Here is a 144,179-nt window from a genome sequence, read left to right as displayed (position 1 = left end):
ATGGCAGCTTTTCTGGATAAAACGCCCAGACACAAACTGAGCAATGTGGTATGTGCAGTTCAATGGAGTGACACATGTGCATATCTATACTTGGAGAAACTAAATAACCATTTCGTAAATGTATGACCCATCAGGAGAACAAACCCATCAGGACAGGCTTCAGCAGTCCATCTCCGTTTGAAAGACAAAGGTCACTTTTTTCAAGACAGAAAAGTCCAGCTTTTGGACAGAGGACCACTGATTTGAGCGAGGGGTCAAAGAGGTCATCTATGTTAAAATTGAACAGCCCACTCTCAGCAGGGATGGAGTGGGTGGGATTAACACCATCTATTCTCAACAGCACAAGCCTTTCAGCCATTCCGAGGTTACACACCCAGTTGCACTGATTCAAATGACCCAGATAAACCCCTAAGGTCTCCAGCAACTCCGAGAGAGCATTGATAGATCTTCAGAGTGCTAATGACCAGACGTCTGCAAAGAATACAAATTTTTCTATTCCCCACCATTCAGACAGAACCAAAGAAGCTTTTTTGTACCAGAAGCAAAATATTTTCAAGGAAAAATAAACTCCAAGAAAGCACAGTTGTCCTTTGAAAAGCACCTTTGGGCCAGCCGTGATCCGAATGGTTGAGAGTGTCCATCAACTTTCATTGGATGACTGCCCCAAAAAACTCTTTCTGCCATGTTTTTTCCCCATCTGTTTCTCTGCTGAATTCCTCAGTCTCTCTTCAGAGGGAAAAAAAAGTCCCAGCAGCTGGCCTGGCAGAAACTTAACAGATTAGAGTTGGAAGGGATCTTGCAGGTCATCTAGTCCAACCCCCTGCCCAAGCAGGAGACCCTACATCTGTCTCTTCCTAGGATCAAACTCACAACCTCCTGATTGTGAGACAAGAGCTCCACTTCTAAGCACAGCACTTAGGAGTAGTATATTGTTTACTCGTCTCCCTACGGCATTTAGATAGGCTTTCTTTCTATCTGTTATGTGGTGTGGCCAGGTGGAGAATTATTGGTCAGTTTCTGTCACTTTTTTCAATACAGGTAGTCCTCAACTTCATTTATTCATTTAGGGACCATTTCAAACTACAACAGCACTGAAAAAAATGACTTATGACAATTTTTCAACCCTTTTGACAGTAGCAGCATCCCTCTGGTCATGATTAGAATTTGGGCACTTGGCAACTGGCATGTTTTTATGACAGTTGCAGTGCCTTGGGGTCATATGGTCATCTGTTGTAACCTGATAAGCAAAGTCAATGTGGAAGTGGCTTAACAAGTTACTAGCTTAACAACTGCAGTGGTTCAGTGGTGGCAAGAAAAGTTATAAAAATTCACTTAACAACTCTCTTGCAGAGGAAAATAAATTTTGTTCTCGATTATAGTGGTACATTCAGGACAACTTGTATCTTACCTCAAGTAGATGTTTCTCTAAACCTTCTGAGAAGATTGACACTTAATTTAGTACATTTAAGTATCCCAAGTGTAGCCAAATCCCCCAGTAATTTGAGCCAATCAGCCTCCATGGAATTAATTTGACTGGGATCATAGCTGGTGGTCTTCCATCCCCTTTTCCAGAAACCTCCTTGGTCAATTCATTTCTGTCATGACGTAGCAGCTGCTTAGTTGCCACTCGCTGCCACTCCCTCATGTCTATGAGGTACCTCACTGGCTGTGTAAAAAAAGATAGCAGACACACCTGGAATGTTGAGGTGACTTCTTGAACTTCATTTCATGAACTATCCACTGTGGTGTAGATAAGACTTATCACAAAGCGTTGTTTTACAGAAGAGAATCTCCCAAAGATGCTGCTAACATCAAGATTCCCCACCTGTGCAATTATCACCTGCAAAAGCCGTCGGGACCCTTTTTATTTTCTAAGCCAGACAGGGATGCTCCCTGGTAGCCTAGAGGGGCATGCTTGGAAGTCAGAGTGATGCTGGAGACTGCTAGCTCATCAGGTAGAGTAGAGTAGAGTAGAGTAGAGTAGAGTAGAGTAGAGTAGAGTAGAGTAGAGTAGAGTAGAGTAGAGTAGAGTAGAGTAGAATATTTATTGGCCAAGTGTGATTGGACACCTAAGGAATTTGTCTTTGGTAGATATGCTCTCAGAGCATAGTTCCCTCTAAGCTGAGCAGTGAGCAATCGCTCACTTAAAAATCATCATCAACTCAGAGTTTTCCAAACCTGCCCAGAAGCCGAGAGGGAAAGAGTGAGAGGGAAGGAGAGAGAGAGGAAGAGAGGAAGAGAGAGAAACAGATAGAAAAAAGAGAGGAAGGAAAAGAGAAAGAAAAAGAATGGGAGTAAAGAAGAGAGAAAGAAAATCAAAATCTAGTTTGAAACTAGCTCAACTATTTAAGTGGCATTTTGATATTGATAGAGTTGCCCTATTACGAGCTCACTGTTATAGACACACAGTACAGTATTTTATTTTGAAATTCTCTGAGGCAAAACAGGGTGGGTTTTTTATTTGTTTGTTTATTTATTTATTATTTCTGTGCTGCCCAGTCCCGAAGGGACTGCCGCTCAGACACTATACTTTTCCGCCCACCGCAAAAAAAAGTTAGAGGGAACACTGTCTCAGAGTACATAAAAGAAAATATACATTCGTCAAGAATCATGAAGTACAACATTTAGTGATAGTCCGGATACAAATAAACAATCAAATCATATTAGGAATTAGTCAATATAAATGGTAAGGATACAAGCAATAAAGTTTTCTTTCTTAGATATATTTTTCTATGAGTATATCCTCTATAACCTTCATTATATAATTATATATTTACTATATGTATACCCAATATAATAAAGTTACAGTCACAAAGTCATTAGTGAGAGGAGATGAGTGATGGGAACAATGAGAAGACTAATTTATACAACCTTCAGTGTGTTCTTCATACAAAGATTTACGAGATAGTTTGACAGTGTTGAGGGAATATATATATATATATATATATAATTGTAAAATTATAATTATCATAATTATAATATCTGCAATAATTATACTTTTATATAATTATATCATTATCATTATCATAATTATCATAATGACGAATTATTCCATAATCAATATCCAGTTTTTAAAGGGGGAAAAAAGAATCTTCAACACAGCATTCAGAAGGAACAAGGTCCTCGAGGGAAACCCAGACTGCTATTTAAAGGTTACTTAGCCAGTTTATTCAGACCTTGGTTTATATTCGGGAACGATGGAAGCGTACAATAACACCATCTCCCGTATTCTTGCCCACGATCTAACTTTTCTTGAGGGACGTTTCTTAAAAGATAAGATCGCGCCGTTCAGGGCTCTTAAATACGACAAACCTCCCACTGCCGCCGCGTTGTTTGGTCTCTCTCCGCCCTTCCTTTTTTTACTCAGGCGGCTTCCTTGGGCAAAAGTTTATCCACGCGGAGGCGCAGCGCAGACGGGGAAGCCCTCCCTGCCCGCCCCCTCGTTGGCCGGGGCTCCTCTCGGGGCTCCGCCCCCACAGCCAAGCGCCTGGTTAAAGCAACTTTCGGGACGCTCCGTAGAGAGGCTGGGCTCCCCCCCCCCCCACCGCTTCGCCAGCTGCAGCTTTTGAATGACCGAGGGAGATTCCCGTGCCAGTATTTGGGAATCTGGAAAAGAAGGCTTTGCCGGCGCTCACTCAAAGTCTTGCTTGTTTGAGGCAGATTTTTTTTGGATCCTCCCCGGGGTCTTTTTGCCCATCATCTTAGCTGTTTCAACAGAACTTGGATCTGAGCGCAAAAAAGCTGTCAGTCTGAAGCAGCTACCAGGAATTGTTCTTTCTGGGCAAACTGCAGCAGGTAGGCGATCCCAATGAAAGACCCATTTGCAGGATGTAAAATGAGGGGTGGTCATCTTTCTCCCTCTCTCCCTCCCTCTCTCCTCTTCTTTCCTGGGATTGAGATGATGCAGTTGGAGCTCTAGGTAAACAGGTGAGTGGGTGAAGAAGAGGAGCAAACCTGATGGTCTTGCTAGGAAGCGCTTTGTGGTCTTATTTCTTTCTTGGAATCTTGTTGGTTTTTTGGAGGAAGCACCTGTGTTTTGCGTGAATTGGGGGCTATCGCCCCGTCTACTGAGCCAGGGATGTTGATCTCATCATCTAATCCTATTCCTGGTGCCTGAACACTGAACAGTAAATCTCCTTGAGATTGGCAAGGTTTATTGAATTGAATTGAAATGATCAGATTTATAATAAATTTATTCCAAAGAACCAGGAAATATACCCGTAAGGCTTGTTGTATTTGTGTTGATTGGCTTCTTTTTTTCTTTTGTGGAGGCTTTGTATTTTGCATGTTAACAATAATGCATTTTATTTTTTCTTTTTAGTTCAATGTGTTGCTCTTAAGGCTAATATGAATCAAGAGGGTGATAACAGCATTGATGGTTCAGCTAGAAAGATTAAGCAAAAAGGAAAAAGGAAAGAGAGAGAGAGAAAAAAAACCTCTCCCTGAAATCAGTGTAACTTTGGTGACTCCAAGGTCCTTAATATTTTCTGCTAAGTGCCTTTCTAGTCATTGTGCATCCAGAATTGAATCTATTGAAAGTAAGGGGGTGTTGTGTTAAACACAACTTTTATTCTAACAGGTCTGGAAACCTGTTAGATTCTCAGATGCTTATTATTATTTATTAGATTTGTATGCCGACCCTCTCCGCAGACTTATGGTCACAGACAGGACTTGTAGACAATGCACTACTGCTTTTATTAAAATTTCATTCAAACAGGACAGAAGTACCTCTACTTAATGGAAAGGCAAACCAAGGAGTAAGGATCCAATCCAAGAAGCAAGCTTTCTTAGACACTCAGACTCATAGCTTGAATGTACTTGGGGATTCAGCTCTGAATCCAGATTTTGGCAATGACCAGAAGAGCTTTGCCTTAACTAAGGTTAGTTTGGCAGCATTGCCAGTTCTTAGGGATTTCATATCAGGCTGTAACACCATGCTCTATCTCATTTGGGCTGTTTTAACACATTCCACATGGAAACTTTCTTGGGAAAAATCTTCAGAGGCTTCAGCCGGTCCAGCACTCTGTCAGATGGTTGGCTCCAGAGAACAGGCAAATCCTTTTCTCCAACATTTGCACTTCATAGCTCTCTGTTTCTGCTTGCAAGTCAAGATGTTGCTTGTGACTGTACAACCTCATGCAGCTGTATTGTCTCAAATTCTCAGTGCTGAACATGTTCAGGTCCTAGATTGCACTCTTTTCCTCTAGGAAGAGAGTAGTAGTGATGTAAGTTGTGTAAAACCCTGTACCTGGCGGCATACCATCTGGGTAGTGTAGCATTTGTGTTTCTGTGCTCTGAAATTTCGAGGAAAAACAGATTATACCATTCTGACAGGTCCTTGAGAGAAGTCCTTCTTTCCACTGTCTTTAGTGACCTGTTTGGTGAACACATTAGAATAAATTTGGATTTAAATAAGTGAGGTTTCTGAGGCTCTCTTCTAAATCAAGTCAGATTAGTTCCATCTCTGTTGGCTTCTGTTAGTAGGATATACTATATTCATTCAGGCTCACTTTGAGAATTTAATTTGCTGCGGTAAAATAGGATTAATCTAGTGCTGGTTTATTTCCAAGCTAGATTTTAATCTGCATTTTAATGTTTTATTTATAACATTTGATTGCTTTATTATCATCAACTTTGGAAATTTGTTTTTCATGAATAATGTGAGATGATGAATTGTTTTCCAGAACCTGCTTCTGAATCAAAAGGAAACATTTGCACACCTTGCAAGTAAAGATCGCTTTTACACTGTTTATAAATCTGCCTTATTCTGCTTGAAATCATCTTACATTTATACCTAACATTAAGCATTGCAGAGAATTCCATAGCTGAGCTATTCAATAGCTGAGCTTTGGAGCAATATTTTATTTGATCTATCTTGATAGATATCATTACCGTATTTTTTCGGTGTATAAGACGCACCCTTTTACCTCCAAAAAGTGCTTAAAAAATTGGGTGCATCTTATACAGTGGTACCTCAAGATACGAACCCCTCGTCTTACGAACAACTCGTGATACGAACCCGGGGTTCAGAAAAATTTTGCCTCTTCTTACAAACTTTTTTCGAGTTACGAACCGGCGTTCGGAGACTGCTGGGAAGCCGCGCGGCTGTTTTAAAAGGTAACAGCCGGGCGGCGGGGCTTCCCAGAAGCCTCCCGAATGCCGGTTCGTAACTCGAACAAAGTTCGTAAGAAGAGGCAAAATTTTGCTGAACCCCGGGTTCGGTTCGGGAGGTTGCTGGGAAGCCCCCCAGGCCGGCTGCAACCTTTTAAAACACCCACGCCGCTTCGCAGCTGTCTCCCGAAGCCGAACGCGGAAGTTCGGCTTTAGCGTTCGGCTTCAGGAGACAGCTGCGAAGCGGCGCGGGTGTTTTAAAAGGTCGCAGCCGGCCTGGGGGGCTTGCCAGCACCCCCCCGAACCCCGAACCCGGGTTCGGGGGGTGCTGGCAAGCCTCCCAGGCCGGCTGCGACCTTTTAAAACACCCGCGCCGCTTCGCAGCTGTCTCCTGAAGCCGAACACGGAAGTTTGGCTTTGCCGTTCGGCTTCAGGAGACAGATGGGAAGCGGCGCAGCTCTTTTAAAAGGTCGCAGCCAGCCTGGGGGGCTTCCCAGCACCCCCCCGAACCCCGAATCCGGGTTTGGGGGGGTGCTGGCAAGCCCCCCAGGCCGGCTGTCACCTTTTAAAACAGCCGCGCGGCTTCCCAGCAGTCGCCGAAAGCCGTTTTTTTTGCGGGGGGGGGGTTTTGGTTGCACGGATTAATTGACTTTACATTGTTTCCTATGGGAAACAATGTTTCGTCTTACGAACCTTTCGTCTTACGAATTTCTTCCTTGCACCAATTAAGTTCGTATCATGAGGTATTACTGTACATTGAATGCTGCCCAGGCTGCCCAGCAGCCCTTGGCTGCAGGCCAGCGGCTCGCCCCGGGGATGGACAGGATGCCAGGAGACCAGTGGGCATTGGCCAAGGAGCCTTCCGACAGGCCGAAAAGCAGCTCGGGCGAGCGGCTCTGCCCCACACCAGGTTAAGCACCAGCAGCAAAGAGGGGCTTTCCAGGTGGCTGCCTGGGGCCTCCGGTTAGCCGAACAAGGCAGGCACATCTTCCGAGTTAGCCGGTCTTGGTGGAGGCAGCGGCAGCAGCGACAACTGCTGAGGCGGCTCCAGTGGCTTCCCTTCGAGGAGCCGCAGCACTTTGGAGCAAAGCTGCCTCAGCCGGCTATGATCGTCCAGTGGGAGGGGGCTTGGTTCCATCACCCTCCACCCCAGTCATTTGGAAGGGCCTGGCAGTCAGTGAAGGGCGCTCCGAGCGAAGTTGCCTCAGCTGGGGAGAAGCAGCATCTGCCATAGCTGCTCGACCGAGTTTGTTGTGGTGTGCATGCTCTGAGGGCCACGAGTTGTGGCCCCAAACTTGGGGGATGCTGGGAAGATGGCAGTGGGGGCGTTGGTTTCGAGGCCGGCAGCTGCAGGGCCTGAATTCACTTGCATGGATTTCTCCAACTTGCGGAAGATCAAGAAGCAGCTGGGAACGTGGCCTTCAGCATAGGAAGAAATGGTATGGGGATGCTGAGGGGGGAAGGACGCTGCTCTGCTGAGGTTGCCGGGAGGGGGTGGGTGGTGGTGTTGGCGGTGAAGCGGGAAGGTTTGAATTGGTGAGGAGGGAGGTGCCGAGGCTTGGGGCGCTTTCACCTCTTGCGGGCGCTTCCTTGGAGAATGTCTGTGCAGAAAAACGATTAGGCGATCCAAAGCAATGCAGATGGCTCATTATGTCTCAGAAATAACAGAACTGCCTGATTTGAATTTTTTAAAGGGCTTGTGTGGCGTTGGGTGGGGGAGGAAACAAATTCTATTAGTTTCTAATGATAGAAATAGCACTTAGACTTGTATAGTGCTTTACAGTCCTCTAATAAGGATAGCAATAGCTCTGTATACCACTTGATAATGCTTTACAGTCCCTTCTAATAAGGATAGCAATAGCACTTGTATACCCCTTGATAATGCTTTACAGTCCTCTCTAATAAGAATAGCAATAGCACTTGTACACCACTTGGTAATGCTTTACAGTCCTCTCTAATAAGGATAGCAATAGCACTTGTATACCACTTGGTAATGCTTTACAGTCCCCTCTAATAAGGATAGCAATAGCACTTGTATACCACTTGGTAATGCTTTACAGTCCTCTCTAATAAGGATAGCAATAGCACTTGTATACCACTTGGTAATGCTTTACAGTCCTCTCTAATAAGGATAGCAATAGCACTTGTATACCACTTGGTAATGCTTTACAGTCCTCTCTAATAAGGATAGCAATAGCACTTGTATACCACTTGGTAATGCTTTACAGTCCCCTCTAATAAGGATAGCAATAGCACTTGCATACCCAGGGCCGCCATCAGGAATTTTGGGGGCCCATACAGCCTAAGTGTCTGCCCCCCCGCCATTTTAAAACTACTTTATTTTACGACATACCAACACCCCCCCCCCCATTTTTCAATTTGGCCGGGCCCCTGACGCCAGTAACAGTAATACTGGCCTATCGGCAGCCATGTGCATACCCCTTGATAATGCTTTACAGTCCTCTCTAATAAGAATAGCAATGGCACTTGTATGCCACTTGGTAATGCTTTAAAGTCCTCTAATAAGGGGTCTTCAAACTTAACAGCTTCAAGACTTGTCTTAAAACTGTCAAGTTTGAAGACCCCTGAGTTAGGTGTTAGGAGTGCAAGGATCTTCAAACCTGGCAAGATTAAGGCTTGTAGTCTTCAACTCCCATTCCTAAGGTAGCATGATTGGTGGAGGAATTCTGGGAGTTGAAGTCCACAAGTCTTGAAGCTGTCAAGTTTGAAGTTTGTAAAAAGTGTGCATGGTTTTAAAAAGTATACATGGTTGTAAAAAGTATTCTGCTACACTGGTATTTTATTAAACAATATAATACTACACCATTTGGTTCAGAATATTTTTTTTTCTTGTTTTCCTCCTCTAAAATCTAGGTACGCCTTATATACCGGTGCGTCTTATACACTGAAAAATATGGTAAGTTAAATGAAATAAGTAAATAAACCATCCAGGTCATGGTTGTCTCAAAGGTGCTTTTTCCTCCCTCAAAAGGCAACTGGGCTTCCTTTGTGGTTTTTTTTGAAAATGTTTGACTTCTCATCCAAGAAGCTTCTTCAGTTCTTCAGGACTTGGATGAGAAGCAAAATATTTTTAGTGAAAAACAAACCAAGAAAGTCCAGTTGCCTTTAAAAAAAACATCACCTTTGAGATACCTGGTCATGGTAGTGATGCTGGGTAGCGCACAGAGAATCAAAGCCGACAAAATATATTGTATAACAATAGAACCTAAGAAATAAAAATGTATGTGAACCTAAAATTTCAACATTAATACATACAGACCCACATCGTTCCACCAATATGGCTGGTTTAACATACTGGCTCTAATAACTGGGAAGATCTAGGTCCGTGATGACGAACCTATGGCACGCGAGCCACAGTTGGCACACAGAGCCATATTGGAGGGCACGTGAGACTTTGCCCTGTGTCAGCTGCAGTGTGTATGTGTGCACTGACCAGCTAATTTTCGGCCTTGGGAAAGGCCGTTTCACCCTCTGGATGCTTCAGGGAAGCTTCCCTGAAGCCCCGGAGACAAAACAATTGCCCAACGGACAAACACGGAAAAACACACTTTTGATTTGCCGTTGTCCTGTTTTTTGCACTATGGAGGGTTCAGGAAGCTTCCTGAGTACAAAAAATAGCACAATGGGCAAACCGGAAGTGCGGTTTCGAAACTTCCAATTTGCCGGTTTGGGCAGTTTTTCATGTAGCGGGCTTCAGTAAGGCCTATGTGCTTGTGTGTGGGGTTGCGCATATGAGCCGGGGTGGCGCAGCAGGTAGAGTGCTGTACTGCAGGCCACTGAAGCTGACTGTAGATCTGAAGGTCAGCGGTTCAAATCTCATCACCGGCTCAAGGTTGACTCAGCCTTCCATCCTTCCAAGGTGGGTAAAATGAGGACCCGGATTGTAGGGGCAATATGCTGGCTCTGTTAAAAAGTGCTATTTCTAACATGTTGTAAGCCGCCCTGAGTCTAAGGAGAAGGGCGGCATAAAAATTGAATAAATAAATAAATAAATAAATGTGTGGGGGAGGGAAAGGGTGTGGACATGTACATGCATGCTAGTACACTCACATCCACCGTTTTGGCACGCAAACCAAAAAAGGTTCACCATCATTGATTTAGGTCTTCAATACGTTATGAAAGTCTAGAAGAATTGGAGCCCTGCTGATGTCCGAGGCTTGCTGTGTATGTCAAAGGATGAGGTAAAAAAAAAAATACATCAATTGAATAAATTACTAATCCAAACTATTTGCCTATAAAGTGAGGTTTTCAGTTATGAAATTAAATGATTCCTCAGTGTGTGTACAGTCATACCTCGTCTTACGAACCTAATTGGTTCCAGGGGGAGGTTCGTAAGATGAAAGGTTCGTAAGACGAAACATTGTTTCCCATAGGAAACAATGTAAAGTCAATTAATATGTGCAACCCAAAAAAAAACCCGCAAAAAAACCGCTGCCGCCCAGCTGTGACCTTTTAAAACAGCCGCGCGGCTTCCCAGCCGTCTCCCGAAGCCGAACGCCAAACCCAAACTTCCGCGTTTGGCGTTCGGAGGCTGCTGGAAAGCCGCGTGGCTGTTTTAAAAGGTGACAGCCGGGCTGGGGGGCTTTCCAGCAGCCTCCGAACGCCAAACGCGGAAGTTTGGGTTTGGCGTTGGGCTTCGGGAGATGGCTGGGAAGCCGTGCGGCTGTTTTAAAGGGTCACAGCCGGGCTGGGGGGGTTGCTGGGAAGCCCCCCAGCCCGGCTGTGACCTATTAAAACAGCTGCGCGGCTTCCCAGCCGTCTCCCGAAGCCGAACGCCAAACCCAAACTTCCGCATTTGGCGTTCGGAGGCTGCTGGAAAGCCGCGCGGCTGTTTTAAAAGGTGACAGCCGGGCTGGGGGGGCTTTCCAGCAGCCTCCGAACGCCAAACCCGGAAGTTCGGGTTTGGCGTTCGTATCACGAAAAAAGTTCGTAAGAAGAGGCAAATTTTTTCTGAACCCCGGGTTCGTATCTTGAGTTGTTCGTAAGACGAGGAGTTCGTATCTTGAGGTACCACTGTATCTCATTCATTTTTGTCCCAGACACTATTTTTCACCAGGATGGAGCTGGGATAAGGAGATGAGAAGATTGCTCTGAGAAGAATGGCTAGGAGACAGGGAGGAACAAAACCAATGATAGTGATGATATTGAATAAGTAGAAGTAACTGGACAGGGAAGGAGAGATCTGCTTAGATCAGTGGTTCTCAACCTTTCTAATGCCGTGAACCAGCAATGGACAATCAGGAATGCAGTTCCGGTAGCAAAATTTGGAGCTCCAGCCCAGAGCACCCAATTTGCACTGATAGATGTTGAAACAATATGCATAAGCCACACCCACGGTGTGGTAGTAAAAATTTTGGTAGCCCATCACTGCTGTGAACCCTTAATACCCTCATGTTGTGGTGACTCCTAACCATAGATCTAGCGCCAATCTCCCAATTCTTGAAGCTGATTGGCAGGAAGGTCAGAGGGACACCGCCACTGTAAACGCCTGATTGGTCAGATTGTAAAAATATCTTCCAAGGTGCCAGAATAGAAGCTTTAGTTCCTAACACCATGGGATATTTGTCTTTTCCCATGGTCTTAGGTGACTCCTGTGAAATGGTCGTTTCACCCCCAAAAGGGTCCTGACTTCCAAGTTGAGAACCACTGGCTTAGACAGTATAAAAAGGATTAAAATTCAACAGGCAGATAGTAGTGCCTTCCAGCTAATCTTCAAAAGGATCTGCACTTATAAGCAGTATATTTATAGGTATCTGTAGCAGGATTTCCCACCTGTGCAAAATCTTTTATTCTTTGCAAATGTAGAAAGACCCCTTCACCAATTCTTCAGAAATAATGGTGGGAAGGAAGGGACTAATGCATTATTTATCTGCATTGCTTCATTCATTTATATTAGCCACACTCACTCTGCTAATGTTCCTGACTGACTCTTGCTTGGGCACATTGGTGCTGACATTGGCTACCGAGCTGCTATGAGCTGTTAATTAAAGCTTTCCTCAGTGTCTTGGAATGTCTGATACGGCATTCTTCCAATGCAACATAGGACATTTTTGTTTGAAAGTATATCTTCGTTCACTCTTGGGACCAGCTAAACCTGCAGCTTAAGCGGGTTGGGAAGAACAAATGTTGGCCCTTATGAAAACTCTACTGACTCTTGGTCCCATACCAGGAGCTAATGTATAATTGTAAAATTCTTGAGTTTGTAAGTCTTAAAGTTTAGGTCTTTGGTAAATTTCTCTGTATTGGAGTTATGAACTGTTTCACTCATTGAGCTGCTAATGTATGATTGTACTGTGGTTTGCTACATCACAATTGTGTAGATTTGCACACCGCAGTGTGCTAAAAAGTTCATGACACTTTCCTGGTATCCTCTGCGAACTCCGTGTCCCCCACCTCATTCCTCAATAAAAAGCAATGTCTTCTTTAAAATGAATTGCTATAGAAAACAATTTATAATCTGCCTTGGAGGCTAGATTCACACATTATTCTGAAAACAGTCTTTTATTTAATAATGTTTATTAAACATGCCATGATGGAGTGGGCTTCCCAACACTAACTCATAATTTATAGTTTACAATGCTTGGTTAAAACCAGATAAATGCTAGTGTGTGGCTTAACAGAATGTTTTTGGCATTAAATTAGCAAAAACGTATAGCTGGATTTGAGGAATAACTATATGTATTTTTTTCTTATAAAGCATAACAGTTACTGTATTTTTCAGAGTATAAGGCGCGCCTTTTTCCTCCCTAAAAGAGCTGAAAATTCAGGTGTGTTTTATACTCTGAATGTAGTTTTTTTCGAAGCTTCCCCCCCAGCCCTAACTAGCTGCTAACGATCTTCCCAGCTCCTACTTTGCATATTCTTTCATTGTTACTCTTTGTGAAGAATGTTTTCCAAGTCCTAAGTCTTTGCAGGCTTTTTTCATTGCTCTTACTTGCTCCAAATGTTTCTTTACAGCCCTAACTAGGTAATAATGATGCTCCCAGCTCTTACCTGCTTGCAAGCTCTTTTACTGTTACTCTCTATCAATAATGTTTTCCAACCCCTGTCATTGTAGGTTTTTAAAAATTAATTGCTCTATTTGCTCTGAAAATTTCTTTCCAGCCCTAACCAGGTGCTAACTATGTTCCCAGCTCTTACCCATTTGCAAGCTCTTTCATTGTTACTCTCTCTGAATAAAGTTTTTAAAAACCCTAACCAGGGGATAAAATAATGTGCTGAAGCTGACCAGACTAAGGATGGTAGCCAGATGAACATCTGGTAAGCAGATTCTTATCCCTATTTTCCTCCCCCAAAACTAAGGTGCATCTTGTACTCCGGTGCTTCTTATACTTTGAAAAATACGGTAGCTGGAAGTAGGAATTGTAGATTCTTGATGATGACGATCTTTCTAATATTGCTGTAGTATGGTAATGAGGATGATTTGACTCTTAGGGCATTAGAATTGACTTTGTGGGTTTAGTTCTTGGAGATTTTAATCTGATACCCAAAGGTTTTAGCCACAGCTGTAAAAATACTATAAATACACAAGACTGGAATAAACTGGAGAATTAAGTTGGCCCAATAAAATAGTTGTGCAGAATTTGGCCAATTTTGGTTGGTGGAGGGCCCCTGACTACTTTTCATATGAGTAAGAAAGAATAAGGAATCCTAGCAAATGTATATGTATAGTCATCTTACAATTGAAATAGGATTGAGCAGGATATTTATTCAAATAAGAGTGCGAGAAAAGTTATTTTGGCACAGTCATAAGTAAGCAATTATTTTTGAAATTATTCCTAGATATTGGATTGCCAGATGCTCAAAAGTGGAAACAAAGCAATCTTACAGTACTGCTGATTAAAGAAAACCTCAGCACTTTATATAATATTAAAATATTATCTGCCTTACATTTGCTATAGCTAAAGATTTTACTTTGCAGTAATTTCCTCTACCCTTCCCAATTCAGTTCCTGCTGTGATGCAACAATAGAATTGAAATTAATAGCACAAGTTCAGAGTCATTATGTTTAATGGCTTCCTATTTTTAAATAGAAACCCTATTTTTAAAGCTGTCTTTCAAAGAGCAGTGGGACAACATGCAACCTCACACTTGGGCCATCCAAATTCAAATCTCAAATGGATTCTCCATCCAATTCCCAGTCTGATCAGATCCAAAAGCCAAGGAAGCTATGGCTGCCCAAGATGATATTGCAGCACTTAGATATGTCAAGTCTTTAAAGTTGTTTGCTTAACACCAATGAGAAAAATATTTGCCATCTTATATGCTTCAGCATCTCAGAAAAGCTTTTTTGAAAGCTCGGTTCAAACAACTGGACTTCATAGAAAGATATAGGAAGTTCCAATGAGCCAGTTTGATCTAATGGTTAAGGCATCAGGCTAGAAACTGGGAGATGGTGAATTTCAGGGTTCCAAATAGCATCAAAAATTAAACCAGAGTCCAAGGCAAAGTATTCCTCAAAGTTCCAATTTATTTATTTATTATTTATTTATTAATAAAATTTGTATGCTGCCCCTCTCCGCAGACTCGGGGCGGAGTCATGCTGGCACATCTGGGAATTATTAGCAGAGCCATGCTGGCACATCTGGGAATAAACCGAATCTGAAGTCCTAGAGGATTCTCCATTAGTTGAAAGCTCAAGCCCTTGTTCCCACCCCCCCAACTCCATCACATTTATTTGTTTATTATTAATTGGATTTATATGCTGCCCCTCTCCGTGGACTCAGGGCGGCTCACAGCATATATAGAAAGCATAATAATACAATTGATCCAATTAATACAATTAAAAAACTTAAAAATCCTAAAACACTTTAAAACATTCAATTATCATTTACTCAATAGATCACACTAAACATTTGTTGGTCGGGGTGCGGGGGAGAGATCTAATGACCCCAAGGTTGGTGGCAAAGATGAGTTTTTAAACTTTTTTGGAAGGCAAAGAGGATGGGGGCAGTGTGAATCTCTGGGGTAGAGGCCCGATGTTCATAGTTAGCTTTTGGTAGTCATCCTCCCATTTAATAGTGGGGGTCCTCTTGCCTAACCATATATATTCCCTGGGAATTGGGCGGTATATACATTTAATTAATAAATAATTAAATAATAATAAGTAAATATAGCATGAAGGTTTGCTGATATTTAGATTTGGTTGAAACATCATGTGTTTTATGTGTTTTCAATGTAACTTATATTAATGAAAATAAATTTGGGTTATGATTTTCTCAGTATAAACAATGCATATATTTTGAATAGATTAGTCACACTACGTTTTACTCCCACTGTTGTTTGTGATAAATAACTTCTTTAGTGTTGGGCCCAATCTCACATTCTCAAAGTAGGAAAGCTTTTTTCTATAGCTAATGTAGATCAGATGCTAATTGGAGGGAACTTTAATGTTCCCACCTTGAGGTTGGATACTCAATAAAAGAATATGTGTGTATGGAAGAAACAGGGAAAGGCATTTCAGGAAAATTTATTTTTTTAAGTAGTAAGTGATATGGAAGCTGAACCATGACTTGTAAAACCAAGTTGAGTAAAAAGTCAATTTTACTTTATCCGTTGAAAAATCTTGGCTGAATTGTATTGATTGTCCTCAATATTGGTGAATTCCTATTGCTTTAAGATGGGGTGAAAAAGAGCAAAGAAAGTTGGAAACAAAAAGTGGAAGTAACTTGCTGCAAAATAGAACTACCACAATGCATTAGTACTAGTCCAGTCTAAAACAGCACAGTAACTGTTAAAATATTGCCTCTCACACTAAAACTCAGTGTTTCTCTTTGTAGTCCAGGTGACTTAATATACCCGCAGAATATAAATATACTCCAGCATAAAATCTGTCTCTTGAGTTAGGTCATGATTTTGTATTAGAGGTGGCTCCAATGACACTGATTCTTCATGATTGCAAGGGGACAATCTATATTAATAAAAATATAAATGTATCTTTGTTAGGTGGGGCTATTCTCGAAAAGTATTTCACCGATTGCTTTGAAATTTTGATACAGCATTCCATTTGAACACAGCCCTTATGATATATCTATATTATATAGGTATTGCACATGTGACAGGTAAAAACTGGCCAAAACCATAGAATTCCCTGGTGAAAACATAGGAGGCGCGTTTTGATTGTTTGGTGAAAAGACAGGTAGTTGCTTTGCATGGAGACTAGTGACAAACATAGCAGGCACGTTTTGATTGGCTGCTGATCAACTGCCATGCTGATCAACTGCCACAGGAAAGTGTCCTCAGAAAATAAAGGAACCAGATTTGGCTACAAACCATGGGATTTGCCACCCATTCGTGGGTGGAATCAAGAACCCTGCAAGGTAGGCCGGTCTTATTGTATTTTCTCAGATGTTTCAGGCCAGTCTGTTAAACCTGGGGGGGAGAGAGAGATGTACAAATGTCAGCTTGGATTGAACCAAGAACCCTGCGAGGTAGGCCGATCTTATTTTTTTTAAAACCCATTGCTAAGTTTTTTTCATAGATGGTATGAGATTCTAGGTTTCCATAAGCCATTTTAAATGAGCCAGTCTGGCATGCCACGCAATCCATATACCATTTCTTACACATGGTTTCCAACAAATCACACATATCAAATCAGAAGCGTTCTGGGTTGTTGTCAAAGCTTCTCCCCACTTGTTTCTTAATGGTTTATTCTTCATGTTATCTGGCATAGCGTAATCTTAAAGTGGGTCAAATTCAGCAGTTCAGTACAGCTTGCCAGAACAAATTGCATTTAACGGCACAGTCCTTCTGCCTTGCATCAAATCCTGGAGCATACAACAAGAACTTCCTTTCTTGCAGACAAGGAGTCTGTAGGTTCAAGAGCCTCTGTTGAGTCATAACATAAATTGAAATTGAGTTGTTCCCAACTTTTAAAAAACTTTATTGTGGTTTTTTTGGCTCCACTAGAGATGTCGGAGAACTTCATTCAGATCCTATTTTTATGCAAACGAGCCTAATTTACACTTTCCAGACTACTGTGTACATTGGAACATATTTTTTGTCTGGATTTTGCGCTTTGCCAAATTTTCTGTACAACATTTGTACAGAATTGAATATAATGAATATATTGGAAAGTTGATTGAATATATTCAAATTGAATATATTAGGAAAGTTACATCAGCATGCATATGTTAAGGAAGATTATCTATGCAAGCAAACACATAAAACTGTTTTGAATTTTTTTTAAAAAGAAACCATAGAATAATGTAGACATTTGATGAAACAGAAGTCTGATGGAGTTCATATAAAACTGAAGTGAACTGAATTTAGATGGATCTGTATATCCCTAAATTCTGGAGTGGGTTCCTACTTACCATATTTTTTGAAGTATAGGATGCAGTGGAGTATAAGACACACCTAGATTTTGGAGGTGGAAGACAAGGAAAAAAGTATTCTGAAACAAATGGTATTTAATAAAATAGCAGTGTAGCAGAATACTTTTTACAACCATGTACACTTTTTACAAACTTCAATCTTGTCAGCTTTAAGACTTGTGGACTTCAACTCCCAGAACTCCTCCTCCAGTCATACCAGTTTAGGAATGGGAGTTGAAGTCCACAAGTGTTAAATTTGCCAAGGTTGAATAATCTTGCACCTCTAATCCCTAACCCAGGGGTGTTCAAACTTGACAGCTTTAAGACTAGTGGACTTCAACCCCCAGAATCCCTCCTCCAGTCATGCCAGATGGGGTGATTAGAAGGCAAAACTAGTCCCATTTCTGTGAAAAACGTGCCGGTTTTGGCCCATTTCCCCCCCAACAAAATTGGAGGCATTTTTGGCTTCCCTCAGTCCTAACCCTGCAGGTTCCCCAGACCTTTTGCCCACCCCATTTTTGCAAAAAAAAACCCCAGGTGAAAAAATGGCCCATTTTTCGCAAAAACAGGGGCATTTTTGCCATTCCCCAGCATCCAAGAGCTCCCTGAAGGTGGGATGCGGGGTTTCGCGACAGCAAAAATGGATGCATTCGGTGTATAAGACGCACTGACATTTCCACCCTCTTTTAAAGGGGGAAAAAAGTGTGTCTTATACTCCCAAAACCACGGTACCTCGCTGCCAGTTCACTTTCTCCTATGCCGCGTGGGCATGCTTGCCTTTCGTAAGCTCCTTAAAACCCACCTCTGCCGTCAGGCATGGGGGAATTGAGATCCTCTTTCCCCCTAGGCCTTTACAATTCTATGCATGGTATGTATGTATGTATGTTTGGTTTTTATATTAATGGGTTTTTTAATCGTTTTTAGTATTAGATTACTATTGTACACTGTTTTATTGTTGCTGTTAGCCGCCCTGAGTCTCCGGAGAGGGGAGGCATCCAAATCCAAATCCAAATCAGTAAGTAAGTAAGTAAGTAAGTAAGTAAGTAAGTAAGTAAGTAAGTAAGTAAGTAAGTAAGTAAGTAAATAAATATACTGTGCTTTGCCTGTATTTGCATGCACAGTGCTAAACAATAAAAAAATAATTTTAAAATCCAAAACCAAGATGACGACTGCGTGCACAATCGTATTAAAGGATAGGTTTGCATAGCTACGTCTAGTACAGCAGCTTGGTAGGCCTGTCTGAGAGTAGTTCAGATTTGACAGCAGTTATTTCTGCCTTAGTTATGTTATGCCTTGTGTGCTCCCTATGGGGTTCTTTCTTTGAGAAACATTCAGAAGTCTCCATTGATGTAAAATGCAGCAGCTGGACTCTTAAAAAGTATATCATACTGGGCTACTATTACTCCAGTACACTTACTTCAGTACACTAATGTGTACTGAATATACACATTAATTGACAGTAGTATAGGGAATAATTCTAAATTGATGGCTTGGATCTTCAAAATCTTAAAGGCTTCAACCTAATGTATGCCTATCTCAATAGGAAGCTTCCTGATAATTAAGTTGAGGGAAGGAGTAGATTCTTAAAGATGCCCTCATCTTCTGGGATTCATTGGACAGACACCTTGGCTTGTGGTGTGCTAAATCTATGATATGCTTTCTTCCAGGAATTTCCTTGGTTTAGGAAAGGAGTCAAGTCCTTTATTGCTACTAGTTTTTCCTCCCTTGTTTGGCTATGCTGAGGGGTGATTTTTTATTAAAGGTTAATTGTTTATTTATCTTGCGTTTATCTGTCTTCAGTATCCTCTGGGTGGCTAAGGGGCGAGCCTAGAAATCAGTAGATTGTGTGTTTTAGTCTGGCCTTAAGTGTGAAAGCCAACTGAGTGATCACAGGGCTGTTGTAGTGGGGAAAATAGAAAGAAGGAGTGTTTTTCTTAACGTACATCACTTCATTCTGTGCAAAGAAATAAATGAAGTATTACTGAGGACTGGTCCTCTAGATCTTGTATGCCTTTTCATCAACTCTCTCAGTGTTTTTTTAAATAGGTTCCCACAAGCCTGCCAAGTGCAATGTAATGGCTCGGGGTTTTGAAAGCTCTCCACATCACAGTGCAACATGAGAAAAGTGTTAATGTTCTCTTGGGACACAGGCTGCTCTGGATGACCTTTAACTCATTTTTTGGAAGACTGAAACAAAGGCTGCAATCATACGGCTTTGATTTTAAAATTAAGAAAGCAGGCTAGCAAAAGGAGAGTAAGGATCTCAAGCTTCAGTACCATGCTTTGGGAATTGCTGATCCACTAAATACAAATCTTGGGCTGGAAAAGGAGAATTAGATGCAGAGGGAGCTCAGAAGAAACTGCCATTTGCTATCTGGAGGACTGGCTGTGTGCGAGCTGTTTGATTTTTGCACTCTTCATAATTGTGTTTTGGAAGTATTTGTGGTTTGGGGCATCCATAGGAATGACCCTAGAAGCTTCTTCTAAACTGCAAATAAATGTGTTGGGCTTTGGGACGAGAGCTGCTTACAGTTCCTTTATATAAATATCCGTTGAGAGTCTTTTCTCCATAGTAGGTGGAGCTAGCCTCCAAGGATGGGAAGACACCACCTACAACCAAATGAACAACTTGTACAGTGAGTATCACGTTTCTTGGGCTTGTTTGTCCTCAACTATATCTGAACATTTCTTTGGGTCCTGGACAAAGATCCCTTCTTGTTGGCCGGAAGAGGGGAATTGAATTTAAATACTCCATGATTCCCAAGTGACGCACGTCGCTGACACTGCCTTCTTATGGCAGCAATAAAGAATTAGGCTCTGTGATTTATTTTGATAAAATTCATAAATAACAAGTGGATTTTTGAATCTGCCAGTGGAGGATTCAGAATTTCTTAACTGCAGTTGACAAATGAGTATCCTCTGTGGCACAGGATTTTGCACTATCTGCAGTTCTTATGGGTGAAGTGGGCTGGATCCATGGAATTGTCTGAATCTCACCTGCATTTAAGTGTTTATCCACTGTTAATTATTATTATTTTTTGTCTATGAATACAGTATGGAATTTTTTACTCCTTCATGCTGGGGCTTTAATTCTATTCAAGATAACATAACCTGGGAATAAAGTAGAAAGCATGTTGTTGAAATAACAGGAAAGCAATATCCAGATGTCTTTCATAATTCATTCTTACCTCCCTCAAGTTGATATAAGAATTAGAGTTTAAATCCTCCCAGATGCCTAGGAATCTACCAATTTGCGCAAGTTGCTGAATAATATTTTTGATGCCAAATATTTGCTAGGTTCTCCTGCTATAGCCCTTAATGTTTCCTATTTTAAAACTTACGGCCACCGTTGCAATATCCCCACAGTCAAGAGAGGCCAGGTGAGGAGAAGCGCTCCTTGAAGCGAGTGATGTTGAATTGGCCATGCCCAATGATCAACTGTATAGTCACATGACTATCCAGTTGATCATTAAGGCAGAGAACCAGTTGTTAAATTATTTGAATCCCACCACTGCTAATGGGGCCATGACAAGTTTATTATGCAAGGTTTGCAAGGTTTCATGGACTGCATTATTAGATTGTCTAAAGCTGAACTGGCATGAGTTTTGATTGGAACACTGGCTTATGGGAAAGTGGATAACCGACTCTTCTGTAAGTATCTCTTAATTGAATTCAGGCACTTTCATCTAAATAGGATTAGTCATACTGGGACTGAAATAGTAAAAAAAAAAGGCATTTATTTTCCCCCAGGAGAACATTACATTGTTCTCTCTCTCCATTATATAGTCAACACAAACAAATGATAAAAAGAATATTTTCATTATTGTATACAGTATTACTAATATTAATCAGAAAAAATAGAAAGCAAATAGAGCCTGAATATTGTCACTTATTGTTTGTTAGAGGCTCCTGCATATAGTCTAAATAATAAGAAAAATAATAAGAAAATGATAGGGAGCATAATAAAGGCAAAACCTTTTGATCCTGCAGCAACCCCTGCTCTCTCACCATGAATGTTATGGTGCCTTTAGTTATAATTTATTTTAATTTCTGCTTAAAAATTAGTGGCAATTTTTTGTTTGATGTCAGAAACCGACATTCTATTTAGACTTTAGCTAATATTGAGCTTAGGTTTATACTTGTTTATCTATAGCAAAGCCTAATTCTGATCTAAAATGACCAAATCTTAATTCACTGAGAATTTTTAAAAATGGGGAACAGTCTGTGGTTATTGGATTTCAATCAATCCATACTTACTCACTATTACAATATCGGGGGGGGGGGGAAGAGAATCTAAATATAGCATTTCACTGACTTGTGACCATAAATTCTAAACTAGGAGTGTCAAACTGGATTTCTTTGAGGGCTGGATCAGCATTGTAGTTTTCCAAGGGCCAGCAGGAGGGGGGGAGATGAAACAGATGCTTCTTGCAGCTCCCTGCTGGCCAAAATGGAGCGTGTGTGTGTGTGTGCCCGCCCCCATGTCCCATTTTTGGCCTGGATAACCTCCTGCAGAACACTGCCGGCCATTTTGGTTGGTCTTTTGCTATTCCCAGACAGGTCCCATGGGCCAGATTTAAGCACTCCGTGGTCTGTGGGCCCCATGGGCCAGATTTAAGCACTCCGTGGTCTGTGGGCCCCATGGGCCAGATTTAAGCTTGTGGGCTTTGTGTTTGATACCCCTGATCTAAACTGTATTTTAGTTGTTATTTATTATTTTAATTAGAATTTTTACTTTTATATTTACTGAGTGTTTTTATTTGTTCTGATCTCTGGTCTATGATATTAAACTCTCAAATTGGAGCTGTTACAGGTAGTCTTTGACTTACAACCACAATTGGGATTGGAATTTCCATTGTAAGTCAGCATGGTCATAAAACTAATCCTCACGTGACTACATTTGATTTTACTATAGTTTTTACCATAATTAAGCAATTCACCATAGTCATTAAATGGATCATGTGGCTGTTAAGTGAATCCAGTATATTCACAAATTGGGCTGTTAAGTGAATCCAGTATATTCGCAAATTGGGAAGGTCACAAATTGTGATCATGTAATCACACAAAGCTGCAATTATTGAAAATGCAAACTGCTTGCCAAGCACCCACGGGGTAGGGGTACTGACAAGATTCTAACTTCAAGGAGAGGTTATAGATAACTTTTTCAAAGACCACTTGTAATTTTGAACCTTGGTTAAATGAACTGGTGTAAGTTAGGGATTACTTGTATTAAGTATATTGGCATCTTCCACCACTCTTTCCTCAAACAATAGTAGCTATTCATGAATATGTTTATTAGTTGTGTTTTAGCTAAGTGTGTGTATTGCCTACTGTCTGTTTTTGTTAGTTGTATATGGCTTGCTGTCATGCCCTTTGTTAAAAGAGCATTATAAATATACATTTATTACTATTACTATTATTGTTGTTGTTATTACTATTGTTATTATCATCATCAAACTCTGAATACTTGGATTGCTGTTTGTGAAAACAAAAGCTTGTCAAAAGTGGCTTTTTGGTTATGTTATAATCTTTGTATAATAACATTCACGCTCTGCTGGATGACGGAATAGTATATGATGGCTGATTGCTCTTATCCTTTGTGTTCCCTTGGCTGCTCTTTGTAAAAGAAAGGAAATGACTATTTAGTTACATAGAACTGCATCCCTCAGGAAATGTATGTATGCTAGATTAAAATTTGGCATATTATAAAGCAGGTCTGCACATTTTTATAGTGCTTGAGAAGTTACGTAACAGGTTATTGGCAGTTATTGGTACTAGGTCCCAGATAAATAGTGATACCTTTCCAGAAATATCTTATGTTACATTTCTGTTTTGTAGATTTGGATAAATGTTTATTTTCAGTATTTAGATCAAGTGCCACAAATATTGAAGAATATTTTGGTGAGCCAGTGTTGAACCTGGCACTTTATAGTTGGCTATGGGCTTCAAGAAACTAACTTTCATAATATTGCTAATGATGAAAAGAAAAAATAAATAAATAAGCTTACACAGCTATATTTATTTGGTTTGTCATTGTATAACTAATTATATTATATAATTAATTATATAATATAGTTATAATATTTATAGTTATATAATATAGTTATAATATTTATAGTTATATAATATAATTATAATAGTTTAATTCTATTATATTTTATTACAATTCTACAAAAAAAGATGAAAAAACAAAAAGGTTGAAAAATATTAGGGAAGGGAGAAGTGCAAGGGGAAAAGGGGAAAAAAGGCATAATTTCCAACATTCTTCAAAACAGTTACAAATACAAAATATTTGTATTTGTAACTGTAACTATAACCTTTTGATCTGAATCAAAATTCAGTAAGAGACAGTATTTCCGTAATCACATATAGTGATTTTTCAGTAGCTGCAGCTTAGAGGTGGGACCGAATGTAGACTCAAAGGCCTACACTATTGCCATTTAAATTAAGCCTGATGATGTGATGCTCTCTGAGCTTTGGCTATTTGCTTGTAGACATTTCATTACCCAACTGAGTAACACCATCAGTGCTAGAAGGGAGTGGGATAACTCTCTGTTTATATACAAGTGGCTTGTCCTATCAGTGTTGTTGGGAGTGGTCTTGGTGGTTCTTTGATTGGGCGATTGTTTACTGTTTGTTTGTCTGAGTGGGTTCCTTAATTAGAGTATTGCTTACTGATTGTTGGTTTTGTATTAATCTCTGCTTATTTGGATGTTGATTGTTGGGAAGGAGGTGTTTTGATTCTTTTGTTTCCTTTTGGCTCTTTGGTTGTCTCTTTTCAACGATATCTAGATGTTGTTTATCTCTATGTGCCTGTTGATGGCTGACTTGTCTGAGTTTGACTAAATTGAGATATTTGGCCCTTGTGAGAAAATGAACAGATTAAAGAGTGATAAGCCATATCAAGCTGAAGTAGCATCAGTGGTTTTGGAATACTGTACTTTTCTAGTATGCAATTCACCTAGAATATCTTATCCTAGCTCTGGCAGAATCCGGAAGCTAGCACTGATTGGCAACCTGATCAGGTCCTAATCATAAATTTTAAAGTGGCTTAGGATATACGTACAGCGGGAAAAATGCTTCATAATGGTTACTTTAGGAGAACATCCTAAAGGTGGAGGTGGAGTAAAATGCATTATCAGTTCAGAATTTTTGCGTTGCTACAACAGAGTCAAATCTGACTCCCCTTGAATTCTTTTGACCCTTATCTATCACCAATTTAATGCTGTTAACTCACTTCTTGTATATAGTCTTCAATTAATTGTTTATGCTGCAAACTACGTGTACCCGATTTTGTGCACCTGGCAGCTGCATGTAAAAGGAAATATACAAAATATTTTGAATTTATAACACTAGTTTCAAATTGTTTAGAAGTATTTCAAGGTCAAAGCACCTCAGTTTTGAGCTAGAAAATAACTTTTGTATTGAAAGCAGTTCTAGGATAGTCAATAAAACAATTTCAGACTTCAAAGAACTATTCCTAATTTGAAATGTTTTGCACACCTCTACTGTAAATTGGACTTATATAGCAGCTTGTTTTGCCCTGAAATATGCTATACAGTAACTGTTTGATCAGATTTTTCTAATCTTTTAAACTACCATGGTCAATGTAAGCCTGGTTCTGGTGAATTTCAGAAACCCGTTTCACATTTTTTACATTCTTTGTGGGACTGTGTCAGATTAGCCTTCCTGCTTATCCTACGCTTACATAAGAGATGAACTAAAACCGAAAATTTCTAGAAGGTACCAGTTTGTTGAAAAAATATCGTGGAGCTCAAGTTCTACTGGATTCTTCATATGATTTTATCTCATGTAGAAATTCTACTACACAATAGGATAAAATGTGCACATATTTCTCTATACCCGAGGCAATTTTTGTATTCTGGTCTATTTTAAGTTTTGGAATGCTGGCCTTTGTGATACTGATTTCTAATAATAAGTATTTAACACAGGAAGAATGTGCAATAGTACCACAGCTCCTTGTATATATTCAGTCTTTTATTCCATGTAGTTCATTGTGTGGTCACTAAATGTCTGCTATAACTGGTAATTTTGGCAGGTGGGTTTAAGGCAAGTCACCAAAATAATATCCCAGGATACACAGAGGTCTTACCATGTTGAAGTTTTGATTATTGTAGCACTTAGTGGTAGAGAACCCTGTCATTATGATTAAGGCTCTTCAGATTAAAAACTAGTATTTTAGGTCTATCATCAGTCCTAACTAAGTGGAGTTAATGTAGATATAATGCAACAAGCTGAACCAATCTGTTACACTGATTAATCTTACAGGAAGCCATATCCATTTATAGACATTGGTTTCCTATTTTCTCATATCATTGTTTTTGCATTGTTGTAATACCATCTTAAAATATTTTGTATTTTTCTAGTCTGTTTTAGGATTTGAAGGACACAAAATACTGTATACATGGCAACGAATATAACATTTCTTCAGACAGTTTTAATGTTCTTACTACATGGTTGCATGTTGGCTGAAGGCGGTGATACAAGAGCAAGTAAGAGTTTTGCTAACCAGAGCTACTTAATAAAATATAGGAACTTTCACTTTTTGCAGTTGTCTGATTATAATGTTTGGGATAGTCCTAAGTGAAACAGAAGCCTCTAGAATTTGATATTTCTGTATGATCTCATCGGTATTTAGATCAAAACTAGAAAACTTTCAAGAGTCTGCTCTTCTGTTTTTTTCTATTTGATTCACTAGGAGTATCAAGTCTCCTGTTGAAAAATATATGATTAGATGAGCTACTGCAGGAACATGGCATATTAGGTTTTTTAAAAAAAACAGAATTGGAAGGGACCTTGCAGGTCATATAGTCCAACCCTCAGCCCAAGCAGGGAACCCTGCATCTGCCTCTACCTAGGATCAAACTCAGAGAGCTCCACTTCAAGTTATTCCAATTGGTTACATAATGTGAACCTGCAAACGAGTGATATATGTGATTTAAAGCTACAATAAAATACTGCAGTATGGAAGGAAGCCTGGGTTCAGGCCCAACCATTTCATTCCTCTCTCAACAATATACGCCCATTAAGCATTCTTGTTAATTTAAGTATTATTATTTAAGTCCCTATCTTTTTTTAGTAATTTTTAAAGAAAAGTTTAAAATATAGATAGAACATGATTCTATTAGTTTAATTGACTAATAAATCTAGCAAATATGTCCAGTTTTTTTCTAAGAGAAAATAAAAGAATTTGTGACTGGTGTATGACATATAGTATAGCTATAGAAATCGACAAGTTTGGAGCTTTTCCCCAAACACCAAGTTCATCAACATCATTTAAAACTGTACTCTTTTATAGGAAGTACAAAAATAATGAATTATAAGTTCCTTTTTATTTATTTTACTGATATGGAGTTATTCTTCTAATCACATTTTTACTGTGTTTGTTTAAAAGTGAACTCAGTGTACCGAGGCCATTCTATGCAAAATAAGTTGAGAATAGAGTAAAGGTTTTTGCCATTTTGTCATATTTTAAGGCTGACTACCTGAAATCCACAATAGGGATTGAAATAAATACAAAATACTTGTGATTAACTAACTTGGTTAAGTTGTAGTTTATGAGATTCAAAACAACAACAGCAACCCCAATATATTTTCACCTAGAAATGGGTACAGGTACATTTGATGAGGTTTCCATCCTAGTTTACAGTCTGAAGGAGACTAATTAACTTGGATGGCAAAAGGTACAAGTAAAACATTTTTCTCTCTGCTCATTTTAGGTTGCCGAACAGCCCCAGCAGATTTAGTTTTCATCTTGGATGGCTCCTACAGCGTTGGCCCAGAAAACTTTGAAATAATCAAACGATGGTTATTCAACATTACAAATAACTTTAACATAGGACCGAAATTTATTCAGGTTGGAGTAGTACAGTACAGTGATTATCCTGTACTTGAAATTCCTCTGGGTTTTTATGACTCCAATGAGAATTTAATCAGAGAAATGGCATATGTGCAGTACTTGGGTGGAAATACAAGAACAGGAAAAGCCATTCAGTTTGCAATGGACCATCTATTTGGTAAATCAGAAAGATTCCTTACAAGAATTGCAATTGTTCTGACTGATGGTAAGTCCCAAGATGAAGTCAAAGAGATAGCTGCTGAAGCCAGGAGAAACAAGATTACACTGTTTGCCATTGGCGTTGGTTCTGAAACCGAAGAGGATGAACTGAAAGCAATTGCCAACAAACCCTCTTCCACATATGTGTTCCACGTTGAAGATTATATGGCAATATCCAGAATAAGGGAAGTAATAAAGCAGAAACTCTGTGAAGGTAAATATTAATCATCTGTTGTAGAGCACTTCTTCTTTTTAAAAAAATGTATGGGGTGCTGCTGTATGCTAATATAACTTTAAGAATTATACTTTGGTGGGGTGACTGGTCTCTTCAAGTTATACGATCTGGTATTTCAGTGGCATAAATGTTGATTTCAGTTTTTCAACAAACAACAATATAAAGACATCACAAATCGATTAAAAAGAGCAATAATCATGTTCAGCTTTAGTAATGCATATATTGAATATAGTAATATGAAATTGGATTAGCTAGCATGTAATTATCAAGGGCACCCAGTTTTTGCTCTGTGTCAAATATCACCATTCCTTAAACCAATCAATTAATAGTATACAGGTAATCCTCAACAACTGAGCGCAAAATTGTGAGACAGTTGTTAAGTAAGTTTTGCCCCATTTTGTGACCTTTCTTGTCACAGTTGTTGAGTGAATCACTGCATTTATTAAATTAGTAATATGGTTTTTAAGTGAATCTGGCTTCCCCATTGACTTTGCTGGTCAAGAGGTTGCGAAAGGGGATCATACCACCCCAAGACACTCATCATAAGCATGAGTCAGTTGCCAAGCATCTGAATTTTGGTCATTTGACCATGGGGATGCTGGTGTAAAAAATAGTCATAAGTCACTTTTTTGGGAGGGGGGAGTTATTGTAATTTCAAACAGTCACTAAAAAACATTTTAAATTGAGTATTACATGTAATCAAACCTTTGGGGCAACATTTGTCTAACTGTTTACGCAGCACTCAAGATTGCTCCATGTTGAGAGTTGTTTATGTCTTTGTTTTGCCAATTTGTAAGTGTGTGTAAAATTTATCAAATGTTGGCCTGCTTATCAGGAGAAGGACTGAAGGGAGAAAAATGGATGTTGAAATAAAAGGAAGAGGGCAAAAGGATGTGACTCCCTTCTGATTCCTCCAAAGGAAGGAATTTGTTTGGTTCCTCCAAAGTTACTCCCAAAGGGGAATATAGTGATATCTTTTCTGGAGGACCACTGCTAGGACATCTCAGAGATATAAGCAGAGTTCGTTGTATTCAGTTCTCCTCTGACAATTATTTTGCTTCTTCAATAGCTTTAAAAAGAGATGTCAAGAGATTAAGCCTGATGGAGGCTAATTGCATTATTTGGCTTGTGATTTTTGCAAAATAAATAAATAAATAGCAGTCCCCAAATTTCATTGTCCATGTTTTTTAAAATCTAGTCATATAGCCATTTGTATGTCTCCTCTATAGATTACAGGTACCGTACATCCCTACAAGAACAAAATTATGAATGAAGCCACAATTATAAGCTGTAGTTAAGCAGCATGGTATTGGGTAGAGTGGCCTCTACCCAATACCATTATTCAAATAACCCTCTGAAGTTTGGACATCTGGAAGTGTTTGGCTCTAGGTCTGACCAGTCCTCCTCCCCCGCAACTATCCCTCCAACAGGGAAAACTGGCCCGCATCTGAGTGGTCAGATGGGTAGGCCTCCTGATAAGAAAAATAATCATCAGTTGGCCCCATGGGCCCCATGTACCCCTGGGATGAGAAGGGCCAGCTGAGGTGGAGGGTGCCTGATGCAACTCTGCAGCGATGCCTTCTCATACAGCTGACAAGCCTTAACTCCTGAGCCAGCATCTCATCTACTGTAACACTCTCTACACGGGGCTATCTCTGAAAAGTGTTCGGAAACTTCAGATCGTGCAGAATGCAGCTGTGAGAGCAATCATGGGCTTCCCTAAGTATGCCCATGTTACACCAACACTCTGCAGTCTGCATTGGTTGCCGATCAGTTTCCGGTCACAATTCAAAGTGTTGGTTATGACCTATAAAGCCCTTCATGGCATTGGACCAGAATATCTCGGGGACCGCCTTCTGCCGCACGAATCCCAGCGACCAGTTAGGTCCAACAGAGTTGGCCTTCTCCGGGTCCCGGCGACTAAACAATGTCGTTTGGCGGGACCCAGAGGAAGAGCCTTCTCTGTGGCGGCCCCGACCCTCTGGAACCAACTCCCCCCAGAGATCAGAGTTGCCCCCACCCTCCTCGCCTTTCGTAAGCTCCTTAAAACCCACCTCTGTCGTCAGGCATGGGGGAATTGAGATATTCCCTTCCCCCTAGGCCTATAAAATTTATGCATGGTATGTCTGTGTGTATGTTTGGTTTTCTTAAATAAGGGTCTTTTAAATTAATTTAAATATTAGATTTGTTACATATTGTTTCATTATTGTTGTTAGCCGCCCCGAGTCTACGAAGAGGGGCGGCATACAAATCTAATAAATAAAATAAAATAAATAAATCCTGGCAGAGCCCCACTGAAGTAGGGGTAAAGGTAGCTGGGGGGGTGGGGCGAAGGAAGGTACCTATAGTTGTGAAATGCTGCAGAACTATAGATGCTGGAGCTGCTGAGACCCCAGAGAGACCCCAGAAATGATCTCCCCACCAGATTCTGAAGGAAGGGCAATTGGAGCAGGGTTCTGGGTAATCCCTGCAGAACTGAGCCTCCCCGCATTTTTCTTAGCTCTGGCAAATTCCCTCTCCAGGACCTTTTGCCTATTACGATCTGCCTGCTTGCCAAAATCACGGGCTTTTGCTTTGAGCTTTTCTGAGCCACCAGGCTCGCAGATCAAGCTTTAGCCGAGGCCTTTGCAATTTCTCGGACACAGGGGGAACCAGGAGCCCTTGGGGTAAGACATGGAGAGGATCTCCCCGTCCACCCTGAGCCAGAGTGAGAAAGAAGGGGAAAATAAATTAATAGAAAAAACCTCTATATGCCTGCCCCAAAAACCCTCCCAAGAGAGGGCAGCCAAACCCCAGGCCAATAGACCCGACTGCCTTGTCTAGGGAGTGGAATCTGGCTGGATCAAACCTGTCAGAAATCCTATGCAGACCACAGGTCAAGGGCAGGCTTATGCCAATGCCTCTGCCACAGCTGAAGTAGAGATTTGTAGAAATGCTGCTCAGGTCACCAGCCTGAGGACATAAAGCAGGCTTATGTCCAAGACTGCTGCTCCTGAGCAAATGGAGTATAGAGTACGGCGAAGTCAAGAACTCCTTCTCCTGCAGCAAAGCATGAAGTATAGCCAAAATGGGCAGATAGCCCACCAAGTGGCCCACTCAGTTAAAGCCTCCAAGCACTGCGAGATGACCAAGGGTGAGCCTTTGAAATTAGTGCACCAACCCAGACCCCAGGTAGAAGCTAGCTACCTCCAGAGTATGCTTACTGGGGCAAGTAGAGTAATCACTATCAGCAAGAGCCCAAAATTTTTTTCAAGCTGTTCTTGGGCAAGATGAAAAATTCAAAATGGCAGCTTATAGCCCAGCAAGGTAATCCTAAGGGATTGTTAGGAGTCAAAATGGCGTCCACACCAAAATCAACAACTGTTGATTGCTCAAAATGGGCAACTGTTGATACTCAAAATGGCAATGGCGTCAAATCGTGAGCTTTCGCTCTAGTGCAAGTCAATAGATTATCTGCAAAGAAGCCTCCAACAGCCTTGACAAGTAAATGGGATGAAGTTTAGTGAACCTCACAAGGCAAACAGAGAGGCAAAATGGCTGTGAAAAGGGGGCTGAGCCCTGACTCATGCCCACTCCACAAAATGAAGCTACCGGACAGCTGATGTAATGGTACAGTTGGGGGCTGCTACTGCCGGACTGACAGGAGGGCACCTCCCGGCAAGCTGGTTAAGAAGCCAAAATTTGAAACAGCAAACACTTGTAAAAAAAGGCAAGCCCCATGCAGCTGCTCGCAGCAAGGGAAAAAAAACTGCCTGCCAGCTGACCCATTGGCCAAAATGGCAGGCATAACAGTTGAAGCAAAAGACAGGCACTATGAAGCAATTCCAAGCCTTGATCAGGGCAGATAGAGACAAGCTTCCCTGCTCTACAGCATACAACAGCAGGTAAAAGCAGATGGAAATTCAAAACAAAGGAGAAAGTGAGCAGTCAAAGCTGCAGCCTGCCTGGTCACCCGAAGGCAAGCGGAACAGGAATTCATAGTCAGGGAAATAGTCCTAAATCGCGAAAATGTAGAAAATATCTAGGAAAAGCTCATAGGAGAGAAGGAAAAGGATCCAAGAACTGAACGACTGGGAAAATGTCATAAGGGAGGTGGATACTCAGAAAATTCCACCCAGTCCATAGAGATATGGGGCTAGATTAACCAACCTGGACTCTTCCTTCAATGTGAGAGAAATTATGGAACCATATCTAGAGCACAGATTTTGGTCAAAGTAAATTCTGTTCATTCCTGTATTATTCTTTGAGAAAATGGTCTCCTGGTGATTAGTTTAAGTACAATATTCTATAGTGCTAATACAACTGTCTACTCCTTGCCAACACATTTATACTTTTAAGAGACCATACGGCAGTGATGGTGAACCTATGGCATGGGTGCCACAGGTGGCATGCAGAGCCATATCTGCTGGCACGAGAGCCGTTGCCGTAGCTCAGCTCCAGTATGCATGTGTGTGCCAGCCAGCTGACTTTTGGCTCGCACAGAGGCTCTGGGAGGACATTTTTGGCTTCCAGACAGCCTCTGGGGAGAAGGGGGAGGGCATTTTTACCCTCCCCCAGCTCCAGGGAAGCCTTTGGAGCCTGGGGAGGGTGAAACACGAACCTCAGCTGCCCCGAGTCTATGGGGAGGGGCGGCATACAAATCCAATAAATACTAATACTAATAATACTACTACTACTACTACTACTACTACTACTAAATACTGGGCCCACCAGAAGTTGGGGAACAGGCCATTTTCAGCTTCTGGAGGGTCTCGGGGGGATGGGGAAAACTGTTTTCATCCTCCCCAGGCATTTAATTATGGGTGTGGGCACTCACGCATACGTGATAGCACATGCACACACTCTTTCGGCAGGAAAGAAAGGTTCTCCATCATTGCCATAGAGGATGTAATTGTGAAGTTCTATTTTGTATTTCTTGGAGGGCTATCATCATAGCCGTTTAGAGCAGAATCTTTCCTCCAACTCTTTTGTTATGGCTTACATTCCTCTGAAAAGTGGTATGGATGTAGGTGGTATTTAATTATTATTGTTATGATTTATTCTTGAGAGACTGTCCATGAATAACATGCATATAATTTGCCAGTCCCATTCTGTTTGTGTGTAGAAACTGCTTCCAGTTTTAATGGAAACAAAATCCTCCTGTTTATTCTGTTGTTTTAAAATATTTATATGAACAAAGTCAAATATTAAAAATATTTATATAATGATGGGGCAACATCCTTCACCTTGATCTAAAAACGAAGTTTTGCTTCTGAGATTTAAAAATACTTTATATCATACAAGTAATAGTGGTGTTTAGTTTATAAGATGTATTACTGTACTTTGAACTCACATTTAACTTTCAGAGAGTATTGGTTTACATATTTCAGTATTAATGATGTTTATGTTTCTTTTAGATTGAGATTCTCCCCCTTTTTGCTCTGGTTCAGTCTCTAGAAATACTCTGAGAGATTTGCCAAATGTGTGCAATTGTAATCATTACCAGAAAGAATGAGGTTTATTAATGAAAATGTTTATTGTCTGATTAATTTCTATCTGGATACAGTTCATTTTTATTTTATTATGTGGTTGTTTCTCTGTTAAGGTTTTTTTGTTTGTTTCATCTAATTGTGTTTTATGATCTATAACCGTAAATAACTGGTAACCAATATTAGATGGAGAACTCATTTTCCAAACTAGTTCCAGAAAAATCATAAAACTTAAAATCATAAACGGTACGGGTTGGAAGGGGCTTTGGTTTACCCCTCTTTCCAGTGCCAACATCTACTGGAGATGACCATTCAGATTCTATTTCAACAGCTGCTATTATTATTTATTATTATTATTATTTATTAGATTTGTATGCCGCCCTTCTTCGAAGACTCTGGGTGTCTCACAGGATATAAGCTATGAAAGAGTGGCTTATTTTTATTTAATTTTTATTGTTACAGAATTCTTGCTCTCCAATAACATTTCCTACCTTGCAATTGTAAAATAATTGTTTCTTGTAATCTGAAAGAACGCTAATCTATTTGCTTTATGAAGACACCTATCACCTTGTAGTCTTTTCTTCTCCAACTGACATCTGTATATCAGGGATCCCCAAATTTGGCAACTTTAAGACTTGTGGACCTATTCCAGCCAGCTATAAACTCCATTTTGTTCCAAAGCTGTAGCACCCAGAATTAAACACCACATTACAAGTCAATGGCTCTTAAACTGGGGATAATTTGGGCATAACTTGAAGATACTGGAGCAATTTATAATTGCTTGTATTGAGTCAAAGATCCAGTTGGGATTGCCATTGATGAGGCCTTCAATGGAAACAGTTTGTTTTGTGTGGGTAAGTGTGGGGTTAATTATATTATTTGAGTCATGGAAAGTGGGTAATTGTGCCCAACAATTTAAGAGATCTAGACTTGATCTACATTCATTTTTTCTTTCAGCTACACAACTCTCTTGGCTTATACTCATTTTGTATTCCATCAAGACACATAGATAATGTTTCCCTGTACTGTTGCCTGAGATGACCATCCCATTTCTACAGTCATGTCTTTGATTTTTTTGAACCAAATGAAGGACTTTGCAATTTGACCATCTTGAAATTCACACGAATGATTTCTGGCTTATAAAATCCTTCTGAGCCATGATACTGTCTTCATCCATCCATGTGCCTTCTACAAATCTGATCAGTGTTTTTGCAAATCTGTATAAATCAGTGCAAATCTGAAAAATACTTTCTAAACCTTCATCTAAATCATTGTATACTGAACAGCACATTGTCTAGAATAGAGCACTGCAGTGTGCCATATGACACTTTCACATTGAAAAACAGTTGGTGTAAAATTGTAGGTGCAATTATTCAATCAGTCCTTAATCCACCCAATCGTAGCGAAGTCCAGACCATATTTTCCTTTCTTCTTTATTAGCACCTTATAGTGTATCAATTTTTTTTTGAAAGCCTTAAGGTCACAATGTACTTGTCCATGATACTCTTGCAGTTAACTACATCGATCATGCTATAAAAAGACCCCAGACTGGTTTGATATGACTTATTCTAGATAAACATGCTGGTTACGGCTAAGCAATATCTTCCCTAATTACAAACATCTTAATAATCTAATATTGATAGCAAGCATTTCCACTTATGTTTATTTTTATGTGAAAGGACTGCCCTTTGCTTGCAGCGCTGCTGCAGTGTTCTTTTTCGTAGAAATAACAATGTTTATTTTTACGTGAAGACCTCCCTTTGAAGGAGCAGGGGAATCCCTCCCACGAAGAGATTCCGGGGGCAGAGCTTTGACGTCACCGGCAGGTTGCTAAGGACACCAAGGTGATCACTTCCTGGATTCCATGGAATCCAGGAAGTGATCACCTTGGCATCCTTAGCAACCTGCCGATGACGTCAAAGCTCCAAACGCTGAACACGACCCCGAACTTTGCTCAAAGTTTGAAAAAAATTCAGGTTGGTGTTCGGCATACCGAACACCGCAAAATTCGGTACGGGTCCGAATTGTGTGGGTTAGGTTCGCCCATCATAATCACAAATAGTGTATGTGCACTTCTAGCTCTCAAATGATTGCTTCTACTCATTGTATTTTGATTTGTTGGAGATCTATATTAATAATGGCTATTGGAACTGATTGCCAAAATTGTCCCTTGATCAGTTCACAATAGAGTGAACATGAAAAGAGTTGGTTGATCTGATTTTGCATTCTGCTGAATATAATTTCTTGTGTGAAGGTGAAAGTTTATATTCTGTTAAGAAGTGCTGCATAAATTCTGTATCCTATATAGTTCTGCAGAACTATTAAATTGTTTGTTGCATTCTGTGTCAAACCAAAGACATCGTTTGATTTGGAGACTTTGGCCTGCCACATATTAGAATGTAGAATGTATTAGTGCTGTGGGAATTTGGCAAGGGCTGTTGCATGAGGCTTGTAGTGTTGTAGACTTAACAAATTCCTTCTAGATTTTCAAGGTCATTCTTTGTTCAACACCTGCCTGGATGTTGATGGGAGGACCGGACACATTGGCAGAACCAGATTGGGCCACGTGATGAACTTGTTGGTGTGGGAACAAGGGAATGAACTTTAAACTGGATGGAGAAACCCATGAGATTTCAGACTTGGGTTTCTCCCAGATGTGCCAACATGGCTCTGCTAATAAATTGGAACTTTGAGGAATGTTATGCCTTGGACTCTGATTTAGTTTCAGATGCTATTTGGAACCCTGAAATCTGAACTTTTCCTGCGGAACATTTTTCAATTTTGATTTGCTTTCTTTTTTTTAAAAAAGGGATCTTTTGAATCTTTAATATTTTGTTGTTGTATCTTAGGGGAGAAATTGTCTCATAATATCCCAGAATGATATTTTTCTAACCTCTACCCTTCTCCTTTTGGAACCATTTCCTTTCCCCTTCTCTAAGCTAAAATGGGCATTTATTATATATTTATACCAGTAAAAAGAAATATTGGCACATTATTTTTAAGACCTCTTTCATATTCTGTTTCAATGCCCATTATTGTGCTTTTTTATTATTTTAGTTTTTTGAACAGTAGTCTGCCAACTTTGAATATTTTAACAAGCACATCATGCTTTTTCGGAATGAAAGTAGTTTCAGGCCCAAAGCACGCTCAGGAGATGCAAAGATGTCAGGCCACAATTCATAAAATGCAGGTGGACTTACTTGCTGGTATTGTAATTTCCTCGTCTTTAAATTTATTGAAGATCTTCTACATTATGGGATCTGCAGAGGACTATCTTCTTCCAAGTTCTACAGAGGAAAGGATATTTACAGTTAGAAAGTTTTGTTAAAGTTGGAGGAAGAGAAAATGATAGTCTAGCTCTAGTTGACAGTTTCCCCTTTCTTCACTTCGGAATACCTCCAGAGAAGGAATATGCAAACAATGGTAATATTCAGATCTAAACAAGATCAATGTTTAGTCATGGGTGCTAACTACAGGCTCTTGTCTTCTTTCTATGCAAAGGGAGGAGGGAAAACTTAAGCCCCTAGTTTCTGACAAACTGTAGCTAATGTCAGATTATTCTATTTAATGTTTTCACTCTCCTAATACAGATAACTATAGAAGTTGCACCTGATAAAATACTGTGTGCAACTTCTTCATAATTAAAGTCAATTTTATGCCTAATACCAGATTATCTCAGGGACCGCCTTCTGCTGCACGAATCCCAGCGACCAGTTAGGTCCCACAGAGTGGGCCTTCTATGGGTCCCATCAACTAAACAATGTCGTTTGGCGGGGCCCAGGGGAAGAGCCTTCTCTGTGGTGGCCCCGGCCCTCTGGAACCAACTCCCCCCGGAGATTAGAATTGCCCCCACACTCCTTGCCTTTCGTAAGCTCCTTAAAACCCACCTCTGCCGTCGGGCATGGGGGAACTGAGATACTCTTTCCCCCTAGGCCTTTACAATTTATGCATGGTATGTTTGCTTGTAGGTATGATTGGTTTTAAAATAAGGGTTTTTTAGTTGTTGTAGTATTGGATTTACATGCTGTTTTTATTATTGTTGTTAGCCGCCCCGAGTTTATGGAATGAATGAATGAATGAATGAATGAATGAATGAATGAATAAATAAATAAATAAATAATAATAATAATAATGTAAGTAAAATCCAGCGTGGGGAGCAGCTGGACGAGATTGAAAAATATTTCACATCAAATGGCTGGCTTACATACACTCTCAGACACACACACACACACACACACACACACACACACACACACACAGACAGACGTATTTACACTCCGTGCCAGGAGTAGGGGTCTTTGTTGCCAATTTGCTCCTTGATGCGCTGCATATGCGCATGTCCAGTGCTAAAAAACCAGCTTCTGCACATGCATAGAAGCAAAAGACACGGCACCAGTGAGAGAGCTGGTTCAAGGGCATGGCAGGCTTGGGTCAACATCAGTTGTGGTGACCCAGGTCACCAAGTTACTACCGGTTCTATAGAATTAGTCCGAACCGGGAGGAACCCACCTCTGCTCCATGCCCTCCATAGTATGTATGTATGTATTTATTTATTTAGTAAAATTTATATGCCACCCAATTCCAATGGACTCTAGATAGCTCACAATAATAGGTACATGCCCTTCATGGCACCAGACCAGATTATCTCAGGGACCGCCTTCTGCCGCACGAATCGCAGTGACCAGTTAGGTCCCACAGAGGGGCCTTCTCTGGGTCCCGTCAACTAAACAATGTTGTTTGGCAGGACCCAGGGGAAGAGCCTTCTCTGTGGTGGCCCTGTCCCTATGGAACCAACTACCCCCAGAGATTAGAATTGCCCCCACCCTCCTTGCCTTTCGTAAGCTCCTTAAAACCCACCTCTGCCATCAGGCATGGGGGAACTGAGATATTCTTTCCCCCTAGGCTTCTACAATTTATGCATGGTATGTTTGTATGTATGATTGGTTTTATAATAAGGGGTTTTACTTGTTTTAGTATTGGATTGTCATATGCTGTTTTTTTATCACTGTTTTTAGCCGCCCCGAGTGCACGGAGAGGGGCGGCATACAAATTCAATAAATAAATAAATATACATGTGTATGGCACATATATGAAAATGTAGATATATTTTGATATATAGTATACTATCTGAAAGTATTGACTTATATTAAACATAGTAAAGTTGTATCAAGAATTCAAAATAATTTATCACTGGAGGAAAAAAGGTAATATAAGAACATGATTATCATTAATGAACTTTTCATGTTTGAAAAGTTGTTTTTGGTCCTTTCTCACTATCCAGTGCAAAAAATGCAATTATTTACCGAGATGCAAGACAATTTGGGTTTAATAAATACTACTTTATTACTTCTTTGATTTGTTCTGTGTATTCTTTATAGAATCAGTTTGCCCAACAAGAATTCCAGTGGCATCTCGGGATGAAAAAGGATTTGATATTCTTTTGGGTTTAGACGTTAAAAAAAAGGTGAAGAAAAGAATTCAGATTCCAAGCACTAATGTAAAAGCTTATGAAATCATTTCCCGGATTGATTTGACAGAATTGACAAGGTACTTCTTTCGTCTGAGCTGAAAGTTCTTATGAAAGTTTGCCGCTTTTTCATTTCGCATGCGCGCCTGTGTGTGTGTTATACGTTTTTGTAATTCTAAAATTATTTCATGTTTTAACTTTTGGGGAAAAAAAATGTTTTTCAGAAATGTATTTCCAGAAGGCCTTCCTCCATCTTATGTATTTGTATCTACGCAACGATTTAAAGTAAAAAAAACATGGGATTTGTGGAGGATTCTAAGCCAAGATGGAACACCGCAAATAGCTGTAACTGTAATCGGGGAAAAGAAAACATTATCCTTTACTACAACAAACCTAGTTGATGGCAATCAGGTCGTTACTTTTACTGCACCCCGTGTAAAGGTAAAGAGCACATCTTGTGTCAATTGGAAAAATCTACAGCTATCTATCTATCTATCTATCTATCTATCTATCTATCTATCTATCTATCTATTTATTAGATTTGTATGCCGCCCCTCTCCGTAGACTCCGGGCGGCTCACAACAATAAAAAGAACAATGTAAAAAACAAATCTAATAATTTAAAAAACACTAAAAACCCCATTATTAAAAGCAAACACACACACAAACATTCCATGTATAAACTGTATAGGCCCGGGGGAGATGTGTCAGTTCCCCCATGCCTGACGACAGAGATGGGTCTTAAGAACTTTACGAAAGGCAAGGAGGGTGGGGGCAGTTCTAATCTCCGGGGGGAGCTGGTTCCAGAGGGTCGGGGCCGCCACAGAGAAGGCTCTTCTCTTGGGTCCCGCCAAACGACATTGTTTAGTCGACGGGACCCGGAGAAGGCCAACTCTGTTGGACCTAACCGGTCACTGGGATTCGTGCGGCAGAAGGCGGTCCCGGAGGTATTCTGGTCCGATGCCATGAAGGGCTTTATAGGTCATAACCAACACTTTGAATTGTGCCCGGAAATTGATCGGCAACCAATGCAGCTATATTATTTATTTATTTTAGGAAATTTATATTGCCGTCTATTTGCATATGGCAACTCAAGGTGGCTTAAAGGAATATAAAAACCTCATATTAAAACAATAAAACTAATAAAAGAGAATAATCACATAATAAAATAATATAATCACTCTGATGATAACACATCACAGGAGCCATTTAATGGGCTCCATCCCCTCTGGGTTCTTCAGGCCAACTGGCAGAACCAGTCTCAGCACCTTCTGGAAGAGTGTTAGAGTGGGGGACATTCTAATCTCTGGGGGAATGATGTTCCAGAGAGAGAGAAACTCAACAGAGAAAGTCCTTCTTCTGAGCCCCACCAGGTGTATCTCCTAGGGCAGTGATGGCAAACCTATGGCACAGGTGCCACAAGTGCCACATGAGCCATATCTTCTGGCATGCAAGCCATTACCCTAGCTCAGCTCCAATGTGCATGTGTGTGCCAACCAGCTGATTTTCGTCATGCCCGGAGGCTCTGGGAGGGCATTTTTGGCTTCCAGGGTGTTTCTAGAGGATGGGGCCTGAGGAGAGTGAAAATCCAGCTTACTGGGCCCACCAGAGGTTGGGGAAAGGGCTGTTTCAGGCCTCCAGAGGGCATCGAATTATGGGTGTGGGCACTCATGCATGGGCCATAGCATACACAACATGCACTTTCAGCACCCAAGGAAAAAAAGGTTCACCGTCACTATCCTAGGGGATGGGACCCACAACATTCTTGCCTCCCTTATCTGGTAGGTCAGGTAGATGTGACCAGCAAGAGATTTCCCTCAGATAACCTGGTCCATATTATGTGTTTAAATGCCAGGACACTCAATATTTCAGAACCAATTCAACCTAAATTTAGGTCCATGTTTGCAATTGCATTCTGGATTATATTGTGCAATCTTATGGGATCAGGTACAGCATAAGGATATTCTCTGGGAGGCATCATTTTTATTAAAGGCACAGGTAGCCTTAATGGCTGCCTAACACTTCTCATTGATTTAAGATCACTGCTGGATTATTCAACCTAAGCTGATAAGCACTAGCTAAATATAGATTGGTTTTAAATCAAAGACTATTCTGAAGAGAAGAGAAGGGGCTACCTAAAACAGAATGGGACTGACTACAGGAGTGGCAATTTATTATGAAAATGTCCCATGTTTTTCTGTAGTTTTAGATAGCACTTTGATATGGTCAGATGGCTAATTCGTGACATCTGTTGTATTGACTGCATTAGTAATTCTCATTTAGAATGTATGCAATAGCTATTTTACTTTATCCAAAATTTACTTTTACTTTGTCCAAATGTCCATTCCTAACTATTTGTACTGATCTAAAAGCCTTAATGGTTTGGGGCTAAAGTATATAAATGAATGCTATCTCCATATTGGGAGTATTGTCCATCTTTAAAACACTTTTATTTATTGGCTAAACAAAGATAGGTAAGTGCCATTTGTAATAGGTGGCATGTTTGATGTGACATAGATGTCTTCTTCATTCTAGGCTTATGCAGCAGTCTTTACCCAGGAATTTTGGTATACCATAGTTTAACTTTGGTTTAACATAATGGACTAAGATCTAGATTCAAGTTTTTGTGGGATAGATCATCAAAAGGTGAAGCTTTCATGCTTTCATGTTTCCAGAACCAAAAAGTCAGCTTGCTTTTCCTGTTTGCTTTTGGAAGACGACCTCTGAAAGGACATGGACAGCATCCTCCAGATAGTATTGAATCACATTTCCTAGCACCCCCTCACTATTGGCTGTCCTGACTTGGAATACTGGGAGGGATAGTATTACAACTTTTGGACAGTGTTAAATTTTCACCTTTGTTACTATTGTTAGCCACCCAGGGTAGACCTATGGCATGATGAGTGGCAAATATATTTGAAAAGTAATTGATTGATTGATTGATTATATGGTCCCTAAAGGCTTTAGCAAAGAATGACAGTATATAGAAACATAGAAGACTGACGGCAGAAAAAGACCTCATGGTCCATCTAGTCTGCCCTTATACTATTTCCTGTATTTTATCTTACAATGGATATATGTTTATCCCAGGCATGTTTAAATTCAGTTACTGTGGATTTACCAACCACGTCTGCTGGAAGTTCGTTCCAAGGATCTACTACTCTTTCAGTAAAATAATATTTTCTCATGTTGCCTTTGATCATTCCCCCAACTAACTTCAGATTGTGTCCCCTTGTTCTTGTGTTCACTTTCCTATTAAAAACACTTCCCTCCTGAACCTTATTTAATTCTTTAACATATTTAAATGTTTCGATCATGTTCCCCCTTTTCCTTCTGTCCTCCAGACTATACAGATTGAGTTCATTAAGTCTTTCCTGATACATTTTATGCTTAAGACCTTCCACCATTCTTGTAGCCCGTCTTTGGACCCGTTCAATTTTGTCAATATCTTTTTGTAGGTGAGGTCTCCAGAACTGAACACAGTACTCCAAATGTGGTCTCACCAGCGCTCTATATAAGGGGATCACAATCTCCCTCTTCCTGCTTGTTATACCTCTAGCTATGCAGCCAAGCATCCTACTTGCTTTTCCTACCGCTCGACCACACTGCTCACCCATTTTGAGACTATCAGAAATCACTACCCCTAAATCCTTCTCTTCTGAAGTTTTTGCTAACACAGAACTGCCAATGCAATACTCAGATTGAAGATTCCTTTTCCCCAAGTGCATTATTTTACATTTGGAAACATTAAACTGCAGTTTCCATTGCTTTGACCATTTATCTAATAAATATCATTCTATATACAAACATTTTCTAAAGAAGATGGATATGTTGTGTCTGCCTATTCTTTTTTTTTACACAGGCACCACTTGGCACAACTGCAATACATGGATTGCCGATATTAAGAATGTATTTTTAGGAAAAAAGATTTTGAGTCCCTTTGTGTGGCTTTTACTGTTAATATTGGGCTATAATATTAACTTGTTGCAATTAATAATGCTTCAAGGTTAGATGAATTACAGTGTATGTCTCAAAAGCATGTACGGTAAATCAGTTAAGGAATAGAAAAATGACTGTTCTATAAATACATACATACATACATACATACATACATTTACTATTCTCTGTTCTAGACATTGTTTGATCAAGGCTGGCATCAAATTCGTCTCTTAGTAACTGAAGCTGATGTAACATTGTACATAGATGATCAAGAAACTGAAACGAAGCCATTGCATCCTGTTGCAGGAATCTATATTAGTGGAGTGACTCAAATAGGAAAATATACAGGAAAAGAAGAAACTGTGCAGGTATACACTGGTTCAGATTGCAGTTTTTTATGAAACAGAGATAAATCCATGCACATTAGTATAATAACCTGATCTAATAGCTTAAAATTAGGTCGGTTAAATTTAATGGACTCTGCAGTGAATGAGTTACATCCATTGTTGGCTTTGATTTAGTAAAGGACACTTTTATTTAAGTTAATACCAGTACCTATTTGCTGCTTTAAAAAAAAAAAATCTGTTTAAGATCCTGCCATCTATGAAAACTTCTCCAGAGGGCTGGAAGGTCTTCTGATCCAGAATGGGTATGGCTTGGGGTGGGGTGGGTGGGGGGTTTAACAGTTACCAGGTACTATAAACCCCATTTATGGCCTTTTAGCATCCTGGGATTAGACACATAAAATTCAGCGCAAAATAGAAGTCTGGGAGCATCCCTTTTAATCCACTTAGAAGAAAATTAACTAAAGTACTTCTGCAAAGAATTGGGGGAAATGGTAGAAGTGGTAGAATGTAGAGATCTGCCGAATGGTCCTCTTTAACTATGCATTCATTGACCTGTTTTTATTCAGTAATTTTCAGGTTGGTCACTTTAATTGGGTTCAATCAATAGGCTGCTTGTCCCAGCAGGTCAACCTGTTTTCAAAGGCATCTTTTAGTTTGCTGTTAAATTGCATCTAGTGCAACCCCATCATTTCTAAAAAATATATGGATTTTTATGTTTATTTTCCCCTTCTCTTCAGTCATGTTTGATTCTTGGAGACAAGTCCATGCAATTTGCTTGGCAAAGATTTTTTAAAACTGATTCCTTTCTTCCAAGGGCTGAGAGAGAGTGACTAGTCCATGGTCACTCAGCTGGTTTAGAGCCTAAGGTGGGATTAGAACCCGCCATCTCCCAAATTTTAGCCTGGGGTCTTAACTATTACACCAAGGACTTTTTTATTTATTCCCTCCTATTCCCCTTTAGCCAAAGCAGTTCTTAAAACTGTCATTATTGGGTAGCACTTGGGAAGTAATAACCAGGGATGGGAATCACATCCTCTCAAGTTCATGTCCATCAGCTCCTCATGAAGCCCATTGGAAGCCCAACAATGTATTCTGTCGTTGTCACTGACCATGGGGGAGGACCAAATAATGATAAACTTAATAAGATGTCATAAGAAATACTTGTCTAAAGAATGTATTAATTTCTGCTTTACAGTTTGATGTCCAGAAACTGAGGATTTATTGCAGCCCAGAACAAAATGGCCGTGAAACAGCCTGTGAGATACCTGGCGTTGTGAGTATTATAGAAGATGACTAAGAACTGTTGGATATTTCTCAATAAAATAGATTCTGAGAATTGGTTTGTGCTTGTGCTAAAATTATGTCAACATAAGCAATAATCTAGGAATTTAGGCTGCTATCCATCAGACAACTTGTCTAAAATTCCACAGGGATGATTTTTTCCCCCTCCCAAAATATATGTGTGATTGCCCCTGACTAAGATGAGTATTTACAGATCTCTTTGTTGAGCTGTTGGATATCCAAAGAGACCATGGACACAAATTAGCTTTGTGTTTTTTGGCAGTTTTGAGGGATGCAAAAGAAAGGCTTGCTTGTGTGTGCAGGTTTTAAAAGAAGTTTTAATTCCATCATTCCCGCCCCCCTCTTTTCGTTTCAGAATGGAGAGGTAAGCCAAACAATGCACATTTGTACAAATGTAAGGTAACTTTTGCCTTTCCTATCTTTACATTTCCAGTAAACTTGCTATTAATCAAGTGAGGTAGGAATGTTTTGTGTGTTTGGGATATGGGATAGAAGGAAATGTGGGGTTTTGCTATTTGCAAAATATTTTTTTTATCTCCATACTGAGGAATTCTCCTTCAAGCAAATAATTCAATTGACGGTTGTTTCAATTTTTATGTTATCTTGATTTTTATTTGGTGTACAGACTATCTTCCATTACTCATTACTAAACTGTTTTTTTATATTACTAGGAACATTCAGTGCTCACATTGATGAAATATACCATGTATGTAAAATATACACATGCATATTTCATTCATATTTATATTCTTTGCAAATTTCATATATAATATAGAACGATATATTATGCTTTTAAGGAAAATAAAATGCTAGAAAATATTCAGTTTTTGGCAGTTATAAGTTATTTTTGGTGACTTATTTCAATTATACTTGAAAGGAGAAAATATCTGGACTTTGGAAAATACAAGGGATGATTCAGTGGAAATTTCTCTAATTACAGGCCCGGGAAAAAATCCTTGATAGATAATCCTTACATTTTAAAAAATGTGAACTTGTTACCTTGTTCTTTGCAATAAGCAGATAATATTTGTGCACTTCTATGTGAAACATTCTGAAAATCGGGGTACTTTCCCCTGTAATACAGATTTGTTTGTCTCTTGAGCAGTCTGTATGATTTAGAGTTCTTGATAATTTTTTGTTTAGATCAGATCAGAATTCTTTGTCAGGTGAACCCAGACTGTTTTTTCATCTGACCTAGGAATGAGCTGAGAGGGGTACTATGTAGTTGGGGACATTTTACAAAGGTGGGAAGGATTACATTTGGGCGGGTCTTCATTTTTTAATTGGGATGTGCTTGTTTAATACTTACAGTATAGAAATGAATTCCCCCCTTCCTTAAGATAAGAAACTATGCCTTCAATTTTCAGCAGTTATGGTCCAAGAAGCTTCCTGACAGGGGTGCACCGTATGTAACCTTGTTCCAATAAATAGAGTCTTCACTGAATTGCAGCTAATCACCAGGGGGTTGCTGATCTTTTAAATTTCGTTAGGCAATGGCAAAGGTTAAGTCTGGAAACCTTTGAATATAAAGAAAATGTTTTGCCAGTGATTGCCTCATTTTGTATTTCTGCTTAATTTTTCTATATCTGATTCATGGATCCTTCAGAATTATCCATCTCTCCCAGATTGGCGATGCAACATTCTGTGAAAGGCACCCAAGATTTTAAATTATAATTTTTTCATAGAAAATCTGTAGGAATAATTGTTATCTCTTAGGAAACTGAAGCTGCCCTCTGATTTCTAGAGCAAAGTTTGTGTTGATATTATGAAATTGTTTTTGATCATCAAAGCCGGTTTGATTATTTTGGGGAATTTTAGTGGAACAAGTGTAAAAACTATATTGGAGTTGGTATTTGAAAATATTTTTTTCTTTAATAGTGCAAGAATGGACCCAGTGATGTAGGATCTACGCCTCCTCCTTGTATTTGTCCTCCAGGAAAACAGGGACCTCCAGGCCCCAAAGTAAGTGGACCTTGGATCTCATATAGGTGGTATTTTACTTATATGGTTGAGATAACGGAAATGTTTGTGGATCAGTGCACTACTGGCTAATCAAGTTGTCAAGAACTGAACTTTTTCAATTCTCAGAACTTCATTAAAAACCACATTCTGACGATTTTGCCCTTCATATTATCTTTTTTCCTCACATTTTTATCATCCATGTCTTCATGGAAGTCTTAATGGCCACTAAGTAAGACTTAAGTTTGCAATGGAATGAATCATTCTAGAGATAATTGAAATAATAGATAAGATGCTTCACAGATTTATGCTTAAATAATCATTTTAGAATTTAGCAGTCCTCCTTTAAAAGACTAAATTGCAGAAAAATCAGTGAAATGTCAACATTATGATTTCTCATGTGGAAAGCTTTGCTGTACTAAAAAAAAGGAATAATTGATCCCTTGATATGAAGTAGGAGAGACTTACATTGTAAATGAGGCTTTTTAGTGAATTGGTCCATTGCTGTATTATTTGTTAGAAATATAGCAAAGTCCCACAATTTAATGTTTACTTAACATGTTTAAGTTTTACTATAGCTTTCCCAGGGTTTGGTTCATATTACTGTTGGCTAAGACATTGTAGCTAAAAAAATTCTACCATCTTTGATCTGGTGCGGAATGTTCCCCTAATAGTCCTTATAATCTCATATATATCAGAATATATATATATATAAATATAATCTGGCCAACTCTCTGGGGCCTCAGCCAACTATTATGCCCTTTTAACATAATACGTACAAATTTTTTTATTCAACTATGCATGTTAGGAAAGTTTATAACAGTTTAAATATCAAGAATAAGGCCACCTCCTGTGAAAGTAAGAGCAATTGATGAAAATGTTTCCCATGGAAAAAATTAGTGCTGGATTGTAAAAACAAGTCCTGTGTAAAACATCTTTGGTTTACCTCCAAAATTTTACAGTTTTAAGAATATGTTAGAATATGTTGTATTTTTTAAAACATTCTTTAATTTTCTTTAAATGAGGTAAGTCCATATAATGGAGAAATAAAACAATTCTCTAAATAGCTCCAGTTGCAACCATTTTATAACTTTTTAGGATGGTGAGGGAATGTTTTAGGATGATGGGAGGGCAACCCCCATCTTTAAACCCCCAAACATTGACCTTTTTCTTCATCCTGTAAGCACTGCAAGGTAGTTGCAATTTCAGTTCGCAATGAATGATCTTTTCTAGAGACTGGAGAAATGTTTTGTGAGTCTCACCTTATTCTGTACTTTGTCTTATTTCTAGGGTGATCCAGGACAACCTGGGAATCATGGTTTCCCTGGAGAACCTGGTCCAGATGGTAAGCCTGTGAGTACTAAAAACTTAGTCACCTTCAGTAGTTTTTAATGCAAAACTGATAATAAAATGGACCAGAATGTTATTTTGAAAAATAATAGTAATAATGCAGCCTAGACATATTCCTTAATACAGAGAATTAAGATTCCTACTTCGTATTGAAAGGTTTGGTATGCCAAAAAATAAATATTAATATTTTCCTTAAAATTTAGTTCAGCTATTTGTATCATTTTCCAAAATTAATTCTGTTTTGTAGCCTCTAATTCTAATATTATTAAAGACACATGCAATGTAGCAACCCCCTGCCCCCGCAAAATGAATCTTGCTCAGTTTAGTGCCCTTCAACTATCTTGGCCAATTTTTAATTGTGAAATAAAAACCCCCTCAAACCATCAGATTACCAAAGGCAGGTATAAAAGCCTTTCACAATTTGAAATCATTTTATATTCGCAAATGGTCAGCTTTGCTGTTGTAAAAGTGTTCTTGCAGTTGCAATAAAAATATTTTGGATGCTATGTTGACTTAATTTAAAAATGTTATTTGCGTAATAGCATTGTAAGATATACTACAGAACCTTTTATGTGCCAATCCAGTAAGGATGCTTTTTGATTACAGAAGATATCTAAAAATTCAGATTAGTTTAACCTCCGTCCTAACAATTAAAGTAGGGAAAATGAAATACTGAAATGGAATGTCTTCAAAGTTCAGAAATTTCTCCAGAATATTCAATTCTTTATAATATACTCAATGAAATTAATCTTAATAAATAAATAATAATAAAACAGCACAGACTTTATTATTTTTAATACTACTTTGGGTGTACTTTTCTTGCTCACAATATGTTTCCCCCCTGGTTTGTGAATACTTCTATATTTCTATAAGGCTGTTCTCTTTTTGGTGGTCACAGTATATTTGGTTTCTGTATCAGTTCTACATGGAAAATCTGAGATAAATGCTAGTTGGAAACTATAAATTTTAGGGATATTGCCAATTGCTTGAGGAGTTCCATGTTATAAGTTGTCCAAATTTACTTATTTTGTTTTCTTAGTTACATTTTGGCCATGCTCATAGGTAGAACAGATGGTTGGAATTATTATGGTGGTTCCCTTTGGATGCAGACACTGTACTGTTATGAATAGCACTACCAAAAATACACATTTCCATGTATTGAAGATTGGAATGGGAGAGAGTCCAAGAATAAAGAAATCCTAGTATAATGTTCAGAGAGGACCAACAGCTCACAGAATCAAGATCTTATAAAAAATGGTTCCTTTTTTATGAGGGAGGATTGACTTGAATAGTTCAGTTAATTATAAAACTACGATTTTGCCCAAATGCTGAACTCTTCAACGGAAGAAGGAAAATACTTCATATAGATTTTATTTAACTCTCTTGTCTAAAGGTTGGCAAAATTTATTTTAAGGAACTGTAGTAGATTATATTATGTCATTCCGTAGTTCATCTTCCCCAGAGTAACCCTTTGTCAATATTCCCAATAAACTGTATGATTGACTAGCTATCTGATCCTAGATTTTCTCAGATCAGTATTCTTCACAGTAAGAATATAAGAAGAGCCATGCTGAATCGGGCCAAAGCCCATCGAGTCCAGCATTCTGTGTCACTCAGTGGCCCACAAATTGTACATGGGATCTTGTACATGGGGATCAGAAGGAGAAGGCAAAACCCTCTCTTTCCCCTGACCCCCAACAAATGGTATCCTACCTGTCTCAACCAACATAGAGGCGGCACTTGGACATCCATTTCAATAACCACTGATACACTTGGCATCCATGAATCTATCTAATCCTGCCTTGCAGTTATCCAGGCTGAGAGACAGTATACAGTAGTTCTCGACTTACAACCAAAACTTACACCCTTTCTTGCCATGGTTGTTAAGTGAATCTCTGCAGTTATTATGTTAGTAACTTGATTGCTAAGTGAACGTGGCTTTATCATTCACTTTGCTCGTCTAAGTGAATGTGGCTTTACCATTGACTTTGCTCGTCAGAAGGCTGCAAAACCTCAGCCATCATAAATGTATGCCCATTTTGATCATGTGACTATGGGGATGCTTCAACAATTGTAAATGTGAAAAACAGGCATAAGTCACTGTTTTTACTATTATTAGTAAATAATATTACTATTATTGTAACTTTGAATGTTTTCTGAAGATGGTTGTAAGTTGAGGAGCACCTGTAGTTTGAACTGTTCTGAATAATACTGCCGACAGAGATTGATGCAGAAAAATGAGAGGAACTAAATACTAGAAATTCTGCATGCACTCTCCCTGAACATACAGGTATGAATTGCGCTTAACAACACTGACTATGGCATGTCTTCATATTTTGATGAACATGGGGAAGAGCCTTGTATGGGAATAATGTTTAACAACATGTAATGTTTTCTCCATGTTCAGAGTCTTACTTGTTATTGGAAGAATTCTTCCTACATGGAATTGCTCCATAAGTATGGCTGTATGTGCTTAGCAGATGTTAGGTGGTTGTTTCCAGAAGGGCATCTTGAAAAATTAAACAATGACAGTTCATGCTGTTACATCCAGGAGATCAAAACAGATTCTATAGCAGTGTTTATGCATCAGAGATTTCTTTATGAGTCTCCTATACCTAAAGCAAGAATGCCTTGACTGTGTGTTCATTAGTCATAACTAGAATGGACATTTTTTTCTTGACTGGGGCATGAATTTAATAATGAAGGAGTGTTAGGGCTGCTTTTCCAGTTTCTATCGTTTTTCAGGAAGGAAATGTATTTTCTTAGCGCAACACAAATAAGGATATACAGTACTTTATTTAGTGGAGGTATTCTCTACTAAATTAGTAATGTGTTGATAAGACCACACTTGGAATATTGCATTGAGTTTGGGTCGCTATGATATAAAAATATGTTGAGACTCTGGAAAGACTGCAAAGAAGAGCAACTATGCAGTGGTGGGCTGCTGGTGGTTCAGACTGGTTGGAGCGAACTGGTAGTTGCGACCTGTAGGTGGGCCTGCTCACCTGCCTGGGCCCAATCCAGCCCACCCACCTGGGTGCAATCCTGTCCTATATTGCTGTGTTTTTTGACACTGCACACCTGCGTGGACAGCATGCACAAGCGAATCCCAGTGTTTTTTGATGCTGCACCCATGCACATGTACGCTCATATTCTCGGTGCTGGATGAACCAGTTGTTATAATATGTAATGCACACCTCTGCAACTAAGGTGATTAAAGGTCTGGAGACAAAAACACAGGAAGAATGGTTGCAAGAATTGGGTATGCATAGTTTAATGAAAAGAAGGGTTGGAGTGATAGGATAGCAGTATTCCAATATTTGAGGGGGTCAACCAATTCCTCAAAGCACCTGAATGTCAGAGAAGAAGCAATGGATGTAAACTAATCAAGGAGGGAACCAAACTAGAAATAATTTCCTAACAGTGAGAAGAATTAATCAGTTCTCATCTTACTTTAAGAAGTTGTGGGTGCGGCATTACTAGATATTTTAAAGAAGAGATTGGACAGCCATTTGTCTGATGTGGTATAGGACAGTGATGATGAACCTTTTTCTTCTTGCGTGCAAAAAATGGGAGTCCGCGCATGTGCTAGTGCCTGCACCTGTCACAACACATATCCCACATGCACCACCCTGCGCTTGCATGCATCCCTGCTCATGCACCGCCATTGGGCTGTTTTTCATCCTCGGGCTTCCCTGAAGCCTCCGGAGTACGAAAAATGATCCAACAGGCAAACCAAAAGTCCATTTTTCCAAACTTTTGGTTTGCCCATTGGGCCGTTTTTTGCACTCCCGAGGCTTTATAGAAGCCTCCTGAAGCCTCAGTAGGATGAAGACAGCCTTCCCCAATGCTGAAAAACATCTGATCAACGCACACATGTGCACTGGAGCTGACATAGGGCAGTGCCTTATGTGCCATAGGTTCCCCATCGTGGGTATAGGGCAGTGATAGTGAACCTTTTTTTGCTCGGGTCCAAAAGAGCATGTACATGCGCTATCATGCATGTGCAAGTGCCCACACCTATAATTCAATGCCTGGGGAGGGAAAAAAACAGCTTCCCCCACCCCCTAGGCCTTCTGGAGGCCCGAAATGGCCTGTTTCCCAACTTCAGGTGGGCCCTATCGGGTCAGGTTTTGCTTTCCCCAGCCTCCAAAGGCTTCCCTGGAGCCAGGGGAGGGTAAAAATGCCCCCCGGGGGCTCTCTGGAAGCCATAAATGCCCTCCCAGAGCTTCTGTGGGAGCCAAACATCAACTGGCTGGCACACAATGCACATTGAAGCTGAGGTATGGCAAGGGTTCCTGTGCCAGCAGATATGGCTCCAGGTGCCACCTGTGGCATCTGTGCCAGAAGTTCACCATCACTGGTATAGGATGTCCTGCTTGAGCATAGGGTTGCAGTAGAAGACCATCAGGATCCCTTCCATCTCTGTTATATCCTGAGAGCAGATTTTTTATAACTTTTAGAAGAATCAGATTAATGGCTGAAGAAATAGATGCCATGTGCACTTTGGTTATAAGAAATACAGAAACTTAATATAATTTATTATGATTTCATGTAAATGTAGATGGTGCTCATAAAGTCTCCATAATATATTATAGCCTCTGGATTATTGATAAAAAGACTATTTGCTATTGATAGTAAGTGGGAAGTTACGCTGCTAGTATTTTTAGAAGAGAGAGCCACATTTTTGTTGTAGTTTTTATTCTAGCTGTGGACAAAGCTTCTTAGTAATGATATAAATAACATTATAATGGAACATGTAAGGAAAAAAACCCAACCATTCTTGTAGATTTATAATCTGGCAGTTCTACATGTTTTCCTCAGATGAGTCAGTTTTTCAAGTTGAACATTTTTCACAGTATGGAAATTTTTTGAAAAGTTATTTTAGGAATTGCGAGGGCTTTTAAAAAGTATTAAAATCATGATGCAGCTCTTGGTCTGCCTAAATGGCAGTCCTATATAATACTTCTTAAACTAATTGGAATGTATTCCTAATTGTTTTTGTTAATAATTGAACTGTAAATGAAACAAAATGAATATTCCTTAGCCATAATGGGAATTAGTATAAAATAAAATGGTCTTGAAATTAATAATAAAACCTTGCATCCAAAGTCATATACTTCTTTTAATGAAAACTTGCTCTGTGGGCAGGTCTATTAAGGGATAGAGGCCTTTCCTAATAAAGTTTTAAATATCATGAATAGTTTGAGTTAGAGCCATAATCCTTCGTTGCATACAAACCCAACTTTCCACAGGCATTCATGATCCATGGGATACATGACCTACTGGATAAGCAGTAATTCTGAGACTGTTTATACAGAAAAGATTGGGAATGTTTGCTTGACTTTGAAATAAATCATAACTGGATACAGTTATATTTTTCTAATGAATTTTGAATTCTTACATAAGTAGCAGATGGAACATCAGAATGTGTGTTATTGGATGTCTTATCTATTTAATTATATTTTACTTTTATTATTTTTATGAATAAATCAAGCTGGTATACATACACAGTTCTTGTTCTTCCTCCTATTTCTACACAACAAAAACCTGTCAGGTGGACTGAGGTGTGTGAGAGTGAGTGACTCTCTCCAGCTGGCTTTCATGCCTAAGATAGGACTAAAACAGTATCCTAGTTTCTAACCTTTACCAGTAGACCAAACCAACTCTCAATATCTTGTTTGTTTTTTAAAATCCTTTAAATAAAAGTATTGCTATGGAATGAGAAAATTTTCCTAATCCAAATTTCCACGAAAATGCTTCTTGGTCTTACAGGGAAAATGAACAAATATGAAATGTAGCAAGAAAATGAAACTGAAGATTGTTGATTTAGCATAAAGTCTTAGAAGGCCTACCGAAGATTGCTTGGAATGTATTGGTAGCTAATAGCCTGAACCACATTGCTTTATTCACAATAAATATAACTGAAATACAAAAGGTATTTTACTGGAGTAATTGTAATAATTTTTAACCTGCTCACTGGGAAAAGCATTCAGAATAAGGCTCTGTCCTAATGTTTCCCTCTTATTAGTACCAATATCATGTATATAAAGAGTTATATCTTTGTATACTACCAATACATACTTGACTGACTGACTAACTAACTAACTAACTAACTAACTAACTAACTAACTAACTAACTAACTAACTAAACCATGATTTAAAAATAACACTGGTGTGTGTCAAATGATCCCAATTTACCTTCCAAATATATGCAATAAAATAATAGGTAGATTTCCACCCTCGAGTTACAACCATTCATTCAAGCAGCCATTCAAAGTTACAACTGTGCTGAATGAAGGAGATTTACGACTGGTCCTTGGAGTTCTGGCTGTCATTGTGTCCCCATGGTCGTATGTTTGCAATCTTGGCACTTACGCTTGGCTCATAATTACTATGTCACGGCAAGCGGCGCTCTCATGATTGCACATTTTACTGTTGTGCACTTTTTAACTGTTCCCTGCCAGATTCCTACAAGCAAAATCAATGAGGAAGCCAGCAGGAAGCCCAAAGTTACCCTGGCTCCCAACACCTGCCTCCCTGTGGCACCCACATACTTGCTGGTGCTCTGGAGAAGCTTTCAGCAGCACTCCCCCCACCCCTGTGGCACCTGCACACCCACCAGCCTGCTTGCCAGGGACTCCCACTTCTTCCCTGCTTAACAACCTGCACAAGTTATGTTGGCAATGTGGAGACAGTCCTATGATATTGTGCTTTATAACCGCGCCACTTAGCAATGGAAATTGCTGTTGTAACCTGTGGAGCATCTGCAAAGACGAATGGTAGTAGAGGTGGTAACTTCCTCTATAGCCATATCCCCACAGCTGCTTTGCGGAGCAACCTTGCTGACCAATAACTAGTAGGAAAGCATGCCCCTCTACATCTCAGTCTCCCTACAGTAGATCTTTACTGTGTATCCAAAATGGGTCTGCCCTGAGCTATTGTCGATGCAGCTTTAACGTGCACTATATCATGGACTGTGATTGGTAGTTTCTTTGGCAAAAATTCCAGCCCTTCCCAATGTCATCCAACATGTAAAAATATGTTCACCAATTGGCATGACCACACACTTGTAATTCTGCAAACTGCATTTTTGATTTTTGTTAAATCTTTGCCTTTCTCATTATACCATTGTCTAATTGAACTTTCTCCCCCCCCACCCCCGCTTATTCTTGGGTTGATTAGTTGACCAGTGGGTTGCAAGAAAGTATTTTTTTTAAATCTCTTAGCTGCCATTTAGTTGTCATCCAATATGGTTGAAAGTTGGATACAGCAAAGTATTGAAGAATTGGAGTTTGAAATCAGGAGTCTATGAGTTCTAGGCCTGCCCTAAGCAGAAAAGCTGGCTGAATGTCTTTGGACCACAACACAGTCATCACATTTTTACATTCCCTGAATGCCATGCAGTTATGGGGATTTTTTTTCCTGGCAGCTCATCTCTTTTTCTGACCTTTTTGGTTTTTGGACAAAATACGATAACTACTATTTATTACTTATTGCCAACAACTTACATAAAAATCTAATAAAGTAAACTTTCAAATATGAATTAATTTTGGTGGAATGTACTTTATGATTCCATGTGAAATTGAACTTTATATCATTCATAATAGTTGGTTTTGTTAATGAAGATAAAAGGAACATTCAACCCATTTCCTTCCCTGAGATACAGAATTGATTTAAATAGCAGCATAACCATTGTGGCCCTTTTTAAATCAGAATTGCTCAAAGGGGCATATATGAGTTGGTATTTTCAATGATGTGTTATGTTGTTATACTATAAAATAGGTTTTAGACTTGGAGAAGGAACTTAGAACATAAACGTACAGTATCTGTTTATTAGGAATCAGATTTCTGCTCCTCTTCTATCAACCATCCATGAAAAATGTACCAATAACTTCACTGATATGAATGCATGTGGGAATTCCTCATAGGAAGTTGCCTTCCATGTACAGTAGTTCTGATTCAAAATGGGGCAAACTGTGTAAAGTTCAATCTCTTTGTCATCTGAAATTAATGGATGGAATAGCAATAGCACTTAGAATATATATCTCTTCACAGTGCTTTTACAACCCTCTTTGAACAGTTTATAGAGTCAGCATATTGCCCCAACAATCTGGGTCCTCATTTTATCCGCCTTCTAAGGATGGAAGGCTGAGTCAACCTTGAGTCTGGTGAGAGACGATCTGCCAAATTGCAGGAAGCAGTCAGTCAGCAGAAGTAGCCTGTTGTACTGCGCTCTAACCACTGTGTCACCTTGGCTCTAGAATACATCTAATTCAATCTATTTGGAGGATAATGAAACAATCCTTAATGACTACTTCGCTGTTCTGCTGGAGAAGCTAGACTGAAATGTACTCTTTTCCCCCCCAAAATTCTATTGGCACAGTGATACAGTGTTCTCTCGATTTTCGTGGGTTTGAACTTTGCAAAAAGTCTATACCACGGTTTTTCAAAAATATTAATTAAAAAATACTTCACGTTTCCCCCCCTATACCATGGTTTTTCCCGCCCGATGATGTCATATGTCACCACCAAACTTTTGTCCGCCTTTAATAAATATTTTTTTAATAAACTTTAATAAATAAACATGGTGAGTAATAATCTAAATGGTTGCTAAGGGAATGGGAAATTGCAATTTAGGGGTTTAAAGTGTTAAGGGAAGGCTTTTGATACTGTTCATAGCCAAAAATACTGTATTTACTTCCGCATCTCTATTTCACGGAAATTCAACTTTCGTGGGCAGTCTCAGAACGCATCCCCCGCGAAAATTGAGGGAACACTGTATTTCCAGTTCTGTGTACCTGACAGAAATTCTACAATACTCAAGGCTGGGCCATGAAAATGTTGTTATAGATAATTTAAAGCAAAGTAGTCAAACATGCAATAGTATTACTCTTGGGTTTTTCTTTTTAGGGTTATCAAGGAGTAGCAGGAACTCCAGGATCACCAGGGATTCAGGTAGGTCCACTATGTCTTTTTATTTAACATTAGAAAATGCTTCTGTAAGCACCAGAATGGCCAAAATTGGGAAAAGCTGTTCTAAGAACCTCTGCGAGACAACATTTTACATAATGGTTATTATAATTATAAATACAATCCATAAAATTCAACAAGTTTCCTAATCTAGATTAATTTTTTTTACAAGGGTCCACGTGGCTTTCAAGGTGTGAAAGGCGAACCTGGCACAGATGGGGCAAAGGTAAGGCTAATTTAATGCCTATAATTCATTTTAATCAGTAAATGCGGCATCTCATAAAACTCAAAATATTTGAAAGGTAGTTACTAATGTAGACATTATCCGTTTCAAATACTGTATACTTGATTGCCTGAACAAATGTATGATTTATTTTGAGTTGCTTCTGAATACTTCTTGGTTTAGAGATATCTTCTGCCATGGTTAGATCATTATTTACTGTGTTTTTTTCCTATATTTAAAATTTTCCCAAGTCTGGATGTCCAAATAAATACAAAAGATAGGTTCATTTGTGTGCTCTTGTGCAATTTTTGCAAGTTTAAGTACAATGTATTTTGAAATTAGGTTTTGCATATGTTTATGATCCTACTGTATAGGATACCAGGATTTTTGAAAAGTTCATAATAACATAATCGTACATGTGATTATTCAACTCTTTCTTTTTTTGGAAATCATTCTGCACATATGAAAAATCCAAGCATTTAGAATTGTGTTGAATTGTTTTTTTAATGGAATATGGTATACACTTACACTGCATAGGTCATAGCTTCTCTATAGCCATCACTCTCATATAATTATGTGAAAATTCATCTTGACCAAATTACTTTGTATTCTGTGTAGTATTCAGAAAGCTCCCTGTGAGCAATGATTTTCCATTCTTTATAATATCAAAATCAGCTGTGGTTAAGAATGAATTTGGCAATGAGTAATAAGAATAATAATGAATAACAAAATGTTTACTATGGCCCCTTAATGAGTGTTAATTCTCTAAGGTATGCAATAAGCATTTGAGCCATATTTTTAATATCTCAATTTCTTGTAAGATTAGTTCTTGTTATTTATATTGCTTGTGAATCACCATAAAACTAATAATACAACAATCACTCTGAAGGAGAAGTAAAAATAAAAATTACACTGTTCTATAGGTAAAATGTTGCGAGCATGAAAACACCTGTTTTTGGATAATTTTGGGGTGCAAAAAATGAAAATAACATTTAAAAATGTATTTTGGCTCTAGTTTCCATGATATAAGCAATCAACTAATGAAGTAAGGTTTATAAAATGCATGATGCAACTTACACCATAGATTATATAGTCAGTATTAGTGATCAACAGAAAACCACCACGTATACCAAAATGATGCAATATTAGCTAATATTAAATTACCAAATTCCATAAAAGACATAGTATCTGTTGCTTGACGAGTTAGACGACATCTTTAAACATTGTTTTATGCTAGTAAATTTAGTTATGCCTTGAACCTGTTTAAATAAAGCAGATAATTTCTGTTATATTTGCGGTGAAGTTACTTTGCATCCCAAAAACAAAGGATCACACCTGTGATTAAGAAATCCTACAACTTGTATTTTGGTTGCAAAATAGGAGACCAGGACAAAAACTGGGCACCACACATATGCTGTAATTCATGTGGATTGAGACTTGTCCAATGTTTCAATGGGAATAAGCTTTCTATGCCTTTCGCAGTACCAATGATTTGGAGAGAACCAACATGTCATGTCAGTAATTGTTATTTTTGTATGGTGCCTCCAATTGAGAAAGATCTTACTAATAAAAAAAAAGTTGTTTGTGCAGTATCCAAACATTCCATTAGCAATATGTCCAGACCTCATGGAGAAGGACTACTGATTCCAAAAGCGCTTGAATCTTTCGTGTTGCTAGGATGAGTGTATTGATTTTTACTGTTTTTATATTGATTTTTTTTAATCTTTGTAAGCCATCTGGAGTTACTGAGAGAGTTGGGCAGCCATATGATTTAAAGAGTCTCAATGGTGCAGTTGTTAGAGTACAGTACTGCAAGCTATTTCTGCTGATCACTGACTGCCAGCAGTTTGGCAGATCAAATCTTAATAGGCTCAAAGTTGACTCAGCTTTCCATCCTTCCGAGGTGGGTAAAATGAGGACCCGGATTGTGGGGGCAATATGCTCGCTCTGTTAAAAAGTGCTATTGCTAAGATGTTGTAAGCCACCCTGAGTCTAAGAAGAGCGGCATAAAAATTGAATGAATAAATAAAATAAATAAATAAATATAAGGCTAAATGCTAAATATAGATTCTTATAAGTAAATAAATAGCAGATTGGATGCTAGAGGAAGGAAGAAAAGGACGAAAAGATTACAGAATATACTGAGTTATAGAAATCTAGATTAGATGCCATTGTGATTTAGTTCAAAGCTACCTCAAAAAGTATATCTGAACTGAAATTTGAGTTAGTCACTTGAGGTCAAGCTGTTTGGGCTTGTCTTTACACAAAATAATGGTTTTGCAAAATGTCAGCTTCAGACATTTAAGAACATTTTCCTATTTCTTCAAAACAAAATTGACTATTGCTCATGTTCAATTGTTTGAGGGTAGAGATTATTTTGAAGTGCTTCAGAAGTTGTGAATAATCAGGACTTTAATTTATTGTCCAGATGTGGATTATATGTGCTGGTACAGATTTACTGTTCCACGTACTGGCAATATACCATTTAGTTGTCTTATTAGAATAGGTTAAGATGAGCTTGCAAATAAATCATTGGTCATTAAATATAAAACGGGGAAGGAAAGGTCATATCTGGCAGTGACAGAAAACAGCAGAGTATCAAGCCATAAATAAAGTTACCTGCTAAACTAACTTCATGAATACAGCCATACAGATATATATTGACTGAATTCTCTGAAATAATGAAATGTTTCTACTATCCGTAATTCTACATAGTAAATATGTTTTTAATGTTTCTGTGTGGAGTATCTGTTGTAAGAAGACATTTCTCAACAAGAATTTTGGTGGGGGCTGGTTCTAGGAAGAACATCATAGATTGTTTGTTCTATGTTTTGTACATTCCAGATAGTTCATTTCTTAATTATTTCAAAATGCAGATGTTGGGAGCTTCTGGCTGATGGCTATTTATTCTCTAGGTTTTTTCCCCTAGCTAAAGCAGTGCCCTTTGCATTTGTTTTTTTACATCATTTCTTCATGTCCTAAGATTCAGCAGCTAAATGTTAGCTCAAGGATGCCTTGGCATCTTGAGCAGACCAAAGAATTCATGGTTGTGTACTGCAGAAATCAGTGGTATAATTCTTATTTAGAAAGCAAGCCCTGCGGACTAAATATATTTGTCTTATTTACTAAGTGATGCTTTTTGATACCTATTTATTTATTTAACATATTTTACGGAGATTTATGTTTTCCTCCCCCCCCCCCCCCAGGGTGAACGTGGAGTTCCAGGTTTCCCCGGACTACATGGAAGTCCAGCATCTAAGGTTCAAACCAAATGCTTCTTGTAACAATGGGTAGGATGTTTAAAAAAAAAAAAATCAAGGGATTGCTAAAATAATAAAAATCCTGTCCTCTTTATCTCATTCAAAGTAAAACAAAAAATCCATAGGAGTGATTACTCCATGTTTTATTTTTTCTTTCTTGAAGAAGAGCACAACTTTTAGTTCAGAATATTGTCAAATAAGAGGTAGATATCCATATTTCTGGAAGTGGTGATATCACATAGACTGACTTGTTTATTCAGTTTTAAATAGTTTCCCCAATTAGATTGTGATACTAGGGCAGTGCTTCTCAAATAATGGGGTGCGTCCCCTGGGGGGGGGGGGCAAAGCAATTCCAAGGGGGACATGTGACTCTGGGGAATATGGGTTTTTTTTGCCACAGAGAGTAGGACATGTGTCCTACTTGACACTTGTACCGAAAACTCTGTTGCGTTCTTTGGCATTGTATCCAGAGCAACCTGTTCTAAAAGAAAACGTCTTGCGATTTCAATCAAACTTCTTGAACTCGTGAGATGTTTCCTTTTAGAATGGGCTGCCCTGAACCCAATGCCGAGAAACACGACGGAAGTACTGGTACAAGTGTCAGGTATGTAGGATGCACATCTCGCAGTGGGGTACAATTTGGGGGTGGCAGGTCAGTCGGGCTAGGCTGCAAGACACACATCAGCGAAGAGTTGAGGGGGCGCAAAAAGTTTACTTCTTCCTGGGTGGGGGCATAATAGAAAATAATTAAGAAACACTGTACTAGGAGAAGTATTTTTCAATGGTAGGGAAGGTTTGCCTATTTGCCGATGACTCTAAAGTGTGCAATAGGGTTGATATTCCTGGAGGCGTCTGTAATATGGTAAATGATTTAGCTTTACTAGATAAATGGTCAAAGCAATGGAAACTGCAGTTTAATGTTTCCAAATGTAAAATAATGCACTTGGGGAAAAGGAATCCTCAATCTGAGTATTGTATTGGCAGTTCTGTGTTAGCAAATACTTCAGAAGAAAAGGATTTAGGGATAGTGATTTCTGACAGTCTCAAAATGGGTGAACAGTGCAGTCAGGCGGTAGGGAAAGCAAGTAGGATGCTTGGCTGCATAGCTAGAGGTATAACAAGCAGGAAGAGGGAGATTATGATCCCGCTATATAGAATGCTGGTGAGACCACATTTGGAATACTGTGTTCAGTTCTGGAGACCTCACCTACAAAAAGATATTGACAAAATTGAACGGGTCCAAAGACGGGCTACAAGAATGGTGGAAGGTCTTAAGCATAAAACGTATCAAGAAAGACTTAATGAACTCAATCTGTATAGTCTGGAGGACAGAAGGAAAAGGGGGGACATGATCGAAACATTTAAATATATTAAAGGGTTAAATAAGGTCCAGGAGGGAAGTGTTTTTAATAGGAAAGTGAACACAAGAACAAGGGGACACAATCTGAAGTTAGTTGGGGAAAAGATCAAAAGCAACATGAGAAAATATTATTTTACTGAAAGAGTAGTAGATCCTTGGAACAAACTTCCAGCAGACGTGGTAGATAAATCCACAGTAACTGAATTTAAACATGCCTGGGATAAACACATATCCATCCTAAGATAAAATACAGAAAATAGTGTAAGGGCAGACTAGATGGACCGGGAGGTCTTTTTCTGCCGTCAGACTTCTATGTTTCTAATATCACCACCTCCTCTTTCCTAATAATTGAAAATAGCCAGCTCGGAAGATCTGGAGTATTTGGTCCATTTATCAGCTCAATATTACTGCAATGTTTGTCTCATATGAAATATTGCTCAACCTTCCATAGATGCTAACTCCTAGTAGGATTTGGTTTTGCACTTTCAATTCATTATTTTACACAATAGACCTCCTAAAATGTTGCAAATTGGAACTATAATAGAGATAAATTGGAGTTGTTATTCTTTCACATTGTTGTTTTTATGTTTGTATGTTATTATTCTATGTTATATAGCACTGTGTTGGAGAAGGAGCCTGGGGGTGGAGCAGTGAAGGGCTACCAAAATTTTTACTACCACTGTGGGCATGGCTTATGCAGGACGCCCTGCATTTTCTTTCAACATCTTTCAATGCAAATTGGGTGCTCTGGGGTGGAGCTCCATTTTCACTACCCCACTGCATTCCCCCCTGTCTGGGTAGTAGCCCACCCCTGGGGTGGAGTCAAAGAGAAATTACCCTAGAATCTTTACCTTCCCACAAGCAATCTAAGCCCAACCCATCTTGAAGTCTAACTCTTATCTAGTGCCAAATAGTGCTAACAGTTAGTTGACTAGATTCTTGTGCACAGGCATAAGCAATAAATCAGTTTAATTGAAAATTAATGCATGACATTGGTCTTTTGCGTCTGATACTGGCTGTAAAACATCATGACAGGCAGGTGGTCTGAATACACAGCTATGAAGACCTAACTGTTAATTTTAAACCAAATTTGCACTTTGTTAAAAGTTATGGCAGCTATCACCATATTAATATTTCTTGTTTTATTCTGAACTATTTAATTTGCCTGTTTGCATAGAAAAATAAAAGTTACCCATTTATTTTATTAAGGGGGACAGAGGACCTAAAGGAGATCAAGGCATACCAGGAATTTACGGGAAAAAGGCAAGTTTAAGTTTACCATAGGATTGAATGATTTAGTTTGACAAAAAAAGATTATGTCAGGTGGACCATTCTTAGAGTAAAGACTAAATATAAATCTAGGTTGTTGTAGGCAAGAAATAAAAGTTAACACAAATGGTTAGCTTATCATATGGTACTAGATTTTTCTCAAAGGGATTGTAAAACAAAATCAAAGGGAGATTTATCAACAAAAGGATATGCTTGTCAATAATTTTCTTATAAACAAATCTCAAAAAGATTTAAAATGGATTAAATATTTTATGATTTTGAACAACACAAGACTGAGTTTGAAATAAAGTTATATACAAACTATTATTGCTAAAATATATAAATTTTGGTTGAAATATTAGAGAGAATAAGAGAAACATCTATGATAAAAAGTTTGGCTAAAATATACAGATGGTTCAGTGGGAAAATATGTGGTTGAATTTTTCTGGACTTAGAGAATTTTTATAAAATGATATATCTTTCATATTTATCACCAAAGAAATGTATAGACTGTATGTAGGTACTACAAATTTATGTTGGAAATGTAAACATGGACAATTTTTCCTGTTATTGTAGATCTGTGAAAAATTAAAAGGGTATATGTAAAAATAAATATATGTAGATTGTTCTGAGTTCGGGTTTTGCCCTGTGTAATGTTTTGCATGTCTATGCGACGTTTCGGCGAAATCACATTCACCATCATCAGGCTGGAGTTCCAATCTTTGTGTTTTTGCAAATGAATATTAGCAACTGACTTTTCTTCTTAGCATGTAGTGTGGGGGTGGAGATTTGCTTTGAATGTAGCAAATAGATTGGGTGACTATGCTTCCGTGATCTGATTGGTTGGTGTAATCATGGTTATAGAAGGAATGGCATGAAGATTATGAAGTGTTTTGTTTAAGTCTGATTTCCAAATATAAAATTCTAAAATCATAATAATTAAAGGATTGACATATTGATTATAATGAAGTGTTTATTTTGTTTAAGGCTGGTTTCCAAATCTCTGGCAGGCGCGAGGTATCATCCCTTTTATTTAAACAAAAGGATCTCTTTTCAATTTCGATAGCTTCTAGAGAGATTCTTTTATATAAATTCTCTGTTTTGTGGAGTAATTTAGTTTTTTCAAAGTCAATTTCGTGCCCTGTTCTTTTAATGTGCTGGACAAGGGAGGAGGTCTTCTCCTGTTTCTTGACTGCATTCATATGTTCTGCCATGCGCTGGCTCACTCTTCGGTTAGTTTGTCCAATGTATGTGGCTGCACATGTTTTGCAAGGGATTTCATAGATTCCTTGGTATTCTAATTGGATTTTATCTTTGGGGCTCCTTAGGATATTAGATATTTTTTGGTTAGTGCAAAATGAGGTTTTGATGTTATGTTTTTGTAGAATTTTACTAATTTTATCCGTGGTGCCTTTGATGTAAGGAAGGATGGTGGTGCCATTGTCCTGTTCTTGATCTTGTTTTTTGGGGGGTGTCTCTTTATTGATTAGGTTTGTTATTGTTTTCTCTTTGAATCCATTAGAAATTAGTACATCTTTGAGTTTGTTCAATTCAGTTTTTAAGTGCTCATGGTCAGCTAAGCGTTTGGTTCTGGTGATGAGAGTTTTGGCCACTGAGGTGATTTGTGCGGGGTGGTGGTGTGAGTGTGCATTTAGATAACGGTTGGTATGGGTTTTCTTTTGGTAGATAGTATGTCCTAGGCTGCCATTGGGTTTTTTATAGACCAGTACATCTAGAAAGGGAAGTTGATCATTGATTTCTGTTTCCATAGTAAACTGTATTTTGGGGTGTAGGCTGTTGAGATGAGTGAGGAAATTGTCTAGTTTTTCTTTACCATGTGGCCAAATTACAAAGGTATCATCAACATATCTCAGCCAAAGTTTGGGTTTGTATTTGGCTTGCTCTAAAGCATTATTTTCGAAATATTCCATATAGAGGTTGGCTATGACAGGTGATAGAGGTGATCCCATGGGGGCTCCCTCTATTTGTTTATATCTTTGTTCATTATAGATGAAGTATGTATTGGTCAGGCAGTGGTTGGTAAGGTCTAGGATATATTTGGGGGGTTTGTGTTTGTCTTGGATAGCTGTCAAGGCTTCTTTAATAGGTATTTGTGTAAACAGGGACACGACATCGAAACTTACAAGTAGGTCATCGGGTTGTAGGTTTTGTTTTTTAATTATTTGTATAAAGTGGGATGAATTTTGAACATATGAGGTAATAGTTTCTGTATATGGTTGAAGGTATTTGGCTAAAAATTTGGCAAGGTTTTGTAGAGGGGAGCCTATAGAACTGACTATTGGCCTGAGAGGTATTCCTTCTTTGTGTATTTTTGGAAGGCCATAGAGTTTTGGACATATGGAAGATTTTTCTCTGGGGATGATTTTTTGCTGGATTTCTTCGCTGATGGGAGAGGCCTTGATTTTAGATTTGGTGGTTTTTTCTAGGTAGGTGGTAGGATCTGTGCTTAGGAGTTTGTAGGCCGGGTTTTGTAGTAGATTTTTCATTTTTTCTTTGTATTCTGCTGTGTTCATTACTATAGTGGAGTTTCCTTTATCAGCTGGGAGGATTATTATATCCTGGTTTTTCTTTAGATTGATAAGTGCCTCTCTTTCTTCTTGCTGTATGTTGCTTTTTGGAGGTTTACTAGAGCAGAGAATATTAGTGACTTGGAGTCTGATTTTGTTAGCAGTATCTGGGTTGATTTTATGTAAAGTTGTTTCAATTCCACATATGATATTTTCAGTTGGTATTCGTCTTGGAGTTATTGCAAAATTAAATCCTTTTGAAAGAATATTGGTTTCTGTAGTGGTGAGTATCTTGTCTGATATGTTATGTACTGTTTTGGTCATAAGTTGTTGTGGAGGGCTGGGTTTTTGCTGTACCTCTAGTATTTGGAGTTTCTTATTATGTGTGTCTGTTTTGTATTGGGTTTCTGTTTCTGCCCTCCAGATTGATATTTGTTTGAATTTATCCCAGAGTAAAGGGTGTATTTGGTTACTGATTTTAAGGTGAAGAGAGAGTAGGCTTTTGTTGATTTCATCAAGTATGAATCTTTTTTTGTGGAGTTCATTTCTGATTAGGGCTAATTCAGTTCTTTTTAGGATCCTCTCTATGGTTGGGGTTTTTGGGTGGAATTTTAGTTGGAAGTATTTGGGAATTATTTTTTTGTCCCTGCAGTTGCGTAGGAATGTGAGATCACATAAGATGGAGGCTTTTCTGACTTCAAGTTTTTCATAGGTCCTAGTCAGTAGGAAAGTGTCCTCCCCGTAGAGGCAAGATATTTGTTTTCGTAAATTTTCACGGGTATATGTATGTAGATTGTTCTGAGTTCGGGTTTTGCCCTGTGTAATGTTTTGCATGTCTATGCGACGTTTCGGCGAAATCACATTCACCATCATCAGGCTGGAGTTCCAATCTTTGTGTTTTTGCAAATGAATATTAGCAACTGACTTTTCTTCTTAGCATGTAGTGTGGGGGTGGAGATTTGCTTTGAATGTAGCAAATAGATTGGGTGACTATGCTTCCGTGATCTGATTGGTTGGTGTAATCATGGTTATAGAAGGAATGGCATGAAGATTATGAAGTGTTTTGTTTAAGTCTGATTTCCAAATATAAAATTCTAAAATCATAATAATTAAAGGATTGACATATTGATTATAATGAAGTGTTTATTTTGTTTAAGGCTGGTTTCCAAATCTCTGGCAGGCGCGAGGTATCATCCCTTTTATTTAAACAAAAGGATCTCTTTTCAATTTCGATAGCTTCTAGAGAGATTCTTTTATATAAATTCTCTGTTTTGTGGAGTAATTTAGTTTTTTCAAAGTCAATTTCGTGCCCTGTTCTTTTAATGTGCTGGACAAGGGAGGAGGTCTTCTCCTGTTTCTTGACTGCATTCATATGTTCTGCCATGCGCTGGCTCACTCTTCGGTTAGTTTGTCCAATGTATGTGGCTGCACATGTTTTGCAAGGGATTTCATAGATTCCTTGGTATTCTAATTGGATTTTATCTTTGGGGCTCCTTAGGATATTAGATATTTTTTGGTTAGTGCAAAATGAGGTTTTGATGTTATGTTTTTGTAGAATTTTACTAATTTTATCCGTGGTGCCTTTGATGTAAGGAAGGTTGGTGGTGCCATTGTCCTGTTCTTGATCTTGTTTTTTGGGGGGTGTCTCTTTATTGATTAGGTTTGTTATTGTTTTCTCTTTGAATCCATTAGAAATTAGTACATCTTTGAGTTTGTTCAATTCAGTTTTTAAGTGCTCATGGTCAGCTAAGCGTTTGGTTCTGGTGATGAGAGTTTTGGCCACTGAGGTGATTTGTGCGGGGTGGTGGTGTGAGTGTGCATTTAGATAACGGTTGGTATGGGTTTTCTTTTGGTAGATAGTATGTCCTAGGCTGCCATTGGGTTTTTTATAGACCAGTACATCTAGAAAGGGAAGTTGATCATTGATTTCTGTTTCCATAGTAAACTGTATTTTGGGGTGTAGGCTGTTGAGATGAGTGAGGAAATTGTCTAGTTTTTCTTTACCATGTGGCCAAATTACAAAGGTATCATCAACATATCTCAGCCAAAGTTTGGGTTTGTATTTGGCTTGCTCTAAAGCATTATTTTCGAAATATTCCATATAGAGGTTGGCTATGACAGGTGATAGAGGTGATCCCATGGGGGCTCCCTCTATTTGTTTATATCTTTGTTCATTATAGATGAAGTATGTATTGGTCAGGCAGTGGTTGGTAAGGTCTAGGATATATTTGGGGGGTTTGTGTTTGTCTTGGATAGCTGTCAAGGCTTCTTTAATAGGTATTTGTGTGAACAGGGACACGACATCGAAACTTACAAGTAGGTCATCGGGTTGTAGGTTTTGTTTTTTAATTATTTGTATAAAGTGGGATGAATTTTGAACATATGAGGTAATAGTTTCTGTATATGGTTGAAGGTATTTGGCTAAAAATTTGGCAAGGTTTTGTAGAGGGGAGCCTATAGATATATATCTCAATTGTATTAATGTCCAATATGCAGTGCAGGTTCCAGATGGGTGAACTGTATTCGAGGATTGGTCTGGCAAATGTTTTGTATGCTCTGGTTAGCAGTTTAATATTGCCAGAGAAGAATCTACGCAAAGTTAGGATAACAACTCTTAGTGCCTTTTTGGCAATGTTATTTCAATGGGCTCTGGCTCTTTGATCATTAGATATAAGTACTCCAAGGTCCTTAACAGAGTGAGGGTCCTTTACAAGGTTGCGTCCTTCAAGTTTCTTTTTGCACATGTGTAAGGCACAGCATTTATTGGTTGAGCTTTGAAGTTGCCATTTATCAGACCATTGTGATACATGGTCTAGGTCTTTTTAAGGGTCAAAGTATTGTATTTAGCACTTCATGAGAAGGACTAATGAGCCAGCTTCAACTCGCCATATATTCTGTCAGCCTTTAGAGAGTGCTGACAGTTTGATTTACTGCAGCTCTTATTTACCTTTATCCTATTCTTTTACCAGGGTGCAAAAGGAGAAAAAAGTTCTGCTGGACTTCCTGGAATACCTGGACGGGTTGTAAGTTTCTAACAAATTTGGGAGGGGGGATTCTCTTTGTTTTTCTTTTTACTGCAGTATTACAACCGTTGAGTAACTCTTATCTTCATTTATAAAAACAGGGAGAACCTGGGAGGAATGGGAAAGATGGCATACCTGGGATTCCAGGTTTTAAGGTACCCAATGTTTTGATTTTGTTCAAATATTGTATTTATAACTGAAATTAAAATTAACTTCATGTATATGCATGATGGATACAAGTAGTTCCCGACTTACAACCATTCGTTCAAAGTTACAACGGCACTGAAAAAAGTGACATGACCATTTTTCACACTTAGGATCATTTCAACATCCCCATGGTCATGTGATCAAAATTAGGACATTTGGCAACTGATATGTATTTATGACTGTTGCAGCTTCCCAGAGTAATGTCACCACCTTTTACTACCTTCTGACAAGCAAAGTCCTTGGGGAAGCCAAATTCACTTCACAACTGTGTTACTAACTTAACAGCTGCAGTGATTTTCACTTAACAACTGTAGCAAGAAAGGTTGTAAATGGGGGAGAAAGTCATTTAATTGTCTCACTAAGCAACAGAAACTTTTGGGTCAAGTGTAGTTATAAGTAGTGTTGGGCGAACTTCAGGAAGTTCGGGTTTGGCGAACTCATCCAAACTTTGCCGTGAAGTTCGGGTGAGTTCGCCGAACGCGAACCCGAACTTTACCCGAACCCAAACAGCATCAGTGTTTCTTTAACTTTTTTAAAAAGTTCGGGTAAAGTTCGGGTGAAGTTCGGGTAAAGTTTGGGTTCGGGTTTGGCATTCGGCCGAACACCAAGAAACGCCGCCGCCCGGGAGGAGAGTGGAGAGTCCCATGATGGAATTCCCCACTCTCCTCCCAGGCGGCGGCGTTTTACGGTGTTCAGCCAAACGCCAAACCCGAACTTTACCTGAACTTTTTAAAAAGTTTGGGTTCGGGTTCGGCACGAACTCAAACTTTGCAGGTTCGGTTCACCCAACACTAGTTATAAGTTGAGGACTATCTACCTGTATACAGGTGGGGGTTGCTAATTACCACCACTACCAATGCGATGCGCATGCAGCTTTGGGTTGCCAGCGTGCATGCGCATTTGTCCCTACGAGATTTTGCTTCTGCGCATTTGCAGGAAGCAAAATCTTGCGAGAGAACGTGGGTGCACATGAAATTTCGGTGATTTTTTGCTTCCATGCATGCGTAGAAGCAAAACAATTGCTGAAATCTCACACACGTGCATCCCTTCACAAGACTTTGCTTCCCGCACATATGCAGAAGTAAAATCCCGCACACGCTGAAGCTGTGCACCCAGCTCCATTTTTGCTACTCAATGTACTGCCTGAATGGATACTTCTTTCTATTTTATTAATGGATTTTAATTTTGTTAATCTATATTTCTTTTGAACTAATGTGCTATGTAAAAGCAGCTATGAATAATTAAATGAGACCCAGTGGAATCAATGGACTAGGAGTCCATCTGGCACAGGGAACAAGGAAACAATTTAGAACATAAAAAGGAGAATCAGACAACTATCTCCTACTTTCACTACACATCTTATCGAACATCTAATAGCATCCTGCAAGGCCTCCAGACATGTGTATGTGCTCATACGTTTGCTCTATGGAACGGAGGACCTGATCTAATTAGGACTGTTCCATACATCAAAGCTGATCCATGCGTATTGGCATGCAGATATGGTATAAAAAGTGAGACCCATAATCAAGTACATGATTTTGCTCTCTTCCATGTGATATTTATTGCATATGGAAGGGAGTTTTTGCTGCAAATTTTCCATCCCTTCTCTTGCTACATACCTTGGGAATCCCCTAATCAAGTTAAATTACTCTTTCTGGCATATAGTTGCTCTGGCAGCAATAAATAGAGAGTATAGGAAATTTGAAGAACAATGCAAGTGCATTGTCTGGATTTCCTTCTTGCTATCTGGTTTTTAAAAACTTTTAATATATGTTTTTGTTTAAATACATTGTATTCTTTCATTCTTAGATTATAATACAGAGCAGGAGGAAGAAGTATAGCATTTATTTCTGAACAGTTTGAAATTATAAAAGCAATGGCCTCTTGTTTCTGCTGGATTAAAATGCTTCCATTTTGCCTTTGAACATCTGCTGTCTATAAAACATCATTTCAGTTGGATTTTTTTTGTAATCAAAGTCAGGATATATTAGCAAGAAAAGCATATTTGAACATTTCTTCTGGAATCTTCTTCAGTTTTTCCCCCAAACATTCAGAAATAGTCCTCTGTGCCTGGAAACAGTAAATATTCTGGTGCACATCAAAATCATGAGCTCTATAAGTTGGCTTCTGTAGACCCATATGTGTGCAAACTTTCTGCTGTGGAATAATCAAGGCCCCACCCTTCTTTGTGGAAGAGTTTTCTTTGTCATTGGGAACTCTTTCCATTGGATGGAAAAAAATTATATTTACCAATTTTCCCATGGTTCATAACCTCCCACTCAGAGTGTGAACATTTCAGAGTTTCTTAAAGATGCAGCTAAGTGTCTGCAACCTGGTATTCTTCAAAACGTAGCAAATGGAGATTATGTATTTATCATATGCACAGGTTACACCAGTTTTTAAATTCCCACCCAGAATGGGTCATAACAATATAAGTAGTCCTCCTCGACTTACAACCACAATTGTGCCCAAAATGTCTGCTCCTAAGAGAGATATTTGTTAAGTGAGTTTTGCCCCATTTTATGACCTTTCCTGCCACAGTTGTTAAGTGAATCACTGCAACTGTTAAGGTAACAACAGCGACCATTTTTCTACTGTTGTACTATTTCTTGAATTCTCTGACAAAATAGCCAAATTTCTATATATTTTCTTGACTAATCCCATGTGTGTGCTCCTACTGCTTTCCAGTATGAACCTTGTTCAAGTTGCTGTTAATTTAGATAATAAAGCCATAAATCAGCAAGGTCTACATCAGTGGGTCATTGTTAGCTGACAAATGCAGCCAAATCAATACTTCTGAATCTTTTGGAAAGGTATCCATATTTGGTTAGATCTGCCCTCTGGAAGCAAAAACCAATAGAGCAGCACACACCCGCACAATTTTTATGTTCTGCTAAATCAGAATGTGGATGAACTCTTGGTGTACAGATTTATTCCATAGGGGAATGGGTCTGAATATAGATTTTGCATCATTGGCAAGGTCTTAATATAAATGCAAGTGGAATTAAAAAAAACAACAACCCAGCTTAAAGAAACATGCTGTATAACAGTCTCTTTTACTGGCAGATTTTAGATATTTCCCATATATTGGTGGAGTTAAGTTTAGGCTGATAATGTTCCCAGTGTGCTACTGGAAATTTAATAGTTTTATGATTATTTCTCTGTCATCAACATTAAGGGAGAAACTGGACAACAGGGTTCTCCAGGACCAGAAGGAAGACGGGGGAATCCGGTAAGTTTTGAAGTTGTTTTACTGACATACATTTTTCCTTGTTAAAATCTATTTTTAAAAATCGGGTGTCAAACAGAACACAACCCCATACCGAAATCTGGCAGCTGATCTTTTAATGGGTTTTTTATGACATTAAGGAGGATTTTCTTCTTTATGTTACTACTGTACTTTTCTTTTTGGTGAGCAATTACTGACATTCATCAACATGCCTCTTTCTTTCCATCTTAGAAAAGTAGCATTTTCACAGGGAGCTTGTTGACATAATGTGTCATACTGTTTACTTAAAACAACTTTCTACTGCTTCAAACAAAAGAAAACTTAAAGGAGTGGTTTTTGTTAGAAATGGGAACCAAATGCCTATTTCTTGCAAAACCAATGTAAATTGAGGTCATGTAACTACAATTGGCCATAAATGCAGGTAAGTTGCTAAGTGTCCAAACTGTGGTCACATGCCACTTTGGCATGCGTGCCATAGGTTTGCCATCACAGATGTATTATAGAAAGCATGTATTATAGAAAACAATTTTTCTAGAGTAGGAGAGAGAATTGAATTGCAAATTAAAATTCTTCACTCATATGCCAATGGAGAATATACCCTGTTAATTCCACAAAGGACTTCCCCTAAGACTGCCTTTCCTACAGCCAATGATTCATGAAATTCTCCACACAGCTTTTATAATACATCCAGAGAGTGGCACTTTTCCCATTTGTACAGCATCCAAACATTCTGTTTCTCTTGGTTATTTAACCATTGTACGGATAATCTGCTCTGAGTTAGTGTTTGATCAGAGACAGATATTCTTTATCATTTCAGTTAATTTAATGCTCACAAAAATTAGATGTGGTGTGGTACATATTAATTTGAATAAAGGCAGCAGTTTTCTTTATTTAGAAACATTATACTGAAATTTATATTTCATGTTTAATTTCCTATCTGTATTCACTGTGCAATTGTTTAGATTACCACCCATTATTTCTTGATCCTATCTTTTGGACAGATATAGGGTTGTGGGGTCCTTGGTGCTCTTGGGGCTTGGATGTTTTCTTGCAGACCTTTTATTACCTAACTAGATAACATCATCAGTGGAGTGATCAGTGATCAGTGAAGATATTGCTTACACCCACAACTTAATAATCATCTTGATCTTTTCAGATTGATTCTCTTCATGGAGCAGCTATAGAGTCTAAAAATCATTATACACTTCACTTGGGTTGTCAGCCAATAGTTGTAACTTGTTGCTTATATCCTAAGATTTTTATTAATATTGCTTCTTCATTGCTTATTTGACCCCTATGACAATCATTAAGTGTTGTACCACATGATTCTTGACAAATGTAAATTTTATTTTATGTACGCTGAGAGCATATGCACCAAGACAAATTCCTTGTGTGTCCAATCACACTTGGCCAATAAAAATTCTATTCTATTCTATTCTATAAGCAAAACAAAACAAAAAGTACATGAAGATAATACCTGCTACAAATATATTTCTAATGTCAGTACTGTACAAACATTTCTTATTATTGATTAATTTAGTTTATTCATTTAGAATATTCGAAACTGTTTCAATGATGAAATTCTAGGTACTACACCCCAAAAGTACTTTTTCAAAAGGCAACTGGACTTTGTTTTTCCTTCAGGCCATTTCGCTTCTCATCCAAAAAGCTACTTTAGCTCTGACTGAATGGTGGAGAATGGAAGGATTTCTTCTCCTTGCAGTTATCTTGTTAGCATTGTTTCTGAGAGTTTAGATTTATCTAAATAGCCACAAAAAGGACAAATGATAGACAGCATCATTTGTTGAGGAGCACAGTAACATTTTAAGGTTTTGTACTGAACCCACAAGGTTCAGCATGATAACAGATTAGTCAAGTAGCTCAATTTTCTTTAATTGCTATACTTCTAGATAATGATTAAATCGTTTATGGGTAAAAACTTACTATTTAATTACTTCCTATTTTAAAAGCAATTAAGAATCATACTAGACACTAGAGAAGGAAGGATAATTTAAAAAAACTATTAAGTGCATAGTGCATAAACTTACTATCCCCACGGTGTCCCCTTTCATCGTGGGGGCAGCAGCCATTACTGCTCACCCCCACCAAGAGAGGGTTGTAGATGGTCTCTTTGACTCGTTTTGGAAGCCAGTGGTCCTCTGCCCAGAATGTGGACGTTGCTGTCTTCAAAAGAATGACCCTTGTCTTACAAATGCAAATGGATTGCTGACTCTTGTCCTGATGGGTTTGCTCTCCTATGTTGTGCCATGCATTTGTGAAGAAGTTTTTTGTTCCTCCAATGTACAGATCTAATACACGTCTTGCTGCATTGTACTGCATATATCATTTTGTTCAGCTCGTATCTGGGTATTTTGGAATGGACAGTCTTTTGTCTTAGTGTACTTTTGGGTTTGAAGTATGTCTTCCTTCCATCCTCCACGATTTGGCCAGAGCTGAAGAACCTTCTTGAATGAGAAGCGAAACATCCTCAAAGACAAAGTTCTGTTGTCTTTTGAAAAAGTACTTTTGGGACAACCATGACCTGAATGACTGAGAATCTCCATAGACATCTGGATGATATATCACAAAGCAGATATACCTAACAAATTCCTTGAGTCTGCTTTAGAACAGTGAAAAAGTTCACTGGGGTTGCAACATACATTGTTAATTCATTCATATGAAAAGGTAGTGAACTTTTGAAATTAAGCTACAATTTCATAACAGTTCTGAATTATTTTGTATTTATTATTCTAAAAAAAAGAATTTAAAAAACACGAGACTCGTTTGCCAGTATTTGAACAAATAAATATCCAGTCTTTGCCAGGGACCTCTTACACCACATGGTTTTAGACAGACTAGAGAAAGAAAATACTACCTACTTTAGATTAACCTTTCTTTCTAGAATTCTATGCCTTTCTTCTCTGTGACTTGCAGAGCATTCTCTGTTTAAAATTGTCAGTTATAATCTTTGCCAAATGCTCTGTGCTCTAGTTGTTCTCCTGGCAGCTTTCTGTGTATCAAGGAATAAATGTTATGTAACAAGGAAATTTAATTTTGAACAGAAAATAAATGGATTTTCCTGTTAATAAGATCCACCCAGATACGGAGTGATTCTTCCCTCTTAAATTTTTGCTCATAAAAATATAGTTGTCAGCCACAGTGAATTCTCATGTGGAGATGCCATAAGAGGAATCAAAGTGAAGGCTACTTTTGAGTTCACTTTTGGTGGAAATATATTATTTTTTAGCTGAAACTGAATATGATTGCTAATAATTCTTCAGCTATCCTGAGGCAGTTTTACAAACAAGAACAAGTAACAAGCATTATCTGCCAATTTGAAGTCTAACAAAACCTATTAGAAATAGAACTAGAATAATTTATTGGCCAAATGTGATTGGACTCACAGAAGGAATTTGTCTCTGGTGCATAAACTCTTAGTTACAGTACATGCAAACAACAAGTGGTAATCATAATCATAAAATACAATCATCATAAATCATAGATACAATATTCAGTGATAATGAAAAGATACTCAAGCAATCAACATAAATCATAATAAGATACTAAATAAAGGCAACCAATATAAATTGTAAGATACAACAAGTTATAGTCGGAAGAAACTAAGGAATTAGGAAATAGGACAGATGAGAAGGATAATAAGTAATACACCCCTGCTGGGTGGTTTGACATCCCAAGGCAGAGGTGAGTTCCTGTCATTTAGGACTGGCTCTATAGAACCAGAAGCAGGAATTTCCTCCGCTCACCTCTCTTGGCAGCCCCATCTTAGTTTTTCGTTCTGCATATGTGCATTTCGTTCTGCATATGTGCAGAAGCTGGGTTTTCAGCACTGTGTATCTGTGTGCGTGCACTTTGTCTACTTTGGCATATCTCTAACTAAACATGAACTAAAATCAGTTATTGTTAACACAAAAAATATTACAGGAAACATACATTTTTTTTGTAAACAAAAATAATTTAAAAAATCTAAAAGAACCTTCATGAAAAACAATATTAGAAGACTGCATGTTTGAGCCTATGCATAGCTTTATCTTGTCGTGGTGGATTAGTCAGAGGGTTTTTTAGGTAAATACGATTGCCAGATTGATGTTTTGATAGGACTTTTGATCGATGGAGTGATTGATCAAGTCTGTTTCAAAACTTACAGGCCACATAAACAGACCTTCTAGATCAGACTAGATCATTCAGTTCTAATAGTCATTAATTTATGCTAGTTTTCTATTTGACCTTCTAGATCAGACTAGATCATTCAGTTCTAATAGTCAATTTATGCTAGTTTTCTATTTGACCTTCTAGATCAGACTAGATCATTCAGTTCTAATAGTCATTAATTTATGCTAGTTTTCTATTTAGTAATTTATAAATCAGTCCATTTCAATTAATAAAGAGAAACCAGGCTTCAACTCTTATCACTCCAAGCAAAATGGTTGGAGAAGACTTGGGAACCCGATATATGAAAGAATGCCCCATCAGTCACATTCTTCCCTTCTGCGATTTCTATTGCAAATCTAGTTATCTCCGAGTCTTCGGAGAGGGGCGGCATACAAATCTAAGTAATAATAATAATAATAATAATAGTTGCTTTCAATGCAGTGCGGGCCTCTCCAACAGCAGTCTTATAAGATTTATTGATTGATTGATTGATTGATTTTGTCCAATACAGAATGAGGGTTTTAGTGGGTATACACATAGTTAAATACATAATGAAGGTTATAGAGGATATACTCATAGTAAAATATATCTAAGAAAGAATAGAAGATATAGGAATAAAACATATCAATGAAAGAATAGAAGAGATATAGGAATAGAAGAAAGGTGTAGGAAATATAGGAGAGCAATAGGACAGGGGACAGAAGGTACTCAATATATTTAGCCATACAGTATTTGAAATACATGTGCACAAGCAAAGGTTGCACCAGCTAATTTTGATATATGTTCCCAAATGCTTCATTTGAAAGTAGAGGTGACACTTTTATTATATCCAAGTATACTATACATTTTAATTAAAATTAATTCTGTATTGTCTTTTTAAGAATATTGCCTTCAGAACTTAATTATTCTGTATTAGACCTTTGGAGGCAAAGTGTGTTTGCAAACTATGAATAAAAATTTGCTTCTTATGATTATCACAATGTGATAGGTGAGATCTAAGTTGAAAATCCCATTGTAAAATTCAGTATGTGGCCATTCTTGGTTCCTAGCAAATAAGTCATATGAGATGCTCAACCCTAGCAAGAATGGTTGGCTTTTTTCCTGTGGCTTCCAGTAGCAAAGAAAACTGGCAGCTTCTGTTTGTGGTACGCAAATTGTGTGATGAAGTAACTTCTGCTAGGATTAAATGATTGTGGGTGCCATGGGCATTGGTGGTCATTAAATGAGTCACAGGCTCTGTGAATGTGAGGAGTTCTGCAGACTCAAGCCAAATCAAGGCAAGGAGCACAACTCTATTTAGATGGTTTTCCAGCAGAGACGTCAAGTACTTTTCTGAGTGTTTTCTTGCCAATGCTTTTTATGGTATAGGAAGAAAGGGTCAAAACCCAAACCTTGCTACAATGAGGATGGAAATTAGATTTTCTTTTTTAAATAAAGACCTCATTGTTTTTTTCTTAGTTTCCCAGAAAATATCTCAATCCAAAAATAAAAGATAATCCAGCTGTTTTTCAGATGAAACCTATTTTTCTTAATATTTTACAATGTCCCCAAAATAAAACAGAAAAAAGGAAAGCAGAAAAAATTTCATGCAAAAACATTCTCTTGAAACAAAGATTAGCCTCTTGCAGACACAAGGGACATTGTTACACTGAGAGAAAATAATTAAAATCAGTTCAAAAATACTTTTGAAGATACATTATGCACAGTGATTCCATAGTTATTTTTAATGGGCTAGAAGCCCGGGATAGAAACAGCTATGTAAGTTTAATTCTTCATAAAAACAATTCTGTATGTGGTTACAGTTCAAGATATTTCAAGATACAGTTCAAGATATTTCAGATGCCTCCCTCTGTGCATTGTTGAGTCATGTTCAAGAATCAATCAAGAATTCTAATGTTGACTTATTTCCTATATTGATTCACAGCTCCAAGATTATAGATTCTATAATATAGACAGGGGTGGGCTACTGCCTGGAGGGGACGGGACTCAGTGGGGTAGCAAAAATGGAGCTCCACCCCAGAGCACCTAATTTGCATTGAAAGATTTTGAAAGAAAATGCAGGGTGTCCTGCATAAACTACAGCCACAGTGTGGTAGTAAATAGTTTGGTAGCCCTTCACTGAATATAGACCAGGGGTAGGGAACGATGGCTCTTTTATGACTTGTGGACTTCAACTCCCAGAATTCCTGTTAGCCAATCATGCTAGCTCAGGAATTCTGGGAGTTGAATGCTAGCTCAGGAATTCTGGGAGTTGAAGTTGAAGTCCACTAGTCATCTGCCCCCCCTCCCTGATATAGACCATGCAATCTGGTATGAAGAGGTTGACATATACAAATATAATAGGTGATACTGCCAACATGCATCTAACCAATGTTCATGATTGTGTTTCCTCATAATGGCTAATCGTTCACATGTAAACATGATCTTACAACTTCTGTTTCGAGTCAGATATCACAGTAGGATATGAATGCAAAATTGGAGAATGAATAAAGAACTTCAGATGAGAAGTGGTGATTCTATTTAATATGTTTTAATTTATTTTTCCAAAGGGAATTCCTGGGATCCCTGGAGTTCAAGGAATAAAAGGAGATAAGGTATTTATCAGAATGTAGATTTTAAAATAGAGCCATTTCCTTCTTTGCTTTAAAGGACTACTGCCACAGTGCATTCTATAATAAATAATGTTTTGTTTTTTAAAATTTGTCATAGGGTGAAAGTGGGCTGCCAGGACAAGAAGGACAAAAAGGAACTCCAGGATTACCTGTACGTTTTTGTTATTCCAGTTTTTTTGAAGTGGGTGTGGCAAAACGCCATGGTTCTAAGAATCATGGTCTGAAGAAAATCATGCTGTCCGATTCTGACAGCAATTGTAAAACCCAGAAGTCAATATGTCTGAATGAAATGATTTCGAAACTAATTCCTTTGACAGTGGCTGAACTTGAAAAGGCAAAGATGCTAGTTTTATAACAGAAGAAAACCAGTATAACTTCACAAAAACAAATTAATTATGCCACAGATGCACTGTCCTGAATTAATGCATACTGAATACTGCATGGAAATTGAAGTTAAATGCTTGTGGAGACTATTCACTGCCTTAAGGATCCTTTCAAATGTTCTGCATGAGCTCTTAACAAGACTCGTGTCGTGTCAGGCATTTAGTAGAGAACTTGAAAATTATGATTCTTTCCATCACATTGAACTGTTTTATAACAAGGAGGCGTCTCTGTTCTGACCTGTTAATAGCTTCCACAAAATGATTCCCTTTCCAGAATGGATGGTACTCTAATTTTGAACAGATGGCAACTGTCACCAATGTTCAAAGTGATGGGAATTCTTCGTGTAGACATAACTTCATTTTATTAGGGAAGGATTTTGGAAGAGGCTTCATCTTTCAGCTGTAAGTTTAATCTCAGAAAGTACTATGATACATCAAGGAGAGTTGCTTTGCAGCGTGCTGGTTATGGTTTTTCCAAGATGGTTTCTGCATGTACAGGAAGCACAGTATCAGTTTGAATAGTACATTTTCCAGATCATTTATTATGATTATATTTCATTCTCTTCTTCCCTGATAGGATCCACTTACTTTCAAGTGCATGGAAGATTTAAATATTTAGAATGGCTGAAGAAAAACCAGCCAGAATATAAAGTGAAATTTATTTGCTGTTAGTTACAGTAGTTGTTCCAGAACTGAGTGGGTGAAAATCTTGTTGACAATTCAAATGTAATACCTGAGGGAAATTTCATCAGAAATAAGGAAAAAATATTCCTATTATAGTTGCCAGCTTCAATCGTTTATTGTTATATTTGCCATTAGTAACTCGTTTTGGAGAAAGAAGCAGCAACAGTTTGTTATACTGTATTTTAAAAACTTGCTTCATTCTTGTTGCTTCATTTTTTGGCTAATTTTGTACAACTGCTACATTATGAGTGAGGAGCCAGGGGGACTTTTATATGTTGCTGTATTAAATCTCCTGGCGTCTCTTGTGTTTTGTAGTGCTGGCTAGGGCTGATGGGAGTTGTGATTTAGTAGCATTTGAAAAGGTACAGGTTCTTCATGTCAGTGCTCCATATTGTGTAAGAAAAGCCTATTTGCAAAGAATTTATATGCCCCCCCTCCCAAAAGACTATCCTTAAACTTAGATGCAGAATAGGAGATTGGCCATTTTGATTTTGTAGAGAACATGTAGAGATTCTTCTGTTAGTTTTATGGATTCTGCAAGATTTTGGGGGGTGAGGGGCAGGCTTTTTAGTCATGGGTATCAATGAAAGCAAGCTTGGAAAAACTCTTGTTGTATTTCCAGCTTTAATTCTTTTTCTATCTTGCTGATTGTGCCAAAGGCTTATGTCAAACTAAGTGCCTCTTGATTTATGATAAGCCATGTTACTTTTAGCATCAGTCTTTTCAACTGAACAAAAAAAATTATCCTAGAGTGGCATGTTTCACAGGTGTTATGGCTAGGCCAAAAAAGGTTAAATCGCACTGTGATTCCAATGAAAACAGAATTATTTGAGCACTTTGTGCTTGCAGTTAAATTTAAGGGTGTAGTTTTGATAATCTGTTTAGTGTTACGCCTGGTTTGAACCTAAGCCATACATAAAGTACCAGTTACATGCACACTTGATCAATTATAAACAGGATTTTCAAGCAGAGGTTTGAAATTGGCTTGCAAACCTTGACTGGCAGGAAGCCAATTTGAATTCATTGTACTGAATGCTTGGGCAAATATAATGTAAACACTGATTATGGGAAAGGTATGGGAAAAAAAGCAAGGGAAGGAGCAAGTGTGTATCCCATGTGCTAGTTTATCATTTGTATATTTTATAACTGTTGGTAATATTAAATATTTAGGTTCTAATCTTCCTTAATTAATGGATCGTTGCACTTAGGAGGCACTAGCAACTATGTAGCTTTAATTGGCATTTGCAGAGGAGGAGAGAGAAAATTAATAATGCCTTAGTGGAGTTAAGCCCAAGTTTCTCTTGCAGTTGCCAAAGTCCAAGCAGGATCTCACAGTTGCTGCTTATCTTGGAAGAAGCCTCTCACCATTTTTCCTGGTCAAGCACTTCACACAATATATTTTTGGATCACTCTGTCCTTTGTTGTTTAATTTGGTTTCAGTGTCAGGTTTTAAGTTTAGTATTGATGACAATGCTGTTTACTCAACTGGTCCCTCATCCATCTCTTATTTTTCTTTTCCATTGTGAGGAATTTTTTCCACTGTACTGAATAAATTGAAATCATATACATACTGTATAAGACAGAATGGACTCAGATGAATATGGACTCGTGGAGTAGTATAAATGCCTGATTTTTAAAGCACGCATATTGCTAATGAAAGAACACTTCCTATTTTGGAAAGGCTGTTAGGAAAACAGATTACCATTCTCTAAATAATAAATATGTAAATTTATATTTATTTACATTTTGAAAGAATTAATAATAAATGTTCAATTTGAAAGTAAAAATAGAAGGCAAAAAGAGGTGGAATTCAATAACACACTGCAATATATCCATATTTTCAATTTGTATTATTCAAATGTAAGAAATGAAAAGATTCATTAGATTAGAGTATTATTAGAGTTGGAAGGGACCTTGTAGGTCATCTAGTCCAACCCCCTGCTCAAGCAGGAGTCCCTACACCATGTTAAAAGAAATTGTAACATAATCTGTATTGGTTCTGTTACATCGTTCTCATTTTTAAAAAGAAATCTTGGTTGTTTATGTAAAGAATATCTGGTTTTCTTTCTATTTCTCAGGGTAATCCTGGACTTGAGGGATCATCAGGTTTACCTGGAGGGTCTGGTCCTAAGGTATATTTTCTGCTTTGACTTGTAAAAAAGAAAACCTTAAAAAACCAGTATCCAAATTATAAGTAAACAAGAGAAAACTCAAATATATGAAAACTCTTCTGAACTCTAGCATAGTGAAGTCCATATCTGGGAGCTCAGGAAGCTCAATATGTGCAGGAAATACATGACTTTTTCAGATTGTTTCATTCTGTCCAAAGTTGAAACAACAGTCCTTTACTTAAATTAGAAGGGGGAGCAAGAGCTTGCACATCTGAGGAGGTGAAGTCTATGTGCTTCTTATAGAAATCTTGGAACATAAAAGTCTGTTCATTGAAGCTTTTATATCCATGCTCATTGTGTGGGATTTTGTAACTCTCTTAAGCCCAGTACTGCAGTTTTTCAATGCATCTCCTTCATGTATATAAGCAATGAAAACAGATGAAGTTGTAAACTGAATTGTAATTATTCCCCTTTTATTCTCTAATATGTTCCTCTATTCTCTTGCACACACCAGCACACTCACTCAGATGCAGCCACAATTTACGGTACTATTCTAAATTACTCTGTATTTATTACAATAAGGGAATATCAGAAAAGGGGCAGCTCCCGAGAGGAAGAGTTGCAGTGATATAACCTGGCTTATTCATTTAATTTGTCTGTCTAAACATTTTGTATAATTTGTTTTAGTAACACCATTAACTAGTTGAAGTCTCTTACTCACAGGGCAGCAAGGGTGAACAAGGACTACAAGGGAAATCAGGAATTCCAGGTACCAAGGTAAATTTGGCTACGTTTCAGTGTGTCATGAGGCAAGGAACTACATTCTTCGGTGAATATAAAAACTATGATTGCTTTGTGTTCAGTGTAAATTTCTCTCTTCCTGAAATGAACTTTAACAGATTAACAGAATTGGAAGGGACTTTACAGGTCATCGTCCAACCCCCTGCCCAAGCAGGAGAATCTGCCTCTACCTAGGATTGAACTCACAACCTCCTGATTGTGGGGCAAGCACTCTTGTGATTATTTTAAAAAAAACCTTAGCTTCTCCTGCTAATTAAAAGACAAACTGCCTATATTAACTATTCATTAAAATAAAAATATATGAGCTATGTTTACAGAGGAAGTTCCCTTTTGCAAAAGCTGCCAGGATGCATATGTTCTAGGACAGAGGGCCAGTATCCACATGCAGTTACTCAGGTCTCGTACCTCCTTCCTCGTGTTAATTTTTGTCACTTTTAACCGTGGCTCATGTTGACATCTGCACAAAGTTTAACCAGGCCTTTTACATCTAACATTTGTGAAAGATAACAATTATTGTTGAGTGTATAGTTAGTCCCTGATTTATGGTCATTTATGTAGTGATATATTGGTGCTGAAAAAGTGACTTATGACCAATTGTCACATTTACGACCTTTGTAACATCTCTGTGGTCACATGGGGGCTTGGCAGTGATGGGCTTCTACGGGAACGATCAGGAACACAGTTCCAGTAGCAAAATTTGGAGCACCACCCCAGAGCACCCAATTTGCACTGAAAGATGTTGAAACAAAATGCATAAGCTCCTTATGCACTACCACAGTGTGGTAGTAAAAAATTTGGTAGCCCATCACTGGTGCTTGGTAACTATAATTATGATGGTTATACTGTTTCAGGGTCCTCCTTGACTGCTATTTGCAACTTTGCCATCCAGCTTCTGATAAGCAGAGTCAATGGCAGAATTCAGATTCATTTAAAAGCAGTATGATCAACTTAGCAACCCTTGTGGTTTCCAATACCTGTACCTAGAGCTTCATTCCCAATTTAAACTTCTGTCTGTCATGGACTGGTGGGGAACCTGTTGACTAAAGACTTATAGCAATTGGAAATGAGATGATTTTTTAAAAGATTTACCACTGCAGTTCTTTTAAATGTTTGCATAAATCAAGTTCTAAAATCATTTTATCAGGATTGTGATAGAAGAGCTGTGTTTTTATGTAAATAGTTCAATTTTCTTAATGCTGATGGATATTTTCAGTACTCTGAGCAAAGGCAAGAATAATGAATATGCTTATGAGTTTTTATCAAACTTATTACGTTTACCAATCACTTGATGTCAAAATATCACAGGGATTTACTCTGTGGTGGAAATATTCAGGAAAACCCTCTGTCCTGAAATATATGAGTCTTCTTTTCCAACAAGTGCTGGGAAATAAGGATATGAAAGGCATACTTTGCTGGGGAAGAGCACAGCTACATATAGCAGAGATGGGTTTCAGCAGATTCTCACCAGTTCTGGTGAATTGGTAGTGGAAATTTTAAGTAGTTTGGAGAACCAGTAAATACCATCTCTGATTTTGCAGTTACCTTCCCCTGGAGTTGGGAAGGAATAGAGAATTTACAGTATCCTTCCCCACCAAGCCATGCCACAACCACCAAGCCATGCCCACAGAACCAATAGTTAAAAAAAATGGAATCCCGCCACTGATATACAGTATGCCCTATAAGCAATATGGCAACTTTAATACTATATAATAAAGAGTTTAAAGACCCATTTCATTCATACACACTCATTGTGAAGATTTTGCTCAACTGTAATGTGAAGGAAAAAAAAGAAGTCCAAAGTCATTACCACCCATGTGCTTTCAAATCAGTTATTTGCAGGATTGTGCCCACAGCTTCACAAGAACAATGCATTTTCATAATGTGTAGTTTCCTATTTATGGAGGGGTTCTTTTGTTTCTTAGGGAGAACAAGGAAGACCAGGTGATTCAGGTGAACCAGGCTATCCTGGGATGCCTGGTCCTCTCGGTTCGAAGGTATGCCTGGTTTTTTAAAAAATAATTATTATTATGGACTAGTACTGTATTTCCTTTTATAAAAAAGCCGAAAGAATCAGTGAGCCTTTAGTTGTGAATTACTCTTACAAATGTAACCAGAACTAGAAATTGCAGGACTCTTCTCAGACTATATGGTTGCACAGTTAACTTTTATCAATAAAATGTGCATCTAGTTCATACAATTCCTTTAGCCTCTGAGGATACATTGTTTTTAATTTTCAACTTATCTTTTACAGATGAATATCTAGCTAGCATAATTTGTTTTGTCCATGTAACATCAGTACAAATATAGAAATTAGTGGATTAAATTCCATGTTTGACCTTCCTTAGAAGATAAGAAACTTTAGTTAATATTTATTTGTTTAAGTTAAACAGCTTTTGTGCCCGTATTATCATAGCACTTTGGGGGCCCTCGTGTGTAAAATGCCACAAAACGTAAGAAAAAACCCAACCAATAATTTAGTGTTTGAAATTATAATAATAGTACTTAAGACAGGTCCTTGAAGTTCTAGTCATTCCAGCAGACTGCATCCCTGCAGTTTGTATTGTGATCTGGATACACATGTATTTTTTCATTTCCATCAGTTCAAAGGCCATGAATATATTATTAGTGATGGGCGAACCCAACGGTGTTCGGGTTCGGCAAGTTCGGCCGAACTTTACGCAAAATTTGGCTGAACCCGAACCAAACCTGAACTCGAACCTGAATGGGGAATCCCTCCCATGAAGAGATTCTGGGGGCGGAGCTTTGACATCACCGGCAGGTTGCTAAGGACGCCAAGGTGATCACTTCCTGGATTCCATGGAATGGAATCCAGGAAGTGATCACCTTGGCGTCCTTAGCAACCTGCCGGTGAAGTCAAAGCTCCGAATGCGGAACACGACCCCGAACTTTGCCCAAAGTTTGAAAACATTTTGTGTTCGTGTTAGGTATACCGAACACTGCAAAATTCGGTACGGACCCGAATTGTGCGGGTTCGGTTCGCCGATCACTATATATTATGTATTAAGAAGAAGTAAAATATTGTTTTTATAATGTTTACAATTTTCTTCCTAATCATTAATTCGGTATCACAATAGACACATTTATTGAAAGAACGCAAGCTTTCTGATATTCTGAAATAGCTTTTTAGGATCAACATATTTTCTTTTAATATTATAAATTTATATTTGATGAAATAAGTTACCATAAATAGAGTATTAAAATTACACATCACTGGACATCTTTTATTAAAAGGACCTTCGGTGGCCTTTAGGGAAACTGGGCAAGAATTTACCAGAATGCAACATAAAATCCTATTTGCAGCTGAAGATGAGTATTTTCTGAAGATTTTTCATTATCTGAAGATTTAAACACTTGCAATATCCTTCCTTACATTAGATTTACTTCTTACATCATGGGCTCTTTAATCAAATAAGAAAGCTACTGTATACTGAAACACTTATTACAGCATTGAGAATCTTAACTCAAAATTGTTTAAACAAATAAGAAGGATCCATAAATGTGGGTACAAAAGGAATCCAAACAATGATGTGATCTAATGAACTAGCATGCCAAGAATGACTGGAGACGTGAAATTAAAAATGGAGATTAATGTAATGCCATGTACTACCATGACTCTAAGATGTGCAAATTATTGTTCAAGAGATTGCACATTGCTTTGTACAAATGTATTTCATGTTGTCAGGGAGAACTTGTTACATATATACAAAACATTTCTATAAATACAACTACAGATAGTTCTTGACTTACAATCATTCCTTTAGTGACCATTTAAAATTTCAATGACATTGAAAAAGTGACTTGTGACCAGTTTTCCCACATAAAACTGTTGCAGTATCTCCATAATCATTGTGTGCTTGACACTGGCATGTATTCGTGACAGTTGCACTGTTTCAAATTCATGTCATAACCTTTTATAAGCTTCCCACCTGGCTTCCAACAAGCAGGCAATTGAGGAAGTCAGATTCGCTTAACAACCTCATGATTCACTTAATAACTGCGGCAAGAAATGGGAATTTTGGGGTTCAGTTGTAGCTGTAAGTCAAGGACTATCTGTAATTGTTTTTAATTTGTTTTAGTTTAATTTCACTGCTACTGTTACAAATAACAGTTTAACAAGAAATTGATTTCTACTTTTCAGGGAGAGAAAGGAAATCAGGGTGAAAAAGGCATCCAGGTATGCTGCTTTTTCTTTTAAAGTTATGATATAATTAGGAATAATGCTAGCTTGATTAAAAGAATGTAAGTTGTGAACCTTTGCATTATATGTGAAATTGTGGTTTATTGTTCAATCAGAGAAGCCATAGATTGTTTAAGGTTTTGTTCTCTGACCTGTGCTAGACAGAACAAACTATTGTCCCAGGATCATAAATGTGATCTTGTTGAGTTAATTAAGCTGTTTGGCTTGTTAGTTGAGAGTATGTGGAGGATCCAATTGGTACAGATTGGCACCTTTGTTATTTAAGGCATAATCTAAAGTTAATACGACATATTAGGTTTAACACAATGAAATATGAACAAGTTACATCAGAGCAGGGCCGAAGTAGCGATTATATCAAGCTAATTAAGACTTTTTTTCAGTCCTCCAATACCCCCATTGTTTTTTCAGTGTATGTATATATGTATGTATGTATGAATATATGTATGTAAGTATGTATATTTTATTGAAAGTTCTATAATTTCTTAAGCTATTTTTACATCTTTGGTTTAAATATTCTTTAAAGTTTAGGTCTATTTAAATTAAGATCCAAATTAAATTTCCTATTGTTTTGCTTCAGGTTTATAAATCAGGTGCTGTGTGTGTATTGTTTGATTCAATATAAATTTGATAAAAAGCAATATCTTGGAATTTGGACAATATGAAGTCTAGATGTTATCTGTGAAGTCTACATGTAATCATCCTTAAAGCAGATATATACTGCACGAGTCAAAAAGAGGGAAAATATTTACTGATCCCTCACATCCTGGACACAAATTGTTTCAACTCCTACCCTCAAAATGTCGCTACAGAGCACTGCACACCAAGACAACTAGACACAAGAACAGTTTTTTCCCGAACGCCATCACTCTACTAAACAAATAATTCCCTCAACACTGTCAGACTTTCTACTAAATCTGCACTTCTACTAGTTTTTCTCATCATTCCTATCACCCATTTCCTCCCATGTTGACTGTATGACTGTAACTTGTTGCTTATATCCTAAGATTTTTATTAATATTGCTTCTTCATTGCTTATTTGACCCCTATGACAATCATTAAGTGTTGTACCACATGATTCTTGACAAATGTATATTTTATTTTATGTACGCTGAGAGCATCTGCACCAAGACAAATTCCTTGTGTGTTCAATCACACTTGGCCAATAAAAAATCTATCTATCTATCTATCTATCTATCTATCTATCTATCTATCTATCTATCTATCTATCTATTGAAATAAATAAATAAATAGGTTTGTTAGGATCCAACCTATATTTATTTATTTATTTATTTATTTATTGGATTTGTATGCCGCCCCTCTCCAGAGACTCGGGGCGGCTAACAGCGACAATAAAACAGTGTACAATAGTAATTTGGTATTGATGATTAAAAATAAATTAATATAGAAACCAAACATACATACATACATACCATGCATAGAATTGTAAAGGCCTAGGGGGAAAGAGGATCTCAATTCCCCCATGCCTGGCGGCAGAGGTGGGTTTTAAGTTGTTTACGAAAGGCAAGGAGGGTGGGGGCAGTTCTAATCTCTGGGGGGAGTTGGTTCCAGAGGGCCGGGGCCACCACAGAGAAGGCTCTTCCCCTGGGTCCCGCCAGGCGACATTGCTTAGTTGATGGGACCCGGAGAAGATCCACTCTGTGGGACCTAACTGGTCGCTGGGATTCATGCAGCAGAAGGTGGTCCCTGAGGTAATCTGGTCCGGTGCCATGAAGGGCTTTATAGGTCATAACCAACATTTTGAATTGTGACCGGAAACTGATCGGCAACCAATGCAGATTGCGGAGTGTTGGTGTGACATGGGCATATTTGGGAAAGCCCATGATTGCTCTCGCAGCTGCATTCTGCACGATCTGCACAATATGTAATTGTGTGGATATCCCATTTCATATCAATAACCAATTTGGTTTTTTTTTTCTTAAGGGTCATAAGGGTGAAGGAGGCAAAACCGGTACTCCGGGCCATAAGGTGAGAAGGAGAGGTTATCAAGTCCTTTCTGAATTCCACAAGTTCTTATAGGACATATTTGCTGGTAACATGTTTTTTTCCATTCCTTTATCCTCAAATAAAGCTTGTCACAGATTGTTTTTGGAATTCTCATAAGGCTCTAGTTAATTTTTGACACCAGACACTAGAAATCTTTTGGGTTCATTGACATATTAGGAATAAGCCAGTAATCCTCGATTTTTCACAATTGAGCCCAAAATTTTTTTTGCTAAGTGAGATACTTGTTAAGTGAGTTTTGCCACAGTTTACCACTCTTCTTCCCACTGTTGTTAACTGAATCACTGCAGATGTTCAGTTACTGACATGGCTATTAAGTGAATCTGGCTTCCCTATTGACTTTCCTTGTGAGAAGATTACAAAAGCCAGTTGGCAAGTGCCCAAATTTTTATCATGTGACCCCGGGGATGATGCAACAGTTGTAAGCGTGAAAAAAGGTCATAAGTCACAGTGCCATTATAACTTTGAATGGTCACTAAATTAATTCTAAGTTGAGGACTACCTGTGCTGACAATGTGTACATAGATTCTCATAAATAGCTGTCATGGTAAGTAGGTGATCTGTCACAACATGCCTCTTTTTATCACAAAATAGACTGATGTGCTCCCCTCCTTCAAAACTTAGACCCCATCCCCTCCTTCAGAATGTTCTGTGCCAGAGACCCAACTTACTTTTGGGGTACCTGGGTGCTTTTGCTTGCTGCTAAGTAAACAAAGTTAATCACCCTTATCTTTATTTTTAAAACAAAAAATGATGGTAGACAAAAAGAAGCTGTGACGTTCCTTCAATATACCAGGGTGAGCCCTTTTTCATGGTTCTCCATTGTTTTATTTCCAATTAAGAGATTTTGTTTTAAGGATGGTAATGCAGAGAGCCTGACTGAACCATTGGACACATTTTCCATTGTAACTAGATGAGAGACTTCAGTCCTGTTACTTTTTGCCCTGGAGCATCGTTTGTGTGATTTCAGAGAGGAGGATTTAGCTACAATTTCTTACCTCTCACTTGCATCCACAAAATGAGATTATTTTATTAGCTGAATTTTTAAAAGAGTTTTGAATCCAAGTCTATATGTTTAATTTTAAAAGAGTACAGTATATTTTCCCCCTCTTAATCTTGCAGAGTGAATTTTTCTTGCTGGAAAAAATAATACTTCAAGCTGTTAAATGCCAAGATGAAAAAGATAATTTGTAACTGTAGTTGCTTGGAAACTTTGTGTTTTTTAAAAGTGTACATTTTAATGTAAGTAAACTTAACTATGTGTCAGTAGAAACAGTACATTTTCACAATAACTCATTATGTGTTTTACAATTTTGCTTCCAAAAGGGATCTATGGGATTTAAAGGAGATAAAGGAGAGGTACGTGCTGTTTTTTGTTTTATAATCATTTCTTTTCTGTTTTTCTGAGTATTTCAACTGCTAGTTTGAGCATGGATTTTATGTTGCATTATGTAAATTTGTCACTTTGATTTTGATTAGTATAATTGTAACTTAAACTTAGAGCCTAAATAGTTGTGTGGTGTGTTCAATTGCTACAGTCTACCCTAGAATTCCCAACTAGTGTGGCCAGTAAACAACATTCTTACTGGGAATTCTGGGAACGGTAATTAAAACCTTTCAAGAAGGTTTTGATTTATTAGTCTCCTTAAGTTTGATCTTGTGGACACACCTTGGCTCACAAAGAAGAGATTTACCTTTGTCTCCTGGGATGCTTTTTCATTTTCCAATTTACACTATTTTGGTATTGCCTTGCAAGAATTAGCCAAGCCCTATTCTGCTTAACTTTCTGGCTTAGAAAAGGCCACCTAACCCCATTAATTATTCTCAGAAAAAAGAATGATAAATAATTGGTTTTCTTTAGTTTCAACTACATTGCAAATTTATTTAGCAAGCACATTTCTTTCCCTTTGATTTTATATGTCTTTTTGTAGAAAAGATTTGTATCTCCTTTGTAGTTTTTATATCAATTTTGAATTTATTTTGATTTATTTTGATTTATAAGTAACTTATCTCCTGACGGACTCATTTTTCATATTTTTTTAAAAAATCTCTATTTACATTCAACTTTAGTTATTGTACAGTACTTTGAGTCTTATTCTTTCTTCTAAGAAGCACAGGGCTTGGATCATCTTATGCTTCCCCCCTTTTTAGTTTATTCTTCTGACCCAGTTGGTAGATTTAAATATTTGAGAAAATTTGACTAGTGGAGAAGCAATCTCCTCACAGCTAGACCAAAGTGTAAAATAATGCATTTGGGGAAAAGGAATCCTCATTGTATTGGCAGTTCTGTGCTAGCAAATACTTCAGAAGAAAAGGATTTAGGGGTAGTGATTTCTGACAGTCTCAAAATGGGTGAACAGTGCAGTCAGGCGGTAGGGAAAGCAAGTAGGATGCTTGGCTGCATAGCTAGAGGTACAACAAGCAGGAAGAGGGAGATTATGATCCCGCTATATAGAATGCTGGTGAGACCACATTTGGAATACTGTGTTCAGTTCTGGAGACCTCACCTACAAAAAGATATTGACAAAATTGAACGGGTCCAAAGACGGGCTACAAGAATGGTGGAAGGTCTTAAGCATAAAACGTATCAAGAAAGACTTAATGAACTCAATCTGTATAGTCTGGAGGACAGAAGGAAAAGGGGGGACATGATCGAAACATTTAAATATATTAAAGGGTTAAATAAGGTCCAGGAGGGAAGTGTTTTTAATAGGAAAGTGAACACAAGAACAAGGGGACACAATCTGAAGTTAGTTGGGGGAAAGATCAAAAGCAACATGAGGAAATATTATTTTACTGAAAGAGTAGTAGATCCTTGGAACAAACTTCCAGCAGACGTGGTAGATAAATCCACAGTAACTGAATTTAAACATGCCTGGGATAAACATATATCCATCCTAAGATAAAATACAGAAAATAGTATAAGGGCAGACTAGATGGACCACGAGGTCTTTTTCTGCCGTCAGACTTCTATGTTTCTAAAGCTACAAGTATACCTTATTAATGAATGCCTTGCAGGTATGTTAAATCTACTGTTTTAATTTACAAAATTTATAATTGTTTTACTTAATTTTCTTTTTCTATATTATATTATATGAATAGGATAAGAGGTTTTTTTATCCCAATCACAAGATTAGCATTTTTATACACTTTAAAGGTGGGTTCCTACTGGTGCGGTCTGGTGTGCTGCTTCGGTAGTGGCCTACCAATTGCGCAATTTTCTTGTGACAACTCCAATGCTGTCTTTGCATGCCGCCATATTTTTCCCCCTAATTTTGGGTGATTTTTCGACTCTCTGATCATGCACAGAAGAAAAATTGTTCCATGGCGCATGCACGGAAGCAAGATCGCACTAGGGGACACACACACGTGAAATGTCACGATGCACATGCAGCACACCGGTAGGAAGTTGAGAGGAACCTGCCCAGGATTTTAAACTACCTGAGCCAGAAGTTGAGGGTTGGCACTAAAGGTCATGAATAGGAGGTTCTTTTAGAGTGAGTATTGCCAACATTTTCAGACTTTTTTGCTTTTCGAAGTTAGCATTTTGTCAGAATTTGAAAAATTCAAAAATCTACTAATAAATAGCCAGGCAGAAAGAATGGCCTATGCCAGAATGTCACAATCTATAGTAAATTGTGCTTAGCTACCACCCCGATTGTTATTTTAGTTTAACATGACATTATCTGAGACTGTCAGAAGACAAAAGAAAGGAACATTTTATGAGACAAATGATTTCAGTTTGTTAAGGACCATCTCAGATCTGCAGATTTGTCTGTGGCTTTGGAATTATTTCATTTTGCAAGGAAGTTATAACAGGATTAGGATGTGCTCCTAATCACCGTCACAATAGTAAAAGAAAACAGGGCTGCCAAGCGTTTGTTCCATTGCGGTTGAGGTGGATTTGGCTTTCTATTTTTTTAAAAATAGATCACTCTTGACTGATTTTCCAGCATAGGCTTAACTGTATTTTGGAGCCATTGAAATATATGAACTGAAGTGCACTCAAGATCTGATTAGATTGCACTAGGAGTGACCTCTTGTAAGAAGAAGCGCTGAGGGTTCAAAATGTTGACTCCTATGCTTGCATATCATTCAGTGGATCCCCCCCCCCAATTCCCAACCAAGTCTCCAATTCCCAATTCCTCCCAATTATGAGGAGGAAACAAATAGGAAAAGGCTGATTTAATAGTTATGTCAGTTAACTATCTTGAAAACAGTTTACTTTGCTTCTCTCTTTTTTTATATCACCTATGACTTTGGAATTTCATATTTTTCAGTTTTAATAACAATCTAAGCAGCATTTCAGCTATTTACCATAAAATTACTATTATTTTTCTCATCGTTCCTATCACCCAATTCCTCCCACTTATGACTGTATGACCATAACTTGCAGCTTCTATCCTTACGATTTATATTAATATTGATTGTTTCCTGATTGCTTATTTGTACCGTATGACAATCAGTAAGTGTTGTACCTCATGATTCTTGACAAATGTATCTTTTCTTTTATGTACACTGAGAACATATGCACCAAAGACAAATTCCTTGTGCGTGCAATCACACTTGACCAATAAAGAATTCTATTCTATTCTGTTCTAAAAGAGTGAGGGGGGAGAAAAGATTATTCTTGCTTTGGACTTTAACTTTTGTGTAAAGCATTAGACAACCTATGCCCCATTGGGTCATCATGTCAGGGATGTTTCCTTACTTAAACAGAGAAGCAGAATGATCCCACATGGGCAAAACAGTTGCATGGGAGCCAGGGGTTGGTTCTGGATTCTCCCACGCCCAGGGACGTGCCATGCATGCATGCACATATTTTGTGCACATGCATGTGCAGTACTTAAAAAAAGCTCTGAGCATGTGCAGAAGCAAAAAGCAAGATGGGAGCTCCTATGGCGCCAGCGAGAGAACTGCCTCAGGGACATGGCAGGCCTGGGTCACTGCCAGTTCCAGCAACCGAGGCTGCCAAATTATTACTGGTTCTATAGAACCATCTGGTAGAAACGCACCTCTGTTGGGAGCAACTTCTGAGTTTCTGCCAGCTTCCCCATTGAGTTTCCTTGCAGGAAACTGGCAGGGAGCATCAAACATCCTTCCTTCCTTCTTCCTGCCTGCCTGCCTGCTTGCCAGATTCTCCATTTATTTTGTTTGTGGGAAGTTTGCAAGGAAAAAATCAGTGGGGAAGCCAGTAGAAAGTTGCAAATCCAAGGCCAGCAGTCAGCTAAGTAGCTGATGCTGGGTAGGGAAGGGAGTGACAGGGTGTGCGAGATCAGGAATGATATGTAGGGCTGTGCAAGAGGGGCCATGTGAATCTGTTAAGGCATGTGCAAAGTGATGTGGCTCAGGAAGGATGTGTAGGGATGTAGAAGAGATGCCACATAGATTGGCAAAAGTTCAGAGAGGGTGATATATGGGGGTATGTAAGAGGTGCTTGTTGTAGCTGGTCCATGTCCTGCTCAGCTGATCACGGATTTTGAGGATCAAGAGACGGATGCGTATTGGTATCTTGGGCCAGTGTTCTTGACACCTAAGTCTGAGAGCGAAGAGGATGAGGAGTTAGAGATTGGAAAACAACTAGAGACTATGGCACCTGCAGAGTTGGTGTTGAATGAGAGTGAAGAGCATGAGGATGAATCAGAGGATGAGGATGAGCCCCTGTTAGACGCAAGAGTGAGAAGAAGTATTAGCAGGCAAGAGTATCTGAGGAGAAAAGGGTCTGTATGTTAGTAGCTCTATGGAACACTTGATCACACCTTGGGATTATATAAGGGAAACTCTTGTGAGAAATCAGTGTGATGGACAATGTTCCCATAATGGCCAGGTGTGAGCTCTGGAGTCTAAAGAGCATTTCTACCTCAAGACAGCTTTAAAATCATACAACCTGCTTGTTCAGAGATGTTACAGAGAAGTATGAGTTGGTTGATTGACAGAATCACTTCAAAGAGAATTTCTTAATGAGTTTTTGGATTCCAGCCCAGGACTGTTCTTATCTGACAGTCATTAGTCTGGGAACACTGCCAGAATGGACTAAAGCTCCCTTTGAGTATTAACCATTTTATATCTTGACGTTTTTTTAAAACAATATGAACCGAGGTGGCGCAGTCGGTAGAGTGCAGTACTGCAGGCCACTAAAGCTGACTGCTAGATCTGCAGGTCAGCAGTTCAAATCTCATCACTGGCTCAAGGTTGACTTAGCCTTCCATCCTTCCAAGGTGGGTAAAATGAGGACCTGGATTGTGGGGGCAATATGCTGGCTCTGTTAAAAAAAGTGCTATTGCTAACATGTTGTAAGCCACCCTGAGTCTAAGGAGAAGGGCGGCAAAATAAAATTGAATAAATAAATAATATACCTTATGCTATACTGCCCGTGGAGTGTGTGGCTCATCTAGATAGAACAGTGCCATGATTGGGAAGGGTGTACAGGAAGCAGAGGCAGTTGGGGAACTCATGGGGTAATATGGACTGGGAAGGGTCCTTTCTTCTTTCCCTTTCCAGCAGGCATGTAAGTGGCTGCTGTTGGGTGACAGAGATAGTAATTGCGAGAACAACTGGAAAACTGTCACAGAATAATTAAAGTGAGCATCATGTGACCTCAACAGCAGCTTGGCAGAGTCAAAGCAGCAGCAGCTTAGCAGCACTGCAGTAGCTGCAATCTTCCCAAATTTCATTCCCTCCCAAGTCATGGATCCCAGGTTTTGTACAGAGAGTCTAAGTTCAGTCATTTGTGATATCTTAGTTCAATAATTGTTGCTCTCTGATGTACACTGTTACATGCAATTAAAAGGTTATAAAAATTAGAGTTTTAATACTATGTAGGTAAATGTTAAGATTAAGAATGTAGCAATGAATAGCATGACTGATTCATAACAGTATGTCGTGGTTGTACTTTATTTGTGAAATTGCCACACACATTGCTGAGAATGTTAATATGCTGGTAGCAAACTCTGCTGTTGCTTAGTACTGTTTTTTTGTGGATTTCAGATAGGTGAGAAAGGAAATCCTGGCTTCCATGGCATTCCTGGTCAGAAGGGAGAACCAGGAGTGAACGGCTTGATGGGTTCTCCAGGATCACGGGGAACACAAGGAGAGAGGGGGTTTCCAGGAATCCCTGGATCAGATGGAAAACCTGTGCGTTTATCAGTTGATGGGTTTAAAATAATAAAATACTGTTCATTTCATGGTACAATCAATGTGCATAAACTTTCTAAAATACCTTTGTTCAATGCAGGGAAGAGGTTTCTCAGAAGAATTTATTCGGCAAGTTTGTGCAGATGTGCTGCGAAGTGAGTCCCCTGTCAACAGAACTGGTTTTCAGTAGAGGCAGTCAAGGCAATCTGTTTTGAGATCAAGAACACTCTTTAAATTTTAGGAAGTGTCAAGGCACCCTGAAAATTGGTTGCCATTGGGCATGGCCATTCATAAGAACAACACAATCACATAACCAAAGGGATAGCTTGTTCCACACTTTCAAAAACAAGCCATGCCCAAATAAAATTAACTACTTAATTTAAAAATGTCTCATCTCTAATATCAAATTTCTCCTTTCCAGTCTATAAGTATGCAGCCTTATCAGTGAAGGGCTACCAAAATTTTTACTACCACACTATGGGCATGGCTTATGCAGGATGCCCTGCATTTTCTTTCAACATATTTCAGTGCAAATTGGGTGCTCTGGGGTGGAGCTCCATTTTTGCTACCACTCTGCATCCTCCCCCCCCCAGTCCGGGCAGCAGCCCACCCCTGAATCTTATGATACCCATCCTATTCATGTCTTAACTGATCAATTATAGCCCTAATTGGCATATTTGTTTTTTAAAAAAATGAATAACTGATTTAGTGAGCTCCTATTCGTAAATGAATTGTTTCCCCACCTTTGGATAAATGCATTATGGCTTACCAGTTGATAGTCACCATAATTTTCTAAGTGCCTCGCCACTTTAATACAGATGCATTTATTTATTTATTTATTTGTTTGATTTGATTTGTATGCCGCCCCTCTCCGTAGACTCGGGGCGGATATCTGAAATAAGGATACTATTGTCCTATCATGCTTGATCCTTAGGGCTGTTATTGAAGCACAGGACTTGTGTAGAGTAGCTGCTCATTCTCCCAGTCTCCTGATATTTTTTGACTGGTTTCAATGATGACTTTGCTGCTTCCCCACATTTCTTTTGTTTGCTGCTTTGTTGTGGGCAAAAATTAATGAAAATGAAAATGTTTAATCTAGATCTTTTGAACCTCATGAAGTTCAAAAAATCTAGATGGAATATATTTTAGACTACCTATTAAAGAAGTGCTAGCCACTAAGTGGGAACTGTTGAGGATTCTTGTGATGGCACAGTTTAGAGGGCCAAATTGATGGGTCACACTCCAGGTTCGTGGCATACTAGTCCTAGTTTTTCAGGATGGAGAAAAGGATTGTGGAAAATATATTTTGAAGTGAAGTGTGCTGTGCATAAAGCTTTCTTGCCAAAATTGAGAAACTTAAAATTGTTTAGCTGATCTAGATCTAAATTTAACCCCCAAAGGTTGAGGTCAATAGATATTATGCCTTGATAATGAGATGTTTATATTTGATCTAAATATTTGTTGTCTGAATTCTTCTTAGCCCAGTTGCCTACTGTACTTAGGGAAAGAAGGTTTCAGCATTGTGATCATTGCCAATCTCACGATGCCATCTCTGGACCTCCTGGTCCACCAGGCCCAACTGGTCCACAAGGTCCTCGAGGTTTTCCTGGTTTGCCAGGAAATGATGGGGCTCCAGGTCTGGCAGGAGTTCCTGGGAGTCCTGGATCTCGTGGCATAAAAGGTAATTGTATGCGTTCCAAACCCATTTCTGTTTGTAATCTGTTCCGTTTCTAATCTATTTTGGATCAGGCAACTTTCTCCAATTCATTGCTGTCCGGATGTGTTAGACTAATAATTAGACCGCTACTCCATCCTGATATTTTATAAATGGATGAAGGTTGCCAAATTCCTCCTCACCAAAGTATTTCTCCTATACACTTTGTGTGTGAATATTTTTTTGAAAAGAGAAATAGCTATTTTAATGATTTCCTAGCGAAGAGCATTGCTTCTTCTGAGGCACAGAGCCTGCTGGTAGTTTTAGGCAAAGGAAATGTTAAAATTACAAGGGATACATGAAATTACTTACTGTAGTTCCTACTCCTAGATAGGAACTAATCCAGACTCACATGCACCTGAAAGATTAATCCAAGTGACATTTATTACTATTTACAAAGGATTGGTGCTGCACTGGCTGCAGATCGGTTTCTGGTCACAATTCAAAGTGTTGGTAATGACCTTTAAAGCCCTACATGGCATTGGGCCAGAATACATCCGGAACCGCCTTCTACCGCACGAATCCCAGCGGCCGATAAGGTCCCACAGAGTTGGCCTTCTCCGGGTCCCGTCGACCAAACAATGTCGTTTGGTGGGCCCCAGGGGAAGAGCCTTCTCTGTGGCAGCCCCGGCCCTCTGGAATCAACTCCCCCCAGAGATTAGAACGGCCCCCACCCTCCTTGACTTTCGCAAATTACTCAAGACCCACCTTTGTCGCCAGGCATGGGGGAGTTAGGATATTCCTTCCCCTAGGCCATTACAAGTTATGTATGGTATGTTTGTGTGTATGTTTGGTTTTTATAATAAGGGTTTTTAGTTGTTTTATTAAATTGGATTGTTACATGTTGTTTTTTATCATTGTTGTTAGCCGCCACGAGTCTGCGGAGAGGGGCGGCATACAAATAAATAAATGAATGAATGAATGAATGAATGAATGAATAAATAAATAAATAAATAAATTGTGGTAAAGTATCACAGCAGGTTAATGTATGCAAATGAGTGTAAAAGCAAAGATTTGGTTGGGACTTAAAGGAGATATGGATGGATGGATGGATGGATGGACAGATGGGCAGGCAGATAGATAGACAGACACAGACAGCAAGAGAGCACTGATCAAGTTGTATCACAACTGAAATCTCACTTGGCGGTTCCCCTTCATTCTTTGAATCGCCAAAATAGATTCTTGGCTTGACTCTCTGATTATTTCAGTGACGTGTGATAGAGAAATGCTGGGCTAAAAAACAAGGTAATCAAACATAGCCCATCAGCACCATGTTACCTGAAAAGGGGTGGGGGTGTTATAAAATAAAATAATGAGGAAGAATTATCCTTAAGATTTTTTATTAATATTGTTTCCTCATTGCTTATTTGACCCTTTTGATAATCATTAAATGTTGTACCTCATGATTCTTGACAAATATCTTTTCTTTTATGTACACTGAGAGCATATGCACCCAAAAAAAATCCTTGTGTGTCCAGTCACACTTGGCCAATAATAAAGAATTCTATTTAATTCTAATTGCCTTAGGCCACTGGTGGCAAAACTTTCAGTGTGTCAGAAATTCAAAAAATGCCTCACTTGACGCTGCTGGTATGTCATTCCTCCCTCCCTGAACAAAAGAGAAAGAGTTGTCTATCTCTCTCTCCCTTCCCTCCATCTAGACTGCCCTGAACAACCTCACTGGGGGCAGCACTGGGGTTGGGCCTGAAGTGAAGGCCTGGGCCTCGATTTCAGCCCTGGTGCTACCACTGCCACTCCAAAAGGCCTGGGCCTCACTTGCTTTGGGAAATGGTGCAATTGCCCACACATCTCAGCACTCCCTGGGATTGCTTTCCTTCAACCGGCCTTCTCTTTCTATTGACAGGCCCTGCGGCCTACCTGAGGCTGCTCCAACTAGCCCAAGGCCTTTGTTCTTGAAGTGTTTTCAGAGAATGCTCTTCTGTTGTACCCAAGGGGTGTGCATAAGCGCACCATTGTGTCTACTGTCCCTGTCCTATTGTCTTCTTTTACCATTATTTACTACTTATGTTATGCTTATACAAACTACAATCCTATACTTGTTCAACTAAACAAACAAACAAACAAACAAACAAACAAACAAACAAAATGAGTCCTAGCTTGGCGCCAAAGCCAATTAAGACACGACGAATGACATTTCCAACTTCTTTTATTAGACTACTCCAGCAAAAGGGTCCCAGCCTCAAAGGAGCCGAGACTTTGAACAATGCACAAGCACAAATTTTATACTGTTATGATTAAGGAAGTTAAAACTCTAAGAATGAATGTTTCTTTTGATTTGATTTTTCTACTTTACCTTCCTTCTTCATATATCACATGTTTATGTTAATAAGTTTTCTTATCCAAAGAGGTGTGTCCTTTACTATTACAATAAACTAGAAGTTATCAACATTTATATATCTACGTACCTTTGCTAGCATTCTTCTATCACAGTGGTTCTCAACCTGGGGGTTGCATAAGACCATGGGAAAAGACAAATTTCCCATGGTGTTAGAAACTAAAGCCTTGGAACATTTTTTTTACAATCTGACCAATCAGGTGTTTACAGTGGGGGTGTCCCTCTGACCCTCTTGCCAATCAACTTAAAGCTCTGTTGGGAGAATTGGTGCTAGACTTATGGTTGGGGGTCACCACAATATGTGGAACTCACAACACGAGTTTTGGAGAGGGGGGGCATAGAAATCCAATAAATAAATAAACTGTATTAAGGAGTTGCAGAATTAGAAAGGTTGGGAACCACTGTTCTAGCGTGTCCTTAATTACAACTTTTTTGTTGCTAGGTAGTAGTGTCCCACCATTTGTTGATTCATCGCAGCTCCTTTAACAAACTTGCCTAATTCCAACCTGAGATTATCGCTTCCACAGCCTCTGCAGCCTCAAAAAGCCTCTCCAAGTCACGCCCTGTCCTCACATAATTTTTAGAGGGCCCGGAGGCTGCACAAGAATACACACTATTCTTGTGTGGTCTCCACAGCCTCCAAAAAAAAAAATCTAGTGAGAATGGGTGCACTATTGAGAATCATTGCTAGGTCTTGGTGAATACTAGCATATCACTCAAACCTCATGGGTTATGGTAGAATACGCAAAAATAACAAATGAAAGAGTGTGTTTAACAGGGAGGGCAAGTGTAGGGAGGATGCAAAATAAGTAATTAGATGGCTAGAAAAAGAATTCAAGGAAAGCTCTTAACTAAGCAAGGAGGGAAAAAAGGATCCAAGAATTAAGATTCTCTATTAATAAAGCCTGACAGAATGTTGATCTTTTTTTTGATAAAAAAGAAATGCTTAAAAAAAAGTATTTTGACAATAGTTTGATGGTACAGTACTGTCATTTTATTGGGTTAGGAATATTTATTGTTGATGATTTTAATATTTTTTTAATGCTGTAAGCCTCAGAGACTGTTCAAAGCAAGATGGGTGGACAATATGTAAGTAAATAAAATAAATAAATAGGCCACAGCCCTTGTCACACGGGACTAGGTCAGTCCTGAAGCAACTACTCTTCTTTGCTTTTCTTGATTATTGAGTCAGGATATCTTTCTTCCCTCAAAATCCCCCTACGGACCACCACCATCTAAATAGTTCACAGACCCAAAAGGTTCAGGTCCAATGGAGTTTTCTTTTGCCTACATTAGGGAATAGATACCTACATCAATAAGCCCGTGCTTTAAACATTGTTTTCATATTACAGTATTGCTAAAGCCATTGCCTAATCGTACATACTTAATTGTTTGCCCAAAGTTATGACAAGTTCATAACAGTAGTTTTCTAACGCAAAATGTAGGCCTGGGATTGGGTTATTTCGCAAACTCCCCCTTTAAAAAGTGGTTTCTTTGCCTCCTTAAGAAACGGAGTGGACATTTGAGTGCTTTAAACTGGGAGACTAGGAAAATTGCCACTTTTCCTTGAGGGTTGTCCTGAGCCAAGAAAGAGCAATTATGTGGAAAATGTCTGTCATAAATACAAGGCTAATGCAGTAGAAAAACTGCTTGCAATCTGCACAAAGCTTTTTGAACTCGTTATAATAATTAGCAGCAAAAAACTACCCTAAGCCCTACAGCAATAAACAGCAAACCAAAATAATAACACATCAGCAGTTAATTACTGAAGCAGTGCTCCCAGGTTATTGCCATTTTATTTAAAACTGTACACAGGTAGCCCTCCACTTATGACTATTTGTTTAGAGACCGTTCAAAGCTACAAGAGTTCCCAAAAGTGCAACATTTGATATAAGAATGGGAATTGAGACATTTGCATGGTGATATCATATATCTTGAGTTGCTTCCCTCTCATAGCAGACAACTAGGGCAATAAAAGAAAATGTATTTTCATAGGGAAGATAAAAAGTGCCAAAAGTTTTTTCTGAGTATCTTAAAGGACTGACACTCATTCTCATTCCTTATTTAACCAACATTACTATAAGCTGTTCCCCATTGACAATAGCTAAAGTATATCAACAATTAATCACTAAAGCATCGCTATTAGATTGTTGCCATTTTATTTACTGCTGTATAAGGGTAATCCTCAACCTACGACCACAATTGAACCCAAAATTTCTGTTGAAATTTTGCCTTATTTAATAATAATAATAATAATAATAATAATAATAATAATAATAATAATGATAATAATAATAATAATTTATTGCACTTGTATGCCGCCCCTCTCCGAAGACTCGGAGTGGTTCACAACCTTTCTTGCCACAGTTATACGAATCAGTGCAATTGTTAAGTTGGTAACACATTTGTTTAAGTGAATCTGGCTTCCTCATTGACTTTTCTTGTCAGAAGATCACAAAAAGTGATCACATGACTTCAGGACACTGCAACCATGCTAAGTTTCTGAATTCGGATCATGGGATCGTGGAGATGCTGCAAAAATGATCATAGGTCACTTTTTTCAGTGCCCTGGTAACTTCGAATGATCACTAAATGAATTGTTATAAGGTATGCTACATTATAATCTCCCTGCATAGGTAGTCCTCGACTTACAGGGTGCGTTCCAAAAGTAATGTAATTATTTTTTTTAAAGTAATTTATTGAACAGATTTGCACAAACACTTAAAATTCTTCAAAGTACTGTCCTTGGGCCTCTACACATTTTTTCCAGCGACACTGGCATGACCGGTACGCGCCCTGGAAGGCATCTTCTGGGACCTCTCACAAGGTCTTCATCATGACTGATTGGATCTCTTTTATGGACAAAAAATGTGCCTTGCCACAACGCGCAACGAGTCCGTGAGTTCCTGGTCAAACACCAGGTGCCAACGCTGCCCCACCCCCCTTATAGTCCTGACATCGTCCCAGCAGATTTCTTTGTGTTCCCAGCCCTGAAAGGAACCCATTTTTTGTCCATAGAAGAGATCCAATCAGCTGTGACGAAGACCTTGCGAGAGGTCCCCGAAGACACCTTCCAGGACATGTACCAGTCATGGCAGAGTTGCTGGAAAAAATGTGTAGAGGCCCAAGGACAGTACTTTGAAGAATGTTAAGTGTTTGTGCAAATTCAATAAATTACTTTTAAAAATAATTGCATTACTTTCGGAACACATCCTGCATTAACATTTGTTTAGGGACTCTTCAAAGTTACAAATGGCCTGAAAAAGTGACCGATCATTGCACTTAGAACTATTGCAGCATCCTTACAATTATGTGATCAACATTGGGGCAGTTGGTAATTAGTATATATTTAAGTCACATGTCCACTATGTTCCATCTTCCTAGTCAGCTTCCAACAAGCAAAGCCAATTAAGAAAGCTGGATGTGCCCAATGACTACCTGATTCTTTAGTATTTCACTTAACAACCACAATGAGAAAGAGACTTGGTAGAATTTGGCATAGGTCTCTTAACGACCACCTCAGTGACAGACGTTCCAATTGTGTTCATAAGTGAAGGACTACTTGAATCATTACAAAAGTTAATTTCCATCTTCCAATTTTAGCTACATGAATCAAAGATTTGTGCAGTAACTCTTCTTGCCTTTCTTCTGTTCATTTCTGCTACAGGGTTTCCTTTGTGGTACATGGATTTTTGTCATATAGCCATGAACTATCAACTTATTTGATAGCAAATCTATCAATGTAGTCAATTAAAACATGATGCTCAGAGTTACTGAGGCTGTTTCTTCTAAGGCTGCAGTTGAATGAAGTGCAAATGATGAAATATCCATTGTAAAAATATAGAATTATGTGCTCCGTCTGCTAACTTCCAGCGGGAAGTACAGCCAGGACACGGTATAGTAACCTACGGTAGAAATAAGTCTTAATATACACTGTTTGAGAATAAATTATCTCCTATACTTCCTATCTTGTAGGACTACCAGGAAAAAATGGAGCTAAAGGAAACCAAGGTATTGGAGTCCCCGGGATTCAAGGCCCTCAAGGACTTCCAGGTATTGTTTGGGAAGCCAGACATTTCTGTTGGTTTTTCTAGTAAATATAACCACTAATTTACTTCTGCAAATAGGTAGTCCTCAAGTTACAATATTTTATTCAGTGAACATTCAAAGTTATAGCAGCAGTGAAAAAATGATACTTATGCCTGGTCCCTAAAGTTAAAGTTGCAATGGTCACATGATCAAAATCCAGGCACTTTGCATCCATCTGCACTTATGACCACAGGGCACTTAAAGTCCTACCACCTGTCTATCTCAACCCCCCTCCCCAACTCTGCTCTTTTGGCTGCTCTACACAGTGGCACTCCTCAGTGGTAGAAACCTGGAAGCTTTAACAACAACAAAGTTGGAAGGGACCATGGAGGTCTTCTTCTCCAACCCCCTGCTTAAGCAGAAAACTCTACACTACTTCAGACAAATCGTTATCCAATATCTTCTTAAAAACCTCCAGTGTTGGAGCATTCACAACTTCTGTTCGGCTGATTAATTGTTCTAACTGTCAGGAAAATTCTCCATCGTTCTAAGTTACTTCTCTCCTTGTTTAGTTTCCATCCATTGCTTCTTGTTCTATCCTCAGCTGCTTTGGAGAATAGCCTGACTCCCTCTTCTTTGTGGCAACCCCTGAGATATTGGAACACTGCTATCATGTCTCCCCTGGTCTTTCTTTTCATTAAATTAGACATACCCAGTTCCTGCAATGGTTCTTAATATATTTTAGCCTCCAGTCCGCTAATCATTTTTGTTGCTCCTCTCTGCACTCTTTTTAGAGTCTTAACATCCATTTTACATCTGAATGCAGTGTGGCCTTACCAAGGCATTATAAAGCGGTATTGATTCTGTCCCTCTGTTAATGCAGCCTAGAATTGTGTTGGGCGATCTTGATTCTGTCCCTCTGTTAATGCAGCCTAGAATTGTGTTGGGTTTTTTGGAAGCTGCTGCACAGCTTTAAATATGCTGTTTCATATTTAAATGGTTGTCCACTAGGACTCCAAGATCCCTCTCACAGTTACTACTGTTGAGCAAAGCGTTACATATACTGTACCTGTGCATGTTGTTTTTCTTGCCTAAATGATGAATCTTACTTTTTCCGATATTGAATTTCATTTTGTTTGCTAGCACCCAATGCTCAATTCTGTCAAAATCCTTCTGTATCTTGAGCTTATCTTCTGGAGAGTTGGCTATTTCTGCCAGTTTGGTGTCATCTGCAAATTTGATGAGTTCCCCATCTATCCCCTTATCCAAGTAATTGATGAAGATGTTGAAAAGTACTGGGCCTAAAATAGAGCCTTGGGGTACTCCACTGCATAATGCCCTTCATGTAGATGCGGTTCAATTGAGCATTACCTGTTGAGTGTGGGAGGTTAGCCAGTTTTGAATCCATCTGGTGGTGTGGCTGTCCATGCCACATTTTTCTACTTTATCTGGTAGTAGGTTATGGTCTACTTTGTCAAATTCTTTACTGAAGTCCAAGTAAACCACATTGACAGCATTCCTCTGGTCCTTCCTTTAGTTTTCACTTTTTATACTTGTCCTTAGTAGTCTAAGCTTTAAGCCATTGCCTCAGAGCCCCTGCCTCAGAGTGCTGCCTCAGGCCCCTTACTTCAGCCCAGTACCCCAGAGCAAAAAGCAGCCCAATGGGCCTTCCATAAGTCTATCCAATGAGGCCTGTATGCACAGGGGGGGGAGGGCATTGGGTTATGGCTGTGGGCACATGTGCGTGCTATATCAGACGTGCGCACACCCTTTCGGCACCTGAGCCAAAAAGGTTCGCCATCACTGATCTATACATTCCGTATTTTGCCTAGGTCCTGAAGGCCCACCAGGAATAGGTAAAGAAGGACGCTCTGGACAACGTGGGGAGCCTGGGAAAGACGGAGAACGAGGAAGTCCTGGAATTCCCGGGCAAACTGGACAGCCTGGAATTTGTGACCCATCTCTGTGCTTCAGTGCAATCGTAGGACGAAATCCATTTAGAAAGGGACCAACTTATTAATCTGAGGTGGCAAACTAGCCTTGGTGCTTGCCCTTGATGATCTTTCAAGACTCAGGAAGAAAACTGGCAATAATTCCAATTCCTAGGAACTAACGTACCTCTTATGGTGTAAAATAATATGGTAAAAAATTCCCATATTCAGCGTATGGGACTTAGGGGCTCTGATCCAGTTGAATTTAGTTATCATAGAAAATAGCAACAGCAGTTTCTTCTCCTTATCTTAAATCAGGACTTCTTTTCAAATATGGTTCCCTCTCTGTATACCAGTTCTTTTCTCCAATGAGTTTAATTTGATAATTATGTTTGCCCAGTAGCACATGCTGGAATCTGGATTGGGCTCTCTGCACTTGGTAATCGAGTGTAAATCACTGTGAAGATTTTTCTATTCAGCTGGCATATACACGTCTTAATTAATTGCTGGTTGTTATTTCACATGTTGATGAATTTCCCCAATTTCTGTGTCTTTCATATTGAGAAAGACACAAACTATCTGCTTCTCAATGTTTAATTTATCATTGGGCAGTTAGATGCAATGTATTTTTATCTATACTGGCCTTAATGAATTTATGCAAAATATTCAATTATATGCTTCTATCCACAAGAAAAACATCTCTGGAAGCTTCTAAAATAGACTAAAATGTGCATTTAAAATATTGATTTCTCAGTGTAGTCTAGCAAAGGTTTTCTGTTGTTGAAAAGCAAATCTTCACAGACTAAAACATATTTAATCTGTTCATCCTGATTACAGAACGTGAGATTATAATTTTTTCTATAGAATTGCAAATGTCAAACAAAAAGTTTACAAGAGGCCTCTGATGCTTCTTTATAATTATAGACTCTGCAATGCTGCTTTTTTCCCAGTGTTTTTTTTGTAAAATGAGATGCATTCAAGAAATGTGTTGGCATCATAATCAACTTAGTTGTACAGTTTCCATCAGAATTTCTATCTGTGTTAAATATTAGTGCAAAGATTTCATGTAAACAGTATTTACTCAAAGCGTAAACTGCATTTAACTAGCTACAGTTGCTGGTTTTTCTGTCATTTGTAATATGCTTGACATTCAAGGTTAAATAAATTTTTGTTGAGTTTCTGGTAACAAAAGTAGTTTTATTGGGTCTTATTTCCATTTCATAGAACTGGAGAGTTCGGAGGGATATAGAGAAAAGTAACCCCTTGTTCATTGTTGGATCTATTAGTTCATGATGACAATCCAGCCACCGTTCTGAAAATCTCCAAGGAAGTATTGGGTTCCTTACCAGTACGGACCACTCTGTGCACTGGTAGTGACCGGTGAACGGCTGCGTCCTGGTGAGGTTTTGCTTCCCGTACATGTGGAGAAGCAAAATCTCACTGGGACACACCCACCCACCGGACACCTGGAACTGTACGCGCATCGCACCGGTAGCGGGGGTGAGTGGGAAACCCAGCCTGCTCCAAAGAAGAGGGAACATACCACTTCATATGGCAGACACTTCCACTGACTGACAGCTTGTACTTTCTGCCTGTCCTTTTGGGTTTTAACTCATCGGTTCTGATTTATCTTCTGGGGCAATAGAAAATAAGCCCTCTCCCTCTTCTATGAGGGTCGGCCAGAAAGTAATGCACCACATTTTTTTTCTTCAACAATTATTTATTGAACATAATGAAACACACAAGAAAGAATGATGTTTCTTCTACACCAGTGATGGCGAACCTATGGCATGGGTGCCATAGGTGGCACGTGGAGCCATATCTACTGGCACATGAGTCATTGCCCTAGCTCAGCTCTAATGTACATGTGTGTGCTGGTCAGCTGATGTTTGGCTTACACAGAGGCTCCGGGAGGGCGTTTTTGGCTTCCAGAGAGCCTCTGGGTGGGGGGGGGTGTTGGGGAGGGCGTTTTTACTCTGCCCCTCAGCTCCAGAGAAGCATTTGGAGCCTGGGGAGGGTGAAACATGAGCCTACTGGACCCATCAGAAGTTGGGAAACAGGCTGTTTCTAGCCTCCAGAGGGCCTATGGAGGGGTGGGGAAGCTGTTTCTGGCTTCCCCAGGCATTGAATTATGGGTGTGGGCACTCATGCAGGCGCGATAGGGCACGCCCATGGTCTTTTGGTACCCGAGGAAAAAAAGGTTCACCATTACTGTTGTACACTCCCTATTTTTTCATGTAATCTCTGTCCTGTTTTATAGCCTTCCTCCAGCGAGACACAAGGGCGTGTATGCCCTTTCGGTACTACTTATTGTTCTGCACTGTGCGAATCACCTCTTTGCCATCCTCAAAATATCTTTCGCGAATGGCATCTTTTAATGGCCCAAACAAGTTGAAGTCTGAGGGAGCTAGTTCAGGGCTGTAGGGTAGATGGGGTAACATTGTCCAACCCTGTTTAGTGATGTGTTCCGAAGCTTATAATATACATCACTTAGAGACACCATTTCGAAACACTACTGCAGCTATCTGTCTGAATAAATGCAAAATTTACACACACGCTCCTTCAAATATATCTAAAATTTTGCATTCGTACCACTACTGTAGGCTTAGAAGAAAAATGTGGTGCATTACTTTCTGGGTGACCCTCATAGTTATTTGTCTTCGGAGAGGGGCGGCATACAAATCTAATAAATAAATAAATAAATAAATAAATAAAATAAATAAAACCTACTATCTTATCTTCACACAGTAGTCTTTTCTCTGTGTTAAACATACCCATACATTTTCATTGTTCTTCACGGGGTTTCCCGATCCCTTCTCATTTTGGTAGCTTGCTTCAATTTGGCACTATCCAGTTTTTTATATGGTGCTGGATACAGTATTTCAAATAAGGTATCACCAGGGCAGAGTAGAGTCAAATAATTATTTTGTGTTCTGGACTCTATGCACCCGTTAATCAATGGTGGGTTGCTGCCAGTTCAGACTGGCTATTTAGACCTGGTAGTGGAAATTTATCACTGCTCACCGAACCGGCAGCGATGGCTGGCAGTCCATGCTTCCAAACCAGTCCTCTATTCGCCGCAGCAAAAAAAACCCTTCTGTGCATGCATAAAGGCGTCTGCACATGTATAGAGGGTCATTTTCAGGTGTTTTGTGTGACCTGATAGGGCTGCTTGAGCGAAGCAATGTGAACCAATAGGGAAGGCAAGTAGAACCCACCTCTGCTGCTGATGCACATGAAGATAACATTTGCCTTCTTAGTAGCTGCATCATGCTTTGTGTTTAATTTCATGCCGACGAGAGTATGAAGATCCTTCTGTCATGTACTAATGCTAGGTCACGTCTGTCCAATACTACATTTGTGGTTTACCTTTTTCAAACTCAGATACAGAGCATAATATTTCTTCTTATAAAATCCAATTCTACAATATTTATTTCAGCAAACTCTTCAAGCCTATCTAAGGCTTTTTGAATCTTTTTAAAAGATTGGTTACTTTTTCAGTTTTGTAATAATCTCTGATTATCATCATTTTTAATGACTCTGAAAGATTGATAATTGATTTGGAAAGGCTTCATCAGCGTCTTTTACGAGTTCATCTGATATCTCACAGTGGTATCGCTTTTTAATTCTTTCCTAGTTTAGTTTATTGCATTGCACCTTGTATAACAAAATTAAAATGCTATCTTCAGTGTACATTGTACATAAAAAATAAAACAAAAACACAAATTTTTCACATTCTATACAATTGAATTAAAAACCTCTGATATTGCATTAATATTGCGCTATATAGTAGAATTCAATATATAGTTACTCCTCTGGTAGAAGCTGTGTACCATCTGCCATGTAGTAGTAGTAGTAGTAGTAGTAGTAATAATAATAATAATAATAATAATAATAATAATGATAGTAATAAAATAGTTAAAAAAGGGTGCCCAGGATGAGATGGATCTTTAAGAATGTTTTGAATTTTCTTAAGGCAGCAGGAGCTATAAAGCTCTTCCAAAGAATGGACAGGGCAACCAATGATTCTCTGGGCAATGATGTTAACCATCTGGAGTGCTGTCCTATCTGCCACTGTGCAATTGGCAAACCATACTCAGGTGCAGTAAGTTAAAATACTGTCTACAGTGTAGACGTAGAAGGTCAGCATCAATTTTTCTTTCAGTTGTTGTTTCCTGAGAAGTCTCAGATAGTATAATCTCTTCTGGGCCCTTTTAACCAGTGCTGCAATGTGAGTTCCCCAGGTCAGGTCTTCTTTTATGATAACACCCAGAAAATTAAAACTAGCCACTTGCTGCACTCAGTCTCCATTGATAAGCAAGGGCTAGATGTCTGCTCTATTCCTATAGGCTCCTTGGCCTTATTGGTGTTAAGGACCAAGTTATTGTCTCCATACCACGAAAGCAACCAGTCCATCTCATCCCAAAAGGCAGACTCACCCATCCTGAAGATAAGTCCCATCAGTGTTGTATCATCTGCAAATGTAATGATAGTATTACTGCTATGAATGGGAATGCAGTTATGTACATAAAGAGTATAGAGTAAGGGACTCAACACGCAACCCTGTGGTGTACCAGTGCTAAGAATAAGGGATGAGGAGATATGACTATCTAATCTGACCTTCCGGCTTATGGTAGATAGCAGCTTTAATTTGTAAAATCTCCACAATCAGTTTAATAAAATTGAAACTTTCATTTTACCACCAGGAAATGACAAGTTTTCCTTTTTTCCTCCTCCACTAATACTGTATATATGATTGCTTGAAAAGATGCTAGCTAGATGAATGTCTTCATTTCTTTAATATGTAATAGCCAGCAGATGGCAGCAAAACAAAATACTTTGGCACTAATAATGCTCACTGAATCTCGGAGCCATCCCTTAATTTAGATAATATACCCTTGGTTATAATTTAGAAATATGAGTTATGTTATTTACTCCCCCAAACCAGTCATAGACTGGAACAAGGTTTTTTTATTACCTCTCTTATATTAACAGATGGAAAAATAAAATTGAAATTTCATCATTATATTTTCACACTTAAGAGACAAGGCATGTATGACATTAAGTTCTTGAATAGGCAAATGTAATACCTAGTGTTGTTTTATTCTTTGCATATAGCTGTTATGGCCGATTTGTCTAGTGATTCAGGAATCAGGTTAGAAACGGGGAGATTGAGTCATGCCCTGGGCATAAAGTCAGCTGGATGACTTAGGGCCAGTCAACCATAGAAAGAAGAACGTAAGGGCAAACCGTTTTGGAAATCTTGCAAATAAGCCAATTAGTTACATTCTATGTGTTTTTTTAAATCCTGATCTTCAGTAGAGATATCTGGACTGCATGAATCCTGGTACCCCACAGACTCCAGGGCCTAGAGCAGTGAAGGCGAACCTTGTTTTCCTTGGGTGCCAAAAGTATGTGCTCGTGCACTATTCCATGTGCCCCCAACTATAATTCAATGCCCTGTTTCCAGCCCCACCCCATGTATGCGTGTCCCCCCAAGCTGCCCTGCTCCCCGTGCACGACCTCCCTGCTCCCATTTCCTGACTTCTAGAGGGCCTGGGGAGGGTGAAAATGGCATCCCCACCCTTGAAATCCTCCAGCGGCTAAAAACACCCTCCCAGAGCCTCCGCACAAGTAGAAAATCAACTGGCTGGTGCACAGATGTGCGCTGGAGTTGAGCTAGGCCAACGGCTCATGTGCCAGCAGATATGACTCTGCGTGCCACCTGTGGCATGCGTGCCATAAGTTTGCCATCATGGGCCTAGAGGATAGCAAAGATATTACTTGAAATTTTGATCACTTTTTTGCATTCTTCTGTCCATCTGAAATTTTCAGCTCAGATATGGTAGGTCTTCCAGAGTAATTTATATACATTCAGAAATAACCTAAAAACTAGAAAGTTCCTGGCTTATTAGGGGATTACTGTGTTTGACTGGCCAGCAAACTGGCCTGACCTGAACTACATAAAGAATCTATGTGGCCAAGAGAAAGATGAGAGACCTGAGACCGAACAATGCAGAAGAGCTGAAGGCTGCTATTGAAGCATCCTGGTCTTCCATAACACCTCCACAATGCCTCAGGTTGATAGCTTCCATGCAGTGAAGGGCTACCATTTTTTTACTACAACATTGTGGGCATGGCTTGTGCAGGACACCCTGCATTATCTTTCAATATCTTTCAGTGCAAATTGGGTGCTCTGGAGAGGAGCTCAATTTTCATTACCCCACTGCCCCCCCCCCCGGTCTGGGCAGTAGCCCACCCCTGCTTCCATTCCACGCCGCATTGGGGCAGTAGTTGTTGCAAAAGGAGCCCAAACCAAGTACTGAGTACATATGCATGCTTATACTTTTCAGAGGTCCGATATTGTTCTATGTACAATCCTTGTTTTATTGATTGCGTGTAATATTTTAATTTTCTGAGATTGTGGATTTGGAGTTTTCTTGAGCTGTACCCCATATAATCATTACAATTATGACAAATCACATCTTCAGCTATCTTGCCTTTCAAGTAATGAGTCTCTCTTTTAAGTTGCATCTTTTAAAGTTGCATTACTGAAATAACTGAACTTTTACACAATATTCTAATTTTTCGAGTTTCACCTCCATTGTCTTTCTACTCAGTGTGTAAAATGGCTTACAAAAATTAAAATAAGAAAAAATGTAAAAGCTAATTAAATTTTACATTAAAATATATAAATTTTATTCATATAAAATATACATTAAAAATTAAAAGTCAAACTAAAGAAAAATTTGTAGCAAGTCAAAATATTTTAAGTCTTCTGTTAACATTTTAGAAATTTAGAAAACTAAATCCTTTATCATAAATTTACAAATACAAAATTATAAGATATACCGGTACTTAAATACTCAGTAAGCAAAATGAAATGACCCTCCCTTGTAGTAATTGATAATGTTAGGAGCCTGTTTTAATAAAGCCTTGAGATCAGTATTATACAGTATTGCATTGTTCTTCCTATTAAACCAATCCAGTAGACAGCTTGAGGCAGACAAAGACCAGTCCTGCCTTGGCAAGAGAGCAAAGAAATGTAATTCCTCTTAAAATTGAAGAATTTAGAGTACCTTTATTATATTAATGTATTTTTGGACTGAAATTATGAGAATTTCAATGTAGACTACTTACCTTGGTGTGAAGAAATTTTGCCTGCTTGGAAAGAACTTTTAAAAAATCTTTTGTATTTCATATTGGAAAAGCTGAAACTCTTGTTACTTTGAAAATAAGCCAGGGAGATAACATTTCTAATAATAGAGGCCAAATAGTTTTTAACAGAGAAGTAAAGTACCGTACTTTGAATTAGGCCACCCAATTCAAATTCTTTCTTTTCTTTCAAAATATTAATATTCTTTTGTAAATTAATCTATTATAATCTCAGTTACCAATAAAAGGGTATGTTTTTAAAGAGGCAAATAAATATAACTATAAGGAAGAGGACACAAAACAAGAAAGGGTTTATCTGAGAAGGGTTATCAAGAAAGAAAATCTAGCCGGTTCCCTCACAATTTATATTTGGATCATTTATTTATTTGTATCCTGCCTTTATTTTACTATAAACATATCTCACACTCCTTTCTCCTCCTATTTCCCCACCACAACAAACCTGTGAAGTGAGCGGACTGAAAGAGAATGACTGGTCTATTGTCAGTCAGCTGGCTTTCATGGCTAAGGCAGGATTAGAATTCATGGCCTTCAGCTTTCTAGCCTGATGCCTTAACCACTAGGCCAAACTGGCTGCTCTGTTTTCAGTGGAGGATAACAAGAGAACAACTCCTCGGAGAGGGGCAGCATAAAAGTCCAATTTATAAATAATTAATAGATAAATAAACAAGAGAAAAAACAATTGCTGCCAACCTGCCTTCCATTGAGGACCTGTATACTGCACCAGTAAAAAACAAGGCAGTGAAAATATTTACTGACCCTTTGCATCCTGGACATAAACTGTTTTAAATCCTACCCTCAAAACGACGCTACAGAGCACTGCATACCAAGGCAACTAGACACAAGAACAGTTTTTCCCCAAATGCCATCACTCTGCTAAACAAATAATTCCCTCAACAATGTCAAACTATTGACTAAGTCTGCACTACTGTTACTACTAGTTTGTACTCATCATTTCTATCACCCATCTCCTCCCACTTATGACTGTATTACTGTAACTCGTTACTTGTAATCTTAAGATTTTTATTAATATTGTTTCCTCATTGCTTATTTGACCCCTGTGACAATCATTAAGTGTTGTACCTCATGATTCTTGACAAATGTACTGTATCTTTTTCTTTTATGTACACTGAGAGCATATGCACCAAAGCCAAATTCCTTGTGTGTCCAATCACACTTGGCCAATAAAGAATTCTATTATCTATTCTATTCTATTCTATTCTATTGTACAGCCAGTGTCTGGACATCAACCAGCTTTATGACCTTGGGCCAAGGTTCACTCTCTCACCCTAAGTAGAGGAAACAGATAAAGTGGATATTCTTACTTATGACTCTCATTCCCATTCCCCAAAATAAATTGGCATCTGAGAATGAGTGACATCTCTTAGGGCATAAAGGCCAAGATCTTGGAATGCTGAGATTTTGTTTTTGTTTCTCATAACGCTGTACAAAGATGACTCAAGAAGATGAAGACATTGATAACAATTCTTTTAATTTTAGAAAACGTTAAGAAATAAAAAATAAAAATAGATGTCTTTGGCAGTGACAAAAAGTGTTATGTCTAGATTATCTGTTAAGTAGAAAAATATCATCTGCTAATATGTAAGTTCCTTGGCTGCTGCTTCCTGAGAGAGAAGTTGATGGATTAGATGTGTTCGAAATTTTGTCAACCTTGAATCAGCATTTGGCTGCTTTTATGCTGCAATGGCTGGTATGCTCACTTGAGAGTATGAAGCATTGGAAAAATGAGGATAAAAACACAAGATTTGAGAATAAACACTATATAGAAGTAGTGTTCTCCACACATAGAATAATTTTACAATATTTAATAGACTGGGAAAGATTTTTAAGCTGCATATTTAAACAATGTATCAGGATATTTTAAAAAAAACTCTGCAGAAATTGGCTCTTTTAAGTCAGAATCAGATAATGTTTCTCTTGATCTGAGTCCATTTTAGTCAATGGAGTTCTCCAGCTGTTTCCCTTCTGCACTCACTACAAGACAGCAGCTGAAACTGATGTGTTTAAAATGCTTGATGGGTGCAATGTGTTATTTGGCTTTTAGCAGCTTCAGTAACAAATGGCCAAAGCAGATTACAGTTTTTCATAATCAGCAAAGTACGGTTTTGTTTTGTTTTTTTAAATGTGAGAAAAACTCATGGAGGCTGGAAGCTGTAATCATATTCTGAAAGAGGTCTTGGGAAAACAATGAGATAATTATGGCCACTAGAGTATAGCCTAATTGCAAGAATTACTTTACAAAAAGAGCACAAAAAAGCAGAAAGTGGTAGGAGGAACAATCAAAAAAAAATGCATTTTGCTTCCATCACCATCATTACTGTAATCGTCTGAAAACAAAGTACACCAAAACTATTTTTTAACAATCTAATTAACAGAGACCTACAAGGAGGAGTTCAGTTGCAATGCTTACTATCTATATCTATAGATAGTACCTATAAATCCACCCATCTTTTTAAATAGCTGGACCAATCTATTCTACATAACAAAAGATTTACCTCTAATACAGCTATATTAAGAATTTCCCTTTTGATTCCACCATCACCCAGCAAAGGATCAGCCAAACGTGAACTCAAAACACAGCCTACAGTGTTGTCCCTACATGGCACCATGGAAGTCCAACAGCCAATCAGCGAATTTCTTGCACAGTAGCAGGAGGGCCCCAGTATAGGGCCCGAGAGAGATATCTTGCTTTTTCCCCTTCACCCAACACGGGCAAGCATGTGATCAACCTTTTCTGTTCAAGAGCTCTTGCCATCTGCTCCTGTCCACCATTAAATCTTCTTTCCAAGCAACCTCCACGAATCCAGTATCTTTTTCCCCACTTGGAATGGAACCAAAAAGAATATTACTTCCAACACATGTGAAATAATATATATCTAGAGTACATAGTCTTTTATTGTTTCACATTTAGGATTTTGCATTTTCTTGTTATTTTACATGACAAAGAGCCTGTTGTGTAAGATTCTTCTACAGGAGGATAGATAATAGAAAATTTGGGGGGAATTGGTAGAAACGATTTTTCTACCAAAGAGCTCAGCTTTTCTATTTTTCTTTTAAATGAATTTACCATTTTGTACCTCATCAAGTTGTTGTTATTTTGCCATTGCTGGTATTAGATTTCAGTCTGCACAGAATGTTTAATCCTATAAACTCTGTGTGTTCTTTAATTAGAAAAATATTTAAATAATCAAAATAAATGCATTTTAACATTCTGTTTATGCCCATTATTTCTGAGCTTTGCGGAAAACATTTAAATGACATAATTTCAAGATATTTTTTAATGCTAGTGGCAGCTATGTACATAATTAAAATGCAATTCCTTCCACGACAATCTGCAAATAGATAGTTCATAGCTTGATCATTTAAACCTGTCATGCTTGCTTGATGAAATATATATACTATATTATGTGCTTCTTCATTTGTTTGAATGGCTAGGATTTTTCAGTTATAAATGGTTAACAACATTAAAAGTATTATCAATAAATGCACAATAGCAGAGCTGTACATTTGTTTATTCACACCAAATAAAGGCTGCATATAGGATGTTCCAATTTATTGACTCTGAATGGCATGCAAATCCCCATATCTGAAATTTTTGGTAAAGCAAAATACACATTTGCGAGAATATTGTGAGAATTATAATTGGTTATAATTGAGAATTAAAACCAAAAATTGCAGTATAAGCCTATGTATGTGCACTGGGAATCAAACATCCTCAGAAACACCATTAAAAAATATTCATCCAGAGGAATAATAATAACAGCCCTGCCTCCCAAGATTTGTTGAAACATGCAAGTCATCCCTGATTTCCTGGCTATTAGAAGTGTTTGAGGGGGAGACAGACAAACCGAATTCCAGAGGTCAGAAAAGGCCTGTGTTCATGGTGGTGTAAGTGGTGGTCTCTGATTGAGAGAATACATTAAAAGACTACCCTTCTAGTTAAAATAAAAGGCAGCAATTCTAGCTGAGCCCTAAAAAGCATTATACAAGGGCAATCTAGGCCTTGTATAATGTCCTAAAAAGCATTATACAAGGGCAATCTAGGCCTTGTATAATGTCCTAAAAAGCATTATACAAGGGCAATCTAGGCCTTGTATAATGTCCTAAAAAGCATTATACAAGGGCAATCTAGGCCTTGTATAATGTCCTAAAAAGCATTATACAAGGGCAATCTAGGCCTTGTATAATGTCCTAAAAAGCATTATACAAGGGCAATCTAGGCCTTGTATAATGTCCTAAAAAGCATTATACAAGGGCAATCTAGGCCTTGTATAATGTCCTAAAAAGCATTATACAAGGGCAGTCTAGGCCTTGTATAATGCTTAGCCACCCCGAGTTTACGGAGAGGGGCGGCATACAAATCTAATAAATAATAATGATAATAATAATAATAATAATAATAATAATAATAATAATAATAATAATAATCTAATACAGAGTGAAGACCAAGAGCTCCAAAGCTGGACACTAAACCCACAACCAGTCCACCTATTGTTTCATTCCATCTCTTTAAAGTTTGCTGACTGCTTTTAACTTGACTTGGGGTGGGAAATTTCTGACTCTGGAGAGGTTGGACATCAGCATTCATGGGTCCCGCCCGTCATTATTTATGGTTGTTGGGAAGATGGCAAAGGCATCAGTATTTGGCTTCTGCGCATGCACAGGAAGAAAAATCTCAGGAGAGGACAGAGATTTTGGTGATTATTGGTGATTTTTTTTGCTTCCGCACATGTCAAAAAAAGGGATCGGAATTTGGACGCTTGGTTCATATTTATGATGGTTGCTGTGTCTTATGGTCATGTGATCACCTTTTGCGACCTTCTCAGCTGGTTTCTAACAAGCAGAGTTAATGTGGGAACCAGATACAATTAATGACTATATGATTCACTTGACACCTGTGGCAAAAAAGGTTATAAAATGAAACACAACTCATTTAACAACTTGCTTAGCAACAAGTGTTAGATTCAGTTGTGGCTATAATTACCTCTGCTTAAGAACACCTCTACTTAAGAACTTTTCTAGATAAGAACTGGGTGTTCAAGATTTTTTTTGCCTCTACTTAAGAACCATTTTCTACTTAAGAACTGGAGCCTGGAAAAAATTCCCAGGAAATTTGAGAGTGGCATGAAGGCCCAGCCAGTTTCCTGTCATTCCCCCTTTAATCCTGGCCATCTGGGCTGCCAAAGGAGCCTTTTGGCGGTGCTTAAGGAGGCTTTGGCAGTCCAGAGCAAAGAAAGCTTTTTCCTTTCTCTGGGCGCTTGGACAGGGAATAAACCTCTGCCAGCGCCCAGAGAAAAGAAATGCTCCCTTCGCTCTGGGCAGCCGAGGAGTCACCACGGCGAAGGAAAAGCGCCAGCTACAAAGCGAGAGAAGAGGGGAGCCCTTCAGCATGGGAAGGAAGAAGCAGCAGATAGCAGCAGCAGCCAGTGTAAGGGAGGCAGTGTATGGGAGGCAGCCTCACGCCGTGTGTATGGGAGGTGCATGCTTTTCCTCGCCGCCTCAGAGTCCCTCTTTTTTTTTAAGCCTTAAAGTTTTGGATTTTTTTGATTTCCCTCACCTCACCTTCTTCCTTCGGCAGCGACTGTCTTCCTCCTCCTCTTCCTCCTCCTCCTCCCACCCAAATTCTGAGCTTTTATTTCTTTCCTAATTATTTGCTTTTACATTGATTCCTATGGGAAAAATTGCTTCTACTTAAGAACGTTTCTACCTAAGAACCTGGTCATGGAATGAATTAAGTTCTTAAGTAGAGGTACCACTGTATTTTTAATTGCTATGTTGTTTAGAAATGTGTATTTCAGTATATAGTTACATGTACATTGTCATGCAGATTTTCTTAGTCATAATTTATGGAGGATTTAACTGAATGGGGAAAAAAACCCTTCACCCAGATTGACAACAAACAAATCTCTTTTCACATTACGAACCTTATACACAAAAAATGATTATAATCTTTTAGTAACTAGAAATCTTATTCAACCTTTTCATTAAGGCAAAGCATCATGTAAAGCAGGTAGGACAACAAATAACGAAATATCCTCAGCTACATGAGTTCTAAAAACAGATGGTCATGTTTTGAGGCTTTACATACTCCTGGAATGGGACTGAGCCTCCTCATGTTTTTAGCAACAGGTATTTGATTATTTTTTTTTTTAGAGTTTGGCTGAGTGTCTTTGATACTAAGCTGATACTAAAGATGTAAGCCTTTCCTTATACAAAACTCCAGCCAGTAAAGCTGCAATATAATTTTTCTTCCAGGAGAATAGCAAAATATGACTTCCAGCTGTATTGCCAACATGTTAGGTAAAAAAATATTGAAATGAGAAGGTTGCCAAAAGAAATATTTGAATCCTTTACATTTTTTGAAGGTGTAATGGAATGTCCTTCCATAAAAATACTTAAAGCAAACTTTTGAACAAATTAGAATTACTTTGGGGCTTTGAGGCAGAAGGTGTTGAAAAATTAAAAGGCATTTTACACATTAGTTTCAATACATCTGTAAGAGAAGATTTTTTCAATTGTAAATTGATTAGGGTGTTGCGAAGCAGACTCTACTTAATTTAAAATACTGCTGATACTGCCTTTTCCTCATTTCTCACTGTGTTTTTATGAAAAACAGGAAAAATGTTTATGCAACAGTTTGAAATTTGCAAAATGCATTTCCACTTATGACTCTTAAAAATTCCACAGATGACATTTGCGTCATGTGGAGAGGCATTTGGCTCAAAAAGGAAAAAATTAGGAAGAAACCAAATTCTGCTGTGGCAGCAGGAGATTGCTAGTTGAGATAGCCTTGAAAAGATCTCCTGAAGTCAACTCCAACTGCACCAAGAGAGTTGGTGTTTGGTCCTTATCCTTTCAATGTCAAAATGTTCATATAGCTAGCAGGTGCATTTTCTACATAAGCAATGCATGCATGATATGATACAACCTTGCTTGTGTATAGGAAAATTAATTTATCTATAAGAAAAGTATTTTAAATCAATGAAATAAAATGAATATGTATAAAGGAGTCATACATGTTCTCTCCATGTTTTTTTCTCAAGTGCCCTTTTCCCTTATGGAGAAATATATTTGTTAAAAATAAAATCAGCTTAATCCTTGCTGGAGTGCTTCATTTTTCCTTGGGAGAGATCACTTCATTTAATTATTTTATATTCTACCTTTACTATTTTTTAAACAAACAACTCAAGGAAGCAAATATATATTCATTTTCTTCCTATTTCCCCACAAAGAACCCTGTGAGGTGAATTGGGCTGAGAGAGAGTGACTATTATCAAGGCCACTCAGCTGGCTTTCATGCCTAAGGCAGAGCTAGAACCAAGGATGAAATGTTCCTGCTTTGCTTGTGCCTGTCAGTCGTTGGAAAACTGGTTGCGAAGGGAGCGTGAGGCTCTGCCCGCCTGCCCAGATGCTGCCATTTGGGTTCTTTTACACTTTGAGCATGCACAAAGCATTCTGTGCATGCGCAGAGGGTAAAAGAACCCAAACGGTGGCATCTGAAGATCGACAGGCACGAGCGAACTGGGAGCATTACACCCTCATGGTCTCTTAATTTTTAATCTGATGCCTTAACCACTAGACAAAACTGGCTTGTTTCCCCAAACCATTATGATGTTGAGACATACAGTATGTTCTCCTCATACCTCCATTCAGTGAAGGGCTACCAAAGTTTTTACTACCACACTGTGGGCGTAGGTTTATGCATTTGCTTTCAACATCTTTCAGTACAAATTGGGTGATCTGGGGTGGAACTCCATTTTTGCTACCCCACTGCATTCCCCCCTGTCTGGGCAGAACCCCACCCGGCCTACATTGTGACGTTATATAGAAATACATAATGGAAAGAAATTTGTGTTTCAATGTTGCCACATAGAAAATGTCCCTTCCGGTCTCTTTCTGCTCCTGTGGATGCTAATGAACTAGCCACTTTTAAAGGAAAATGAGATTATGAACCATAATGCAAAGCATTTTCTCTTTTGCGAAAATCAGGTTTTCTTCATGGACATAGAAGCCATATCCAATTACAGCTAGAAATCATAACTGAACATGGATTTATCTAGATAACTTTTTAAAAAGAGAAGGTATATCTTCTGCTATGCCATGATGTCCTTTGTTATCCCTAATGCAAGTATTTTGGCTCCTTGACTTTTAGGCCTAAAATGTGAATTGGCTTCATCACCTAGATTATGTAACTTTTTGGATAGAAAAGATTTATCTACTGCAATGATGAAAAGTACACAGTTAAGCATTGGAAGCATGGTCTTAGTACAGTTTTAACGAAACAAACGTATTGCTTAATTATATTTTCTTTCGGATTTTAGAACAAGGTAGAGGATATGACTGAATTTTACGCTTGATTCTGTATTGCAGAATACACAATATTCAGAATACAGAAGCTTCCAAATGTCTTGGGAAAGTGTCCTGTGAAGGAAATATTGTTTACTGTTTGGTCAGGGGCAACTATAATTCAAGGAAGAATAAATAGCATGAACTTGTGGCCAAGAGGATAAAACAACGTGTATCAGAGAGTTTAATGTGTGGTTAAGGCAGTGGTGTAAAGCTGAAGGTTTTGGCTATGTAAGTCATGATGTCAGTAGGTGGTCTAATAGGGAGTTGTTTAAGAGGGATGGTTTGCATCCATCATACAGAGGTACCCAGGTGCTCGGTGAGGAATTCAGAACTTTTTTGGACAGGCATTTAAACTAGGTAAAGGGGACAGAGATGTAACTGATGTGGGTGATTTCTGTCCCCGACCAATGAGGATAAAGCAGTTTTTGGAAGCTTATGAAAAGGGAGCTGCAAATAATATAGATGTAGTTGTTGATGATAAGGGGCAAACTAATAACGAAAATAATGTTCTTCGGGTAATGTGCACAAATGCTCGAAGCTTGAGCAACAAGCTCTGTGAATTAATGGCCATAATATCTAGAGATAATTTGGACCTGGTTGCCATAACTGAGACATGGTTTAAGGATTCTAATGAATGGGAAATATCCATACCAGGATATACACTGTATAGGAAGGATAGAATAGAGAGAAGGGGAGGTGGAGTAGCCATTTATATTAAAGAAAGTCTAAAAACAACACTAATTCAAAATACGTGTCAAGATCTAGAGACTCTCTGGATTTGCATGCAAAATAAAGAAAGTTCTGTCATTAGAATTGGGGTGATCTATAGGCCTCCAGGGCAATCCGAGGAATATGACAACAAGATGGTGGATGAAATTACCCAAATGGCAGTAAAGGGAGATATTGTGGTTATGGGTGATTTCAACATGCCTGATGTAGACTGGAATATCCCCAGTGCCCTTACATGCAAAAGTAAGAATATAGTAGAGGCCTTTACAGGAGCAGCTCTGGCACAGCTGGTTAAGACACCAACTAGAGGGGAGAATATTCTAGATTTAGTTTTTACGAATGGGAATTGGGTTTCAGATGTCAAGGTGGGAGAAAATTTAGGTTGCAGTGACCATCTATGTTTGTGGTTTGATGTAAAAACTCATTGTGAGCAATCCTATAATGCAACCAAAGTATTGGATTTCAGAAAAACAAATTTTAATGCAATGGGAGAATATTTAGATAATGAATTAAAGGGGAGGGATAAAATGGCAGGAGCGAGCATCCAGTGGACTGTATTAAAAAAGGCCATCTTAAAAGCCACTGGACTGTATGTAAGACAAATAACTAAAGGTAAAAGGAAGAAGAAACCGCTATGGTTTAGCAATGATGTAAGGGCTATAGTCAATGAAAAAAAGGCTGCCTATAGGAGGTATAAAGAGTCTGGAAGTATAGCTGATAGGGAGGTATATAAAATGAGACAGAAGGAGGCGAAACAGATAATATATGCTGCTAAAGCCTCAAAAGAGGAAGAAATTGCAAAATCTGTAAAGAAGGGGGATAAAACCTTCTTCAGATATATTAATGATAAGAGGAAGAAAAACTGCGGCATCACGAAGCTTAGTACCGGGAATAATACATGCATTAATGGGAATAAGGAGATCGCTGACCATTTCAATAGCTACTTCTGTTCAGTTTTCTCAAAAGACACCTTACAAAATAATACTATAGAGGGATATAGCATTGCTTCCAGCTGTACGGATTCAGCTCCAGTGATCTTAGAAGCCGATGTCTTAGAAGAACTTGAACGATTAAAGATAAATAAGGCAATGGGTCCAGATGGCATCCACCCCAGAGTTCTTAAAGAACTCAGATCTGTCATTGCTACCCCCCTGACTGATTTGTTTAACCAATCCTTGTTAACAGGAGAAGTTCCTGAGGATTGGAGAATGGCCAGTGTTGTGCCTATTCACAAGAAGGGCAGTAGAGAAGAAGCTGGTAACTACAGGCCAGTTAGCTTGACATCAGTTGTAGTTAAAATGATGGAGACTCTACTCAAAAAGAGGATAAATCAGCACCTAAAAAACAATAACTTATTAGACCCAAATCAGCATGGCTTTACTGAAGGCAAATCATGTCAGACTAATCTCATTGATTTCTTTGACTATGTCACAAAGGTGTTGGATGAAGGTGGTGCCGTGGATATTGCCTACCTGGACTTCAGCAAAGCCTTTGATACGGTTCCACATAAAGAGCTGATAGATAAATTAGTGAAGATTGGACTTAATCCCTGGATAGTTCAATGGATTTGCAGCTGGCTGAAGCGTAGACATCAGAGAGTTATTGTTAATGGCGAGTATTCTGAGCAGAGTCAGGTTACAAGCGGTGTGCCACAAGGATCTGTTCTGGGTCCTATTCTTTTTAATATATTTGTGAGTGACATAGGGGAAGGTTTGGCCAATGACTCTAAAGTGTGCAATAGGGTTGATATTCCTGGAGGCGTCTGTAATATGGTAAATGATTTAGCTTTACTAGATAAATGGTCTAAGCAATGGAAACTGCAGTTTAATGTTTCCAAATGTAAAATAATGCACTTGGGGAAAAGGAATCCTCAATCTGAGTATTGTATTGGCAGTTCAGTGTTGGCAAATACTTCAAAAGAAAAGGATTTAGGGGTAGTGATTTCTGACAGTCTCAAAATGGGTGAACAGTGCAGTCAGGCGGTAGGGAAAGCAAGTAGGATGCTTGGCTGCATAGCTAGAGGTATAACAAGCAGGAAGAGGGAGATTATGATCCCACTATATAGAATGCTGGTGAGACCACATTTGGAATACTGTGTTCAGTTCTGGAGACCTCACCTACAAAAAGATATTGACAAAATTGAACGGGTCCAAAGACGGGCTACAAGAATGGTGGAAGGTCTTAAGCATAAAACGTATCAGGAAAGACTTAATGAACTCAATCTGTATAGTCTGGAGGACAGAAGGAAAAGGGGGGACATGATCGAAACATTTAAATATATTAAAGGGTTAAATAAGGTCCAGGAGGGAAGTGTTTTTAATAGGAAAGTGAACACAAGAACAAGGGGACACAATCTGAAGTTAGTTGGGGGAAAGATCAAAAGCAACATGAGAAAATATTATTTTACTGAAAGAGTAGTAGATCCTTGGAACAAACTTCCAGCAGATGTGGTAGATAAATCCACAGTAACTTAATTTAAACATGCCTGGGATAAACATATATCCATCCTAAGATAAAATACAGAAAATAGTATAAGGGCAGACTAGATGGACCATGAGGTCTTTTTCTGCCGTCAGACTTCTATGTTTCTATGTTTCTAACTATCTTTATAGAAGCAAAACAAAACCTGATTCACTATAAAAAAAAATAGTTTCAGTTCCCAACCCTATGTGAACCAATTAATACTAATAATTCTTCCTTTAGGGATATGAATCTAAATAGAATAATGAAAATGTTATCATAATTATACTATTTATTATTCATAGCTGTACTAATAGCATCACGTATGCAAGCAATTTGCAGACAATAATTTAGTGAGTGTTACCAAACTTTCCACCCTAATTTTCTCTTAAGGGGAGACAGTGAAAAAAGAATTTCTAATGGGGAGGTAGGAGGATACAATTTCTTACTCAGAAATTCTAGGCTTCATTATTTGCATAAGTCAAACTCCCCATATTCTGTTCAATGTGGCCTATGTCCACTTAAGTATCAAATCCTTGGATAACTAGTAAAATAAGCCATTGAATTAAGACCATACTTATTAAGTGTTCACTTCAGCGAGGGGCTGCCCGCCATCGGCCCTACTGGTCCAGTCCTGGTGGCAGGCGTGGACACACGTGCATCTGGTGCAACCACATATGCACCTGGTGTGAGATTCGGTTTCTCCGCATGTGCACAGAAGTGAAATGTCACACAAGAATGCTCGCACCCGAGAGATTTCAGTGCATGTGTGGAAGCAAATAAAGCCCCCCAAAATGACAAATAGACATGAAATATTTTAATGTGATAATGCAGAATTACTAAAAGTAAGATTGTAATTTTGTTTTTAAAGAAATTATTTTAAAAATAATAAAGTTTTCTGGAAAAAAAAATTAATAGACTGAATTATACTGAATTTTGGCTAACAAAGAGGTCTCCAAATTCTGTCTAAATGTGAATAAAATCCACAGCATGATAGATCACATACATAAAGATTTATTTGTAAATATAATTTTTAAGAATAATTATGCTTGATTAATGAGGTTTTGGAACATATTTTGCCCAAACTGTTAAATTTCTTTTTATATTAATCAGGGCCAAAAATTCATGTTAACTCTAATTGGTTTTTTAAAAAATAAAAAAGGCAAATATTTTAGTTAACTGTTATAATCATTCTTCTGAAAACAAAGAAAAAAGCACAAACTTGGGAACTTTGAACAGTGCATTCCCCAAAAATATATTACTGCAATAAAATATATTGGTAATAGCTTCTGAATATATAATATTATTATATTATATTGTATTGCACCAAGACAAATTCCTTGTGTGTCCAATCACACTTGGCCAATAAATAATTCTATTCTATTCTGTGTTGTGTTGTATTGTTATACTATATTCATATATCATATCATTATTATATTACATTAAAATTTGTTAACCATTATCACACAGGACGCTGTATTTACTTGTAATAATGATTTCATAGTCATTATGTAAATATAATTAATATGTGCAATATCATTTTTCTATCCTATTCATCAGACCAGTACGCAAAATGGTTTTGAGATCAAATAGATAAAAGACATACAAGTTTATGGCTGGTTACCTGGTACTCTGGCAAGAACCGCTTTACTGCCTTCTTCCTTGGGGTCACTTTCCTCAGTGGATACATGAGGCTTAATCACCTTCCAAAAAAAATTAAATTCAGGTAAGTTTATGGCTGGTTACCCAGTACACCGGCAAGAACCGCCCTCCTGCCTTCTTCCTTGGAATCACTTTCCTCAGCGGATAATACCCCATTAAATGAGCCTTAATCACCTTCCATAAAAAATTGGGACGTTTACCCTTAGAGGACAAATTCCCAGCCCTTGCTGCATATGAGCCTCTGTTCTCAGTGAACATTGCTGGTGTACTTACAAGCAGCTTTTTCTGGACCAGTTGTGAGGGTCAGTCCCTCCACTGAAGCAATCAGTCATCTGTCATTTGCCAACTGATTCGAAGCAGTGAGCAATTGACGGCCGCCATTTTGGATGACTCCTCACTTGTTGCTAGGCAAATAGCACCTTCACATGCTTCTTACCAAGCCTAGCATTTGAGCCTGCCCTCTTGCCGTAGTTCTTCCAGCATCCATTTTGATAACAGGCTTCAACATTATTACTGAGAGAACATTGCTTGGCAACCTCTCTTCACTCTACTGTTTGCACTTGCTCGTTACAAACCATTCCTGTTTAAACCAGAATCTTACAACTTGGGTATGTCTGACAATAAAGAACAGCCATCAGTGGAGGAGTCTCCCAGGACTCCTGCCTCTGTGAAGTCTAAGGACAAGGCCCAATCATCCAAATCTAAGAAGGCCTCTTAGTCTTCAGTAACTCTGAAGGAGGCAGGAAAAAGAATAAAAGCATTAGATAAACAAATGGAACAAGCCCCCAAACAGGCTATGCTTTCACCTTATTAATTACCTTAGGACTTATCTAATGATGTCTCCTCTACCCCCACCCAGACAAATAGAGACTAGTCTCCTGACCTCTCAGAGTTTTCTCAAGCTTCATTGCCTCAAGCGCCCATAATTCAGGACATTACAGGCAATCTGAAACCCTCTTCACAGGTGACCAACAGGCCTGCCGCAGTGGCCACCTTTAAACCCACTGCAGCTGGCCTTCGTCAAGGGATAGATACATGGCACAAGGCATTGCCACTGGGATGCAACAACGCCCAGCTGTGGTGACCTTGGTGTCGAATGCCTGTTTCATTTTTTTTGGAGGGGGGGGGGAGATTATTAAGACTCATTTAATGGGGTAGTATCCCCTGAGGAAAGTGACACCAAGGAAAAAGGCAGTAGGGCGATTCTTGCCAGCATACTGGGTAACCAGCCATAAACTTACCTGAGTATATACGGTAGTACTTTAATTTAAAATATTTAAATTATTCTTTTATTATCCTTTAATTTTAGGAACACCATAAGCATATATGCGATAAACCTCTACAATGTGCATTGGTGGGAAGAATTATGTTTTACTTTATTAAAACTGTATTAAGACCATGCTTACAAAGACCATTGCTTAACTGTGTACTTTCTGGTAGAAGGGAGATTCTTTTTCTCTATTAGCTTTGTGACTCTACATAAGGGTACGTATAACCCAATTTATTCAGGCTTTGCATATGTGTGGGCATTTGGAGCCTCTGAGTCTACTTGCAGATTTCCAGCGTAAACCACCCTGTATGAGTGACAATCAAGACTCGTCAAATCCTGACCAGGAATTCCTTCAGTGCCAAGGGTCTGAACCTTGTTAGCTGAGTAGATTATTGGTATATGCCAGGCAGAAAGAAGACTTGGGACAAATTTAAGTTCATGATGTACAACCGCATGGAGTTCATTCAGACCATAGGCCTCCAAATTTCATGGTAAATTGCCTCTGTGGAATAGTCTGCAAAGTTCTCTTGGATGGGTTAATCCCTCTTCAATTTCATTTTGACATATTAACTTTCTCTGTGGTTTCTTTTCTTCCTAATTGTTCAAACATATTGATAAAAAAGATGCTTTAATATATATTGTTCCAGGAATATTAAATTCCAGGAATCATCTCATAGGTTGCCAAATTATTTGCACTAAGGATTGAACTGAAAATAAAAGACTAGAAGCTGAAACAAAGCGAAGCAACTTCTGGATGCAGCTGATCTTGAAGGATAACCTGTAAACTGATAGAAGCACCATATGTCTTGGCTAATAAAAGGCATCTTGTTGCTGTGGGCCTTGCTTTTGAAAACTGACTTTTCTGCTTAATGTTAAAACATGACAGTTTCTGCTATAAACAAGAAAATTAAAATGGAAATCTTTGCTAATAAGCCATTATTGTAATCTTAGATTTTATATCAAGGTATGTTGGTTGGACATCAATTAGATAAGACCTGTTAATTAGATAATATTGTTGCAAGAACAATCAGCAAAGAAAATAATGTGGCAAATGAAAATAATTTATAGACTTGGCTCTTAAGAAATGTTAAGTTCCATGCTTGAATAATGCTACATGGAGTTTCCCTATCAAGTTCTTAATAGAGCTGGAAAGCACAATGCTTAGTGTTAGAATTCTTTGCTGTGGAGAAAGAAGTGGTAACTGAACTACAAGAGTCTTGCTCCTGAGGTTTGGTATAACATGCAAAAAAAAAAATCTTGAAAACTCAAGAATTTTAAAAATTTGCATTCTGGCTTCAAAATCATTTTTTATTTGAAAGCACATGATGTGAATGCATGGATTCCAAGAATATTTATTTCTGCCCTATAATAATCTATCTCTCTAACAGAGGTGGGTTCCTATCAGTGTGGTCTGGTACACCGCTCCAGTAGTGGCTTGCCGATGATACAATTTTGGCACGACAGCTCCAGTGCTGTCTTTGCCAGTCTATGCACACCACCATCTTTTTTAAAAAAATCTCTCTCTGCGCATGCACGGAAGCAAAATCATGCTTGGGCACATGCACGTGCATGCAAAACATCACGAAAAGGTAAGAGGAACCCACCCCTGCTCTCTAAGCATTAAAAACACCACCTCAATTTTGCATCCAAATGGATATAGTTTAGCCTGTAAAACTGCTCAACATCTGTAAAAGAAAAGATAGCATAACTTTTGAATACAGAAGGGAACATTCATTTTTATTTTACAAGGGCTCCTCAAAGTTATGACCCTTATAAATTTTAAGACTGCCTCCTGCCACATAGCTCTCAGTGATCGATAAGGTCCCACAGGGCTGGCCTTCTCCGCATACCATCGGCCAGACAATGTTGGCTGGTGGGGCTGCGAGGGAGGGCCTTCTCTATGGCAGCTCCAGATCTCTGGAACCAACTGCCCTCTGAAGTCCATGTTGCCCCCATCTTGCTGGCCTTCTGGAAGGCCCTCAAGACTTGGCTTTGCCAGCAAGCCTGGAGTGGCCGTTAATACACCATCTTGATCCAGCCACTAAGGATATTAATGTTTTTAATGGGGTTTTAGACTGTTTTATATTTTGTATGCCACGCAGAAACCGGAAGGAGTTGGGCGGCCTATAAATGTAACTAATAACTAAATAGTGTCTGACTGCATGTGGAGTCCAGCTAGGACATAAATGCTAGACTGCAGATTGCCTTCTATAGGCCGTCAGGCAGATAGCTAAAGGTTGCAAAGACCCTGCACAATATTTAGGAATTCATATTTTTTTACTTGAAGGGTGGGGGAGGAATGCACAAAGACTTTCTCTCCCTGTCACTTTGTTCCTCTGCTGTTCACCCTGGAAATAAGATAAGGTTTTTAAAAGGGGTATTGGTATTAAAATGAGTATTGGTTGGAAAGGGAAAGTTAATTTTAGCATCGAATTGGAGCAGGGTGATGGTGGATGTCGTGCAGAAAGACCAAGGTCTGTCCCTCTCAGCTTTTTTTAAAAAATTGACGAAATGTGGCTTTTTGAGGTACAGAGGGGGAGCGTTAAGGAAGGGAATGGTTTTGGGAAGCTTGTTCCAAAGCTACCTTTTGTGGAAGGACCCTTTTCCCAAAGTCTAGAGAGGAAGGAGAACTTTGCAGAGTCCCCATGGACAGTTCATGGGAGGATATCTGATATGGGTTAGAAACAGAGATGGGTTCCTACGGTTTCATACTGGTTCATCTGAACCAGTAGTAACCCACTGGTGATGTCACAATGATGTCACGGAACCAGTTCTGTCGTTGCCAGTCTGTGGATGCTGTCATCTTAAAACATTTTTTAAAAAAAATTGAGGGGGAATTTTTTCCTTCTATGAAGTTGAGTTTCTGGCATGGCACATGTGTCACCATCTTGTTTTGGGCTTTTGGGGGGTGGGGATTTTTAATTTTTTTACCACTGCGAATGCATGTGCATGCCCACGAAATGTGCCCATGCAATGTGGGAGGAAGCGAACTGGCAGTGAGGAATTAGAACCCACCCATGGTTAGACAGCTCTATAAGCAGCCACCATTTTAACAAGGAATTGTTGGGGTGCTGAAAATGGTGGCTGCTCCCGGGAGCTTTGTGGAACAGACTTAAATGCAACTTAGGAATGGGTGTGTATGTGTGGTGGTGGGTAGATAGGCAGGGGATGGCGTTACACATCACCGGCAAATGGCAGTGGAAGTGCTGCATTTGTCATAACTTTGAAATGAGTTTGTATGTAGTTTTTGGGTGTCGGTCATTGTTTTAAACGTCATTAAATGGCCTGTCATTTCTTAAGGATTTACCTGTATTGAGGAAAAAAATTGAGATGTTTTCTTGCAATTAATCATTTCTAATTGGCTATATCTGGTACAGGAATATCTTTTCATAACATCATTTGGGTACATCCTGAAATATTACATTAATATGTGAAAGCTTCCATAATTTCAGACAAATCAAAATATACTATTTATGTCTAAAATTTGAGATTCACTTCGGAATTTTAGATAGAATGGAATTGGAATGTTTGCCTAGATAAATCTGTACTGTGGAGAAGATCTAATGCTAATTTAAATAATTAAACTTTATATTTCTATTTTTCCAGGAAACATATTTTTAAGGATCCACAATTCTGTTTTTTAAGGAAATGGACAACATTATAATAATATGTGCATACCTTTATGGCATCTTCTGCATTCTTGAGTGCATCTACAGAAAATAATAGATGCTTAATATCCATGAATGGATGATCAATGAATAAAAATAGAAGAGTGCCACAGTAGAAAATTAAATAAATAGAGTATCATGGAAGAGATGGATAAAATGATTTATCTAAGTACTGAATTTTGATGCATAAAAAGGGAGTACCTCATATTTGCAAGGTTTCATTACTAGTATCAAGTACTGTACGTTAAAAAATAAATTAGGGCTGTACCTGCTGTTCTCTAATATTTAGGATGACTTAACACTTTTACTTACTGTGTATGGCTGATAAGAAAATGACATTCTGAGCCAATTTAAACTTTACAGTATTTTCACAATTCTAATGGGTATATTTTGCAGATGCTTCCTATATGCAAATAGGCTTCTTCACAATGATTAATGTTGCTAAGCACAACTGCACTATTATTGCAGTCAAATAGCTGTTAAAGATTTGATAGTTTTCTTGCATCAAAGATAATTCAAAGAAAGTTGGCAATTTTGTAACCTCAAGGCTCAATCAGGCAACTGTATCATTAGGATTCAGATATGGCTACCCAAAACAATTTTGTTTAGCAATAGAATGGGACAGACATAATAATTGATTATATGCCCTTAGGTCATTGTCAGTTTTTAGAGACCACATAGATTTTCTCTGTGACATAGATTACATGGTGAGGTAATGTACATGATTTATGTTACAGATGTAATAGCGCAAGGTTTTTTTTCTTGACCTACTTTGGGAAAAGTGGAATATACAGTACAAAATAGATGCTTGATTTATTCTTCATTGTTCTCTTGAAATATCCCTGTACTGGTGATGATCTTCTCTCCAACACCCTAAGTAGTACAGTGATTTCCTGCTTTTTCAAAAGAGTATAATGTATAATTAGGACTGAATATATGGTTTTTGGACTATTGAGCAAGAGCAGGACTTGTTAATAATAAGATGCTCCTTCAGGGGGCAATGAGTGGACTTTAACAAGAAATGTCATTGATGTTCCAGAATATTAATGATACTATGACTAAAAACCAAAGAGAAATAAATAATTTAATTCATGGTATAGATGGGAAAATAGAAAATATTTCACAAGAGTCAATGAACAAAGATCAAAAAGTCCAGGGAAAGATGAAGACAACAGAAAGAATGGAGAAAAAGGTAGAACAGATAAATCAGCAAATAAAACAAGAAGAGAAGGAAGAGGGGACACTAAAGATAATAATAACTTATGAAATAAACCAAGGAAAAAAACATCTTAAGAGATTTAAAAAAGAAATCAGATAAACAGGAAGATACCTTCAAAAGGGAGGTAGGAGCTTGGATAAATACATTGGAGGATTGGCAGCTTAGGATGGTAGAGATGGAAAATATTTAGACAAGGCAGAGATAAAGATCCAAGAGAGAAATATGGGAGGCAAGCCAAAAAACGAATAAGACTATACCATATTTTTTGGGAGGAAAATAAGAAAAATACCCTGCCTCTGCCTTCCAGTATCCATCCATATTCATCTAGTTTGTTCACCTCTGCCTGTTCACCTTCGCTGCTGCGACCCATTCATCACCGCAACCCATTCGCTGCTGCCATCTGTTCAAACCAGCCTGTTTGGTGCTGCCCATTTGATGCCATCAGTTTGCCAATGCAGCGGCCCATTCTAAAGCAATAAATTGGTGCCACACCAACTCCCCTCCCCCTCCCAACAATATTTACTGTATAAAATGCACAGACTTTTCCACCCACTTTTGGGGGGCAAGTTAAAGTGTGTTTTATACTCTGAAAAATATGGTAATTTCTCTATCTCCAGATACATTTGCACCTGCCTGCCAACTTACTGTTTACAGTATTCAAAACCATCCTCAAAACTCACCTAAGAGAATAATGTTTGGTAGACCTTCAGCTGCTACAGAAATGTACAACTGAAATAGCTGTATCTGCCCCTCCCATGTTTATCCCTGCCTTCCTTTTTTTCTGTTTCTCCCTGTATCAAAATTAATAACGTAATCTCTTGAAAGAATGCCCTACAAGTTGTTATGTCTAAGGATACTACTAATGTGGAGGATTAAATAGCAACCATAATGTGTCCCAGCTTGCTGGAGTTCATTAGAGAAAGATGATAAATCTCTTTGCACCTTACTTATTTGCACCTACTTTTGCTCTTTCTTATTACCAAATTTCCTTACTTGCCATCACTTTATTCTCTCTCTGTCCATTTATAAATAATCAGATGGATTTCTTTTTTCCAACCCAAATGACAAGGGAATAGTTCAGACATAACATTTCTCAGTCAAAGAGGAAAAATGATAACAGGAACTAGTTTTGTGCTTATCCATTCCTTTCTTTTCTTTTGATCTTTTTTCTGCATTTGGCCTAAGTTATAGAATTAAGGTCTGGGTTGATGAAACCTTAGTTAGATGTGATATGTAAACTGGAAAGTTATAGCTTGCTTGTTAAGTGGTTTTTCTGAGGTGCAACAAGTACCAAAAATGATGAGTACCGAACAAATTTTTCCCATAAGAAATAATGTCATAAGACAATCGACAACGACAAATTCTAGCTTGTGCAAACGAGTACTGTACTGAGAGAAAATTTGCATGTCAAAATGCAAATTGAGTACCAAATTTGACAAGTTTCAAAGCCATCAAGTACTAAGGTAGTACTGTACTTTTAAAATCAAGAATATCTAGGAGGATTAAACTGTGTTGCAATCCTGATTTGAAGAAAATGTTGGGAAGTGTGTTTAGGTGTGATGGTAAACTAGGAGCTGATTAATCATTAAGCAGAAGGAAGAAAGAATGTTAAGATGAAGGAAACAGGTGTTTGCAAAAGGCTTCTTCTAGTTCAGGTAATATAAAGGTAAATCACCCAGTACTCTCCAAATGGCTTGCTCTGCATTAGCAGCAGCCTCACCAGCATGATCAATAAGAAATTATTCTGGGAGTTGTAGTCCATATTAACATCTGGAAGGCACCATGGTGTCTGTCCCTGTCTTGAACCACAATTTGTCATATCCCCCCAAATGGAAAGGAACAAAGAGCAAAAATTGGCAAAAACCATCAGGCATTTTCCTAGAAACAACAACAACAAAATTAATTGATCTGGTGCCTGGCTGCCTCCAATTAATTTCAAAGAGCAGAGACTTTCCAGGTGGATTGCAGCCAGAAGTATCTTGTTGCACAACCTTGTATTTCTTTCAATGGGTTTTCAGAGAAGAAGTTCCAGACAATTGTGCTAACAAGTTCTGTTTCTTTCCTGGTTTGCCTGGATGAGAGCTTTGGGTCTTAATTCAGTAACAAAGAACATGTGTTGCCCCAGATTTAAAGTAAAAGTAAATTCCACAATTAAATAAAATGTCAGCTGATCTGAAAATTAAGTAACACTTTCACCAAAGCCCTATGTTAAAATAAAATAATCCTTCAGGTAATTGTAAACAGTACATAAACAGTCAGATAGAAAATACAGGCAGTAATTTGCAGTTAAATTGTATGGTTTTCCAGGACAGTACTTCCTCTTTAAAAAAAAAAAAGAAAATTGTTCTTTTATTGACTTTGCCTTCCTTGCATCTATTGACATTAGAATTAGCCACACTTTGATGAAGCTTTCCTTTGTTTATAGCATGGCAGTTTGTGAAAATAAACCCAGAATACAGGGTGCGTTCCAAAATTAATGCAATTATTATTTTAAAGTAATTTATTGAACAGATTTGCACAAACTCTTAAAATTCTTCAAAGTACTGTCCTTGGGCCTGTACACATTTTTTCCAGCGACTCTGCCATGACCGGTATGCGCCCTGGAAGGTGTCTTCGGGGACCTTTCACAAGGTCTTTGTCATGGCTGATTGGATCTCTTCTATGGATGAAAAACGGGTTTCTTTCAGGGCTGGGAACAAAAAGAAGTCTGTTGGGGTGACATCAAGACTATAGGGAGGTGGGGCAGCATTGGCACCTGGTGTTTGGCCAGGAACTCATAGATTCGTAGCATGTTGTGGCAAGGCACGTTTTTCATCCATAGAAGAGATCCAATCAGCCGTGACGAAGACCTTGCGAGAAGTCCCCGAAGACACCCTCCAGTACTGGTCATGGCAGAGTCGCTGGAAAAAGTGTGTAGAGGCCTAAAGACAGTGCTTTGCAGAATTTTAAGTGTTTGTGCAAATCTGTTCAATAAATTACTTAAAAAATTAATTTCATTAATTTTGGAACGCATCCTGTACATCTGAGAATGGCACAATCTGAAGAACTAGGCATCAGATTCCTTCTTCACTGTTTGGGATAAGCCAGAGGTAGTAGTGGGTTCCTACCGATATGGATAATTGTACGCAACTCTGCACCTGTGTGGATTTTGGTGAGGTTTTTTGCTTCTGTGAATGCAGAAATCTCACCAAAATCCCTCACACACGTATATCCCCTTGCAAGATTTTGCAGGTGCAGGAAGCAAAATTTCACTTGAACGCATGCTCACACGTCAAAGCCATGGAGCTGCACAGAATTATCCATACCGGTAGGATCCCACTACTGGCTGGGGTGAAATTCAGCAGGTTCTGACTGGTTCTGGAGAACCGGTAGCGGAAATTTTGAGTAGTTTCGAGAACCAACAAATACCATCTCTGGCTGGTCCCAGAGTGGGGTGGGAATGGAGATTTTACAATATCCTTCCCCTTCTATGCCCACCAAGCCACGGCCACAAAACCAGTAGGGAAAATTTTTGAAATTCACTCCTGGGATAGGCGCTTTGCTGGTCCAGTTCTAACTGGACTATAATTTCCAGAAACTTTCACCATCAGCCGTTGGTGGGAAGGAAGAAAGACCAGTCCCATCAGGAGTGTCAGTGATTGCCCAATGTTGTGTCTACTCCTACATGGTCTTATAGTCTGGTTCACACTTTTTCATCCATTGAGAAATCTTAATTGGTATTTTACAGCTGGTATATGACCATAATAAAGATTGATCCAATTGTTATCTGAAGTAATGGAATATTTTAAATTATGACTAGCCACTTTCGCAACTATCAATTTTACTCTCTTTACCAGTTCCTTTTAAAGAAAATCCTAAGGTTGATTACATATTTTGTTGGTTATGACCTATAAAGCCTGACATGGCATCAGACCAGACTACCTCCAGGACTGCCTTCTGCCACACGAATCCCAGCGACAGATTAGGTCCCACAGAGTTGGCCTTCTCCAGGTCCCGTTGACTAAGCAATGCCGTCTGGCGGGGCCCTGGGCAAGAGCCTTCTCTGTGGCAGCCCCAGCCCTCTGGAAACAACTCCCTCAGGAGATTAGGACTGCCCCCATCCTCCTTGCCTTTCGTAAGCTCCTGAAAACCCACCTATGTTGCCAGGCATGGGGAAATTGATATACCCCTCAGCTATTATGATTTATGTATGGTCTATTCGGGTTGTATGATTGTTTTTTACTATAAGGGTTTTAAATATTGCTTTTAATATTGGATTTGTACTCTGTATATTGTCTGTTGTGAGCTGCTCCGAGTCTTTGGAGAGAGGCGACATACAAATCTAATAAATAATAATAATAATAAAATATTTCAGATAATCTATATTGTAATGGCACCACTACTGTACCACGTGCACACACCATAGTCTGGACTGGTCTCTGCAAATGTAGTGCCATACACACACACACACACCAGCGGTGGGTTGCTCCAGGTTTGGCCCGGTTCTAAGAATCGGTAGTGTTGGTGGCAGGACAGAAGCGGCATGCACAAGCACACACACAAATCGGTAGTAAAGGATTTTAGAACCCACTTTTAATTCATATATATAGAATTATGCTTGCAGAGAGCAGCCAACTATGCAGATAGAGAGGTCTTCAGGATGACCAACTTCTCTATCTCCAACCTCAATCCACTGGATCCAGGTATATTGACTACTATAGATGTATTCGATACAAAGACACTATAAACCTGGGCATATCTTAATTATTTTGAATCTAAAACCATCAGCCAATCAGGTCTCTTCTTTTGCCCCAATAACTTAGTATACGAGTAGATGAACATACTAGTCAGCCAATGCTCATTTTTCTATTGACCAAAAAAAATCACTTCTTTGTCCTACTCTCTTAGGTTGTGCTCACTCTCTTACTCATCTTATTAAAACATCTCTTACCCATCTTAATTAAAAATGCTATTATTCGTGCTCTCTTGGGCACCATATATTTTGGCATAGGTATTTAATTGATTGGTTTTAATGTAATTTAAATGACCATCTGTCAATTATAGCACAAAACAGCCTAATTGCATAATAAAAGAAATTTGCACAAGAGGAGACTGATTTTATATACACACACACACACACCATTAAAAACCTTCGTTAGCTTCTAGACTATTGTCTGGATGCTTCCAAAGTCACATTCTCTGAGATGGGTGGCTATATAAATCCGAGGAATAAATAAATGGATAAACAAACTTGCCATGGCAACAAACCTCTATTGTCTTCCAAATCCCTGTGAACTATAATGCAGGCATTGCAGAAATTGAACGCTCAGATCATAGTGGTCTACAGCTGCAACAAGAGTTGGGAGACAGATATTTCCTTTGATGGAAGGGCAGCCTATTTCTTTCAGCACAAAGCAATAATTGGTTGCTGTACCTAAAGTAGTTTGCTCTGCTTTGCAATGGAAAATCACAACGTGGGCAGCGTTTGCAAATACGGGTGGTGGCAGCCTTAGAGATCAAGATAACTTTTCCCCTGACTGACTCTTGAATCCTAGAATGTTGCCAATTCAGGGTGAGGGTTCAAAGGGGAGAAAATGCTGTATACACCAGACTTTATACACATTTTTTTTCAACTTTGGGAACTGTAAGATGTGTGGATATTAACTCCATGAATTTGTCAGGTTGGCTGGTTGAGGAATTCTGCAGGTTGAAGTCCACACATCTTAATGTGTGGACTTCATGGCCTTCATGTCATCGGACCAGAATATCTCCGGGACCGCCTTCTGCCGCACGAATCCCAGTGACCGGTTAGGTCCCACAGAGTTGGCCTTCTCCGGGTCCTATCGACTAAGCAATGTCGTTTGGTGGGATCCAGGGGAAGAGCCTTCTCTGTGACGGCCCCGACCCTCTGGAACCAGCTCCCCCCAGATATCAGAGTTGCCCCCACCCTCCTTGCCTTTCGCAAGCTCCTTAAAACCCACCTCTGTTGTCAGGCGTGGGGGAATTGAAATTTCACTTCCCCCTAGGCTTATAGAATTTATACATGGTATGCTTGTGTGTATGATTGGTTCTTTAAATTGGGGTTTTTTAGATTATTTTTAATATTAGATTTGTTTTCATTGTCTTTTCATTGTTGTTAGCCACCCCGAGTCTTCGGAGAGGGGCAGCATACAAATCTAATAAGTAAGTAAGTAAGTAAGTAAGTAAGTAAGTAAGTAAGTAAATAACAAACAAACAAACAAACAAACAAATAAACAAATAAACAAATAAATAAAAAACAAATAAATATGCTAAGGTTGAAAAACATGGCTACACAGCAGGGGTGGGTTCCAGTTTTCTTCACTGCCGGTTCACTCAAGGACATGCCACATGGGCACGCAAGCATTGAGCTTCACGGCCACGGACGCATGAGCAATGATAAAACAAAGCTTCTGTGCATGCACAGGAGCAAAAAAACAAGATGGCAGCGCCTTGGGGGACCAGCTTGGGAGACTGGTAGACCTGGGTCTCTGTTAGTTCCAGCGACAAACACCACCAAGTTATTAGTGGTTCTATAGAACCGGTCCAAACCCACCTCTGTTATACATATAGTCCTTAGCTTATGACCACAATTAAACCCAAAATATATGTTGGTAAGCAAGGCAGTTGATAAGTGAGTTTTCCCCCATTTTACCATCGTTATTTATTTATTTATTTATTTATTGGATTTGTATGCCGCCCCTCTCTCTCGTTGTTAAGCAAATCATTGTTAAGTAAATCATTAAGTGAAACTGGCTTCCCCATTGACTTTGCTTGTTGGAAACTGTCTGGGAAGGTTACAAATGAAAATCATATGATCGCAGGACAGTGCAACTGTCATTAATGCATCTCAGTTGCCAAGCACCCAAATTTTGATCACATGGCCATGGGGATGCTGCAACTGTTGTAATTGTGAAAACCAATCATAATCCCCTTTTTCAATGCTGTTGTGACTTTGAACGGTCAATGAATGAATGATTGTAAGTTGCCCATTATCTGTATAGGGCAGTGGGTGTGGTCTTTATAAATCTGAATTGAAATAACTGCAAATTTTAGATTACTTGCCTATGAAGATTTTTTTCTGCTGAATATCCTAAGGAAAACATTGCCCCCTAGTTTATAAAATGTAAAATGCATTTTGGATATAGTAATACTGTATAAAGCTGTAATTAATCACCAGAATACTGGGTTGTCTGGGTTTTTTTAAACCCAACCTCTTCCCCAGCATTTAATTTGTTGTTTAGACCAATGTTATAAATCTTCCCATTTCCAAAAAAATAAAAATGCAATTCCACAGAATAAAATATTTTAACAATGAATTTGACTTACAGCCATTTCATTTAACATCCTTTTTCTAATTTTAGTAGCTATTAATATAAACAAGGATTGTAGGGCCAGGGAAATGTTAATTTTGCTAGCAATAGACCCAATTCTATTGGAATGTATGTTCTTTGGCTAATGATATCATTTGTATTATGACATCACTGAACAAATGTCACAATTTGTGTCACTTCCATTACATACACTGTGATTTAACAGATAATGAGCAATAATGGAGAGTCTCTAATGAGTCTATTAATGTCACCTATTGGACCCTGGAAATATACCATCGTTATAGCACCACTTGCTTTCTGGGTTGAGATTTTGCCCAAAATTCAAAATGGTTCCCACCCTAAGGGCCTTCAAAACCTTTGTAGAAAATGTCTGATGCCTCCTTCTTCCTGTTTGTTCTTCTCAGGATTTATTTCATTTTCATTTTTCCTTTATCTGACATTGTTTTTGTATTTGTTATATGGTTCTCTGTTTTATTTTTTTTAAATTAATGGTTTAATCACCCAGAGACATTGGTACTACAGTGATCCCTCGTTTTTCGCGGGGGATGTGTTCCAAGACCAAAACAATTTTCCGTGAAGTAGAGGAAAGATATTTTTTTATGTATTTAACAAATATTTGGACTTTTAAAACCCACCCTTTGCATTAAACAGTCATTCTATAATGTTTCTCAGCTGAAACTACATGTGATATCCTACCAGTTTCCTTAATATGCAGTAGTACTGTAGAAGAATTTTATGAATTTTTAATGGATTTAAATTTTTTAAATGGATTTAATGGATTTAAGCCACCTTTGAAAACCGTGAAGTAGCGAATCCGCAAAAGATGAATCGTGAAGTAGCGAGGGAATTACTGTATACATTTAAGAAATCATTAGTATTAAAACAAGATTTCATTGTATATCACATCATCCAGAAGAAAGCAAATCTTAGAGTTTCCTAGTTATTTTGATATCAATGATCAGGTTATAAATCCAACTGTGGATTGATTGCTGAGTGAAATAGACTATATTGGCTTGTTAACACCCCCCCCCCAGATTTAGCATAGGTTGCATGCAGGGAAGAGTTCTACTTACCCTTGCCACTGGTTTGCATCGTGACGTTTCGAAGGTCCAAACTCTCGTAGTAGAGTCCAGAGGTTTTTCAGGTGAATAGCCAGGATGTAACCTAAGTTTGTCCTTAACCATGGCCTATAAAAATCTTGGGCAGACTGCGGTTAGTCTCTGGGAAGGGGGTGGCATATTGTATCAGCATGTATCTGGCTACTTTTGCATGCCATTCCCCTGGGCCCATCCTAACTAAGGCTTCTATGGCTGAGGAACCAGCTTGTGCTGTCTTGTTTTAAAGGCTCTGAATTCTTCCCCTACAGTTCCCTGTGGCCAGCCCCAGTCCAGTACCAGAGCAATTTTGTCATCCTCTTCTATCTTGTCCTCAGTGTCCAAGTCTTCATGATGAATCGAGTCAGGTTTGAAAGCCATGGTCAATCAGGCGTTTACAATGGGGGTATCCCTCTGACCTTCCTGCCAATCAGTTTAAAGCTCTGTTGGGAGAATTGGCACTAAACTTATAGTTGGGGGTAGGGGTGAGCTATTACCCAGACAGGGGGGAACACAGTGGGGTAGTGAAAATGGAGCTCCACCCCAGAGCACCCAATTTGCACTGAAAGATGTTGAAAGAAAATGCAGGGGATCCTGCATAAGCCACACCCACAGTGTGATAGTAAAAATGTTGGTACCCCTTCCCTGGTTGGGAAGGTAGTATTAAGGGGTCGTGGCATTAGAAATCTTGAGAACCACTACCTTAAGGCAGTCCAGATGCTTAACCTCTCATTCTGCATGACAAGAGAATTGCTCTGAACACCCTTTGCAGGATAAACATTCGGCCAGGTGGTTTTCTGTTGTGAGAACATTGCCCAACCTCTTCATGATATTTTTGCAAAACAGGTGGTCCTCCACTTATGACCGCAATTCAGCCCAAATTTTCTAGTAAGTGAGACATTTGTTAAGTGAACATCGCTCCATTTTATGACCTTCCTTGCCATAGTTGTTAAGTGAATCACTGCTGTTGATAAATTAGTTGCTGTATTCAGGCTTCCCTTCAGTCTGCAGTTGAGTTGGAAGAGCAGAACACTGATTAGTTGCCCCTGTTCTGGCTTGACTATATAAAGAACTGTCAGAGGTGCTGACTCTTGTCACTCTCTGTTAGCCAGAGCGAGCCACGCTGGCTACCAAACTGGCACTTTTACTGTTAGGGTTGTTATTGAACTGAATATACTTGTTAGCCTTTACTAATGTGTCTGCCTCAGTTGTAAGCCCTCTCTAATGACGTATCATTAGTAACCTGGTGTTAAGTCAATCTGGCTTCCCCATTGACTCTCCTTGTCAGAAGGTCGCAACAGGGGATTGTATGACTCTGGGTTACCCTATGCCCTGAATCCTTCGGGATTGGGTGGCATAGAAGTCGAATAAATAAATAAATAAATAATAAACAGTCATAAGTATAAACCAGTTGCCAAGCATCTGAGTCCCTAGGGAGTTGGGCGGCTCACAAATCTGAATAATAAATAAAATAAATAAATCTGAATTTTGGTCATGTGATCATGGGTATGATGCAAAGGTAGTAACTGTGAAAAACAGTCACATGTCCCCTTTTTTGAGCACCATTGTAACTTTGAACGATCACTAAATGAACTGTTGTAAGTCAAGGACTACTTGTACTCTTCTAAAATTAAGCTGAAGGAGAATGAACCCTGGGCAACTGGGACTTTTCAAATAGCTATGGGAAAAAGCACAGAATGAGGGACGGAGAGCAGGATAGAGATGGGGAGATGAGATGCCAAACTTTAAACTCCTCTGACTTTTAACTGGAAGAAATAATAGTCAATCCATCCAGGGTTCCAGATATTGGTCTCAGGGACAATTTTGAGCCACCCCAAACAGTGTTCCCTCTAATTTTTTTTGGGGGTGGGCGGAAAAGTATAGTGTCTGAGCGGCAGTCCCTTTGGGACTGGGCGGCACAGAAATAATAAACAAACAAACAAACAAACAAACAAATAAAAACCCCACCCTGTTTTGCCTGAGAGAATTTCAAAATAAAATACTGTACTGTGTGTCTATAACAGTGAGCGCATAATAGGGCAACTCTATCAATATCAAAATGCCACTTAAATAGTTGAGCTAGTTTCAAACTAGATTTTGATTTTCTTTCTCTCTTCCTTACTCCCATTCTTTTTCTTTCTCTTTTCCTTCCTCTCTTTTTTCTATCTGTTTCTCTCTCTTCCTCTCTCTCTCCTTCCCTCTCACTCTTTCCCTCTTGGCTTCTGGGCAGGTTTGGAAAACTCTGAGTTGATGATGATTTTTAAGTGAGCGATTGCTCACTGCTCAGCTTAGAGGGAACTATGACCCCAAATATAGGTAGTCCTTGGCCTATGATGCTAATTGAGCCTAAAATTTCCATTGCAAAGCAAGGGACCTGCTACATGAGTTTTGTCCCATTTTATCTATCTTTCCATAGTTGTTAAGTGAATCACTTAACATAGTTGTTAAGTGAATCACTAGTTGTCTGTCTGTCTGTCTGTCTGTCTGTCTGTCTGTCTGTCTGTCTGTCTGTCTGTCTATCTATCTATCTATCTATCTATCTATCTATCTATCTATCTAACTATTAGAGTTGAAAGGGTCATCAAGACCAACCCCCTGCTAAAGCAGTAAACCCTACACCTCCCCAGGCCGTCCAATCTCCTCTTGAATATGTCGAGAGTTGGGGCATTCATAACCTCCGCTGGCAGGCCATTCCATTGGTTGATCGCTCTGACCGTCAGGAAGTTCTTCCTTATTTCCAGGTTGAATCTCTCCTTGGTCAGCTTCCATCTGTTGTTCCTCGTCTGGCCCTCTGGTGCCCTGGAAAATAGTGTGATCCCCTCCTCTCTGTGACAACTCTTTAAGTACCTGTACACTGCTATTATGTCCACCCTGGCCCTTCTTTTCACTAGACTATCCATGTCCAGTTCCTGCAATCTCTCTTCGTATGTCTTGGTTTCTAGTCCCCTTATAATTTTGGTTGCTCTTTTCTGTACCTGTTCCAGAGTTTCTATGTCTCTTTTGGAGTGCGGTAACCAGAATTGAATGCAATACTCCAGGTGAGGTCTGTCTAGGGTATTATAGAGTGGTATAAATACCTCCATAATCTTGTTATTAAGTTAATAACATGGCTCTTAAGTGAATCTGGCTTCTAAATTTACTTTCCATGTCAGAAAGTTGCAATAAGTGATCACATGGCCCCAGGACATTGGAACCATCATAAATACTTGCCAGTTGCCACGCATCTGAATTTTGATTTTGTGACTATGGAAACGCTGCAATGGTCACTTTTCCCAGTACCATTGTGTTCTGTCGGGCTCTCTGGTAGACTCCTCCCAAAAATTCACAGGTACAAATTTTAGACACACACATGTTTGAAAATTCAAAACAATGTT

The 144,179-nt window shown here is 38.6% G+C and overlaps 1 protein-coding gene across 1 annotated transcript; it reads left to right on the top strand.

The window, feature by feature from the left end:
* The first annotated feature begins 25,872 nt into the window (after positions 1 to 25,872).
* On the top strand, positions 25,873 to 107,020 carry COL21A1 (collagen type XXI alpha 1 chain). The gene is made up of 29 exons (XM_070738931.1): positions 25,873 to 25,960; positions 27,188 to 27,739; positions 38,607 to 38,775; positions 38,920 to 39,136; positions 42,828 to 43,001; positions 44,176 to 44,253; positions 44,638 to 44,646; positions 46,161 to 46,244; positions 47,532 to 47,594; positions 56,505 to 56,549; positions 56,737 to 56,790; positions 59,994 to 60,047; positions 62,617 to 62,670; positions 68,174 to 68,227; positions 68,329 to 68,382; positions 71,613 to 71,666; positions 78,383 to 78,427; positions 78,543 to 78,596; positions 81,591 to 81,644; positions 82,347 to 82,400; positions 84,347 to 84,418; positions 86,584 to 86,619; positions 88,585 to 88,629; positions 89,992 to 90,024; positions 95,653 to 95,799; positions 95,900 to 95,954; positions 97,280 to 97,480; positions 103,845 to 103,922; positions 105,731 to 107,020. The coding sequence occupies exons 1-29, from the start codon at positions 25,873 to 25,875 to the stop codon at positions 105,916 to 105,918; spliced, it is 2,865 nt and encodes a 954-aa protein (XP_070595032.1). The 3' UTR covers positions 105,919 to 107,020.
* Positions 107,021 to 144,179: the final 37,159 nt, after the last annotated feature.

Source organism: Erythrolamprus reginae, chromosome 1, assembly GCF_031021105.1.
Source record: "Erythrolamprus reginae isolate rEryReg1 chromosome 1, rEryReg1.hap1, whole genome shotgun sequence".
In the NCBI taxonomy this organism is placed as follows: Eukaryota; Metazoa; Chordata; class Lepidosauria; order Squamata; family Dipsadidae; genus Erythrolamprus; species Erythrolamprus reginae.
Note: the sequence above shows the minus strand (reverse complement) of the source record. Positions and strands in the feature narration are given on the sequence as shown.

Excerpts from the sequence above, each read along its gene's own strand:
- COL21A1 (XM_070738931.1), top strand. The coding sequence starts at position 25,873 with ATGGCAACGAATATAACATTTCTTCAGACAGTTTTAATGTTCTTACTA. Across the intron at positions 46,245-47,531 it reads AGGGACCTCCAGGCCCCAAA|GGTGATCCAGGACAACCTGG; the intron begins GTAAGTGGACCT and ends TCTTATTTCTAG. Across the intron at positions 60,048-62,616 it reads ATGGAAGTCCAGCATCTAAG|GGGGACAGAGGACCTAAAGG; the intron begins GTTCAAACCAAA and ends TATTTTATTAAG.